Source organism: Thunnus maccoyii, chromosome 2, assembly GCF_910596095.1.
Source record: "Thunnus maccoyii chromosome 2, fThuMac1.1, whole genome shotgun sequence".
Classification (NCBI taxonomy): Eukaryota; Metazoa; Chordata; class Actinopteri; order Scombriformes; family Scombridae; genus Thunnus; species Thunnus maccoyii.
The window spans coordinates 31,975,632-32,095,282 of NC_056534.1; the positions used below are offsets into that span (position 1 = coordinate 31,975,632).

The following is a 119,651-nucleotide window of genomic DNA, read 5'->3' on the forward strand; positions in this document are numbered from 1 at the left end:
ACAAGAGTGTTTTTTTGTGATTGATTCATGATATCCTTTGTATATTCAATTGAATATTATATATTTAAACAGCTGTGTGTCATGCCTCTTTTATATGTCACAGGCGCCAAAAAGACTTCCGCAAAGGATACACCTGTGCATCCTCACTCATAGCTCCTCCGGCAAGCCTCCTCTCTCCTCCAGATGCATTTTAGGAATAGAGACATCCTTAAACATGATGTGCTGGGATTGATTTCTAGGTCACGGGCAGGAGGACAGAGGAGAGAGGAGACGAGGAGGCACAAAATAGAGAAATGAGAAGAGCCCATTGGGTGCTTTTCATTACGCTAACGTGTCTCCTCGTTTCCCTCACTCGCATCTCTTCCTCACGCCTCAGCTCCCCCCAGTGAGGATGAGAAGACCCCACTTCTAAGAGGGAGACACAGAAAAGCCAGATTGGACTTTGCCAAACTGCATGTTCACAAGCCACAGTCCCTCTGGGAGAATGTGCTTTGGACAGATGAAAATAATTTAGAACTTTTTGGTAAATCCATAGACTGTATAAAAATATATATACAAATAATACAAATACTGGGCTCTCTGCATATCCCTACTATCAAGGCATTTTGGAGCGAAACATACAGCCCAGTGTCGGAAAGCTGTGTCTTAATTGCAGGACATGGGTCTTCCAGCAGGATAATGACCCCAAACATCATCAAAAAGCACCCAAGAGTGGATAAAAAGAAAATGTTGGACCGTTCTGAAGTGGCCTGCTATGAGTCCTGATCTGAATCCCATTGAACATCTGTGTAAAGAGCTAAACTTGTTGTTGGGAGGTGCAGGAAATTTGTTTTAAATCACAATTTTTTTCTGAGGGAAGACCCCCACATCCCCCCACCAATAATGTATTTTTCCAAGCTTGCCCCCCATTTTAAAAAATAACTAGGCACCCATAGTGAGGAGTATAGATCTTTCTTACACTATGTTTTGAAGAAAATATGTGTAATATCTGGAGTGTATATCAAAAATGCTGTCCAATAAATACAAGCAGCACCACAGTTCCTAAAAGCACAGAGCTTCTAGCATGGCTGCAGACTTGTCATGAAATATATTGTAAATTTTCCTTTAGGAGGGCAATCACAAATTCATGAATCTTTGCTGAAGCCAAATTTGGACTCAAACCTTCAGTGTGGAACTTTTACATATAAATGAACGTCCGTTTCATTCAAGCCCTTGCCAAAATGACTTCACCCAATGCTGATTCAGCCTATCACCACCAGATAAATCTCTCTGTATTTCACAGTGCACATCATTTTTAAATCTCATGTCGGTCACAACATTCCCACGTTGGCCGTTTGGCTGTCTAATGTGCAATGTTATTGGACCGAATGGATCCCATAAAATCTTTTATATTGTGGATATTTAGGATACTAGAAATAGGCCTACGTTCTTTATCAAACAATGCTGGATATATTTCAAAGAAATGGACGCTTACCTTTGTGACATGGGAGGCATAAACTGGCTAGGCTATAGTGAACTATGTTTTTTTTCTAAAACATTACTGGACTTGAATGAAAACAAGAGTTTTTGAACTGCCCCCTATATGGTTCTAGACTTTACATTAAGATTTTGACCTGTTGTTCAGCAGACAAAAGAATACAAAGAAGAAGAAAGGGATACCTCAGGGGAGCGTAAGGAGTCCTATACTTTTCTCTATCATGCTAAATGATTTTTGAAAATGTATCACCAGATATGGGTACATTGTTATTTGCAGATGACAGTGCTTTGTAGAAGAGAAAGAAACAGTAAGAAGGAATAAATCAAGTTCAAATGTGGGTGAAGAAATGAGGATTCATGTTTTCAGTTGAAAAACAAAAGTAATCATCTGAAACTGTATGAAAATAATTTAGAGACAGTTGAGACATTTTGGTCCTTTGGGGTATATTCTGACTCTAGGTTATCCTTGAGAGAACACATGAAAGAAGAACATCCTTTATATACATATATATATATATATATATATATATATATATATATAATTAGATCAATGTTAAATCATGGGATTGTAGTTTATAGATACATATCAAAAACTGTACTTGGAGGGTTAGATGTGATCTGGGATCAGTAAGAACATCACCTGTGTTTGCCCTACAAGTTGAGACAGGAGAAATGCCACTTTGGTTACACAGAAAACAACTTCTATTGGATGAGTTTAAGAGGTCATGGAGATCGTCACCCAACCAAAAAAGTGACACAGACCTGCTGGAAAAGGGAGAGAACAACAAAGCCAAAGTTTGGCTGGACAGCAGATGCAGCAGAAAGGGACTTTGGAGTGTATGAAAAGGAGTTTTGTCCAACTGGGATATGGCCTATAATCTCTGTGTGGTTACTTGCAACTCTGTTGGTAGATTTGGAATTCCTACAAGAAATAAAAGTGCAGATTTAGTGTGAGTTAGTTCTGCAGTTACAGTATAAGAAATGTAAATATACACACCATGTGCAGCTTTTTACTGATGGATCGAAGGCTCCAACAGAAAATCATAGCAAAAGGGCAGAAAATACATCAAGATTGGCAACAACACACGGATAGAAGTTAAGCAGAAGACATTGATGAGTATGGTGGAAATGGACAAGGCAAAAGATGTTTGGTCAGCCTCCAAAAATGGGGACTGGTGGGAAAAATCTGACAAACTGAATGTAATACAAAAATTCGAACAGACATCTGAAGAACATGGAATTAGTACAGTGCAATACAATATTAGTATATATAATAAAAGAATACAATAGTAGTAAATTGTTTTAAAAAATAAATTCCCTTCTAAATGTGTCTTTTAAGTATGAGAGAGGGATTACATAAAATAGCCTACAATAGGGAGTCAAGTCGTATTAGTGATTTTTTACTATTAATATTAGAATCATCATCATCAGCCAAGTGTGTTTACACATATAAGGAAGCTCTCAACAACACAGCAATCCTCAGAAATATACAATATGAATGACTATATACAGGTGAAACTATTTCTATGGACTGTAAAGAGGATACAAATAGAGCAAAGTAGTGAATAATGCAAGGAGTGCTGAGATAAATATTAAATGGTAAAAAAAGACATGTCACTTTACACATAGTAGGTGGTTATGTTCAGTATATATAGCCTGTTCAAATATACAGCAATGAGTGATGTGTAATATAATAATGTAATATGTAATAATAAATGCAATATATCTCATATCTTTGCGGATAATTTGTTTTTAAATGCTTCAAAAACCAGAGATTATAAAAATCTACATATCTGTGAATAATATTTTGTCTGCAGAGTCATATTGTTAACGTGATTTTCAACCTGTTCGTCCTGCATAAAGTAACTGTAGGAGTTAACTAACTCCAGGAGATGGCAGTAATGCAACAACAAGGCTGCACCAGCTGCTTAAAACTTAAAGAAGAAGAAGAAAAGTGACGTACTTCCTCCTTCAGTCGCGCCGCCGCCAGGTCGTGTTGGTGCTATTGGATAATAAATTAGTCAAACTTTAACTTACATTAGTGAAGACCGCGACGGCGAGGTGCTGATAGAGTCGTTACACTTGGTGAGAGATAAGTTCGTTTTCCAGTGTGAGGTGCCTCCGAAGATACCGCTATGGCCAAGGTACAAGTGTTGAATGTCGCTGTGCTGGACAACCCAAGCCCATTTGGAAACCCTTTTCAGTTTGAAATAACGTTTGAATGCATGGAGGACTTGCCAGAAGGTGGGTATTGTTTCCAGCTTTGTGATAGCTATTGAATAACTGTTACCACCTCTCTATTGTGGCATTGGTAAGTTAACTCACGCACTGCGAGTGGACAGGGTGCATCGTAACTCGTCGATAGTGACGTTGTTTTTTCAATTACATGCCAGTATTTGCGGGTTAACGACATTTCATTTCGACAAGTTGTTAAAAATTGGCGCTGGCGCGTTTATGCTCAGAGCCCCGCCTCCTGTGCGCTCTGATTGGGTCAGGGACGTTCTGCGGAGTTTTCCTCCAAAGAGTCGATTGGTTGCTGACGCTTTGTTACTGTAGCGACAAGCTCAAAGATTTGCCGCGAACCGCCAGAAGAGACAACAGTCAGTTTAGCTTTAGTGACATTAACTGTGTGCCTGTATGCGTTGTACATGTTAAGTGCCATCAGCTTGGTGCAACTAAATAGATTGTAGGTGATTCTGAGGGGGAAACGACACATTTTTGTTTGTTTTGGTGGTTCAAGGCAATAAAATAAAACCAAAGTGTCTAGAGATGCTTTGATGACATAATATTAGTATTAACTCGTAAGCTTTAAGAAGAAAATATGACAGACCCAAATTGCCAACAAAATAATTATCAATTAGTGTCAACCCGTAAAATGTGCATATTTGTGTAGTAATCGGCCAAAATATAAGTGGGGAAATCCAGAGTAACAGAACACCAATTAGCTTTTTCCATTTTGTAAGCACTCCAAATTAAATTCTAGTCACCTCATTTGTTTTATTGGTGATAGCAGAGGCCTCAACAACAGATACTTCAATATCTAGGCAAAAAAAACCCTGAAACAATCTGCATGGCTGGATAACATTTAGAGATGCACCGATGCAACTTTTGTCTTGATACCAATTCCAATACCTGAACACAGAGTATCTGCTAATACAGATTCCCAATCCAATGCTAGTTATCTTTTTAATTAATTCATTCATTGCAAATTTTAAATCTGGAAACTTGACTGTGTGGAATTCACATGTAAGGTAACATGAGGCCAGATATTGTTGGGGCACTAAAACCAAGATTGGCAGCCCACTGTGACTTCATCAAATTAAAGTTTTAACAGAAACACAAAATTTTATAGAGACATTTACAAAGAAACTGTATTTAATGTTAATCCATCATGTTTTCCCAACACCCAGTCGGCTTAATAAGGCCAGTACATCCTTAGTACATTAGAGGTACGTGGTAAAAGCAACAAATGTGTTAAACTGTTGCAGTAAAGCATGATTGGGGTTGAAGATGTCGCAGTGTGCAAATCAGACACAAATGAAGAGTAGCAAAAAAAACAATTAAACCACAGAACTCAAAAGGTTTTAACTGTCCACAGCAAGTACAACATCTTCAGTAATTTTACAATGATTAAACAGTGGACTGATCAAATGATGGAATGATTCTCTCCTTACATCTCGGTGCATTAGAGTAACTTTGATTTTGGATGATTCTGTTATGCACAGAGGTCTGAGAGAAGAATCAAGCATTGGAAATAAAAGTTAATCTGTGTATAAAAAGCTGCAGGATATCTCCAAGCACAGCATCTCGAGATGGAGCTGATGCCCATGCGTTAATATTATTACCTTTGTGTAACTCATTCATCACAATACTGAACTACACCTTTCAAGTATTTCACCAAGTCTCACTATTGCCTTGTATGTGCTCAGATCTGGAGTGGAAGATCATCTATGTGGGTTCAGCTGAGAGCGAGGAATACGACCAGGTTCTGGACTCGGTTCTAGTTGGCCCGGTACCGGCTGGCAGACACATGTTTGTGTTTCAAGTGAGTTCACTGTGGTCACGTTACAAAATACACATGGACATGAGAACTAGGGATGCATGATATATCAGAGGCTGATACATTATTGGCTGAGAAGTAAGAAAATGAAATTTTGTTATTGTTCCAATAATGACATTTCAGCTGATAATTTCTTCCTATAATACACAGCCTTGGCTGTGACTAGAGAGGCCACTTGAGACCTGCTTCTGAAATGGGGTTTTTGGCTCTTGAATGCTAATTGTATGTAACAGTTGAGCTTAATTACCAGCAGACTTACCCTTGGGAGTCTAAGGGCTTTAGTTAACAATTATTCACTGCATTTATTTTAAGGGTTGACAATTACCCCCTTTCCACCAACTGGAACTTAGTACTGGTGCTAGTTCACAGTTGGTTCAACTTGTGAACCCTCTAAGAACCGGCTTGCTTTTCCACAGGCGAGTGCCAAATTGTCACGTAACTCTACACGCCTCTGGTTTCCTAGCAATGTGAAAGCCAACTTCAAGCACTCCGACATAGTAGGTGGCGGTAATGCAACATAATGCTGGTTGCCACCCGCCATTTTAAGAAAAAAAAAGAAAAGAAAAGACCTTGCCATTACCAGCAGACTGATCACACTGAAGTATACTCAAGCAAGACATGACTGTATCATATGACTGACAGCTGTCTCACCCTGTATTTGTTGAGCCATCTGATTCTGTGACCTGCAGTGTTGGAAGAAGTACTCAGACCCTTTACTTAAGTAAAAGTAGCCTATCAATACCACAATGTAAAAATACTTAATTATAAGTAAAAATCCCGCATTTAAAATCATAGAAGTGTTACTAGCTCAATTTACTTAAAGTACTAAAGTAAAAGTCCAAATTTTGCAGAAAATTAGGCTGTGACTGATATATATTGTGTGTGTGTGTGTGTGTGTGTATATACATATATCCCAGTGGCAGCTGGTGACCCAAAAAATTGGGGAGGACAGGAGGAAAACCAACATGGAATCTTACAACAAACTGCATCAAACTATATCATTGTCCCACCTGATGAAATCCGAGGGTTGGGGGGCAATTTTATATGCCAATAAAACAATTTGCTTGAGTGGTGAAAAGGCTGCTTCTTTAAAGACATTTAGCATATACATAATGTCTCTAAACAAAGAAGTGCTCATTTTAGCCACGGAGTGGTTCAAATGTGTCATTTTAACAACAAAGTGAAATTCAAATTTATAGTATTGTTCTATTGTGACAACAAATTCATGTTCTCATCAAAAACAGACAACATATCACATGATTTACACGTGTTTCCTATGTATTTTCTTAGCATACAGAAATATATAAAGTAGCACAAAGCTTATAATGTGATACAGGTTCAGATTAGTGCTGAATACTAGAAAGGTTGAACACTAAACACATTCACAGATCTAAAAGTGTAGGTTCACATCAGAAAGTATTAAGTCATGTATCAAATACATGACTTACACACTCTTATCTATATGCACCACCTACAAAATATAGTCTACAAAGCTGACATGTTAACACTAGGGGTGTTAACATGAACACAAAACTCACGGTTTGGATCGTATCATGGATTTGAGTCACGGATCAGATCATTATTAGGATCAGCGAAAAAAAAGGGAGGAGACAAATAAAACTTTGTTTTCCATTTATTCTGTAACACACTTACAGCCAGAAACAGCAAGGGACTTTTGCCCATGGTCTTTAATGAAAACAACATTTAAGATGTCCAATGTTTAAATAAAATATATAAAATATTCAATGCTCAGTTATTGCAATATGAGGCATGAAACCTTCCTCTTTTAAACAGTGAATGAAACAGCCTCTGTCCACATCATCAAAACTTGATGATAACAAACATTCACCGCTAACGTCAGTTAGCAGCTAGATGCTAATTAGCTGCTCAGCTGCAGCACATTAAACAGCAGGTAAACATAACTCAAATGTCACATCGGACCTGTTAGATGCTGGTTTGATCATTGATCTTCAAAATCCCTGTTAGCGACACGCTGTCTGCCCATGACTTGTACTTAAAGCAGTTTGTTTACTTTGTCTTAAATGAGACATTAAATTTTGCAATTAATCCGCAGTTCATATGCCTGCTGAACCGTGGGACCACGGATATGGTGCCGAATCCGTACGGATCACGGATTAACTACGATCTGTTACACCACTAGTTAACACTTGTTATTCTAGTTACTTTTTGCTTATTACTCAATATACGGCTCAGCTTAAAAACGAACTAAAGAAACTGTCAGAAGCAAGCAGCCAGACCTCCTGCACTCTCATTCACTAATCACACATCAACATCAACAGGTGACTGAACAACCACTCAATTAAAAACGAATGAATGAGTGAGTCCAGACAGCTCACTGTGACTTCAACAAGCAAACTAACGTTACCCACAACACATTATATGATCTCTGCTGCATTCTTGTTAAGGAGATAAAAAAACACAAAAAAGTCACACAGAGACATTTTACCATCAGAGATGAAATTAGAGACAGAGAGAGAGAAGCTGTATCTGACTCACATTATCTGACGTCTTCTTCTTCGTCTTCTGGAGGACAGCAGGCACCCGTCCTCCTCTGCCCCCCACTCCACCTCTACCAATTGCACCTCCGCCCCAACCACTTCACACATTTCCCTCTCTCCTCCCGCCCTGCAGGTGTCGCTGTTGAAGCATTTAAAACAGAATTTCAGTAATGGATTCTTTCCAAAGAAGTGAGAAAAAATACTTTATAAATAATACTGAGATTTGTAATGGTTTATTTCAACCAAATATTCTTTTTTATATTTTGATCTCCCTTTTGCCTCTCAAAAAAATAGAGGAGGATCAACCTCCTCTGCCTCTATGGACCAGCCTCCACTGATATATACACACATTAACAGCTTTTAGCCTGGCTCAAAATCTCTGCCACAATGGCAGACATTTTGAGTTTTGGTTTCAGTTGGTCATGATAATCCCACCCCCAGCCCCTGACGTAAGCAGTTCTTTCTTCTAGACCAGTAAAGTGTTGGTGCCACTCTGGAACCATTTTCCCTGGCCGAGAGCCAGCTCTTTGGTTGTCAATATGCTAAGAACTGGTTCAAGATTAGGCACCAGCTCCAAACCAGCCTTGGTTGAAAAGGGTTAAATGAGGGCATAAGGTCTGATGTTAATTAGTCTACATATTAACAAGATTAACTACACTACTAATCTTACACACAAGTTTACAATAAATAAATAAATACATTCTTTATTGTAGGGGTAGTGAAGGCTCTCAACACTGGTATAGTATCAGAAAAATAAACTTGTAAATCTCTCCCCTTAGGCTGATGCTCCTAACACAGGGCTGATTCCAGAGAGTGATGCTGTAGGAGTGACTGTGGTCCTCATAACCTGCACCTACCGTGGACAGGAATTCATCCGCATCGGTTACTATGTCAACAATGAATACACGGACCCTGAACTACGGGAAAACCCGCCTCTCAAACCAGACTACACTCAGGTAACACCGATACACACACTCAGAGATAAGAGTCACTGATTTTTGTCACGCTGGAAGCTCAGGGGAACTTCTCCAAGCAATCTGCACTTACTGGACTGACATGTTAAACAGATCTCATAGCCTGTTTTTGATGTTTTAAAAAAAAAAAAAAAAAAAATACAGCAGATAGCATAAACATACAGTATGTTGCAATACATGGACCATGCCAGTAAAGTCTATTGAAATATACTTTTGTACTGCCCTCTGGTGCTCTGAAATTGAAGTTACATGCAACTCTGATATTGTCTTCATTTGAAGAAAATATAATGTCAACACTTCAGAGTTCATATATTGTTTAGTGTCTTTATTTAATTTTTTGCCCTTGCAATACAAAGGCTTGTAGTTGTGTGTTTGCTCTTTGGTTTAAAGGAAGTATCAGTTCAGGCACCATTCAGGCACAACTAATATTGTTTTAAAAGTAGAATTTTAGCACTGGTATTATCCAAATCAAAACAATATATTAATCCATATAAGGATGCTTCCTAGTAACATTATTGTTAAAGTTAATATTTTCTGTATTATCACATTTACAGTTTTAATCTTTCTATCAATCCTATTCAAAACTGACTGATACAAATGTTGTATCATTTGTTGAGAAACAGTTGTCTGACTCAAGGTGTAAAGATTCATACTGAAGCTTAAACAATAATAAAATGTTTACATTATTGTATAGGACAATTAAAAGCTTAGTCAGCATAGTCAATTAATTGATCGATTGACAGTGTTAATCTATGTAATCTATTAGGGCTGGGCGATATGACCAAACTATCATATCCCGATAACGATACCTATCCCGATATAGCACATTTTAAGTCGATGAATAAATAGTTGGTCCGTCCCCTCCATCTCCCCCCGCCGTGTGTGTGCTTTTACATAGCATGCAGGTGTTCCAGATTCAGAGGCGTGAGGTAGATCAGACTGATCAGAGCTGTAAACTCCGCCATGTTTGAGTACAAAGACGTTACTAGGACAAGGGGAGGACATTTCTCTTCGTTTGATAACATTAAAAGTTAAGTTAGACTTTTCTGTTGGCTTCCGCAAGACGAGAGAGAGAGAGAGCAGCTGTGGTCAAGTGAGCTAGAGAGTGAATGAAGAGAGGGAGCACTAGTAGTGAGAAAGCCGATGAATAAAATCAGAAAATGTTATTTTCTGATTGTTTCACAGCGGTTACGTCGTAAATCACAAACACACCTCCGCCCAACACTGCGGATGTACACTGCACCACCTGGTTTGGTCTGAATACGGGCCAACGGGCTATAGAGAGCAGAGGTGACTAGCGCAACCATAAATGACAACAAAACGCAGTAGAGAGACTCACACAGAGCTGAAATTAAAAGTGTGCACATAAATTTGGTAAATAACATAAATAAAGACAGTCTCTACTGTGTTTTGCTGTCATTTATAGTCGCCGTCTCGCTGCTTCTCTGCTCTTTCTCAGCGTGGGCGGGGCTGAGACCTCCACATGTGTGCAGCGCAGCAGAGACAGACAGCGGTGGAGAGTTAACGACAACTAAACTCATTATGTTACTGTAAGAGCAATAAAAGCTTTGCAAGTAAAAAGCCAAGAATGTTGATGTAATTGTAATAATTATTAATGGAATCCGCCCAAGAGATGGACAGACTCTAAATGACCACAAATATTGCCGTAAAGAGGGAGTTTTGAGTCACAACGATATAAACGATAGAGCAAAATATGAAACGATAGACATTTTTCTCTCGTCACACGATATATATATCGTCATATCGCACAGCCCTATAATCTATTTAGTTATTTATCAAGGAAAAAATACCAGACATTCACTAGTTCTAGTCTCTGAGATGAGAGGATTTTCTGCTTGTCTCTCTTTGTGTCTTTGTACTGTTGGTCAGACTAAATGAGCAGTTTGAAGAAGGCACCTTGTGATGGGCACTTTGTACTACTTTCTGTCATTTTAAAATACCTCTTTCAAAGGTTTTTATTATTATTATTAATATTATTACTTGTTAATATACCCACACAAACATATATTCACCCACAAACCAAGAAAGTTGCATGTGAAAATAATTTTACAAATAACTGAGGCATTGACGGTACACAATAATGGAATGAAGTGCCTCCACTTCAACTGATTGATCTAAAGTTAGAGACCCCATTCATCCCATTTTTTCATCCTGTTAGCTCCAGAGGAATATTTTGGCTTCCAACCCCCGCGTCACCCGCTTCCATATCAACTGGGAGGGCTCGGCAGACAAGATGGAGGACAGTGAAAACGTTGACCCGTCCCCCAACATCAGCGGCATGCTCCCTCCATCCTGTATACCAGGAAAGATGCCACCTCTTGGACTGATGCCAGACAACTCCATGGATTGCATGTAAGAATCATCAGATTAACATAATGGACAAGGAGCCCTTCTTATCTGTACACTTGCCCACACCACAAACACACAATTTGACAAGGAGGCCATGGATGTATCTACCTAACACGTGGACATTAACAGGAAGCACGGACGCTTATTTTTATACAGCATACGCAAAAGGGATGGATCTGGATTGTAACTTTTTTTCTCTCTTTGAACACACACGCAGATCTCTACAACCAACATTGCCTTATTTTACCGTATGTCTGTCTTGGATGATGTTAAAGCCGAGCCAGAGAAAGTCATCAGGGCGGGGCGATCTTTAGACAAGACCGCCATATCCTCACAGTCCTGAGACTTACAAGTCACACACATGCACTGATGTTAACCTGTTTGGGCACCCATACTGTGCTGTTCACCTTGTCCTCCTGAGCACAAATCAAAGCTCTGGACAGAATACACTGACCAGCAGAGTGCTCAGTGTTTCAGAGTAGGTGTAGCACTAGCTGCATATCGAAAAGCATTTCATTGTTCAGGAGGTTTGTCTCATGTGATGTAATTTGTCGCATTGGAAATACCTGTGGAAACAAATCTTCAGGGGCCTGTTCCTGTTATCTGGACAGCTTATTTAGTTTAAAACCTGATACTCCCACAAATCTGGAAGATTTGAATGACAGAAATCCGTTGGCAAATTTTTCCCATGGTTTATCAGTATAACTCGGTGAACATGCTTCTACGAACATGTACCAGTTCAGATAATGTTCTAAAAGATGTCTTCTGTAATTATGCACACAACATGTACGCAAAGGAGACGATGGAGAAATCAATGCCATGTCGCAGTCAAGTTGTTTTGATGATTGAGGCTCACTGTAAATAATGTTTTCCCAGCGCTTATTTTGCCTTTGAGATGACAAGGCATGTTTTCTTTTTGTACTTATTCTCTGCCTAAGTATTTGTTACAACAGTAATGGGTTTAATAAAGTTTGTTTTGTGAACATCGTGCTGCTTTCTGATAATCACCACATCTTATTTATGCAGCTGCTTTCCACCTTGACTAGTGAGGAAGGCAGAAAAGGAAGCACAGCAACAGCAGCGAGATTCAGCGTGCATGTGTGTCTGTCTTCCCCCTCCTCTCTGAGTCTTTTTTTTTTTTTTTTTTCCAATTTCATTCATAAAATGCAGCAGCATCACTCCACCATTTTCACTCTAGCCTCATGTTGCTAGGCAACTGCAGCACAAAAGGGAGGGGAACTGTCTGCTCTCACCCATTATATCTCTTAGTTGAAGGGACTAACTCCTCCATCCATCCATCTGTTACCTCTGTCTGCATTTCACATGTCTACACTGTTCAGAAAGACTGAATGAGTGTAACTAGAGTCTGCAGTCTGCAGCATGCATATTCATATATGGCATCACCTGCTCTCTAATAGCTGCCTGTCTATTGATTGATCATATGAGCACTACTCATATGATCAGTCAATCAAACTGCCAAACAGAACAAGCAATTGGGTGGCTTCCTGTTGGGTGGACAGAATAAATAATTTGCAGATGTAACCTTCTGCTCTGGGAAATTGTGATGGGCATTTTAATCTGTCACATTTTAAAGATTGTCAGTTATTTTAATAAGCAATGTTCAATGAAAACTAGTTAGTTGCAGCCCTAGACTGTTTTGAAAACCAGATGTGCCAGAGAAATTACAAGATTAGCATGTCAGGCAGCAACAATTGTTCAGTGTCTGTAATTTTCACAATGGACTGCAATGTAACATAAACATAAGACTTAATATCTAATAATGTGTAGCTCATACAGCTTTAGTAGTTTGTGAACCTTTACATAATACAGATGGTGGCTGAAGTGCCCTAATATGATAGGGTCAAACCCTGCAGTAGCTGTAGGCATACCCTATTTATAGCCTCAGTGTTTGTTCATGGACCTGGGATCATTTTTGAATCCAGATTTTTTATTTTTTTAATTTTTTTTTACCAACACAAACTCAAATTATTATTGAAATTAGGAAGATATTCAGATGCAAATCTGTGTGAAACTGTGACTTTTGAGGATCCTGCTGATAATAAGGGTCCCTTGGGCATCTGCCACATTCGCCCTGTAGGTAATACAGGTGTGGGAAGAGGGTGACAGGGGTCTGCTGGTGGCGGATTCTGGCTGCAGATGTCGCGGGTACTCAGGCAGTATGTGGCCCTGCGTGTTTTCATCCAACAACGATTGTAAAAATGTTATTTAAAATCAACTCTTCCCTTCTTTCACGACCGTCTGCTCAGATCTGTTCAGAAGTCCTGCCAGTCAGACCGCGCCGCGCGTGCGCTAAATTCTGACCAACATTTCTAAAAATAGCACGCGGTTGACGTCACTTTGCCAAACGTGTATCAGTCGCTTGGCGGCGGTTAGGAGGGGGGTCGTGGAGGGAGGGGGACGTTCCTGTCAACCGCTGTTGACAGCCAATGGACATCCTCGCATCCACCGAGGTTCTCACGGTTCAGCCACGCCGAGCCAATGGAGGAGAGAAGCCGGAGAAAGGAGGCGCGTACGTCGTCGGGAGAAAAATAATCGGTGACGTTCCCCTCGCCTGCTTTTTTGAGGGCGGCAGGACCCTGCCGTTGTTGATGGATTGCGAAGAGCCAATCAGAGCGCTCAGTGGGGCAGCACCGTAGATAAAGTGGCCAATCGGTAACCTGGCTCTGCCTGTCAATCAAGCCCGGTTCTTGACGAGCGGGGCGGGACACTCGCTCGGCTGTAGTTCCGTCATCTCGCTCCGTCTCCGAGGCTACGGGGGGCCAATGTTGATTTGGGCGAATTCCCGTCGTTGTCGGACCCCGCCGAGGTTTCATTTTTAAAAGCTGGGCTCGGTAACGCAAAGTGGCAGGCTTCCCGATTGGGAATATTGCATCCCCGCCCTCGGTATCGCTGTTTTTTTGGGGGGGGCTGGGGGAAAGGTGGGGAGCCGGGGGGGCCTCGCTCGGCGGGGGCTGCAAGGAGGGACAGGAGAAGACTGGATCCTCCGTGTTCAGGCCAACGGCGCCGAGCTCGGCCTGACAGTCCAGCGAAACCCCACAGCGACCGGGACAGCACAGCGACAGCACCCCGCGGATTTAAGCTCGATATCGGCCGCCGGTTGGTTGTTGAGGACCGTGCGGTGACTGTGACTCTCCCGTCTCGCCGCATCAGCAGCTGTCAGCCTATTAAACAGCAAGACCTCGGAGTTAACGTTGGGTACATCTGGATTTAGGAAATACGGTTCGGACCTAATCGAGCTTAGACCGGCTTGAGAGGGCTGCAGGGCGGCCGCAGAGCCACGGATCGCCCGCTGACAAGTTGTCATCATGGGCAACGCGCCCACGGCCAGGAAGGGCAGCGAGATGGAAAGCGGTGGGTACCGTCTCCAGCACACATCACTCCCGCAGCAGCACCTGCTCTGTTACAGCCTCTTGAAACCACCACAGACGTGTGATACAGTAGTTAATGTGCGCCTCACATCACATGCCATATACTGATCATTAGAGGCCTATTGGTGGGTCCAGCTTCCCAGTTCATTAAGATCCAGTCATGCGACCATGACTGGTCCTTGCTGTAACGAATGAGCTTGTGCCACACGGGCTCCCAAAAAATGAATGTCATCAATTCAAATTCAGAGGCACATTCACAAATAGATGTAAAAAGGGAATCTCTCTTTCAAAAGAGGCGCTGGAGTACCGCTCAGTTTTAGACATTGTATCACGGTATAAGCTGCAAGATTGCAAAGCAGCATTTGTAAGGCTGCTAGCATCTTGACATCTTGCAGTGAAATACTGGCGAGATCATAACAATATGTGTCAGATATTTCCCAAACACAAAAGGCCTGTTGCTCCACGGAAACTGTGTGTGGGTAGAGCCGAGTCTCATGTATGAGGGAACTATTTTGTTTGGTGGACCCATAAAAGGTCTGCAGGTCTGGCTGAGCTGTGCTGTCAAGTCCAATGCAAGGTTACTGTTATTCAGAAGGATGTAAAGTACAGAATATATATTATCTCTTGCTGCAGTGAGGCATAAAAAATGGGTGTGTGTGTTAGTATCTTATACTCAAGTCAGCCTGGACAGTACACACGTAGTATGAGAATGTGTGTGTGCAACAGAGCGATGCTGTTTCGTCAACAACCAAACTAAAAACAAGAGGAAAAGAGTGTTATGAGATATGGATAAAAAAAACTCTTCAACCAGGGAGCTGCTCAGTACAATAACAATAATGCGCTGTTTACTGTTCTCTAAGCAACTTTGATTGTGTACAGGTGTTTAAGTTGTCAGGTACCATGCCTGATTTCAGGCATAGAGCAGTTTTAAATTCATATAATACTTAATTCAATACATTGTACACATTTCCTCCTGGACAACTTTTAGGCTCACAGATCTTTGCCTGCTTTAATCCCTGCGTGTAGGTGAGTGTTTTGTGCCTTGCTTAAGGGCAGATAGTTGACAGTAGTTCTCCTTCCTCAATCAGCTTTTTCCCAGCCAGTCCTGGGATTAAAACCTTCAACCTGTTGGGAGAAATTAGGAAATATTTTAAGCCAAGCCATGTGCTTTATGCCTGTACTCCAAATGAACCAAGTTTAAAGGATTCTTTGTTTGGTTGATTTTAAGTTTTCTTCAGTTATTTTGGTTGAAAGGGGTACTTCAGGGATTAAGTATTGTACTTACATAAGATTTAGGGACTTGGAACAGACAGATTAAAAAAAGAAGGGTTAAAATCAAAAGCAGCAGAGGCAGAAATATCCTGACTTTTAATCCATGATATGAGTAAACATTCAAAAATGCTTGATCCTACAATGACCATAATGCAACTCAGTAGTGTCCTTTATTTATCATATGTTTCCTGAAGGTTAAATGCCCCCATCTTTCAAACACCTGTAGTTTGTCTTAAAGTCTTAAACCCAACATTTTCTAGACTTTAGAGAGCTCTCTCCAGAACTCCAGAACTATAGAAGACGTTATATAGCTGTTTTTAACAGCCTAGTAGTTCAGTCCATGATGATTAAACAGTCCTTTATCGATGAAGTGCCGCTTTAAGATCATTCTTGTCTTACTGTTTTTAATGCAGCATGTAAAGAAATTAGCTCTGTTGGTAATATTAGGGCTCATTTTCCGGCTTACAGAAGTCGCCCTTAGGCTTGAAAAATGACAAACTGCACATCATCCCGCACTGACACATGATCCATGTCTGCTTATTTGGGGCATCTGTGTTAGTTGTGAGTAGTTCATTTTAAGGTGTATTGGACACAGCAAAGTTTAATTTCAAACAATTTGCTATAAAATGATTTGTCCAGGTGGGCTAAGGTGGATATGATGTAACTACCCATGTTTGAAACCAGCTGCGTATCTGATAGAGTCCAGAAATGATCAAAAAAGGGCAAATAATACATTTAATCAATATTCTTAAAAATAGAAGATACATGTAGATAGGATTAACTAGTCTATAATTCTTCTAAAAGCAGATTTGAGAAATTATAAGAGATTTTTTTCCACTTATTTCCTGGTTTCTTTCATTCTTTACACATACACACAACATACGGTTTTCTTTTGTAAACAGTTGTGTTTTGTCTTCCACAGTCAAGGAGTTCCTTGCTAAAGCCAAAGAGGACTTCCTCAAGAAGTGGGAGAGCCCCGCACAGGTTAGTGTGTGTTCGTCTAACACCGAAGAACTGTGATAAGACAGGTTTGTTGTATTTTGATCGGTTTTATTGTGTGTTAGCTTGCATTCAAATTTCACTCCTGTGTGAGCAAAGATGTGAAGTGATGTTTTCTCAAATTCAGTTTAAAATGATTTTCCTTCTGAGGAAGGATTGTAACAATTTAAAAATACCAGTCATCACAAGGTGAATCTCATTTCTTTAGATAATTTCGATACATTTGGATGGTTTAATAAATCAAGAGGGAAAAAAAAGTGTAAGGCTGGGCGATAATTCAGCATCATTGTTTGTAAATAGAGTTTTGTTTGTGCTGTTCATTGCACTAAATATTCATTTGTTTATTTTCCATGTAAACTTTTTTATACATTTGCAGATCATGTTGATAATATGCTGTATAACAATAACAGGAGAAAAAAAAAATCATCATCTGTCATCCAGCCTTAAAAATATGATGAAAAAGTTGGATGTTGTATGAGCTGCCATTAAAACAAAGCCATAAGAGCTCTTTTAGACACAACCTTTATCAATATTCTGTACATTATACATAATCTAATATCCTCCATTTATGAATATGTCCAAAAATAATACTTGATACTGATTGGCCAGAGGATGTACAATATTTTCAGATAAATGGATCGGCTCTGATATCACTGTTGTAAATGATTATTCAAGAGGCTGTTAGTAAGATGCAGCTTCTCTTACATGTTGTTTATGTGAAGTAAGGGTTATTTCAAGGTTGACACAAAGTTTCCATCTAAACAGTGTACATCACCAAAGTAATATTTTTTGGGTAAACTTTTTTGTAGATTGTCTAAGCCAAAATAGATTTTACAGGCTTGCAATATAGTATCAAATATGAATGGGATCGCTATCAATATTCTGTACAGTACATTTATATTATACTTAGTATGCACATATATGTATTGCAGACTATATACAGATATTATAAACCATGTATCATACGTCTCATGTACAGTATATGTACTCTGTGGTTACTGTACATCGTATGCACATAAACCGTAAACACGTGCTCACACATTTGCTGGCACGCAAAGACACAATAAATAATAATATAAAACGAATAGTAAACATAAACACAGGAAACATTAGAAAATAAAAAAGTTCACCTCCCACACCACAACCCTCACTGTCCCATTTTCACAGAACTCTTTTTGTTTTTGTCGATTCAGAACACTGCTTGCCTGGAGCAGTTTGAGAGGTTGAAAACCCTGGGCACGGGCTCGTTTGGCCGCGTTATGCTGGTGAGACACAGAGAAACGGGACAGCATTATGCCATGAAGATCCTCAACAAGCAGAAGGTCAGTCCGGGCCAGGGGTCAGGAGGGTCGCGGTGTTTCAATGTGTCTGTCATGTACCGACACTCTGTACCATTACGCTAAGTTAACGGTACAGTTATTGGTTCTACAGGATGGTCATAGAAAACACTGTAATATCACTGATTGAAAATTATACTTACAAGTATTGAGACATTTATGGACATTGGGGAAAAAAAGAACGCAGACACGAAAATACAGGTGCAAGCCTTTTTCTTTTCTTTTTTTTTTACCACTTTGAACCTGCTGATGCTGAAGCGGACATCGCTGAGAGTGGTAGAGCTGAAGTTGTCTTTGTTCAGATCACATCAAGGAGTCATTTTGGTACCCTATTTAGAATAAAACTGTGCCCACATGTCTTCCCTGCACATATCCCCTCTTATGACATAAAACTGACTGTCTGTGTATGTGTGCTGATGACTTCATTTGCTTTTTAAAGTATATTTATAATGCTGTATAGCCACATTGGGAGTTCTTTGTATTTATAATCACATTGTGACTTTGCTCCTCCTGAATGAAGACTGGGACAGGGCTTCATATCTGCTGTGTGAGAGCAGCTGATGTGATTGGTCATTTTTGATGCCACCTGTACGCTGTATCTCCTCTTGGCAATAGATTCATCCCGTTCCAGCACCTTTTCCAGTTTGTGCCCCTCTGTGCCATAATCACTGTACGCTTGTTTGTCTGAAAAACAAGTCGGTAAAACCAACATTAACTTATTGCTCGAATACGTTGTCTTGCAGAAGACCTACAGCTGGTATATCAAGTAACCATTAAAGCAGTAGTGTGCTAAATAAGTAGTGCTGGTTGAACATAACAAAAATAACCAAAAAAGATATAGATTCACTTCCACCTTACACTAAATACAATGTAATAAAATAAAAATGTAGAGCCTTTTCAATGACGTCAGAGGTATATGTTGGTATAAAAGAATAACTCTTTGATTAGGTTTCTTTGCTAACATTCACTGTGTCGATCTTGTAGAAGAAACAGAAAACACAGTTTTATGTCTTTATCTAGAAAAGTGAGGTCAGGGGCCGATGACTCGCAGATTTACCAGCTTCAACTTGTTTTAAAAAAAGCTGAGATTATGCTGCCCTAAAAAGCAAATGCTTCTTTTTGTTAAGACACTGATTTCACCACTTTTTTTTTTTTGACACATTATTTCGCTGTCTCCTTCTGTGCCTTTCAGGTGGTGAAGCTCAAGCAGATAGAGCACACTCTGAATGAGAAGAGGATTCTTCAGGCTGTCAGCTTTCCTTTTCTGGTGCGGTTAGAGTACTCGTTCAAGGTATGGAGAATTTTAGATTTTGTGTGTGTATTCAAACCTGTATGTGGCTGTATATTGATGATAAGTGACTGTATAGATTTCCCCGTCTGCTTATCAACTTCCCCTCTAGCCCTCATAGTAGCTTCTAAGTTGCTCTTTGTCTCTTCTTTACATGTTTTTAAAGCTGGTCTGTTGAAGAGGAAAAAAAAAAAAATCCCCAGCACACCCTGTTGTCTTATAGCTAGTTGAGAAGTTAGGCGCCTGCCTTTCATGAGTGTGTAGAAAAAGTGTACAGTTTGGCTAATTTGAGCTACATCATGAAAGATGAATTCAGGGTAGCTTTGTCCTGTAAAAAAAGTCAAATAAAATGCTTTAATAAGTAACACTTAAGGCACCAGTATCCTCTAAAACAGCTTCTGAAATTTCTGCTTCCACACCTTTCCAACTTCAGGATTGGGGGGGGAGAAAGGCATTAAATCATATTTGAGAAGCTAAAACCAGCAAATTGGCCGTATTGATAAAAATAAACGATTATTTGATGATCAAAACCGTTGCCAATCAGCTAATCGATTAATCAACTAACTGTTGCTAAATAAACCGTGAATCAACTCAACACGCCGTTTGTTTTTATAAAAGTCAACTGCCATCTCTTTAATCTTGTTAACAATAATCTGTCAATTTACTGATCTCATCCTTATTATCACTTCCACTATTATTGGCAAATAATCCCCTTAAGGGTAGTTCATCAGCAAATTCAGAGTGAAGCTAGCTTGTTCTGCCACGTGCCCGATGATCAACATTTTACACTCACGTCCCGGCTTTGTCAGAGGCTGTTAGTACCTGCACAGAGTAACCCAGCTGATGGCTACGCTCCAAATAAGGCCTTATTCGGGTTAAGCTGTTTACCGGTAGATGCACCTTGGATTCCCTGGGACGGAATATCCTTGATTCCTCAAATAAACCTATTAACAGAATATTCCTGTACACGTGCGTCGTCCGGCACACAGATCATAGCATCTAAAGAACATACGAATGTAGACCAGGTTTTGTATCAATAAATGTATAAGACACAGTTACAAGCACTTTTTGAGTTGGTCTTTTTTATGGTGATATATATGGATTCATTCATATTGACCCACAAAATGCTATTTCCATTTAATCCAGTTGTATGTGCGTGCCTGCAGGGTGTCAGTACATGAGTGTGTGTGTGAGTGTCACTAACAGGTCCTCTGTCTTCCTCAGGACAACACTAACCTCTACATGGTGATGGAATATGTACCAGGTGGAGAGATGTTCTCCCATCTACGGAGAATTGGCAGATTTAGGTTAGTGTCTGTATGCAGTGGAGTGAACGTGAAGTTTACAGCACAGATGCATTTTGTAGGGACGTATACATGTAAACTGTGGAGCTCTGAACTCTCTTTTCAACTCTGTTTTATTATAGCCTTTTTTCTGTTCTCTTCACTCTTTCATTTTCAGTCCTAATCTGTTCTCTTCTGTTTTAATCAGCTCTATCCTCCTTACTCTGTCACTGTCATGTTTTTGTTTTTTTCAGCTCTGTTGTGCTCTGTTCTTTTCTTTTAGGGTTTATTGTAGCTCTACTCTATTCTATTCAGCTCTATTCGTCTCAGTTCTGTACTGTGCACTCCACTGAACTGCTCTCTTTCTATCTCCCTGTGTGTGTGCGTGTGTGTACACAGTGAGCCTCACGCTCGGTTCTACGCTGCTCAGATTGTGCTGACCTTTGAGTACCTGCACGCTTTGGACCTGATCTACAGAGACCTGAAACCTGAAAACCTGCTCATAGATCAACAGGGCTACATACAGGTAAATAACCCCTGATGCAAGAATATTTAAAAAAAAAAAAAAAAAAAAAGCTGATCATAAATTACGTACCTTTATATATAAATTCTTGTATGTATTTTTTGTAAAGGTTTAAATTATACATCCGTTTACATCAGTGGGACTTCACAAGTGATGCTAAACAATGGCAGCCACTCTCGTGTTAGCTTAAATGAACATTGACACAGGTTTTCCTCACTGTAATCATTCCTCCTGTTTATACTGCCCATTAGAAGATCCCTCCACATGCACTTTCAATGTAAGTGATGAGGCACAAAATCCACAATCCTCGGTTTGACTAAAACTATTTAAAAGTTTATCTGAGGATAATATGAGGCTTCAGCTGTCTGAGTTAGTCAAATAAAGTGGATCTCTTCCACATATATTGTCTAGTTTTAGTAAAAAAAAATTTCCTCTTTGTGTTCCAACCGTGTTTTCCTATTCAGCTGCAGTGGAAGGATTGTAACAAAACGATGGAATTTGGCACTAAAAAGACTCAATTTTTTTACAGTATACTTGATTTGACTCATTTGGTCGACTGAAGCTTCATATTAGCTTCAAATAAATTTTTAAATACATTTTTGCACAGAAGGAGGGCTGTGGATTTGGCCCCTCATCACTTAGATTGAAAGTGCATTATGATCTCTGAATGGTCAGAGATCACAGGAGGAATGATTACAGTGAGGAAAACATGTGTCAGTGTTCATTTGGGAACTTGACTGTTGTTGTAGGACAGACTTGAAAAATTGTGAACCTATCCTGTTAGATTTCCAACTTTCCAAACAGGCCACATGTCCCAGACATTTCAGCCCTTAGTTTGGTTTTAGTTTAATATGTCAGTGAACACTGGTGCATTATTTGAAAGGTGGAGGGAGCTAACAAAATCACATTATGATCTAGCTATCCAAATAAGCTAGATAGCGTTTTAGTAGCCGATGCTACGTAGAAAATGTTAGCTGGCCATAGCATAACATTCATCAACATTTCACAAACATTTACTGGTCTTGTCTTGCAAGTTGTTTATCAGTTCATACAGGAGTGAAATGCATCAATAAACTTTGAATGTGAGGTGTGCTAACTTTACTGTTAGCTTGTTGCTGAGTGGCACCACCACACTCGAGCCAGTCCGTACTTGTAGGATACCGGTCAAGTGTAACATATATCAACTCTAGGTAGATATGAGATGTGTGATATTGGCACCATTGTTTTGATATGCTGCCACAGGTGTTCTCACTGCAGAACTGTCACGTTACATAACCCTGCAAGATGTTTGAAAGTTCTGAGTGAAATCACGATATATGATATGAATAGAATCTGGGATGTTGTGGTCAAAGAGGCACTTTTGTCTATGTTGTAGGAAGTTCCTACAGCTGCCCCTATGTGTTACTTTTAATTGGTTATTTTAATCTTTTCCCCTTCAGCTTCATTATAGAGACATGAATGCGATTTGGGTCCATGGAGCATCGATCTCAACACATCTGAACCAGTCAGGGTTTAAAAAGCAGCTTCAACTCTAATCATACAACCGGTTCTGTGTAAACGCAGTTTTGCACTGTAGTGGACAACAGTTTATAATGGACAGTTATGATGCTCCATAGACTCCTTTACAAAGCTACGTGTCGCCACATTCCTATCTCTCTGAATTGAAGCTGATGAGTAGTGTGAACATAACCGACCAAAATCATTCAAATAAGAGCCAGGTTACTTAAAAAATATTAAGACTGTATGAGTGAACATTCAGTGCTACATCATAGAAAGATACCGTAGGTGTGCCAGAAATACAAAGACTCTGTGATGTCACACAGACATGAAGGTGTCTAGAAATGAACCGTATATCCACCATCAACTGTCCAGTGGGCACACGCTGTCATGCTGATGCTGTCCTGTAGAATAGATTCTACTGCCCTCTAGGGATGAAAAGTGATACAACAACAGATGAAAAATTCCACTGCTGCCCCATGATGCTTTGCTCTTCTCTCTCTCTCTATCTCTCCTCCCTTTCATGTGGTAAATCTTTGCCAGGTATAAAACTCTCTGAGAATGTATGTCTGTTTTTCTCTTTTTGTTTTGTTCATTCTCTTACTCTCTTTCTCCTTATCTGTCCTCGGTCTTTTCTGTTCCTCTCGCAGGTGACAGATTTTGGCTTTGCCAAACGTGTAAAGGGCAGGACCTGGACACTGTGTGGCACCCCAGAATATCTGGCCCCAGAGATTATTCTCAGCAAGGTAAACCACCGCTCTCCCCCTTTTTACATCTTTGCGACTTGTTCAGACAATTGTGTTTCTTTCCAAAACGATTTGAGCAAAAAGTGACATCAGGTTTGCCAAATTATTGGTTGTTAAAGTTAAAACACATTCCAACACCTGCATTAATAGATTTTTTTGGCCACTTGGGGGAAGCAGAAACAAGTTGTGATATGTTGAACACGTTAGCAAACAGTCATTAGCACATCCAGCAGTCACGGAGCAACGTTATTATTCATTTGGAGTCGAGTTTCTGTGCACTTGATGAATATAAGTCCAATATTCACTCTCTTTTAGATCTGTTTTATCTCTACCATCTCCTGAGGGAAATACCTGGTCCTTTAGCTGCTAAATGCTCCACTATGCTCACCAGCTAATCGCTAATAGTGTCTGTTTGGTGCTGAGCAGGTAGTGTACAGTGGGTTTTTAGAGTTTTTTCTCTGAAAACAGCTGCCTGCTGCAGTGGAAAGCGATACTATAAGAGAGTGTGAGTGGACCAAAACAGTAAAGTTGCAGCTGGACAGATAAACAGTGAGCTGAAACTCGCCACAAAGCTCCGTAAAGCCGAGAGATGCTTTACAGTCGGGTTATAATTCTCTGTAGGTTCATCACTATGAGCGACGCCTCTGACATTACACACTGTCATTTGATACTTTGTTATTATGAAAAATACTGATTATAGCAGCTTTAAGTACTAGCAGTCGACAGTTTATTCGAACCTTTCAATAGGATTCACAGATTGAGATGGAAAATAAAATGCAAGGGATAGTCTGTTAGACAAATCAAACCGTCCATAATATACCCGACCTCTGTAGCTCGGCTAAAGGATGTCTCCAAAACATACACGCTTTCAAATCTCATCTTGATTCACCTGTCTATAACTCTGTCTTTCCTTTTTCTGTGTTCTTTTCTTTTCTTCGGTCAACCAGGGGTACAACAAGGCAGTAGACTGGTGGGCACTGGGTGTACTGGTCTATGAGATGGCAGCAGGGTACCCACCTTTCTTTGCTGACCAGCCCATTCAGATCTATGAAAAGATCGTATCAGGGAAGGTGAGTTTGACTCTCTGGTTACTACTTTTTGACTAAATATCTGTCTGATCACTGGTGGTCCTGCTACATCATTTAATTTTAGTATTTATTTATGGCTCTTTTTGGGAATAAATTAAAAAATGTGACAATAAGTACACCAGTATTTCACAGAAAACGATTCACATTACCAAATTAGAAAATAATGTTATTCTTCTTGTACAATGCTGACTGCTCTGACTTCTTTTCATGGAAGGCTAATAAAGACGGCAAAAAAATGCAATAATATTTCAGTCTAGCTTTACTTTTAAAAAGGTTAGGCTGTTGCTCTCTTAATTTTTTTATTAACATCAGTTCAATTCTGGATTACAAAGACTCCATAAATGAGCTGGAGGCACATAACCGTGCTACTGCAACCTGTTTCTCAGCAGTCTGTCCATTAATTAACACAAAACAAATTCAAAGCAACCGGTCTTTACAAAAGGAGACAGTAAATATGAACGTGTGCGTCTATTTCAAATCTCTTTCACACTTTTATTTAGAGCTGCGTGTTAAGTTTACATGTTTATCTCCACGCACACGCACAGCAACAAACACAAACATACGACCAGTCTTGATTCTTTGGGTTTTAGGCAATCGGCCTTTGTCGAGATGGACCACCGCTGTGTTGGGAAAATGTGTTTCCTTTATGCCTGTTAAGTCATTGCTATGCACTCTTATAATGCAAATTTATCATTTTCATCTTAATTTTTCCATGACAGTGACATTTGTCTGTGGTAGAATATTTAGAATAAATCACCATTAATCATATACAGAATAGTTTTAAACAGACATTTTTAATACACTTTCTGTTGATCATCATTTTACAATCATTGTCAGTTCTTGTGCCGTCATGTCCATTTCCTTGTAATGATTTTTTTATGTTCGAGTCTGTGTGATTGTTCATCTTTTTATTTGTTTGTTCAGCAAGGTCGACTATCTCTAGCCGTGCTAATTGTCACATCTTATTGGATTTATTCCAACCAAACATTTGCTGCTGCTGCTGAGTGCCACAGAATTTTTACCTGGGAAAACACGCACTGCATCCACGTTTTTCCCAACTTAGCTTTTTATCACTTGATTGCTTTTGTTCCACACAATTACACCTGGGAGCTGACTAGGACACTGGCTGAGGGAGATGACAGCATTATTCACTGACTCTACCAAGATTGATTCAGAATGACAAAACATCTGGTCACCTGGCCGCATCTCAAATCTTCATCCGTCTTCTTTGTCGTCTGCTTCAGGTGCGTTTCCCATCTCACTTCAGTTCAGACCTGAAGGACCTCCTGAGGAACCTGCTACAGGTGAAAACAAATATCTCATATCTTCAATGATGACCTTACATTTGTTTCGCTCCATGTTCTGGATGAATTATAACGTTAAAGTGAGGAAGACGTATCGGTATCATCCACAGGTGGATCTCACAAAACGTTATGGGAACCTTAAGAATGGGGTCAACGACATCAAGGGACACAAATGGTTTTCGACCACTGACTGGATCGCCATCTACCAGAAAAAGGTACGTGTGTATACCGTATGTGTGTGTGTGATGTGTGACTTCCCATGTGTGAAGTTTGCTTCTCACCTGGTGTTTTTATCCGTCCGCAGGTGGAAGCTCCCTTCGTCCCAAAGTTCAAAGGACCAGGAGACACCAGCAACTTTGATGATTACGAGGAGGAGGAGATCCGCATTTCCTTCAATGAGAAATGTGCCAAGGAGTTTGCTGAGTTCTAGAGTTAGAGAGCGAGAGAGGAAGAAAGAAGGAAGTAGGGAGAGTCAAAGGTAGGCTGGTCAAGTGGGAGACGCAAGGAGAGAGCACTGTCTCCTGTCCAATCACAAGCACCAGCTACAAAAAGAGGAGAAATGGGATAGAGAAAGGGAAAAAAGAGCATGGAGACTGATAACCAGCAGTGTTGCCTTTTCTGTTGCGTTTCTATTGTATTTTATTTATTATTCTGTCTTATTTATGGATCCCTTTATAATGAAGGTGTGCTTCAGATTCATGGATGTTGGGAACCCCTCTCATTTAGAGTTGCCTCTACACATTTTCACCCAAGATCTTCCCTGCTCTTTTATTGTTTCATTCATTGTTTACTCACTTTTGCGCCACAAGATAAAAAAAACAAAAAAACAAAAAACAGTCAGTCTGTTCTAAACTACTGCTCAGTCTGTTAGTGATTACATGAAGCCCATTGAGTCTTGTACAAGTTGAGGTCTCAGTCTGCACAAAAGTTTCTTAAATTTAAACTGATAACTTGGCTTAACTCGCTCGTTCCCCCGGTGAACAGCAGTTTAAATGAATCACACACATATGCACTTTCAGCTTGAACGACTTTACGTTTTGCGGTTACGTCTTATTTTTTTTCCGTAAATACTTAAACCTCTTCCTGTTCACGTTGTAGACAGCATACACCGAGTCACAGGAACGATCGGCCAAAAGAAAAACAAATCATGTGATGCGTTGTGTGCTCAAACAGTCCGAGACAGATGACACTTTAGGGAGAAAAAGAAAAAAAATCAGTCAGGTTTTTACTGTATAACTCCATCAATACTTCTTGTCATTGTTAGCATAGCCAGGCTTTGTGCATATCTACAGCACTCAGTTTTAAATGTTATTAGAGACTAGTCGCTCCAGTGATATCATGCCACGCTAACAAACAAGGGAATGTGGATAAGGGAATGGAAATATCTCAGTTTTTGATGGTGTGGTGAAGGAACACCGTCACATAATGGTATCTCAGGTTTGAACATATCACTTAATAGAGACATCCTATCAACATAATGCGTTGGGATCGGCAGGTAATGAAGGTATGAAAGACACTCGCTTAGGATTTACAATAGATACGGATATTTAAAGTTCTGGTTAGAGTCAAGAGGAACATAAGGGAATATTAAGACTTTAGGTTAGCGTCTTCCACAGTTTTCCCCTTCCAGAAGATGATTTGGTTTTTCTAACTTAACAACTCTGTTTGGTCTTTGAGCTCAGAGCTCACTTAGCAGTAAAGTTGATTCTGCATGTTGAATGAGTCATTTGGCATTTTCCAACTGAAAGAGACCACCTGAGGCAGACTACCTCAAACTGCTTCTGGCACTTTGACCTGTCACTGATGGCGGTGCGGATAGTGTGCTCTGGCCTGATGGCCTTTTATAGAAAACCTGTGTTTTTGTTCATCCCCGCCCCACCAGCACCCGGCCCCTTCCTCTTATCACTATCAACGTTGGACCACACTCCATGTGACTTACAGTCTTACATGTTACAACAACTCTATTCGCGTTTCTGTTTTTGAAACACGCACAGTTTTTGTTTCATTTTTGTTTCTCAGTGTGTTTGACCATGATGTAAAGATGACCGGCGCTCCAGTGAACTGGTTAAGAAAAAGTTGAGCATCTGGAGCCGAGTAGAGCTTGTTCTAAGAAAAGACAAAATGTCCTTAGTGCACAGTATACAACCTGTCTATTTAAAGTACATGACACACTTCAGGTGTTCAATGCCTCTTTAGCTCCCGAGCTATTATGGCAAAGTGCTTAAACAGTGCCCAAAATGGTGGTCAATGTGGGATTTGTTCATTCAGACTTTATCAAATAAAACCAAGTGACATTCGTGTCTGTTTCAAAACATTAAAATGCCTTCTTTATAGCTGTATTTTAATGTGCCACCATTATCAAGATACTCTAATTTGGTTAATACAGATGCTTCAGTTTTTCTCCCATCATTTTAAACTACAGATATTTTTGATTCATGTGAGTCCTTCCTGTCCAGAATAGTTCAGATAAGGTGAAATATAACTCACCTTTTCTCACAATTACACATTTGTAATGTGTAATTGTGTGTGTGTGTGTCATTTGTAATATGGAATGATATTTAAAATGACCTAAAATCAAGCAGGAGTACTAAATGATCTATTTCAGATGAGGTTTAGTCCAATGTGGCTCAATGTCCACAGCTGGATGACGCTGTTGGGGGGCCCCGGGCCCCTATAAACCCACCGCTCCTTCCACTCTCTGTACATTGTGTACAATACTACTATGCTGGAATATTATATGGCCCGAGTGGTATTCTGTTAAACACAAAAATTGGGAATATGCACCATGTGAGCACAGAATCAGCTGCATTAATGAAGGTCTTAAAGGGGCACTCCACGGATTAAACAACAGGGCCTCAGATATCAGATATCCTGAGTTTGTAGTCTCCACGCCGAGGCAACAGAAACAGAACTGTAAATGAACCAGAGTTTGTCTAGAAGGCTAATTTTCATCTGTTGTCCCTGATCAGATGTTAAAAAGGCAACCAAAAAATAGAATAAAAGACACATCTGATGAATTTCATACACACAAAGAAGAAGAAATATGTACTAAATAGTACGGTCCACTAATAATAATCGGTGCAATATCTGTTGACATTGTGCTGCATATTCCCAAACAAAGTTACAGTTGGTCAAATGACCACAAACCAACTGCTGCAGTGAACCTGCAGCTTTTGGGTGCACCCGGGGGTCTGGGGGCAGCTGCCTGCAATGTGTCTGGTAAATAAGCTTTTTGATTGATTGGTTTTTTATCCAAGAAAGACTCACATACATGACAACCAATTTGTGACCAGAGGGTCCATCCCTTCCCCCTGTGTTACACTCCTTTTCACTACTTTTTATATGTAGTGCTCAACTACTGAGAAGTGTTTCCACTTCTTTCTCACCTGGAAAGAGGTGAAACAGCTGAAAGACTCCAATTTTTATTGATTGATCAGTCTGAAGTGAAAGTGGGCAGATAGATGGTGGCAGAAGCTGCAGAGTGGCTGCACACAGCCTACTTGTAGTCATCAGCTGTCCTATTGGTTATTATGGACTAATTTACAAACCTTTTATTATTGTTATTATTATTATGACATTGTTGTAAATCACTTGTTGAGATTTCACATCCGCTGTATTTCCTCCATGTCAAGTTTAATGTTGACTATATCATCATGGACAAAATGTTTGAAGTTATAATACAATATTATTCTGTGTCTCCTCGATGTTTTTGCAGTGATACAACTTCCTCTCGATGCAGGCACAATGCCGGTGCATACTGTCGCACTTTTTAGGGAAATGAGACCCCAATGTAAACCATGTTAACCCCCGCCACACATAGGCCTACAAACATACACACACATACACACACAGTCATACACACACTGCAAAGGGAAGCGTCTAAAGTCACGGGAACAAGTGACATAAAAACACGAAGTGTAATATTTTGCAACATGAGTATCATTCCAATAAAGTTTTACTTGTAAAATTCTACTGAACTTGTGTGTCCTTCCTGAATGTGTTGTTTCGGTTTAGCAGTGAGTAAACGATGAGATATTTTTGCATTTTATTGGTGGTGGAGTGCTGTAGCCTCGAGGTCGGACATCCATCATTGCCGCCTGATGCGGAATGGAGCCGTCATCCACCCATCTGTTGACCGCCCGACTCCATCTGATTCACCGTAACACCTTAAAACACGACACGCAACAACTCCACCACCTCCTCTGCTGGCTGCCTGTGACGCTCGCTGCTCTTTCTTTGTGTAAACATCAGATATAAACTGCGGGTTGATCTGATCGAGACTGCGAACAAAGAACATATCTCTGATGCGCCAGAGCGAGCCAATTCCACCTTAAATGCCATTCGCGTCTGTGGCGGGGACCTAGGCGCCATCTTCGGTCCACCTTAAGCGCACAATGTGGCCAACAAACGCAAGCGTACCAGCCAGGCTTCCGTCCTCATTCTCCAGCCGGGGATCGCACTCTGGCTTCCCAGCTTTTGACACAGCGTCACTTGTGAAACAACAGAGGGGAATAAAGACGCACTCGGGCCAAACCCCATCCGCACCAGCAGGAGAAGATGTCCGAGCCCAATAAGTACCGAGAGTGGATCCTGGAAACAATCGACTCTCTCCGCTCGAGGAAAGCTCGTCCGGATCTCGAGAGGATTTGTCGAATGGTCCGGAGACGACACGGGTCAGACCCGGACCGAACCAGGACAGAACTGGAAAAACTGATTCAAGAGCAGACTGTGCTCAAAGTTAGCTACAAAGGGTCCATATCGTACCGAAACGCGGCGAAGGTGCAGAGGAAAAGCAGAAAGAAGATTGAGTTTACGGCCGCTGGCAGCAGCAGCAGCAGCAGCAGCTCCAGCGCGGAGGCAGCGAGGGAGCGGACCAAACACGACCATCTGAACAACAACGGCGACAGTGCGCACAGCTTCACCGACCAGGAGGAGGACTCTGAGCCCAGCCCAGATCCTCACACTCAAACATCAACCAACACCACCACCACCGACAAGAAGCTCAAGTCTGCCTCCAGCCCGAGTAGCGGAAACGTGAGTCTCAGTTGTGGCGCAACAACGGGCTGCGCTGTCGGGAGCGGCTGTAAAGAGGAGAAAGCAAGTGCATCGAGAGACAAGGGATTAGGACACCAGGGAGTGGGGGACTGCCCGTCGCCCGGTCACGGCCACAGAGCAAGCGCGCACGACGGCGGTGATGCCAGCGGGACAACACCGAGCAGAGGCGATGCAGTTCAGGGAGGAAAGCAGCCAGGTTTGTCCGGAGCTGACACCCAGAACAAAACTTGCCCAGGAAGCGTCAGCAGCCTCCCTCAGCAGAGGCAGAAGCAGACTGTGTCCCTCCAGCCCAAACTTCGAGTCGGAGGAGGAGGCACCAAAACAACGGGGAACCACGCCAACAACTCCGACCTGGGCGACAGATTGGTGGCTTCTGTTCGCAGCCTGTCCGAGAGGAGCCTCCGAGGGGGCTCCGCCGCCGCGGCCAGAGGCCACATGAAGCCGCTCGGGCTGAAGGAGATTTTGGGCTATCTGAGCAGTCAGGAGCGGCTCTCAGAGGAGAAGCTGACCCGAGGCAAAGTCAAAGTGGTCATGGAGAAGGAGGTGGCGAGAGGCCGGCTGCGCAGGACCCGCTGCGGGAACATTACTCTTCCTCTGAGGGGGATGGTGGTGGAGGAGCCGATGCCGAAGAATGCGTCCGCTGGCAGACCTGTAAAGAGCGCACTGCAGGACAAGCACTCCGCGAAAAAGGTGAGCAATGCTAACTTAATATTTCCAACACGTCCCGGCTGTATAGGGCGCGCTGAACAGAAATGGCTTGCTGATAAATTAATGATCACTGAACCGCACACACATAGGACGCGCTCGACTTCCTTCGCCAAAAATCTTTTTGTTTCTCGTTAAACCACGTTATTAAATGTCAAAAGTGTCTGAGGGTATTTCCAACATTTAGGAAGGTTACATGTTTTTCTGTCTGTCTCTTAATTGTCTGCGTTTGTCCTCTAGCAAAATGTGTGTGTGTGTGTGTGTGTGTGTGTGTGTGTGTGTGTGTGTGTGTGTGTGTGTGTGTGTGTGTGTGTGTGTGTGTGTGTCTCGGCTTCCTGCACAAAAGGTGCGGGTTACACACAGGAGCAGCTCCGGAGCGGCTTTCCCGGATCCTAAAAATGCGCACACAGGATGAGCGCGCGCATCGTAAAGAGCGTCTCTGCATAGCGCGAGCACGAGCAGGTTGTGGTTTCGTTGTCACATCAGTGTTTGGGGTCAATATTGTTTTGCTCCCAGGAACTTGGCTGTGCGGAGCGGAGTGTCTGGGCCTGCCGTGCAGTAGGCGGTGTCTGTCTGTCTAAACTTGAGACGTGCCGCTGCCGCTCTCCTGTGCGCGCTGCTCTGTCAGCCCAAACATCATGTTTGTTCACATTATTTACATTTCGTGCGTTTCACGGTGCGCATAAACCGTGTTGGTCACTTCTGCTTGTTCAACCACCCCCCCCCCCCTACCCCCTCGTTATCCCCGCATCTCCCCCTTTGCGTGCCTCATTAAATCCTTTGTATCATTTCTGACAGCTCCCTCTCGCCTTCTCCTGTGGGCGCAGACTTGGGTAGGCTACAGTAGGCGGATATTGTTATTTCTGATATCTGTGTGTTTCTCCAAGTGGGAGGCGTTTTAAATCTGCACTGTCCGCCCCGAAGAAGCGCAACAGATCTAATATGCGGTGTAAAGCTCAAATCAGTTAGCTAAGCCTGAATACGAACTTGACTATATCGAACTCAGGACGAAGCTCCACTTTACTCCCTTTAAAAAAAAAAAAAAATGGGGACGTTTTTCATAGCCTACAACTTTGTATGTCACCCCCCTCTCTCTAGGAGAATGAGCCCATGGAAACAGCCAGTGAAGAAGAAGAACGGGGAGAGAATGAGGAAGAGGAGGAGGAGGATCACAGGAGTTCTGATGAGGAGGGAGGACTATCCCCGGTAGTCATGACAACCGAACCAGGCCTCATTGGGAAAACCACAGAAGATGCTGAGAACCAGACAGCATCGAAGCCGGAAAGCCCCCATCAGGAGCAGGAGTGTGGCAAAGGTGTGTGTGTGTGTGAGAGAGAGAGAGAGAGAGAGAGAGTGCACCTGCACGGCTGACTACCAACAAGTATGAAGGTGGTTAGTTTTATTTGTTTTTCCTTTTTAAATTAAATGTTTACATTATATCTTAAATTTTAACTTAGGCTGCTATTATAAATACTATAAATATAGGCAACAATACTAATGATTCTTGCATCAGTAGACTTTGTATTATAATTAATTTATTATTTATAATTTATATATAGTCGTATTTTACTAAAAATAATAACCATGAGCAGTAGTAGTGGTAGTAAGTCGTAGTTTCTTTACAGAGTGGTGAATGGTTATTAGTCTTCTCTCTCTTTGCTCATGAATGCAACTAATTTCCCCCTCTTGTCCATGTTTGATGGACTCTCAGGGATGGATTCCCCCACCAGGATATTGTGTCCGCCTGTTCACGGAGCTTCTCTGTCACCATGTATCAGTGCACATCCAGAGGAGAGACCCATCACCACTGAGCAGTTACATTTGGAGGCACAGGTAAATGTTGTTTTGTTTTTTTTAATTCCAAGAGTCAAAATGACTCGACACGTGCCCCACACCTCAATTCTAATAGTAATCAATCAATCAATCAATCAAACCTTATTTGTGTAGCACCTTTTGTACAGGTTACAAGTGCTTTACAGATGACCACAAACTGATAAGACGGAACAAGTGTGAACAGACAAAACAATTTGAGACTAATGCACGCAAAAGAGATACAAATATAATAAAACCAATAAAATAGATTAAAATGAAATAATAATTAGATAAAACAGATAAAAGACAATGACAAATAAAATAGATAAGAGGGAATACAACATTTTAAAACATGAATACAATAAAATAAATGATTAAATAATAATGTCCATAAAATAATCTAATGAAACACCAGGCTAAAGAGGTTTCAAGTTTATATTTCGAGATATCAACACTTGCAGCTGCTCTCAGTTCCTCAGGCAAACTGTTCCAAACTGTTCCATTGTCGCAGAGAATAAAAGCTAAAAGCTGCCTCACCAAAAGATGTCCTTGCACTTTGGAACAACTAATAGACTCGTGCCAGAGGATCTGAGGGGTCGTCCTGGTTCATACATCGCAAGCACATCTGACAAATAGGCTGGTGCAAAACCATGAAGTGCTTTAAAAAGACTTTTAAAATCAATACAGGGAACCAACTTAGGTAGGCAGCACATATAGATTAAAAGTAGAGGCCCTAAAATCGATCCTTGTGGAACCCCACAAGTCATTTTAGAGGTTTTGGAGAAATTATTAGTACTAGTTGCTAAAAACTCTGCCAGAAAGGTACCAGTTTAAAAACAGCACGGGACTGACCAATGTGATCCCTGAGTCTATTTAAAAAAAAATTGTGATAAACTGTGTCAAACAGAGGTATTGAGATCCCATAGTTAACTAAAACTCACAACACCAGAAAGTAAAATATTTTTTTACAAGTAAAAGTTCACATATCAGCAAAATGTAGTAACCCTAAGCAAATGTGCCCATCATGCAGAATTACGCAAGCGCATTGCATTCACCAAAGAAAAAAACAATGGACGCCTTATCTCATAATCATAACTTAAGTATCTCATAATAACGAGAAAAGATCTCATAATTGTGACTTAGTATCTCATAATTATGAAATATTTTCTCGTAATTATGAGATACTAAGTCATAATTATGAGATAAGGCCTCCAATTTTTTTTTATTGGCAAATGCAATGTGTTTCCGCACAGAATGACCCCTTTCAGAGTGTTACATTATTATAATTATTTACTGTGCATTAATATCCATATTATGGGTAATTTTTCTACTGATGCATTAATACGTAAGCAGCATTGAGGCAGTACTAATTTTAAGTCCTTCATACACAGTTTGGTCTTAATCTATAACAATACAATTTAGTGTTTTTTGTTTATTTTTACAAATGAAATTAGAAATCTGCAAAGCAACCACTATTTCTCTGTCAAATAATTGCAGTAGTGTAAAAAGAACAATGTTCTCACTGAAATGTAGTGAACTGAAAGTCTAAAGTTTCATAAAACCTAGAAATCTACAAGGGAAGTGGAAGTACTTCAACTTTTCTGCTAATATTACAATAGCACAAGATCCCAGCTGTTGATCATAGCAGCTTATTTTATAAATATCTACAGTGAAATCTACTTTAGAGTTAGATGGATTGCTCTGTTACATGTATTGCATTACTCTTACTTTCTACCTTCTTATCTGTGATAAGATTAACCAAACTCCGTAACGTATTATGAGTATTTTCAATTATTTTCAAATGAACATGTTTGATGTTCAGTGGTACACAAGAAGAAGTGAAAGTGAAAAAGTCAATAAAATCTGTTTAAGGTTTCGGTATACAATTTTTTTTTCTTTGCCATTTTAGAAAGAAGTAACCCACAGTGTACACAACCCTCAGAATCCTTTTTTGTATTTTTGTCACATTTCCTTAACAAGTGTAGCAATTTAGAGGAATTATCAAACACTTAAAAAAAATGTGACTGTGCACATTAGAAGTCCAAAGCAAGCTGTTCCTGATTTGATTTACATAATTACACTAAATCATCAAGTACTTGGTTAGATTGCTTGTTTGGTAATGGATGATCAGATTTTTATATATATTAATTTATATTCCTGGTTTCTTATTTTCTCTATTGCAGTCTTCTGCTTTACAATTTTCATATGCATCTAGTGTACAAGCTTGAAATAACTTGTATCTTTGTTACTTTGTGTTGTCTATGATGGATATACAGTATATTTTTGGAAGGGATGATAGTGTGTGTGTGTGTGTGTTGCAATGTCGAAGAACGACACTTTTAACCAGTGACAGTTTCATTCTCAAATGTCAGTTTTGCTGCCATATTGCCAAATGTTAACACATGGCAGTAATTCAGCCTGTTTACGCTGGTGGTTTGTCTGGTGCACAGTGATGCATTTTACATCTCCGGCAGCAGCAACAACAGTTGCCTTTTGGGATAAATTGAAGAAGTCAGTAGTTAGCACAAGTATTGGCATGTAGCTACAACAACCCACTAGACAAAGACATATGCTGTGTCCAAAATTCAAACTTCATCCAAAGAGAAAAGGGAAAAGGAGATGGACATAAAGAGAACAGAATTAGTTGATTTGTTGTCAGAGTTTGTGTAAATTTGTCATGATTGAAAATATAAACTATATGTAAGTGGATGTGCTGAAGTACACAGGCTTATGTTGGATTATTGGATATTATTCCAAGTTATCTGTGAGGCATGGTGCATCCTGCATTTTGTGCCAGTGTTACAGTATGTGAACAAAATGCATCTTTGGATGCTACACAATATATATTTACCATGACATGAAGAAAACAAATGTGGGATGCAATAGTTATAATATGAATAACATGACATGATATTAAGTTTAAACATTTGGGATTCGGGATTTTCATGTCGTTTTATGTACAAATGCTTTAAAAAAATACATTTGCCTTTGTTTGACATATGAATGTACATAGAGACAGGAAATATAGGTAGAGAGGTCTATGACATGCAGCAAAAGTCAACACTTGGACAGTTTCAGGGTCCTGGTTTTGTAAATGTTGGCTTACTGTCACACTGTCATGGCTTTTTGAGACACTTGAATAGAAGAGAGACATCGTTCATGTTATTGGTAACACCTGAGTTTTTCCTTAAAGTTAAAAACAATTACAAATCAATTGCATTTCACCAGGCAACACAAGAGGTGGCGCTCACCTGACAGCAGTCATATAAACATATGAAAGTGTGTTAATGGCTGTGTTTGGTTCGGTGTTTGTGGCTGATCTATTAGCCAAACTGACCACAGCACACTTAACACACCTGCAGTTTAACAAAGGTGAAGATTTATGAAATTATGTTATTTAGAATTTCACTGTTGGTTTTTGACTTATATATTTGGAAAATACTAGATAGTTTTAAAGTATCCAGTGAAGTTTAACAAAATATTAAAAGCTCTAAACACCCACTCAGGTGTTTTCACTTATGTTGCCTGATTGGACCTCTTCTGATGGTGCAGTCGTAGGATTGTAAACATAATCTGCGGGAGTTAGCATGGCTAGCGTGCTAACAACCAAAGTTCACAAAGTTGTGAATTATACAGCGTTTTATCAAACATTTTAATTTAATTTTCCTCTCTCACTCTCCTTTCACCCTCCTAATAGTTTTCTTGTTACTGTTTGGATGAAGTTACACCTTTTATGATTTTTCTTGGCTGGTCCCCAATTTCTAGCAACCTGAGCAGAGGTTTCATCTGCCTCATCAGAATTAGTGAAAACAACTGTCTGGGTTTACAGGGCCTTTAAAACTAGTGGAGAAAATGAAGAGTTCATTTGCAAAAAGGTATCTCCATTTTTATTATTTTTTATAAATCATGTTTTTTTATTGTGCATTCCAGGTAATATCAGTCAAACTGCAGTTGGGTTGTTTTCATTAAGTAAAAAACTCAACAAAATACAGGTAACTTACAAAATTAAACTTTATTAAAAAATGTGTTTGGTTTTTTAGAGATAACTCCAAAATAAAAAGACAAAGCCATGTAATGGATATAAGTTTCTTTTAAGTGCAATATTTAACATTCTTTAACATAAAACTGCAACAAAAACAATTTACAGGATCATACCTTGGAAAATCTCGGCCAGACTTAAAAAACCCCTGAGCATGAACGTGGCAATGTTTTAACCTGCAGAGTGTCATTAAAGACCACAGCTGTCCTTTTTTTAAGAGCTACCACAGTGGTGACCAGACAAGCTCATTGCAGAACTGACTCATTGAGCCTCAAGTCTGAGACCGTTTTTTGTTTACAATCAATTCTTTGGGAGCTACACTAACCTGGAGTAAAGTATTTTACAGTATTCCACAGTGTAACTCCATTTTCCATGTCACTTATTGTCATCAGTGACTCAATATTTCATATTTCAGTATTTCACCATCTGTCACAATCCGATTTTTACCCAAATAATACTGCAAAGCAGAGGCCACCATGTTGCTGTCTTTCTTGTTCTGATTTTCTAACCATGTAAAAAGGTGAATGTCCTCTTTTCTCTGATTCTGACAACAGTGGCGAACAACACCAAAGCATACCGGTACAGCTGTCTTCAATAGTATGTCTGTGAAATGGATGACTTTGGCAGCACCAGATTCTGCATTATGTCAAATGCAGTTGTGAAAGTTTCCTCCACAGTATTTAGCAGATCATAGAATTTACGTCCTCTTCGCCTGTGTAAGAGGTACAGGGCAGATTCTCTGCGTTTTTTATCACCTGTGAGTTCTGGGTCCTTCGGTCTCAATGGAAGTTTAACACACATCTTTTGACGGCTGTCCGAATGCCAGGTTAAATTTATACATGAATACGCTATGATACAAAGCGCATGAGATCTGCTCATCATTTTGATGTCGGGAAGAGTTCATGCATCCTTCTCACATTCAAGTTAGCTGGAAGATACTCTCTGCCAGGTGAACCACGGCGAGCGTAACAGCTGGCTCTGCAGGTAAATGTTTTAATGTGGTCACTCACAAATTGTCTCTTGGCTGCCTTTTCATTTGAGCTGCGAGCACCACCGTGGTTTTCAGGCATTGTCACCTCATTCTGCATCCAGTACTTGGCAATGTTGCAGAGACGATCTTTTTGGATGCCTGGAAAAAAAACAATAATTCTTTATTAACACACTGCCCCCTGCTGTAAAGCTCTTGGTTAGAGCAGTGAGCAGTTAGTAGATTGAAGAAAAAATAATTGAAATCTTTTTTGATAGCTGATTAATTGTCTAAAATGATTTAAAGTTTAAGATCTAAATGCTAAACATTTGCTTTTTTCAGATTCTCAAACAGTAACATTTGGATGTTTCTCAGTTTTATATCAATTAAAAATGTATTTTTGGGTCTATAAACTCCAAAGAAAATAAGAAATTTGAAAAAAAAAAACCAATGACGACAAAACTGGAAAATTATTATCAAGGTGTTGTGTTCTGAACAGACTGAAAGCTCAGAGCAGTGTATAGAAATAAAAAGCAAACAATCTGAAATGAAATTGAAAAAACAGAATTATCCACTGTACAAAACATTAAGTACTTGACTGTCAGATTTTGTTTTGTGTTTGTTGGATTATCCACTCTAAGTCTTCGCTGTTTAACTGGCATAATATCCATGTAAGACAACGGCGTGGCATCCTGTTTTACATTATCCAATGTGGAATAAAACACCCAGTTAGTTTGGTTAACTGCTTGGTAGACAGTGCAGATGCCTGACAAACTTCACATCTTTAGTTGTGTTGTGTTTACAAGCAATGGAGGGAACTTTTCTCTGACTGCTGTAACGTGCTTTTTTTACTATGTTACGTGAATAGGTTTCAGCTTTCTGAAGGAGATAACATCACTGGCTTTTCAGTTTCATCCAAATTATCCATCTTTAAGATGACTTTGAGCCAAAGTTACACCAAAATTCGTTTTCAGATCAAGCCCCCATGAACAATGCTGGGCTTTGAAGCCAATTTGACATAGTTGCCAAACTGTGGAATTACAACTTCGGTGTCCAACAGGGGCTCAAAAAGCATTTTTCCTGCACACAATCATTGGAAAAGGAGTGGCTGTAGAACGGTGGATACTGTAGTGTCAAATCTATGGATGGCAGTTGAAGAAAACACCAGATCAAAAACTGCTTTTTGATGATAAAAAAATCAGGAGTCAGAAGTCCAAGCAGTAAAGTGTTCTTTAATGCCGGCAATAAAGGAGAGCAAATTAGCGCACACAAGGTGAACCAGGTCGCTCTGAAGGTTTTTTCCTTCAGGGCGTAGTTTTTATACCCTTGGGTCGGCATAGGTCACACCTATTGTCCATCCCCCTTATTTTTTGGCCAATTACACCATTATTTTTATCTTCGTCACTCTTTATTGGTCAAAACTCTTCAAGATAGGTTTTGAGCTGTCGTGGATATGTACTGGCATATTCAATTCTATCTGGTTATGTCCAATTTTTTTATATAAGTATTGGGGATCATTTTATACCATTATTGCCAAGTTGTCTTGTCATTATTGCCAAGTTGTCCAAGTTATTCTAGTCACTTTACACCCTTATTTCTTGATCTTCTCCAGAGTGTATTTTTAAAAAAGGTGAAGACTTTAATGCAGACCCAAGCAAAGTGACATGTAATACAACCACACTCAAATTTCTCCAGTGTATGATTATGATTCTTTTACTGTGCTTCTATACGTATATCGTGATTAAATGTGATTCATGAGATTACAAATACATCATCAATAAGATTCTAACACACTAGCACTTATTGCTTATAAAATTTATAAAATCAATCTGTATAGCTTAATATTGTCTTTAAGCACACCAATGACACTTAATGAAAATACACCACAATACATTTTTTTGAGTCTCACAACCCCCACAAAATGACTTGTTTCACTTGAGAATTTGATCCATTCAGTCTGATCACATTTGGAAAGTCCAGAAGAGCTGCACAATTGAATTGTTTTATACCCATTCAAGTTAGCCGGAGGGCTAAAGCAGAAGTTAGCTGTCTCATCTGGCGGAAGTCTAGTGAGCATGCGCTATGGATGCATTGGGCCCATAGAGCGTGCGCAGTATGTTTTCATCTGGTCAATTTCTTTACAGCAGGAAGTGGCTTTTTTGGCTTCATGCACCTCTGAGCAACTTTCATAGGAATGGATCTAGCCCCTCCTCCAATGCTGTATCCAGTTCTCTTTATACGTCCATGTTTCAGACAGCACATCTCTGGCTGAACAGAGTCACAGCCATATTGTGTCACCTGACCTGAATACTGCACACTGATTAGCTGAATGCATCAAGAACAGCACTCAAAAATGTGAACTTGCAATGCATTGACAATGGACAATAATGGTTTTTGTGATAAAACATCTAGGATTCAGAATGTGTTATGTGTTAAGAATAACTATGACAGTCAGTTTACGTTTTTAAAGGATGGCTTTTATCAGTTTTTGCAAATAAGCTCCTCAAATATTGCGCTGAACTTCCACCAATGATTAACCAATAAATGCTCATACTCACAGACAACATCTACATCACATCACAGTGTAAACACACATGACATCATTGCTTACATTCACAATCACTCAAAACCATTGTGTGTATCCTGCAATGCTTTTACCGCCTCATAAAATATTTGCAAAGCCAATTTTTTCAATATTTTAAATCCTGCGCTGTTAACTTTAATGTCTGCAGTCTTCTTCTTTGCTGCCTTTGTTGGTGTACTGCGACATTTCTTACATCTGTCAATCAGTGGCAGGAATGTGTCCTCGTGTGCGTGCATGAATACAAACCAAACAGAGACTCATTGGTAAAAACGTTGCTAGGTAGCACTACTAGAGGTCAAAAACTCCACAGGGTACCTTTAAATGGAAATTAAATAGCAGCATTGTTTTGTGAAATCTGTGATAGCTGACTTTTCAAATTTCATGAAAGCTTTGGCTTTGCATAAGTTGGTTTTGCATAAACCCTGATGTCTCCTGGTAACGGTCCTGGCTATCAGATGTCATAGCTAATGTATTTAGGACGTTTTGATGTTGTGTATGTATAATTCTTCTAATATGAGAGTAGAGTGAAGCACTGAGTGTTTATCATGTCCAAAATGATTAGTCAACAAGGAAGTGATTTCAAACACAGCTATATATTTTTTTCAACATCGGATGGATGACAGGTTGTTTAAATATTACCAACCAGCAGCATAGTGCACAAATAGCTTTTATTGGGTTTATAGACATCATAACCTCACTCACTCACCTGCTTCATGTTTGTGTTCAGTCTTAAAATCCTGTTATCACATCTCATGTTATCTGTCTTTTTTTCTTGACTCTAGTTTGTTTGCTTTAACGCTACTTTAACATTTTTAGATATTTTTTTAAATATATTTTTGTACTGTACATAATCTCTATTGTACAACCTTGGATCATGGCAATAATACATTTCACTTCACATTGCACATGTGTAATGATAGGTATGACAAATAAAGATTGATTGGGAAGAAAACATCAGGAACATGTTTTCGATTTCCAGTAAGACAAACAAACCCCTCTTTGAGAAAACCCATTTAGTTACAGACGCTTGTGAAACAGAGGCTGATCAGGACAAATAGAGGACTCATCAGCTTTGTCTCCCCCACCAGTCCACCTCCTACCTTACACATCATCACTTACATTACCACATGTTCATTTGCAGTTTTGTCATGATGCATCTTAATGCAGCCAGCTCCTTTTCTCCTTCAGTTTAGGTGGAGGTGGTATCACTCTCTCAGCATGATTTTACCTCACACTGTCTCTACAGCTCTGACTCATTCCAGGTGACAAATATCATCTATATGTCATGTTCATTAATTCACATCTTTGTTTGAACCCCTCTTCTTTCCACACACAGAATCAGATGCAGTCAGGCAGAATCAACCACACCTCCTCGGGCTTTAACAGTGAGTTCTGCTCTACAGATATTCTCAAAATGTGTGTTTGTGCATGTTTGTGTTTGCTGGTTAGCAATGACAGCAGGGGATCAGAATGTGCTTAATTTTCCCCTCGTAGGCTTGGATTGTAAGACAGAGGTCGGCGTGTCGTCCTGCCTGCTCACACCCACGGCCTCCCCGAGAGACTCTGGCCTGTCTGAGGAACGAGGGATGAACGGAGGAGTTAATAGTGGAGGGTGAGTACAGCAAAGACAGTGAGACCCTGAAAACACCAAACAGATTCATGGGGCTGGTGGAGCATCTGATCCTCCTGACTTCATATGTTGAATCTGTAACAATCTTCCTTATAAATGTAGATTAATCCAACTTTTAAAGCACAACCAGATAGAAAACTGATGAAAGCGAGGATGGTTTTTAATGTCAAGCAACTGCATGCATGTAAAAAGAGGTTAGCGTGGAATGCTAACTGGATGCTAGATAACGAATTTATAGCACTTTATTTTGTTTGCAGTATCACAGCTAGATGTTATTGAAGGCAGAATCAACATGTTGAATATTTCTATTGTTAAAGTTGCATATAAGTTGGAATTTATTTTATGAAATTGCACATTTTTAATGGTTTATTCCTGCGCTCTTGTAATCAGAACCAATGAAAGCTTGAGCTTAAGTCAATTAATTGAATAGTCAATCGACCGAAAATCAATCAGTCAATTAGTTTCTCTGGTTCAAGCTTTTTAAATGTGATTATTTTCTGGTTTCTTTAGTCTTCTATGACAGTAAACTGAATATCTTCTGATTGTGAACTGTTGGTCAGACAAAATAAGACACTTCAAGTTGCATCTTGGGCTTTAGGAAATGGTGAACAACATTTCACCGTTTTCTGATATTTCATTGACCAAATGACTAAAAGGTTAATCAAGAAAATCATCGACAGATTAATCGATAATGAAAATAATCGTTAGCTGCAGCCTTAATGAAAACACTTAATTCTTTGATTTATTGCGGCTTGTGGCTACAGCCTAATCACCGCAGCACGGCGAGGTTTATAAGGCTTATTCCTGAGACAAATGTGTCAAATAAAATATTTGCTTTGCTGGGTCTGCACTGGAGCCGTTTTCACTTGTTTCAGGGGCTTCTTGACTTCAGTCTAGTATTCATCAAATGAAATACATGCTCAGGTCGACTGACCGTTGTCTTGTCTGTATGTTCAGGGTGTCATTGTTGCAGTGTCCTAAATTGTGAGGATGGGGATATGATCCGAAACTCTGTGTATGCAATGTGGATATAAACACCCTCAAATTAAAGCTGAAAGTTGGTACTTTCACCTCATAGTCATTGTTTAATTTGAACTAAGCCAAATAAAGTTAAACAAAGTCTAGTCATTCAGTAATATTCAGTAAGGCCTGCAGAGTTACTAGACTCATTACTCCCGTACATATATATTTGCACACCGCATAAATCGTGTATATGGCTTTAATATTATGATTTATATGGTTGGTTCAAGGTTTTTATTTGTCACATACACATCGAATACATTGTGTAAATGAAATGATTTCTGTTGTAGCTCAGTCCACTATATATGGTAATAATATCAAAAAGACTAAACTAATGGACAAAAATAAATAATAAAAGCAAAAAAGACACAGACAGAAACAAGAAAAAGAAACTTCAAGTATCAACTCAAGGTAGTAAGGCTTTGAGGTGAAGTTTTTTAAAGTGGACACAGTTCAAGGTGCATCAATTTGTGCAAATTTTGTCATTATAAAGCACAGAGGTCTAATTATCCTCATGCATATAGCTTTTGAGTGTAATTTCTTACGTTTCTTATTTTAGTTAACTAGTTAGTTATAATCTTCATCTGTTCCCTACCTCTTTAGATTGTGTCTTTCTCTGCTTTATAAGTCTTATCTGCAGTTTTTCTAACTTATTTTTTGCATTCAGGCTGTTATATTTTTGATGATATAGAGGAGGAAACCGCCCTCTTCCTTATCTTTCTAGGTTCATCAAGTCTGAGGGTGCCAGTGGAAGCCCAGTGGACTGGACAGTGTCTGATGTGGTCAGTTATTTCACAGCAGCAGGTTTCCCCGAGCAGGCTGCTGCCTTCAGGACCCAGGTGAGTCTGCACTTCCTTTAAGCACCACTAGAGAGCGCCACAGACAGGACTAATGACTATACTTGAACAGTTGTGACTTACACCTATCTACCTGCATTGCTTTGCTCTCTTCATCAGGAAATCGATGGAAAGTCCCTTCTCCTCATGCAGCGTAATGATGTTTTGACTGGCCTGTCAATCAGGCTCGGCCCTGCCCTCAAGATCTATGAGCGTCACGTAAAGGTTTTGCAGAAAACACACTTTGAGGATGACGACTGCTAACGATACACGGAATACAGAGACTGTTATGTTTATATCTACATATAGTGCAATTAATCATATAAAAATGCATGCATGATATAAAATACACTTTTTTATCTCATGTCCAACAACACACACACACACACACACTTCTTCCTGGCCCTCTGCAGCTGCTCTGGTTGATGAACAACTAAAAACAGACATTTTAATATGCAGAGGTCCAAAAACAGTCATGCAATTTCTCTCTTTTTTAAAAAAAAAAAATTTACAACAATCAAGCACTTTGCAATTTCTCGATTAAACTGTGCGAGTGGTTTTGTTTTGATGTACTGTTATTTCGTGCTGAACTTTTATGCACGTTTTGAAAGAGGTCGTGGTGATTCTGTATGGAGGTAAATTCCGTTTTTTTTGTCTTTCGAGGCTGTGTTACGAGGGTTTTTTTCTCGCTGCGGGTGCGTGTCTGTCCGTACACACATACTGCATGTGTGTGAACAGCAACAAATTACAAGATGACCAGATTAAAGAGGTACTGCACACTTCAACGTGTTTTTTGAGCTGTAAACTAAATTTTGTGACTCCACTATGATGAAACACATCAATGCTGGTGTTAATATTGACATTGACACCAAATTTATAAAAATCGGCATTTCATGGGTTGAAAATGGCTCAACCTGTCATCTGCTGTTCAAAATCAGCCCTGAAAAGGCGGGGCCACTGCTGACGTAGAGTCAACCGTTTGAGAGTTCTCTGTGTCATAAAATTTATATAAATGGTAGAACATTAAAGCCCACCTCCCTCAGCCCCCACCCTTGAGTGTGAGTCTGTGAAACCGCCTGCGCTCATTTTCAAATATATACTGATTGAGACGGTTTTAGCTTCAGCAGCTAACAGCAGCACTGTCCTGCTGGAGGAAATCTCTCAGTCTGTGGCTGTCTGCGGGAGGAAGAGCTGCTGGCAGCCCAAAAAACAACAGAAACCCTTTTTGCATTTCGTCCTGTAGCTCTTTAACTCGCCGTCTGTCTGTTCTTGTGGTTATCAGCTAGATATCAGGTATCAGCAGCAGACCGCAGCTCTGCTCCACAGCGGACAGGTTCAGTAACAGTGGAGCTCCATGATTTAACATTTTAAAACAAGATTTTACCAGTTGATAACTGCAGGAACAGACAGCTGGAGAGTTAAAGAGCTAGAGGATGAAATGCAAAGATGATTTCTGTTGTTTTTGTGGCTGCCAGCAGCATTTCCTCCTGCAGACCGTCACAGATGGAGAGATTTCCTCCAGCAGGTCAGTGCTGCTGTTAGCTCCTGAAGCTAAAACTGTCTTAATTTGAAAATAAACCAAGTTAAACACAGACAAGTTTATTTAAAAATGACTACTGGCTCATTTAAATGTCGTTGAATTTTTTGTTCCTCCTCTCATTATTATTATTATTATTATTCTTACAGTGGAAACTCCTTATAGTGATCACGGTTACAGTGATCAGCTGCACATATGGGTCAAAAAGCTTGAGACAGAATCATTCCTATACAAATGCTGTTTAAATAAGTCACTCTTAGTAAACAAGTCCACTTACAGTGTTTATCTTGGGTTCATTCATGCATGACAACATATGGAAAAAAATTTTGAAACTACGGTAATTCAATTTTTATTTTTATTTTTTACTCCCTTGATACATGTATCATATGTACTTAGCGGCTGCGGCACCATTATTGCCTCGCAGTAACCCATCTGCTGCCAGCTGGTTACCTGAGGCTGCTGCTGTGTGCACATTGACATCATGGCGTGAAAAAGAAAGTCACTTTCTCTCAATGAAAAACGTAGTCTCCTTGCAGCTTATGACAAGATGCCAAAAACGAGCCAATGAGATGCAGCAGCGAAACAACCAGCGTTTAAACAGCTGTTCTGTATTTTGAAACAGTCAGTAAGATTCAGTAAATAGTGAAGCTGCCCGTTTCATTACTTTATATTCATGTAGTAAATATACAAATGTCAATTAGATGGTAATCTGCATGAGGAGTAAATAAAAAAATAATAATAATAATAATAATCATCCACTAATAGTGATCAGTTTGACCCGGACAGATGTGATCACTGTAAGCGGTTTCCACTGTATTATCATTCGTCTCTGGCCAGAGGATGTCAGAGGAACTCCTGCCCTCCTGCCTCACACATCCACGCCCCCCCCCCCCCCCCCCCCCGTCCCCCGTCAGCCCCTTGCTCACTTTTATAAAATAATGCAGTGGGTGGAGTTAGGCTCAGACCTGGGGGTGGAGTTACACTTTAAATACATTCCCAGAAGCTGAAGTGGATGGTTGAGATTCTGTTAAATTGCTGCTAAATCACAACCTTTTTAAAAACAGTCTTCGGTCAAAGCAATAAGCTGACAATTCCTCCAAGATGTTTCTGGAGGTTGTTGGATTGGCAGGTGGTTGATTTTGTGTAGTTTAACGTCTGACATAAACTTGTTGATAATGTTTTGAACAGATCTCCTTCAGCCTGCATGAATCCCCACATTACAGCAGGCTCCATAAATGTTGATCACCAGCTAACTGAACTGAAATCAGCAGAACAATCAACGAGATGTAACAGAATAAACATGTAAATATATTCAAGCAAAAAAAAAAAAAAACACATTTAATACATCTGCCTACATTTGTAAATTACAGAGAAATAATTATTTGAATGAAAGATGTTAACGCAGGGTAAAGCTGAGTCAATCAATCAACTAATCTCATGCCACCAGCATTTTTTTACCGTTTTTGCGGCTCAAACCTTGGAAACCAAAATGCTGTCAGATTGTCACACACATCGTTTCCACCTGCACTGTAGCGACACACATTCCAAGTTCTACATCGTCTTTGTGCAAACATCATAAAAAAATTATGTTATTTCTGTGTTCATATATTTCTGTTTTCAGCTTATTGGTGTTCATTTTGTGAATGTTTTCAGTAAAGTCCAACATTTCTTTGTGCATTCAAACCTCTACCTCTCTCCCCTCCTTCCCCTCCCCTTCACTCTCTCACTCTTTTTTCCAACTTCCAAGAACACATTTTCGAGGTTATTACTGTTGGCTGAAGGTGTGTTTCGGTGCATGTTGCACTCCTTAACATTCAGATCATTTCATTCTTATTTGTTCAATCTGTAGGAGAAGGACAGCTGTGTCTGATTCTCCTAACGGGGAATGTACAATACAACTATGCCCTTGTCTCCTGTCATTTGTTAAAGAACAACTTTAGTAATAAAAGTTTCAATTAAAACATCACAATGTGTCCATTCTGAGTGTGTGTACGATGTTTTGTGTTCATGTGAGGGCTGTGGGTGTGTGTGTGTAGCATGCATAAATGTGCATATATAATGTGTGAGGGAGGGCACGTATGGAATCCACTGTTTGTTTTGAGCAGCTGTGTCACGACAGCAGCGCCTGTCAGTCACAACAGCGAGCAATCCGACGAGGAAAGACCATGCCGCGTTTTAGGAAAGAAAGGACTTGTCCAGGAGACGAGACAGATTATAAGTCTGTTCTTTTGGAAAATAGGTTCTGTACATCATTTATTTTGGCTGATAAATACTTCACAGTTAATCAGGAAGTGTTTTTCATGATCAGATAAGTTCTTGTGCTTGCATTTGCTGGTTAGAAGCAGGGGGAGGAGGAAATATCACACTATATCTGTCCTGGGACTCTCTCCAAGGTAAGTGCTCAGGATCTGTGTGTGTGTGTGTTTGTGTGTGTGTGAGAAAGTGTGTGTGTGCACACAATGGTGTTACAAATAAGACTTGGAAGCAGATGGGCATATTTGTACCTCCACTGTTAAACAGACAGGCTGCAGCACCCACAAACATGGTGGTTCAATGCAACAGAGGAAAGAGGGGAAACTGAGACTCTCAGCTGGGAACTTCTGGGCTGCAAGAAGACCAAAACCACACCGGGGCAGATCAGATCAGTCAGAACCTGAAACCTTTGGCACCGATCAGGGCAGAAAGCAGACCGGACAAGATCAGCCCTCTGAATATAACACAGTAAACAACTGCAGACGACAGAGAGGGGCAGAGTGTGAAAATTATCAGGAAAAAATCTTCCGAGACAAAGGAGACAAACAGTCATGCCAGGCTCAGGAGGAGTAGAGTGAGTGAAACAGCTGCATCTGTACAGTATGTGTGTGTGTGTTTGACAATTTTGTGTCAAGAAATTGTTAAAATTTTAAAAAAATGATAGAATGTTTTGTTACATTTAACTCATACTAATTGAACAGGTTAGGATATCTCCACATGTTTACAGACATGCTGTGATATAGTTGCTACGTGCAGATCCAGAGAGAGTCTAAATACAGCTCAGCGTCACATGAGGAAATTAGAGCTAGCAGTGCAGAGCCTGTGTGTGAGTGTGTCATAATGTGCCTCTTGTTTGGAAGCCCAAAGGGAGAAGATTTCTCAACTGCCATCCTAAAGCAGAAACACAGACCTAACAGACTCATTGTGGATGAAGCTCTCAATGAAGACAGCAGCATTGTCAGCCTATCACAGGTGTGTGTGTGTGTGTGTCAGGTGTGAATACGCCACAGTCCTTTATGTATTTGTTCTCAGACTCATGTTTCCCACCAGAATAAGACGGAGGAGCTGCAGCTCTTCCGGGGGGACACAGTGGTGTTGAGGGGGCGGAAACGCCGTCAGACAGTGTGTATCGTCCTGACGGATGACACCTGTGGAGATGAACGGATCCGTATGAACCGTGTGACCCGCAACAACCTGCGTGTCCGGCTTGGTGATGTCATCAGGTAGATCTCACAAATGTGTCTTTGTGTAAAGGTTTACAAGTGAAGTTTGAGGATATCTTAAGAAATATCAGGAATAATCTATTGATGTTTTGTTTTTTTTACAGTATCCATGCTTGCCCTGATATCAAGTATGGAAAGAAGATCCATATCCTCCCTATAGATGACACCATTGAGGGCCTGACAGGGAACCTCTTTGAGGTTTTCCTCAAACCATACTTTCTGGAGGCATACCGCCCCGTACATAAAGGTACCACAACACCTCTGACACAGATCGTACTGCAGGAACACATTTGTGGTCAGCTTGTTTGTTATTTAACAGCATGTACCACTGAATCATATCATCACCATAACAGCACCCTAAACACATCCGGATGCTCCTGCGTATGTAAGTATAAGTATAGTATAAGTATCTGTATTGACAGGTGACATCTTCCTGGTGAGGGGGAGCATGCGGGCAGTGGAATTCAAGGTGGTGGAGACAGACCCCAGCCCTCACTGCATTGTTGCCCCCGACACTGTCATCTACTGTGAGGGAGAGCCAATCAAAAGAGAGGTCTGTGAGAGATTTATGAGCCTCTGGGTTGTGTGTGTGCACATTCAGTGGCAACTTCTGAAAAACTTATGGTTTGAAAAAATGCTTCTCCGTCTACTACAGTTTTTTTTTCTCCCACCTTTTCCAGCTGTCTGTCACTCATTCCTTTCCACAACACATTGTATTGTGGGACATTTGTGTACAAAATCTAGTTATTTCAGTATGGTATACTAACTCTTTGTCAAGTACTTTTCACATAAAACATTAGATTATAATATATAGTATTGAAATACACAGAATCAGCAATTGTGACAGAGACTTGATGGCATCATGCAATTTATGATGCAAACATCCTCATCCCATTGAGATTGAACTCAGTTGGGTTGAGATAGGGATTATGCAGGCCACTCGAGTAAATTAAAGTCATCAGGAACTGGGCCACTGAGTATGTACCATGTTCATGACTGAGAATCAACTCAACCAGATCTGACTGTTGCGTATTGCCCTATGACAGGACGAGGAGGAGAGTCTTAATGACATCGGCTACGACGACATCGGAGGCTGTCGAAAGCAGCTTGCACAGATTAAAGAGATGGTGGAGCTTCCTCTCAGACACCCCGGTCTTTTCAAGACTATAGGAGTGAAGGTGTCATACACACAGACACACACAAACTGTGAACACATCCATCCACCAATCTGCATCCTTCCATCCTAACATTAAGACATTTCTCTTTTCGTGACTCAGTGTATTCATCCCTCCTCTCCCTCAGCCCCCCAGAGGTATCCTCCTGTATGGCCCTGCAGGTACAGGGAAGACCCTGGTTGCGCGGGCTGTAGCCAACGAAACCGGTGCCTTCTTCTTCCTCATCAATGGTGAGGCTTTCTTCTGCTCACACGGTGTCACAGTGAGACCACCATCAGCTGCTCATGCAAAGTGGAAAAGCTGACAAGAAAGTGTGACCAATAGATATTTTTTTCTGCGTGAGAGAAAATGTGTTTAAAATGTGTTCTTTTGTGACAAGGTCCTGAGATCATGAGTAAGCTGGCGGGAGAGTCAGAGAGCAACCTGAGAAAGGCCTTTGAGGAAGCAGAGAAAAACGCTCCAGCCATCATCTTCATTGATGAGCTGGACGCCATCGCCCCCAAGAGAGAGAAGGTTAACAATATGAAAGTTAAAAAGTTTGTTTCTGCTGTCGTCACATCATAACATGGGACTGTGTGTGTGTGTGTGTTTGTATAGACGCATGGAGAAGTGGAGAGACGTATAGTGTCCCAGCTCCTGACCCTGATGGATGGCCTGAAGCAAAGAGCTCATGTGGTTGTCATGGCAGCAACAAACCGACCTAACAGTATTGACGCTGCACTGAGACGCTTTGGTTAGGACACACACACACACACACACACACACACACACACACACACACACACATACATACATACATACAATGACAAATCTGGTGATGTCTCTATCCAGGCAGGTTTGACCGTGAGATCGACATTGGAATCCCAGATTCGACTGGCAGACTGGAGATCCTGCAGATCCACACCAAAAACATGAAACTGGCTGACGACGTCGACTTGGAGAGGGTGAGAAAGTGTAGTAGCCCAGTCCAAACAAACATAAAAATGTACACGTTTAGCTTTTAGGGAAATTCCTTAAAACTGAAAGGATTAATTGATCGACAGACAGTCAATCTGCAGCTATTTTGAGAATTGACAAATTCAAAATTTTTCAAGCAAACCAGATACGACGTACTTCCAGCTGTGCATGTCTTACGATGTGCTTTCAGACCATCGGTTGGACAAACATGAAATTGAATAGACCAGGAAGTAATTTGCGGATGAATCGATGATTAAAATAGTTGTTCTGATCTTTTAAAGTTGCAACAATTAGCTGACATTCAATTAGTCAATCACCAACTATTTTGATAATCAATGAATTGTTTTGAGTTATTTTTTAAGAAGACATGCTAAACTTCCTTGTTTCCAGTTTCTTAAATGTGAATATTTTGTGTTTTTTTTGTTCAACTCTCTATGATAATGAACTGAATATCTTTGGGTTGTGAACTGTTGGTCAGAACAAAACAAGACATTTTAAGTTGCATCTTGGACTTTGGGAAATAGTGATTGACATTTTTCACCATTTTCTGACATTTTATAGACCAAACGACTAATCAAGAAAATATATCGGCAAATTAATTGACAATGAAAATAATCCTTAGTCGCAGCCCTACAATCTTTTTATGCATGTGTGCCGCATATTAATTCAGTCTAATGTCACTGAGTCATTTAACATGTTCAATATATGTTTAACAGATCGCCACAGAGACCCACGGCCATGTGGGCGCTGACCTGGCTGCTCTGTGCTCAGAATCTGCTCTGCAAGCCATCCGCAAGAAGATGACCCTCATAGACCTGGAGGACGATACCATCGATGCTGACCTGCTCAACTCACTGGCTGTCACCATGGACGACTTCCAGGTACACAAACACACACACACACACACACACACATACAGACTGCAGCTCCTCCAGAATTGTCATTTGTAAGCACACAACTAAAAGCTTGACATGAATATTTCTTCTCTCTCAGTGGGCGCTGAGTCAGAGCAACCCGTCAGCTTTGAGAGAAACTGTTGCAGAGGTACCTCAGGTCAACTGGGAGGACATCGGAGGACTGGACGAGGTCAAGAGAGAACTGCAAGAACTGGTTCAGGTGGGAGAAACACGCACACCAGACACCGCACATATCTACAAACACAAGCCTCATCAACAATCCATCAATCTCCATCTTTCTCCTCTCAGTACCCCGTCGAGTATCCGGACAAGTTCCTAAAGTTTGGGATGACCCCATCTCGGGGAGTGTTGTTCTATGGTCCCCCAGGCTGTGGGAAAACCCTTCTGGCTAAGGCCATTGCCAACGAGTGCCAGGCGAACTTTGTCTCCATCAAAGGACCCGAGATGCTCACTATGTGGTTTGGAGAATCAGAGGCCAATGTCAGAGATGTCTTTGATAAGGTGGGAAGAAAAACATGAGTTTCTGCATACTTAACTGGATTTGTAGTCTCTGTTCTAAGCAGATCAGATATATTCAGTCAAACCTGTGTTGACCTAATGACCTTTTCCCACTGCCAAGGCCAGGCAAGCAGCTCCCTGCATCTTGTTTTTCGACGAGTTGGACTCCATTGCCAAATCCAGAGGGGGCGGTGCTGGGGATGCAGGTGGTGCAGCCGACAGAGTCATCAACCAGATACTCACAGAGATGGACGGCATGTCCGACAAAAAGAATGTTTTCATCATTGGCGCCACAAACAGGTGCAGATGTGGGATTGATGATTTCTGAGTCATGTACTATGTGTCATGATTATAGCTTGACAAGTTGGCAAATTTTAAATTTATTTCTCATTCTTTTCATCCCACTTTCACACCAGACCAGACATCATAGATGCAGCCATCCTGCGGCCGGGCCGTTTAGATCAGCTCATTTACATCCCGCTCCCAGACAAACGCTCTCGGACCGCCATCCTACGCGCCAACCTCCGCAAGTCCCCTGTCGCACGTGTTAGTGATACACACACATACACAAAGACACATTTTCCTGTTAATCTCTCTTCTTCATTTACATATTTAAACGTATGAACAGAAAATCACAAGTATTAATTTTGAAGAATGTTCTTAATTCAAATATTAAATTTATTGTTGAATTAATCTGCTAAAATAATTCTTACATTATAGGTGATTGAACTACGTGTATTGTTAAAGGCATACTATGCAGGGTTTTCCTAAAAAACAATGTGTAGACTCATACAAGAGTAATCCCTCTCAATCATCATTTATGACCCACTAGAAGTGTGTGGCGGTGTATTTATCTTCAGCGACTCTGCCCTCTGCTTGTATTTTTGTTATTTTCTTATTATTTTGCATGTGGCACCTTCTCGCAGGGTTGTCATTTGTGCTTCAGAGCATAACTGCCATGTAACAATCAGAAAATAATGTTTTACTGATCTAATTCACGGCTTTATTCTTGCCAGCACTGCTCGCTCTCTTCATTCATTCTCTAGCTTGCTCAACCGCTGCTCTCTCTCTCTTTCTCTCTCTCTCAGACACCAACCAACAAATCCTGCATAGTATACCTTTAAACTCTGACAGTCATTTTTATGAGCTTCCTATATGTTTTGATAAAAACCTTATGCTGCAAAAACTGTCATACCTACATTCAGCAGATAAATGTAGTTGAGTAAAAACATGAAATCTCACTTTAAAAAGTGCCATTACCTTGAAACTGTAGAACGTTTGGTTATCAGGATAACTTAGGTTCTCTGAGAATGATACTTTACTGTACTTGAGTTAATAGTTTCTCACTTCTGGTAGCACTGTTTTTTTTAACTATGAACTCACACGTACACAAAGAACATCACCAAATCATGTAAATCGAAGGATTCAATATTTTCACAACACCATTGTTTTTCCAGCTCTTTCTCTTTCCTTTCTCTCCTTCTCGTAGGATGTGGATCTTGAATACCTGTCTGGCATCACAGAGGGTTTCTCCGGAGCTGACCTGACAGAGATCTGCCAGCGGGCTTGTAAGCTGGCCATCCGTGAGGCCATCGAGGCCGAGATCAAGGCTGAGCGTCAGAGGCAGAGCAGACCAGGCATCCCCATGGTCAGACTTTCTGTTGCTGCACTGCATCCTTGATTATATATGACATACTGTAATATTTTAAAGAGGGGAAAGCACTCTCACACACACAGACACACACACTCCACACCTCAAAGCAGTACCGGGCTGTTTGTGCTCGGTACACAATGAGAATGTGGAAGATAAAAAGTTCCCTAAAGGGCGGCTGTGTGTTCATGTAACTTTCAGCCTTTGGACTGGGATCACACACACATACATGTATACAGTGTACAATGCATATTGTTTCCACATGTGGTCATAATGTATTTTCATGGTCTGCAGGATGAGGACTTTGATCCAGTCCCAGAGATCAGGAAGGACCATTTTGAAGAGGCAATGCGATTTGCTCGGCGCTCTGTTAGTGACAATGACATCCGCAAATATGAGATGTTTGCTCAAACTCTGCAGCAGAGTCGAGGTTTCGGGAACTTCAGGTACACACACAGATACAAGTACAATACATACATACAAATGATTCACTACAGAAAACCTCGTCATGAGTTGTCTTGGTTTTTTTATCTATTAATTTGACCCTGTTTTTTCCTCCACTTAGGTTCCCCTCAGCTACTGGTTCCCAGTCTGGAGGTCAAGGGTCTGGCTCTGGGTCAGGGAGGCCAGGCCTGTTCAGAGAAGAAGGTGACGATGATCTTTATCAGTGACAGAAACATCATCGTATAACGGAACAGCTGCACAATATTTTCCTCTTCCACGACTGTGCTTTTGCTTCCTTGGAAGAATGGAAACAGGAGAATAATGGGAGTGGAAACGGGAAACAGAGGGACATGATCGTAAAAATAATTGTAAGGAATCTTTTTTAAAAGAAAAGAAGAAGATTTCAAACAAGAAATCAGATGAAAAATGTTGTTATATTATGTTATTATATAGAGTTTCATGGTAAAAACCAATAGACATGTTAGACATTTGCACTGAAATAAAAAAAAGCACTGGGTTTGTACACACTGTATTCTGCCTGCACTATGAAAACAATGTAAGTTGTGTGTCTGTGTGAGTCGAAAATGTAAGAAATAAATATATTTGTATGGCTTTATGATCAGTCTTCAGTCTTCTATCTTGGAATACTGAATGTGTTGATTTTTTCTTACATGTATCATTTAAGAATACAGTTTAGAGTATAATTAGTTTCAGTTCAGTAACTAAAAGGCTCAGTTCACACAAACTGTATAAAAAGGTATCTAATAATGCACATAGTCTCAGTTTTATTAGCCAAAGCTGTGAGGTACCAATACACCACAGTTAAAATTAAATGTAAATGGAACTTTCAGATTTTATTTGAGAATTTTAAAAGCATGCGTCTTTCCAGCAATGTTTAGGGTTCTTTTGGTTATCTAACTCTGGACACTTTTTTAAATTCTTTTTTAACCTTAAATATGTGACACACAGTGAATCTGAGGTCTTCAGGGCCCCGGGGGGTCTGGAGCTCTTTACAACATTTATGAGATGTATGATGTGTAGTAATGTTGAATTATTTGGTACTATACAGCAGCAGCATTGTGTGTCTGAAGCAAAATTCCCTCTGGGACAATAAAGTCTTATCTTATCTTGTATACAGTGTGGTTTGGGGCCACGGTGCAGTAGACCACTAACTCATGCCACACTAGAAAATAATGAATATTGAGCTGAACTGTAATGTTTGTGTCGTTTACACCATTAACCTTAATCCTGCTGACTGGGGTCCCTGCAGAACCCAGAGGCTTACTTTTTGCCATATCTCTTTTTTTGCCATATAACTTTATTCTATCATTCCAATTTTTCATGATTTTGTCAATCAATGTGTTCCTAATAACTTCATATCATTGTTTTCTGTTTGATTTAATTAGTGCTTTTTAAAAATACCAGTCAAAAGCACCCAATTCTGCCTCTGCAGTTTTAATAGATGGAACTATTTATTGAGTTCATGTTTGCCATGGGTCCCAATTTAAAGTATCACACACTATGGTGGCTCTGTGGAAAGATTGTACTCGAGATAAAAAGTGCAGTTGGTATTAAAGAAAAGTATATATTTTCATCTTACACAATATGTAACTTTCCTTAAATAATAATAATCTGTTTTTTTCTGATGATATTAATCACATAACTACTAATGATTTGAGTAGAAATAAGTTAATATTTTGCTATGATGGTTGTTTCTCACAGTAGTTTATTCTTGGGAACCAGTCGGTAGTCCTTGTATGTTAAATATGTTGGTAAGATGAGGGTTAAATATATAACTGAATCAGTAATTTTGTCATTATATTGATAATGACATTTTTAAGTTGTCAGCGGAACCTTTGTTACTTGGCTACGGGGACGGTGTTTCTGATACACCGCTAGGCTGTTATTTCCCGGGGAGAGGCGGAAGTGGAGACAGCGGGCTTGTGGAGGTGACCGAATGGCAGATAGCTGAATAATTTTGGAAACACTAGCTTATAGCGGAGTTTAAAGCGAACAGAAAACATTATTATTGTTTAGCTAACAGTGCTTAAACCATGGGAGCTCACCTGGTCAGACGGTACGTCACCGAGACGGACACCGAGCCGGACCCGGCGAGGAAATACGAGTTCGACCCTCAGTTCGGCTTCCCAGAGAGAAAAGAAAGAGGTTAGTGTGTATGCTCACAAACTGCAGCATGCTGCAGACTGGAAGTAGTCAGCATGGTATAACATTAACCTTTAGCTGCATATGTTAACTAGAAGCTCCCATTTATTTCTACGAAGACTACAGATGTGCCGTAAAGCTGCGTTAACTGACGCTGAATGTCATCTGTGTTGTTACTAGGGCTGTAGTCTCCTGGTCGATTAGTTGGTCGATATGCTCTCGTCCGATCAAATTCTCAGTGGTCGAATAATCGCCGTGTTACTTTCATAAGGAGAAAAGTGCTACATCAATAGCTTTCCAGGATTAATCCATTTCCTGCGGCGGCAGGGACAGACTAACAAATTACCTGTGAAAACAGGGGTGTATTCAAAAAACCCCCGTTGTTTTCACAACTGAGAACTCGCTCAACCTGATGGAGACTGCTGGGTCAACCTGTACTCAACGTTTAATGAACGTTTACGCTCTGAACGTTTAGTGAATCAGTGTTTCTCCTATGATTACAACAACGAGAACCCCCACCAGGCTTATATATATACATATATAAACAAACAAATGTATATATTTTTTGGTTTGTTTTTAACCTTTATTTTACCAGGCAAGACATTAAGAACAGTTTATGTATAATGACGGCCTGGCAAGTGCCAGAAGGCACGTGAAAGGGGGAAGGAGGGCAGGGGACAACAACAAAAAGAAGAGCAACTAATCAAACAGAAGTAAACAGTAAGTAAAGTAAAACATACACAAGTATTAACCAAATAGAAGTAAAACATTTACAAGTATCATTGAAAATATCCATAAGTAGGCCCTTAAAAGCAGAGACTGAGATAAGCTTATCCAGTTTTAGTGTTTTTGTAACAAATTCCAGTCATTAGCGGCAGCAGACTGGAATGACAACAGGCCAAAGGATGTGTTGGATTTAGAGGCATTTACTCGACGTAAGAGGAAGACCGCGTGTTGTTCTTGGTCACAAATATTGGCTGCAATAAATGACTTAAATTGGGGGGTGAGTGTCCGAGAAGAGTTTTATAAATAAGCGTAAACCAGTGTATTTCAGGATGAGTATGCAGAGAGGGCCATTTAACCAGAGATTACAGAAGACAGTGGTGTGTTTTAAATGGAGCGTTCAAAAAATATTTTTTTAATGCCAAAAATAAAGCCAAATATCCATTCATTCAGAAAACAATAGCATTTGGGAACCTCTGTGCAACGCTGTTCTGAAACATGAGTCAACCTCTGTGTCATTACCTGGGAAAAGTGAAGGGGGTTAGCTCCAAGGTTAGCAACCATGGGTTAGCCTAACCTGAAGACACTAAACAGAGAAATAGAGAACGGAGAAATGTGTGGCTGCTGAGTTCACTCTGTCCCGTAACATCCAACAATCACCCCCCCGTGACTAATCGATTAGTTGAAGACTGTGTACGATTCCAGTTGACCAAGATTTTCTTCGGTTTATTAGAGCCCTAGATGTTACTGAAAACTGAAAGAACTGAAAAGTCGGATCGGTGCATCCCTATTTCAGATGTTTTAATACAGAAAGTGTATGAAACCCATGACCAAAATAGTCATACTTCTTGTCATTGTGTTACTTATGGATTGAATTATAGTGGAAATAAATTATTCCCCTTTTTGCTGGGGACCCCTAGAACTCCTCCAAGGACCCCTTGGGGTTCCCGGACCCCACTTTGAGAACCACTGACTTACGACATGTGTGACGTTAAGACAGTAACAGAAAACAAGTAGGCATCATAATAAAATGAAGATAACATAAAGGACATGACTTCACTTTCAATTTGTTGATACAGTCAACAGGTTAACAGGACAAAGAGTAAAAATAATAATAATAATAAATAAATACATAAATATAACTGAAAAGTTAGGCAATACAATTAGATTTCTATTAAAAGTTCTTGGAGCACACTAACTGTATGTGCACATTTTTTATTGTTTATAAGTTGGATAGACTCAAAATGTGTTGTTACTGTAACCTCCTAAGTCAACAGATAAAGACAAGATATTTATATATTTGACAAGTCACAAGCTAATCATTATATATTTAATGTAAACTACTTTTTTAGCTGACATTCTCAATTATTTCAGAAGACATTTGAACCACCAGACACAGGAACAGTTTCTTCCCCCTCGCTGTCACACTTATGAACAGTTAACTCACTGTAGCACTGTGCAATAACACTAAACACTATAATACCCTCTGCACCTACAAATTATATATATATTCATTTAGTTTAAATTACGAAATGTGCATTCCATTTCACTCATTACTGTATATTTGAACAGGATGTATATATATTGTACATAACTACCTTCTTCTAATTAAATACATTTTTCACCATTTAATATTTATCTCAGCACTCTTCACTTCTTTGTACTATTTCTATCCTGTTCACAGTTAACAGAAACTCTTTCACCTGTATACATATTATCATTCCTTGTGTATTTTTCTGAAGATTGTTTTGTTGTTATTCTGTACATTGAGAGCCACTAAACCGGAGTCAGACTCCTCGTATGTGTAAACATAATCGGCCAATAAAGATGATTCTGAAATCTAGATTTCAGTTTGAAATCAAATGTCAGCTGACTTGTTGTGTTGGTTTTCACAACAACTTTTTGTAGCATATTTGACACACTAAACAAAACTCCTACGATATGTTTGTGTTTAATAAATAACAAATGCTGTATGTAGATATGAAGTGTGTTGCTACCAAAGGTGCCTGGTTGGTCCTGATTATCATATTGAATCTGAGGCCTTCAGGGCCTGTGGGGATCTGGAGCTCTTTATGTACAGTGTGATTTGGGGCCACAGCGCAGTTGCCCACTAACTCACGCCTTGCTAGAAATTAGTGAATATTGAGCTAAACTTATATTTAGCAGGTATTTTGGTAGTTTTTTTTAATGTGTAGGTACAGATTCATGCAAAGGTAAAATACACATAAATACATATGACATGTTATTTCTTTGATGTTGGAGAACAATTTAATCAAGACTTATTAGTTAGTGTCAAAGACTGATTGTGATGTTTTATTGAGACAAATCCTGGAGCTGCACCAAACATAGAAAGGTCATTCTGTGTCAAATCAGATAAAGTTGTTGTAGCACCGTCTCAGATTTCAAACCTTGTCTGTATCATGAATGGGTCCCAAAACCAAGGCCTGTAAAACATTTCTGTTCAAATTTTTATAGCTTCAAAAACACCTTTTATGTACGTGGAGTAGCCAGCAGGAACATATTTAGATGGAAATAGCTTGATGTGTGGTTATTAAGGTTACAAAGTGCCAGCGTCCTTCTGTTTTTCCTTCATACAAAAATAGATTTGAGAGATATTTTACTTTTATCAGAAAAACATCCATTTTAGGATTGTTTTACCTCAGTATCTCCATGATTATTGAATTCCTGTGCCATAGGAATAGTAAGAAATAAAAGATAAACATGTTTTCAGTATGTTCATTGGAATAAAGGGCATCTGCGATGGGAACTGTGTCTCCAGTAAGGTCCTGGATATTGAAAATAAGTGAAATATTTTGATAAAACCTCTGGTATAAGGAGGAATAAGTGGTATCATAAATGACCCTTTCAGGCTCCAGTGGGAGTATCTAAATATGTTTCCACATAAAAGGTTGGATGTGTTTATACATGTAAATTTACAGAGTGAACGTTAGAAAGCTATATGCCCTGATAGTAAAGAATATAGCTTGTTTAATGACCTGTAGTAAAATGAGCCTACAGAAACCACAACAGTATTTCTTTACTCCAATCAGTATCTCAGAGGCTGGGACACAGAAGTATAGATGATAAAGGAAGACCCTGTTTATTCATTATGGATGGAGTTAAACAAAGCCTTTAACTATGTGTATTTATCTATGAAGGGAACATGGAAGGATATTGGCACTTTTTACACTAAATATACATACATTAAGCTATTTCGACATTTCCATGTTTCTACTTTCTACCCCACATACCATTTTGGTCCTGTGAAAATGCTCAAATACTGGCACAAAATTAACAAAAGATTGTATTTGAAGAAAAAAAAAGATTGATATCATATGGGTGCAAAAAATGGGTTTATAAATACCTTCAATGTTACTCTTGTTTAGGCATTTTGCACTTTTTTCCATATCTAGGGCCTTATAGAAAATCAATAGGCATGCAGTACAAACTTAATGGTTCAGTCATACTGAGAACATGTTTGTCTTCCATCCTACAAAGTTTGATGAGGCTATGAATAATACTTTTCAAGATAATAATGCCCAAACATGGCTTCCCAGATAAGATGTTTTTGGGAGTAAAAATTTAACAATATCAAGGGTCCAAGAAATATAAAAATGTTGGAACTGAACTAAAATATTTTACAAGCCTTAGTCTTTGGACCCAAACATTATAAAGACAAACGTTGAACACAATCTGAGACGGTGCTGCAACCAGTAAATGAAAATAAACCAGATTTAGACATATTATCTTAAGCATAAATAACCACAGTCATAAAGTCATTGTCAATGGACCCCACTTTAAAAATGTCACCTTGTCAAATTAATGAATGGTGCACTTTTAGCTTGATGCATGGAAGGGGCTTTGGGTTGGTTAGGAAACCCCATGTTTGTATAAAAGAGTTACAACATCGAGAATATTAAATGCTATGAAAACTATGTAGAGTCTATCCTGGACCGGACTTGTATAACACAGTTTCGACCACTCCTTGAAACTCTCTCAAGTATCATTTAACACCAAATCCAAGTCACAGTGTAGCCGCTGACTCATGTATATTATCAGAATATGTATTCACATCAGATCCTTGTACATTGAAAGATGACTGAACATGTTTTATCCCTTCGGCAGAGATGGTAGCCAGCCAGGACCAGATGAATTTGGCCCAGCTGCCTTTGGAGCAGAGGGACTACTGTGCTCATCACCTCCTGAAACTCATGAAGTGCAAGCGAGACAACTGGCCCAACTTCCTGGCCTGCAAGCATGAGAGACATGACTGGGACTACTGCGAGCACCAGGAGTAAGTGTGTTACAGTAGAGAAAGAGTTGAAATATGAAGGTTGGGGGTTTTTTTTTATATAAGACTGACTTTTCTAGACGATAAAACTTTCAGCAGACCCTTTTTAATGGGTTAACTATATGTAAGGCCATTTGTTATGTATAGAGAGAAAACTGAGGTTAATACAGTCGAAATGAAATCAAATGGACACAACAAAAGCCCAAGAAATCCGTCTAATTTAACTGGCTAGTATCTTCTAAGTAGTACGACTCAAGTACATGTTTTCAGGATTGAAACTAAACTAAGAAATTTCCATTTTCTAAAATCAAAATCCACAAATAAATCCCACAAAAACTCAGAAATCTGGATATATTCTTCTCCTTATTTGAATGCCTAGTCTGTAGCTGGGCTTTAAACATTGTACTATTTCTAAATGCAATAAAGAAAAATATTTTTTTGAAGTCGGAGCATTCTTCAGTGTGAGTTAAACTTTTAACGGCACTTGTGAGTGAATTCAAGAACCTCAATTTCCCGTCCTTGTTAAAATGTGATATATATATACATCCAGCTTGTTAACTGTGTACTCGGTGTGTTTCTGTCTCCAGCTATGTGATGCGTATGAAGGAGTACGAGAGGGAGAGGAGGCTCCAGCTGAGGAAGAAGAGGATTGAGGCCCAGGCTGAAGCTGCATGAGCAGTACTGATTTCTTCTCTGTATATACCCGCTGCTGTTCACATTAAACAATCTTGTTTAAGCTCTACACACCCGGAGTCTTGATTAATGTCTAAACACCCCGTTCTTCTCTGGCAGCTGTTTTTTAATTTGATTTCTACAGAGGAGTCCATGGTCCAGGGACGAAATGATTGGTCTTTGTCAGTCAGCACCACCATGTGGCCATTGGTGGAAATACTCCTCAACTGTGAGACACTTGTACCCTTGTTCAGGACACTTCTGCCTAGTTAGACTACAACTAAAATAGATTACCCACCGTAATGAATATTTTCCCATATCTATCTTCACCAATTATTACACACACAATACTTGAGTCTGAATAAGTTATTCATGTTTTGTTTTCACTCTAAATTTTCCTGTATTCGGTTACCAAACTATTGCAGGTATGGCCTGTTTGACATAAACTGTCATATATCTTAAAAACATTATGTCACTGCAGCCAAACTTAGATGTTAGATAATACATTTCAACCCTGACCGACTCTGCAAATTGACCATTTTGCCTGTTGATGATGCTACATTAATATGTTAAATGAACATAACTCTGCGGTCCTGAGTTCTAGCTTCCCTGAAAGAATTTAGCTATTATTCACAAATCATGGCTTGGACAAAAGCTTTGTCATTTAACTTAATACTTGGTTTTCCCATTACAGTATGTAGAATAAATATCACATGTTTACACACAGTAGATTAAAGTCATTAATGATACACCTGTAATACTGCACATGACTGAGCAAAGCAACATTTTGTTTACCTTTTTTTTAATAAATTACTTCATCAGACATCAACAAAATTAAATGCTGTCATGGTTTTAAATTTAGATTAATGGATATCAAAATGGAACAATTCAAGATTTGCTGTATATCACCAGATGCAGATTCAGCCCCAAAACAACAGTATCAGATGTCATGAGAGTGGTGGGACATCTCTCCGACTTACACTATTTATATACAGTACAGACCGCTCTGGAAGCTCAAATGCACACACATCAATTAACCAATCAGAAAGGGTTTGTTTGTGGGTAATAAAAAAACCTTAGCAAGTGTAAGTGTTTTACATTTTCACTCAACATGACAGGGATCAAGAACTGGAAGGGAAAGAAACTTTGGGCTGGGGGGCGGGGTTAGATTCTTTCAGTCGGTCTGGTAAGTGTGGATCCAGTGTAGATTTAGGAGGAAATTAAAAAAAGGAGGGCACCCTTTCACTTTTGGGGTGGAGAGCTGGAGCTGAATGGGTGAGGGAGTGACTATGTGGTCCTCTACAGGATGAAGGGCACGATGGGTGAGCGGAGAGGAGGGTAGTCGCGGAACTCCTTCAGGTAGCTGCGGTGCTTTCCCTTGGCCCACACGGTCATCTGGATGAACCCCACCAAGGTGAAGAAGGCCACCGGAAGACACTGAGTCATCAGAGTGAAGCCAAGCCAGGAGCCCAGCTGCAGGAGGAAGAGGAGGAGGAGGAGGGAGGGGTGTTACATACAGACTGACACCACCAGAGGGCAGGAGCTGCAGGTCTAACACTAACAAAACCTTCAGTGTTCTGTCAACCAAAGGGAAAAACAAATGGTGCAATAAAAACAGGGAGACTACGTGGTTTAAACCTCCAGCTGTGCAACTAATGTTAAGTACTCTCTTAAGCTAAATTTGACAATTCACCACTCTGTGTTCCAGTAAGACTCTTCAGCTATCACATGCTAAATAAAGCATGTTACCTCATAGGTGTAGTTGGGGCAGGAGACCAGCAGGAAAATCCAGGTGAAGGGGTTCTTGGTTGGATAGGGAATCTTCCTGGTCTTGGAACCTGGATGAAGAGAGCAAAAGAAATGAAAGAAAGAAAGAGAATGTCAAAGAAAGTTATCAATTTTTAAAAATCTATCTACTCGTTCTTATGTTTACATTTTGGGTCTGTTGTCATAAGCAACCAGTTGACCAATGATGACATTCTAAACTGACATTAATTGAGAAGCACACAAATATATTTCAATAAGAAGTGATTTACAGAACTGTTACCAAAACCTATTTTTAATTTTATTTCTTCAATATTATTAGGAGCTGAAAAAAAGAAAATATAACTGTGGCCAAAACAAGGCTGCTATTAATGATTATTTTCATTATTGATTTCAAATAATTGATTGATTGATTGAAATATAAAATGTGAAAATCTCAATTTCATAAAGTCCAGTATTATGAAAATGGTATACGAAATGATATCAGATTTCTGTTTGTCCAACCAACACATCAAAATCGAAGGACATATCAAGGAAAAGCTACAAATCTTTACAATTAGAAGATGGAACTAAGGGAATGTTTGGCTTTGTTGCTTGAAAAATGATCTAAATAGTTGCCGATTACTTTTTCCGTTGATCCATTAATCGACTACTTGTTTCAGCTGTAGTTGTAACTATACAGTTGCGTGTTTGAGCGACAGATGTATAAGTGTAACTGGTGTGTGTACCTGGCGGACGGAGGTTCCTGAGAGCAATGTGGATGGAAAAGTTCCCGACCTGACAGAACTAAGAAAAAAAGAGCATATATCATTGATAAAAATAAAGTCAGGGCCTGTATCTAAATAAACTCATCTTAAAAAAATACAGTTGAAGTAAATGTCACCCTTGTTTATACTCATCAGTCAAATCAAATGATGCTTTATAAATTAAAGAACAAAGTGATGAATATTTACCAAGAAAATGATGAGGGCCAGTCTTATCTGTTGCTCCCCGTAGACTGCAACAAAACACAATTAACGTAAGTACAGATGAAAAGGAGTTACAGTGACAAACAGGTTCGTGTAGGTGTATACTCACTGGGTGGTGTATACAGCGGGTGGTTGATGTAATAGGCCATCCATGCTGCAAAGCCCCAGTAGTAGGTACAGTTCTGAAACAGAGAATGTGACGGGAACGTTGTCATCGAGACTTCCTTGTGGCGGTAGATACACTTCTGTTAATTATTCAGCTTTTACTCCGTGTAACCCACATGACATCTTTGCAGATATTAATGTAAGGAAAGATGTGACGGTGTGTGAGTGGCAGAATGTATCTCACCTTAAAGATGTTGCGTAACGGCATGGTTCCATGAGAGAAGCGATGGACAAACAGCGTCTCCAGCAGCCTCTTCACGTAGTGAAAAGAGTGACACATACAGGCGAGACTGGAAAAAGCAGAGACACAATGTATAAAAAAAAAAATAAGGTTGCAGGTACATGGCATCCTCTCAGTGAGAACAAATCATTCATTGACTGTTTTATCATCGTCCAAGAGCTCTGTCTAGATAGGATTTTAAGGCTCATTTCCACGTTGATATGAAAAAGCATGGTTTAAAAGAATAGTTTGGTATTTTGGGGATACTTATTGGCTTTCCTGCCTAGAGAAAGATGAGGGTCAGCTTAGCTTAGCATAACAGAGCCTGACTAGCCGTTTCCAGAGGCAAACAGCTTCACCAGGCTCTGTCCAATGTTAACAAAACTGCCTACCAGCACCTCTAAAGCTCTCTAATTACCACGTTATATATCTGTCTTTGTATCTCTGTCTCTCGTGGAGTCTTGTTGTCACCGTGAGGTTGACAGACAACCAGCAAAGACTACAGGAAATCACTGCGCCTGGCCAAGAAACTGACCCACACATAACCCATCGTAACTGATTTTAAACTAATTAAACAAACAAGATACAACCTGTAAATTAGTGAGCTTGGCACGCAGACCTTTGTGCTAAGCTAAGCTAACCTGCTGCTGGCTGATGCTAAATATTTAAGGGACAGACATCAGATTGGTATTGATCTTCTCATCTAATTATCTGCAAGAAAGTTAATACGTGAAGGAAGTAAACTGTGCATTTTCCCAAAATATTTGTGAAGGCCTGTGTTGGAGACACTCACTGTACGACCCAGTGTTTACTGGTAGTAAAGTCATATTTGGGTGCATAGATGAAGGGAACTCTGAAGTAGAACATCAGATAGATGACCAGAGGACCGGTATACTCGGTCAGGAAGACCTGAGGAAAAGACAGAAAGCAGGACAGCATGAGTCACAGCTGTTACACATTATCTAGTGCTAATGAAGTTTGTTATATTTTCTTCTCCCTCAGCCTGGAGACTCAGTTTAACTCAGATAAACAAACACTGAGCACATACTTTGTTGTTGTCATGCTGGTGATTTATTGACTTGCTGATGTCTTAGAAAGATAAATATCCACCTTCTGCTTCCCTTCCCTTCTATCTCAGTCACTTCATGCCTCTCCTCCAATTCCCAGCGACTGTAACTTCAGCAAATTAACCTCAGAGTCAAGAGGAAAACTTCTGCCCCACACATACACACAGTCCTTTTTTACCCAGCGGGAAATCTCGATATAGCCCTGCTTGATCCCACTCGAGCTCTGATAAAATGTGGGCTTGTCAGGACTCTGGACTGGGTCTGACTGTCCCTGTGTTTGGACTGTACTCACTGTGACCCAGCTGATCTGAGCTCCCAGGTCTCTGAAGTAGAACGTTGCCGTGGTTCCCACAGGAAGATTCTGCAGAACATCCTCGTCCTTCAGAGACTTCCCCTCTGAAACACACACATGTCAACTTAAAAACACACATTGAGATTTACATTAAATTACAGTTATCAATCATCACGTACTTTAATTATACTGATTACCCATCACACTTTTGCTGACTTACTGGGGTCGAGGCGAATGGACTGTCTTGCTGGGTACCACTGAGGATCTGAAACAGTCATATAAATACTTAACAGACATCTTAAGATGGGACATAAAGTAAGTATTTCTATGTGCAGCTTGAAGATTTACTTGATCTTGAATCTGATTTATGAGGCTTTAGTCGCCTGCAGAGAGATGACACTCACGGGTCTTGTGGAACATAGACTTGATCTCCCCGATAGTGGCATTTGGCTCAACCTACAAATAACACCGCAATAAATAAGCAGAGGGACATGTACAGACATAAACACACAAAGGAACAGATAATAACCCTGTTTTCCATTCATGATGGTGATTAGTGATAAATTTAGCTCTGGCTGTGCTCACACACCCCATGGACGCGGGCTATTTAACAGCTGGTATTAGGGTTTTAAAGAGCCTAGACACACACACACACACGCATATAACCACAGCCAAAGTACACGACCTTGTGCCAGGCTGCCAGCAAATGGCCAAACTACCGCAAATATCAACACAATGGCAACAACACAGAAACAAGAGGACACAAATGCAAATCTGCTAGCAGCTGTGTGAGGCTGAGCAACATGCTAACACCGGCATGACAACATGCTCACATTTGACAACGCTAATGTGCTGATGATGCAGGTGATGATGCTAACCATGTTCACCATCTTAGTTTAGCGTGTTAGCATGCTAACACTTGCTAATTAGCACTGACCACAACATACAGTTGAAGTTGATGTGAATATCCTTAATTCAGCAGGTATTGGGTCATAAATCAAAAGTATTGGACAAATTCAAATTTGTGACTTGATGACGGAGCGAGATGAAAAGTCAGGGATCATCAAAGTCTTTACATCCTGCAGGGGGACGTGAATGTCTGTTTTATGGCAATCCAATCACAGTAGTTGTTGAGATACTACTGTCTGGACCAAAGCGGTGGAGCCGTCATGAAATCAAAGAATATGAAATATAAATTTCTCCCCTCTGATTTCTCAAAGGACACACAGGACCAGGGATTTACAGAGCAGATATATGTGCTGTAGCTTTAAAGTGTGGTGAACCCTGTAGCCTCAAGGGTTTTATGTTGACTGTCACATATTTTGTTTGGAATATTTTTTGACCGTCTGAACACTTATAATCTCTACAATCAAAATGAGTCCAGAATTTAATTATTAGGTGTTTTTCTAAAAAAAAACTTTGAGGATCTTTGAGGATCCAGCTAAGACTTTAGTTCCTGTTACTCTGTGGCCCTGTTCACACCTGGCATTAACATGCATCTTGGGTGATCCGATCTAAGTACAGGTGTGAACACACCCGAGATGCGTTGAGGACGCATTGAGATCTGATCACTCAGACCACATTTGGAGGTGGTCTGGGCCGCATGTGGCCACATTCATTTAGCAGTGTGAATGTGAATGTGTCCTGGGCCACACTGAAGGACCACCTACTCAACTGATGTCCTCTATTTTTTTGACAGACTTGGCATGGGAAGGGCACTGCGGCCTCCGTCCAAAGCTGTGTTCCACTTGTTTGATAACAGAATAAAGAAATGTATTATTTTGTTTTTCATGTGAATTAAAGAAAAATGAAATCCACTTCCCATTTTTTCCTGTTTTTCTCGTTCCCCTAACCTGTTATCCTTTCCTTATCTTAAAAATCAACAATCAGAATAGAAATTAAACCAAAACCAGAAAATCAATTGTTTTTCTCTTGTCTGTCTAAAAAATATTTCAGAAGCTAAAACGTTTAATTCTGTTTCCCCAGGATAGTTTCTTCTGTCCTGTCAAGTTGATACAGTTTTTAGTTTTGCTGCTTCACTGTATGAACCTGGACTGTGTGTGTGTGTGTGTGTGTGTGTGTGTGTGTGTGTTTAACAGCTGAGCTTTTGGATGTGTAGAAGAACACAGAACATTTCCACTTGTGATCTGATCACAACAGATGCATGTTAATGCCTGGTGTTAACAGAGTATAATTTACCTGGGTTGTCAAACCTTTCATCATGACCTTATGACTGACCTCACAAAGGGGAATTTTTATGTTTAAGCCAATTTACTATAAATGGTAGGTGTACACTTAATATTCCTGCTGCCCAGTGCTGCCAGTCTTTATGGTTTTTCTTTTAAAAATGATTTTAGTATTCTGCTGTTATACATATCATGTTTAGATTTACCTGTGAAGCACTTTTGACTTTTCCTGACCTGTTTCAAATGTTTAGATTTTAACTGCCTTTAACCAACTGTTTCTATTCATTTTAGTAGGTTATGAAAAGAAACTTGAGACCTGAAACGTGCTTGAGATGAATGAACATAATCTCTACCTCCGTCCTTTGTGCATGATACATTTTCTACCTTATGCAAGTTTTAAGTCTCTGAAACTTCAAATTATAAAGTCCAAACGTGAAAATCATTTTATTCTTTAGCTGTACAGCAGGAGCGCAGTGACTGAGTTTAATACCAAGACCTAATCTATTAGTCTTTCCTTATATGAGCGTGAAAACACACAATCTGCATGACATCATTATAACAGCTCAGACATCTGCATCAAAAATCTCTCAAGCCTCTGACATTTATGACCTCAGTGACAAGTTTCTCAAAGCATTTTAGTGTTGATCCTGTGTTTGCCTGCTAGCCTGGACAAGGAGAACTAAGATGTTTTTTTGTGAAATGTATACCTGTATAATGCAATCACAGTGTCCAAGCAAGGTTGTGACACGAGAGGAGACAAAAGCAGCAAAACTGAAAAAAAAATATAAATACGTTTCTCTGTGGCTTTCTAGAGAAGCTCATGAATCTACATATAGGTGTGTGAGAGGCCAAACTACACCAAACAAAGTACAGACAGATAGAGAGCACAAATGTTTGCACCTTGTACATCGTCGTTCCTCAGACATTAAATGATAAGTTACTTTTGAACCAGCGTATCATTACAAAGCAATTTGAGCATTGAGTTTGGCTGATAAAACAGAGTAGATGTGTAATCAGATGCTTAGTAACTGGCAGTCCTGTGTTAAACAACTTTATGGCCTTGTTCAGTATAAACAGTACAGTAATACTATAAATAATCTCAGCACTATGGTTAGAACAAAATGGCCAAAAGAGTTATTTTTCAGGGGATTTTAACGAAATGTAAATAAACTAGAGATAATTTCCTCAATTTCAATGCTTTCAGCATGAAATTAGAAATATGATTTATATTTTGTAATTGTTTTTCTATTGAACTCACCAAGTGACTTCCCTCACAGACTGTGTGACCCCGCTGTAGTAGCCTGCAGCTGTAATTGACTTAGCTTCTGTTCGATTCGTCCTGAGGACCACGTGCCATTTTCAGCAGGATGACATCATTAAGAAACCACCTCTCTGTGACCCCTGTAGGCCCCCCTTCTTTCTACAGGCTTCATTCAGTACTGTGATTATGAGTTTGTCCTATAAAACCTGACCCAGACATGATACGAAGACTTCACTTTTATTTCTAACTCTGTTAACCCACTTTAGGAAACCAGTCACCCCAAAGGGCCCTCTGTCCAGATCCAGATCTATATCAGTCATAACTGTGAAACTGCCTCTCCAAAAAGGTGTTAAGATTGTGGATGCCATCACCATGGAAACTCTGCTAATCCGACAACACGGTATAATCCAACAAGGATAGCACCTTACACTTGTCAGTCGTGAGGAGCAGCCTTTGATAAGCCGAGTCTGTCCTGGCTGACAGGGTAACACCACTGTAAACTTGGCTAATGCACCGCCACACACCAACAGGCCTCACACCAACGATATACTGAACCCTCCTAAAGCTACAGCACTGGCCTACAGGCCTAACAAATTAATGCTGTCTAACACAATAATAACAAAGTACAGGCCAAGTTATAATTACTGTAAATATACCTGATAAAACACGCTTAGACGTTCTATCAAAATAAATTTGACTGATGCCTTTTAGTCTGGACTTTAATCCACCAGTAATTACACTGGTCAAACCAGACTGTAGTGCAAAGATTGTTGTTCTGTGCAATCTGGCACAGTACCGCTGCCAGTGATGTTAAACGTCCTGCAAACCATCAAGAAAAGGTGTTGACATGAACTGCAGAGATGTCTGGTTTTGACTCTGCTACCACTGTGACAATCAGAGAACTAGATACCTCATTTAATTAAAAAAAACAATTGCACACCAACACCTGTACATGATTACTGTATTTATAATTTTTTATTCAGCATCTTTTTACTCTGTGTGTTTTATTTGTACTATCCGGTGTGATGAAAGAGCACAACTTTTGTTCATGTACGTTTTTAAAACCTTTCCTTGTGAATGAAAGTGCCCTGAGATCACTTCTCTTATGATTTGGTGCTATATAAATAAAATAAATTGAAATTGAAATTGTTGATTCGTTGTGCTGCTACAAGCGAGTCCAAAACAAATTCCTAATCCATCAAAACCAATAATGCCATCCAACAACAAATGTTCTAATTTAAACGGTTTTCAAATGTATAAACAAAGACATAAATTATATTCTGACATTCATGTATGTATGTTATTTAGTTCATAGACGGTATCATAAGATCGACAAAAAACATTAAATTCTTTAATCTCTTTGCCAGATTTCAAAAGTAGAAACCTTTTAAGAGTTTTAGGATTGTAACAATGTGGGATACACCTCGTTCAAACACCTGAGACAGAGCAGCTAGCGGGACTAGAGTGAAACAACTGCTGAGGACCTGGAACATGAAGTGATGAACATTTCACACAGAGAGGTGAAGTGTCTGGACACATTTTATTTATTGTTAGGAGAAAAGTGCAACCCTATATGTACTACCTCCAGTTGTATAAATATTAGGCTTGCAGACATGAATATTATGAATATCATTACTGATATTATGAATTCTATAATATTATACAGGAATACATTGACACAGAATTCCCACAGGAGCCTCACAGGATGTGGACACTGCTTGTTAATGAATGCAGTCCATAGACTGCGGTGGTGGTTTATTATTGTAAAGTAAACTGTACCTCGTATCACATGTCCCATACGATAACTGGTGCCTCAAAATTGACTACAGACTTGAATGAGCAGCTCTCTGACACACTCCGAAAGCTAAACTAAACTATTAAAGCTTAACGGGGGTAGAATTTATTCCAGGGTTGTCACACTCGTTTGCAGTAGTTATTCATGACATTTTGTCGACCCCCTTCGTGTGCGTGTGCCAAAGACACGTACCATACCCAGGTAACTGAACCCAGCAGTGTTGTGTCTCATGTTGTGTCGATGGTCACACTCACAAAGCTGACTGACAGTAACGAATACAACTATAGCAGCTCCAATGTGTTCTAGAGACACACACTCACACTTTTTACAGTAATGTAGGACTGCCAAATCACACGTCGCCTTTAATGAACGTACAGACACACTCTCACACGCTCAGACACAAGGCCAATCAAATGTGCACCTACAGTCATTAAGACACTCATGGCAGAGCTGGGGTTAGTGAAGTATAATTACACTTAAATAAATTGAGATGGAAACTATTTAAATACAAAAAGAAGAAGAAGAAGAAGTTCTCACCTTGTCCAGGAAGCAGAGCTTGTCCTTGGTCTTGGCATCCAGTATCTCCACCTCAAAAAAAACAACAGCCTTTTTAGGTTTTTTAGCAGGTTTGCGTTTAACCGGGGGTGGGGCCAGCATAGGGGCAGCCGCCGCTGCCCCATTGAGTGCCTTTTTACCGCTGGTGGCCTCTAATGCTAGGGCATCCATGTCCACAGTCCTCCTCCTGGACTCAGTTTATTCCCTTCTCCCCCTCACTCTTCCCCTCAGTTCTCTCGTCAATCTCCACCTCTTGACTTGTCTATCCCAGATCCTCGCCAAGCTGGAAAGGAGAGGAGAGGGGCAGCACTCAGCTGTGGAAATAAATCTGTCTCCCCCCCTGCTGCCCCTCCCTCTTTCTCCTCTCTGTCATTCTCTCACCCTCCCTCCCTCTTTGCCCTCTCTCATTCCTTCACTTCTGGCGCACTGCTTTATTTAACTGCCAGCCGACCCCCGGAGCGCAGACATATGCCACATGTGTGTGCACAGTTGCATACATAGGAATGCCCAGCGCTCCCCTGGCAGACTGTCCACAGTAGATCATCTGCATATACAGTAACTCATGATGGAAACTTCTAGAGCAGAGGCTTCATTTCAGAGCTGCTGTTTTGGTTTGGAAATATAACCCCTCCTTAAAAAAGGACACCTAATGACCCCTGACACCTCTCAACCTCTGGCTAAGTGGGAAGAAGGAGGAGAGGCATTATGACCAACAGCAGCCCCCCCCCCCTCTCATAGTTTGACCACCTCTCTTCCTCTCACCAGCTAAATATAAACATCTATTGCTAACTCTGCATAACCAGACCCCCCACCCATCTATGCCTACGTATGATGTCACGGGCTCACTATTGATTACGCTTTGCAGGACTGTCATTCGGTCCTCAATGACTTCTATCTACAGCTTCAGCTAGTCATCCATGTCCATACTACAGCGTGTTGTACCTTGAAACCAAGCTTGACTGCCAGATCGCTCAGTCACACGCAGAGGGAGTCGCCCTTTCCTGCCACCAAGGGGTGATAATACTCCAGACTCTCATGGCTTAGTTGGGGCATTCCCCTTGGTGAAGCCCACCACCCCCCCCTCCCCTCCGCACCCTCCCATTCTCTAATGACCAACAGTTGGAGATACAGTTTCCATAATGAATGAAAGACATAAAGTCACAAGTGGCAACATGTAGGTTTACACCAGACATGTTTTCTTTCTATATTTATATAGACATTTATGAAAGATTGTCTGTTATGTAAAAAAAACAAAACCCCACTTTAAATCAATTTCACCCAAACATCCTTATGTTGCCCCAAATTTGGATTTTTGTTTTTGGTATGCACACTTATCACAGCGTCACATGTAGAGAAGCAAGCATCATTACAAAAAAAAAAAACCCTTAAAAAAGCAAAACAAAAAAATTTTAGTCCTAGAGGCCTAAACTTGCTAATCATTAGGTTTTTGTGGCCTGAGGCAAACACTCATGTACACTTAAAAAAGGCAAGACACATGATACTGCAGTCGAGACTTATGGGAATTAACCACATCTGAGTCTTCTCTGTGCCAGGCATACCCACTGCCACCACATCTCCCCCATCTCGTCTATATAAAGCCTCTGTCTGGCAGTGACAGTCTGTCCTGGTAATGCGCTCTGGGCTGAGGGTGAAGCAGAGAGAAATGAGCTTTAATTGCGACACTGACCGGTGAGTGGAAGCATAGTTTTGCTGGCTTTTCCTGTACTTTCTGTCCATGATGTCACAAGGTAAGAGACTACTTGTGAAATCTATCAAAGATTGCATGTTTAGACAGACAAACAGACAATCTGGAAATGTTTGCACTGCCAGACAGAGATCACTGAAGGTGATGCAGCTCTCTGGTGCTATCTGGTGTAAATATAATGAAACTATGATTAAACTGGTCTAATGACCCAAATGGCAAACAAATTAAGATCAATTTACATGTAAGATACTGGGAACAGTGTCCCTGGAAAGAAATTGAACAAATAATTTTTAGTTTGATACTGTATTGCTCTTCATTTAGCCCTGGCTTCATATCAAAGTGCAAGATGTAAACTTCACGTGTTCTTCAAATTTCACACTGACGTGAACATTTCTCATTGAAGGTTTGCACTAGTTAATGTGTTGATTATGTGTATCATTTTCTGAAATCAATTAGCATACCCAGTCTAACAATGCATATACAGTATATTGGCTAATTCAGTTTCAGTGACCACATGTGCAAAAACCTTTGCACTCACTAAAAGTTGCTTACTAGTATTGCACCATATACTGTGACCTGTGATATTCTGTGACCTGATAAAAAGGTCACAAGCTGTATTTTTATTAACTGTGACTTCAGAGTATTTCATAACAATCACAGATTTTGATAGCTGTAATCAGAAAAGATAGTGTCTGTCTGACCTGTCGATCAACCTGTCAGTTTTTCTTCCATAATTGACCTTCACAGAATATGAGGAGTCACATATTTCAGTCAGTGCAGCGCTGCATCCACTAGTTACTACATGGGCACTATCAGTGGCTTCATAATACTTCAAAAATGTGCAGGCTAGTGGTATTCAACTGCAGGCAAGGGCATGGCCAAGGGTGATCTAGCTCTAGAGGTCATAACTGAAGATAGCCATTAAAAGGTGAGTCAAGCAGATTGATCAGGGGTCGCCTATGATTGACATATTGACCTGTGCACACCGGTGCAAACACTGAGAGGTAAAGGACTCACACAGTTATGAAATAAAAACTTCTTCAATAAAAGAAAATGTATCAATCCATGTATTTTTCATGAACTCAGCTTTTATCATTCTACTTTTGTTCTTCCTCACCCAGGTTGTAAAACCCACACCTATCTACAGAGAGGAGGGGAGCTGGAGGTGCCACTGGTTGGGTCAGTTTCAGTCAAGCTGCTTCAAATCCTGTCTGATGGGTTTTGGTGCTCATGAAACTATTTGTTAACATGTAGAGGAGCTTTCAGTGCTTGTGGTTGTGCAATAGTACCACAGGAAACATTAATTAATTACATTAGTGATGTAAAAAGAGTAAAACAAGGCGTTCTGCACAGTCAAGACTGGCTGCCACAGTATTTTATTTCTGAGTAGTGACTGACTTTGAGATGTTTAAAACATAAATAAATAAATAAATCGCACCCAAGCCATGAGGTTTAATGAAACAGGGCTGAGATTGCGCGCTTGACTGTTCACCTGCATTGTGTTGTAATAACAAGATAAGAAGCGCCTGAGTCACTCCAGCCAGAGACGGCGCATTATCCTACACAGAAACGTACAGTTCATATCGAAAACTTCACAAATTCAAAACACACTTCCTCATACTGTGGGTGGAAGTTGACTTTCAAACACGATAACTGCCGATACAGCCGTTAATTTCCGTACATGAAAGGCCACAAAGCTTCGGTCATAGCAACCAGCCCATGACAGGCGGTGTTGCTGCAGCATGCTGTAGTCCCTGCTCATTTTTAAAACTCTATAGTTGACTGTTCTGGTGGCTTTCACACTAGAAGAATACACCGGAAAATTCCACATTGGTAAAATTAATAATATTTTGGCCCCATAAGGCGCCCCATTGATGGTTTAGAGTTTCACGGACACTACTTACCTCGTAGTGCTTCATCTTGGCAGTTTGCACCCCCTTCCTTAATATCCCAGATGAGCGACAGAGCAGCTACCAATCAGCGGACTAATATGCGATTGGGCGGCCACGACATCCGCCACGCAGCCAATCAGAACCGCCGGCAGTCAGGCGAGTACGCCCACAGTATCAGCGACGTAGCCAATGAGATTTGAGCAAATTGAGAGGTCGCGGGTATGCCAACATAATTGGATTTATTCATAGTTAGGCTTTATTGCTCTTTGAATAGCAGCTCTGTCCGTTTCTGCACAACCTTACTTAGACAACAGACTCTAATGCTGTATAGAAAACTGTTTGTATGTCTGCTGGTGACTTTCCCCTTCTTAATTCCTTGGAAAGTCCATTATTTTTCCATTTTCTTTTTCTTTCTTCCTTTTTTGCAGTCTTTTGGCCTTAAATCTTGATGAATTTTATGGTACTACATTTTAAACTTTCCATTGTTTTTCACATTAGTGCTTTACTAAGTCATATCTTTAAATATTTGCTTTCTCTTGTTATGTTTTCCTTGTATATGAATAGTGCTGTATAAATAAAGATAGCCTTTTCTTGTCCGTTATATTGTTATATCTTATTATCTCAAATTAAAGCCATTATTGATTCTACAGGAAGGTTGTTATGCTTTGTATTAGTTTGGCACAGTTACTCAATAATAATTCCTTCTACAGCAGCAAAACAAGACAACCCAGAGTCATAATGAGCACAAATTAATGGGGGCTATACATTTTAAGGGATAAACATTTTGGTACCTCCCAATTCAAATATACAGAACATTGATGTTTCATACCTACTGTACATATGCCTGGTATGTGGACCTTATTCAAAGGAGCCATTATTTTCAATCTTGATGTCCCAATAAACCTAAATACACAGACCTGCATAACCCTAATGATACAAAAGTGAGGGGCATAACTTGCAATTGTTTCCTCTTTAAAAGAATATCTGAGCTCCAGCTTTTTAGAAAATAATCCTCCTCTTATTTGGGTGGGTCTGTAGGACTGTTACCACCTGCAGTGATAGTAAAAATGTCCCATGCCGCTCCCTGAAAAACAAGTTTTGCTTCACTTGAGACAAGTATCAGACAAATGCCATAATCACTATTTTACAAGCTAATATCAACTTTGTACTGCAATTTACTCATTCATTTTAAAACACCTTAAAATCTTTAAAAACACCATAATTGAATGAAACAGAGGACAGCTGCAGTGAACTGAGAAGGATTCTTTTATCATAACAATGCTTAACAACGCTTGTCTGTGTGTAATACAAGACTTTTTGAGACAGTATATAATGCTACATCCAGTGGCTTGTCTAATCTATTTTCCGTGAATACATTTTCTGACATGCTTACCCAAAAGATCTGTGCACAGAGTGTATTTGGGCACTATTTCCACTGCAAACATAGTACTGCATGTCCCAACATATCTCTAGTTGACATTTGTTTGAAAGACAGATGACATGGATCCAGTACAGTGCAGCTTTCAAGTTTTACACATACATGTTTTCCTGTTGTTGTACTTTAAAACACAAGCAGCACCACAAATCAACAAATGAATCAAATAAAATGGGCATAATGACCGATGTGTAATTATTTTAGACATTTTCTGACAAACCATTTAACCTGACCATCTCTCCTAAAGACTTTGGAGCCATTTTGATGCAACTGAAAACACATTTGGATAAGCCAGATAGAAAAACTTTATTAAATGTACTTAAATGTACTTTTTATTGGTTTATTTTACTCAAGTGGTCTATGACAGGTGATTTTTTTGGAAATATTTGTTTTGGAGGGCCTTGCCCTCCTGAAGGTGAAGTTATGGATGTTATGCCTTACACCTCCCTGTTGTGCACCACACTAGCAGCCAGTATACGACGGTGATAGTCTGAAAAGACAGGTTCAGTCTTTCAAGTACGTCTTAAAACAACAGTCATGTTGCAAAATGAACACTGAAAAAGGTTTAACTTGCTGTGATCATTTATATTGACCATTAACAGATCCCTTTATAATGCACTTACAGTGTAAGTGATGGAGGCCAAAATCCTCAGGCCCTGTTTTGAGTAAAAATGTATTTAAAAGTTTATTTGAGGATAATATGAGGTTTAGTCGAATGAAATCTTGCACAGTAACTGTCTTTTTAGTACAAAAAAATTCCCTCTTTGTCTCGACAAACAGTGTTTTCCTGTTCAGTTGAACAAAAAAACAAAAAGAGGGAATCTGGCACTAAACCGTTTTTAAGATATTGACTTGATTGAACCAATTTTGACGAAAGAAGTCCCATGTTAGCTTCAAATAAACTTTTAAATATATTTTTTCACAGGAAGAGGACTGTACATTTAGTCCACAAAGTGAACTTTTCACAACAGTGAAAGCACATTATGGAGAGATCTCTTGATAGCCGTTATGAACAGGAGGAATGTGCAAGAAAAACATGTGTTCATGTTCATTTGGGAACCTTTCTATTGTTTTAGGACAGAATTGATAAATTGTGAACCTTTCCTTTAAATCTGGGCCACACCCAAGCATAACAAAAGTTCCAGCCAGCAGTTCTTCCACAGTTAAGCAGTCTTTTTTTTCCCAGTTTTGCTCAACGCTTGCAGAAGTCTTTAAAGATTATTATTAATATTGTTTGTAGTGGTTAATTCGTTGTTTGTGGTCTTATTGTGATTACTTGTGATCTGGTGTAATTGGATCTGCCATGCCCTAAAGTATAATCAGCAATAAAGTCAAACGTGTGGCATGATTTTGCCTATACCTACATGTTCTTGTTGTGGTGAAGGCGCATTATGACGGGATCTCTGAACCGTTTCCTACAGCCATACTGGGTTTTATGAGACTGATATGGTATGGTATGTTACTGGATAAGTCGCCTATATCTCTGACAGCACTTGAAGGCAGCATGCGGTGACGTCTCGCTGGGCGTGTGTTTGGCCAACTGTCACAGTTGAGATTGTTCGGGCTCGTTATGGAAAACTCTGGAAGTTTCCACGCCGCTTATAAAGAAACTATCTGGGGCGCAGGGGCCTGAGTCCAGACGAAGGACGGACCGAGGACGCGCTTCTGAAGTTCATTACCAGTCGTTTTAACTTTAACTGCAGCTGTGACTGTAACTAAACAGGCCGCTGGATGGTCAAGATGGGTAAAGACTACTACGACATTTTGGGAATTAAGAAAGGAGCATCAGAGGACGATATAAAAAAAGCTTATCGCAAGCAGGCTCTTCGCTTTCACCCCGACAAAAACAAGTCACCTGGAGCCGAGGAGAAATTCAAAGAAATCGCCGAAGCTTACGATGTTTTGAGCGACCCAAAGAAAAAAGACATATACGACCGTTTCGGAGAAGAAGGTAAGGTTTAACGTGACTGTAAATAATTAAACAACAGATAGATGAATTTGAAGCTGAAGCTAGAATAATAGGGGATACTTAAAACAGTGTTAATCTCTGGATGCCACTAAGAGGCTTGGGTTGAAGGTGACAGCATCAAACATGCAGGCAGGACACCACATAGACGTTATCCTCCTCTGTTTATAATGGCGCTCCCGTCTGCTCTGCAATTTCTGAGCCAGGAAAGGAGAGGCTCTGCAATCATGTTTCTACAAGAATTCAGGAAAGGAGAGGTTCCCTATTCATGTTTTTACACGAACTCGTAGACAAGCTGAAACGGAGAAGGTCTAAACTTGAGTTTAACATGGAGAGCTCTGCTTGACTCCAGGAGGGGGCGGGGACTAACGTACAGCGTGTACTGGAATGTTATCTTTATTATTATCTGTTTGGTATCCATGGTAACTTAAATGCCTCATGAAATTAGCGTCTTTAGCTTCTGTACGGTGACGTATCTCCCAGTCAAACCATAGACTGTATAAAATAGAGTGAAACAGAATATTTGAGTGGTGTACAGTTATAAGAGGGATTTAAATCAAATCCTTCGCATCCGATTGGACCGCTGAAAATGGTCGGAGCTTAGAGTTTAGCGCAATACGGAGCTATAGAGGACTGTTGGCTCCAAAAACACTTAAACCTGTTGTTAGATCAGGAGGACGAAGGAGAGTTGAATGAATTAGACCTCAGTCACATTGCTTTGGAAGTGAAACAGTTTTTGCCCACTGATATCCAAACCATAGACTGTCTAAAAATATTGGACATAGCCACCGTCACCCATTTGTTTGTGGACACACGTTTTGAACATGGATGTATTATAATAGGTGGATACTGGACTGAAAATGGCGCGTTGTGCGACCCACTGAATATGTGCAGTAGTGTTTCCCCCGCTGGCTCCGCCCGCGAGTTCCCGCTCGGCCTATAGACTTTACATTGTGGTGACGTCACGGATTTTAAAATCGCTTTTCTCGGCTCGAGGAAAGTTTTATAAATCTAAAACCTCCATGGATCAAAACTTCATAATAGAAAGAGTCATAATTGACCTTGTTTGAAGTTCGAGGTGTCCTGTCATTAGTTTTACAGATGTCTCTTTTGCAATGGTGGTCTATGGGGAAAATGCTTTTTGGGCCGCAGGGGGATTTTTCGCTGCAATACCGCGAGTGGCCACTGGGAAAAATTGGTTGCAAGGCTGAGCGATGGCGCCCTATCCAGCTCTTATTATACATCCATGGTTTTGAAGCCTCAAGTTTGACATTTTGACCATCGCCAACTTGGATTTTTGGAGCCAGAAGTGATGAAGTGACCATATTTGGACGAGAATGTTGAGCTGCCCTTAACGCTAACTGCAGGCTTGGCTAGCACAGTGCATTTATAGTCTATGGTTAACTGTGATGATGCTAATGATAATGCTAATTTTCGTTCACGAAAAACCGCTTAAACCATTAAAACAAAATGTACTTACTAGAGAAACTGAACAGCTGACTCCTTAGAGTCTTTTAGTACAACCAAATGCTGAACACGAATTTTAAGGTGACCAAAATGTTACAATTAACTTTCATGAACTGAAAACACACTGAAATAACTACAGCTATGGCTACACCTATGCTCTGTGATTCTGGGGTTACGCCATGTTTACATTACCTAACCAATGTTGCCATCATGGTAGAGACTTGTCAATTACAACATAGCCACTAAACAACATAGCCCTAAAGCATACCCTGCTTTATTGTCAAATTTAAATCAAATGGGACCTTAATTTTACAAAATGAACATCATGCTGTAATCAAGAAGACTTGAAACTAGAGATTGTGACCATAAACTCATTAGGAAAATGTTTACTGAGGTAATAAATAAAGTGAGAAGTTTCTCATAGACTTCCATATAATCTGACTTCTTTTTGGAGCCAGTTGATTCGCCCCCTGATGGCCATTAGAGAGAATGCAGGTTTAAGGAACTTGAGCATTGGCTTCACTTTTCAGACCCGAAAGTACGTGCTTGAGCCAAACACATTTGATTCTATTTATTTGGATGAACTTTTGTTAACACCCCTGAGTGCAGGATGAGTCATCAAATATTTGAAACCGTTTTACAGGTAGTAAAAAGACATGCAGATTTTTTTTGACATATTTGGTATATAATGATAAATTAACTGTTAACATGGGGACACAGGATTAAAACTGGGAAAATGTATTTTTCATTTCATGGGGCCATTAAGGTACTGGATGTGAAGTTGAAGACACGTAAGAGTATCAAAGGCATCCTGGAGTATGATATAGTTTTTAAAAAATGCATCCTAAATTACACTTGTGATCTCATGTTATGGCTGGAGGGGAGTAGTCCGCCTAAACATGGCCCCAGGTGTTGCTCCTATGTAACAACAATATTCATTTACATCATAAGTAAAACATTTGGAAATCTAAATTGATTGAAGAGTAAAGAGATAGCGTTAATGTGGAATATGGTTGACGTATCTGACCTGGCACTTTAAATTTCACAGAAAAAAACACTATAAACCTCAAATTGCAAAACTTTATGCCAATAACCAGAGTAACTGCTAATAACTAAGCTAGTTAAACTAAATGACCAAATAATGACGGTTAGCTTTGCATAATCAGATATTTCCCTCTCACTGTAAACTGCATGAATACTACTAAGTATTCTAAAACACATATTTCTCCAGATATGCACATATAAATAAAACAAAGTCACACCTACATTCTTAGAGGATTGGCAGTTAAATTTATTTTATCTTTCTTTCTCAAACAGAGAACGGGTGTGGTTAATAGGCGGATGTCATCCATTATCATGGCAACCAGATTGCCATTCTAGTGCACTGGCGTTGTGTAGGAATGGTAGTGATATTATAGCCTAACCTGTCCACTTGCTACAGCATAAGCTAAAGACTAGGTTACATGTCAGTAACAGAGATATTTGAAGTCCACAGTTGAAATCAGACGATGGCTTCTTTATTGATGGATCATCTATCCTAAGCAATAACTCCTTGCTTTATTTTATAGTAATCTTTCCTCCTCAGTGGCCGGCCCTGGTTCTGCAAGGGTACAAAAGTATGCATTGCACCCTCAGTTTAATATTTTGCACCCTCAGTTGAAATTTGAATAATAAATGCCAAGTGCAGCGTGATAGGTCTTAGGCGCAAGGACTATGTGGACGTCTCCATGCGCACTTGCTATTTTGGTTCACGTCTGTGCAGCAGCGCAATGTGTTAAAGGGCTGAGTGAAGGTGAATGTAGATCAGCGGGTGTGGTGATTATTAAATACTCTCTCAGCCAGTGACATCAGTGCTCTCATAGCTCTTAGACAGCTGTGCCAAATTAATCACAGTTAAATGTGATAACAACAGCTCAACAAACAAAAAGCTTTTCTTCAGAAAATGTCTGGACAGTTCAGAGCGGCACAACATGAACTCAAATCACCACAAATCTGCAGCCAAAGACAGATGGAGTATAACTTTCATCGGTTAGCCTAGTTACTATAATAAGTCAAGAAACTGATTTGGTGTTTCCGTTTATATGATTATATCGGGCTGACGCTATTTCAGCAATAATTAAAATGTATCTCAAATCGTACATGGTCGCATAGTTAAGTAATTAATGTTATACAACAGCATTTGCACTGCAGTGTGTTTCAAGGATAAAACATGAGATGCTACTTTTGCTAAAAAGGAAGTTGGAAAAGAGGCTGTGCTGACGCCTGCTAACCTGACATCTCCTTCATAAAAAAGCAGAATATTGAGTTATAACCGGCCAGTCTGATGTGTGTGTGGCTATACTGTAGCAGCCTGGTGACATCAGGCGATTTTAATGAAGGTAAACACAGTAAATGTGCATAATGGCACTGTGCTCTGGTGCAGCACTGCTCAGAGGCTGCAGATTTATCAACAAATCAGTACTGCTGCCTTCAGGGATTAATTTGGTGAACAGTGTAGATAATCAACATTGTCAGGAAATGGTTCAAGTATGAAATATCTTAAAAATGCCAAAATACACTGGAGGGGGGCTTTAATGACGGATTTACAAACAGCTGGTACAAGCCAGTCCTGGTTCCATGTAGGTAGGCAGGCTGATAAGTGAGAGGCACCGCAAAAGTTGGTAGAATTTAGTAGGTTTGTGCCACATTTTTACTGGTGGTGTCTGTACACAGTCAAGTAGGAGGTTTCAGGGCCTTCATACCTTCAGAAAGAGTTGTTACAGTTCATGTTGCCCTTTGCATCAAAAACAACTTCTACTGATTTAAAAGCCAGCAATGATAGATGAAAAGCAAACATCAAGCCTTAGTAGGCCTTTTCCAGGGAAGATGTTTTGACCTGTTATGGTCGGAAAAGTGCATGTGTAAATAATAAAATGAACGATGACATTTAGCTGCTTCAGTTTCACAGTCCTGATATAGTGTATCTCTGTCACACTGTCATTAAGTAATGGGACACTTGGACTGAAAAAAGACATTGTTTATACTATTTGTAATGCCTGTGCTTTCCCAACTATGACAAGTCAAAAGGTTTCATGGTTTCCTATCAATGTGTGTACATCCACGTGTTCTTTTTAGGGCAGCAATGAGTATGTTCGCATGCACTAAAATAAGTTAATAACTTACTAACTGCTGATAATTCACATTTTTCTTTCTGGTGTAATATGTATCACCCAATAGGGAGTAGCCTAGTTGTATAATGGGGAAAAACTAAGACTTAGTTGGTGTTTGTTTTTACTTTGATTATTTTACACAGAGCTCCTTACAGTAAGCAATTTTTTTCTTTCCCAGGAGGGTGAAGTCATGATGCACCCTATTCTGCCTGTGATTGGCTTACCATGATATTCTTACCAATCTCACTCCTCATGCCTAAATCTAACCAACCTTACTAACAAAGGTAATGAGTAATGGCCAGTCAGAGGCAGAGTATGGCGGGTCATTTCTTCGCCATCCTGGGAAAGAAAATTTGGCACACAGTAAACTCTGCTGCCTGTGTTGTTTGTTTTAACATGAACAATGTTATGCTGTTGCTCTTGGTTCTTGGCCACTCTTTTCTTCACTCCTTTACCTTGTCACACTTGTGCAGAACCAAAACACAAAATAAACCAGTTGAATTATAGCATTTGAGTGTGTATGATACTTTAAAGTCTGTATTTATAAAAACAGAACAAAAGTAAAAGGATGTTACCTTTTTAATAGCACCTGTTTTCTCCATTATGACCTTTACCTATCTTGACATGACAATAAAACAACACACCAAAGGCACGTACCACACAAAGATTTAGTCCGTTTTAGTGTTTAAATATATTAATTGATTGTCTCTTTCTTCCAGGTCTTAAAGGCGGAGGCCCCTCAGGTGGTGGTGGTGGTGGTGGTGGTGGTCCTGAAACCTTCAGCTACACCTTCCAAGGTGACCCTCATGCCATCTTTTCAGAGTTCTTCGGTGGACGTAACCCTTTTGAACAGTTTTTTGGTGCACGCAATGGGGGCACAGACGAGGACATGGACACTGACGACCCTTTTGCCCGCTTTGGGATGGGTGGCGGTGGAATGGGCGGGTTTCCTCGCTCTTTCAGCTCTGGTATGGGAGGAATGGGCAGTCACAGTAGCGTTGTAAAGAAACACCAGGACCCGCCTATAGTTCACGACCTCCGGGTGAGCTTGGAGGAAGTGCTGTCGGGTTGCACAAAGAAAATGAAGATCTCTCGCAAAAGGCTGAATCCTGACAGGCGGACACTAAGAACAGAAGATAAAATCCTGGAGGTGCAGATAAAGAAGGGGTGGAAAGAAGGCACCAAAATCACATTTCCTAAAGAGGGAGACGAGACTCCCACAAACATTCCGGCTGATGTGGTATTTGTGCTGAAGGACAAGCCACATCCGGTGTTCAAACGTGAAGGCTCTGACATCGTTTACACAGCCAAGATATCACTCAGAGATGTAAGTTAAGATTACATGCTAAATATATACTCACCTGATATTATGAAATACACCTTTTTAAATATGCTAGAGTAGTAAATCAAAGGACTTGTGGTTGTTATTAGTGGTAATCATGTATAGACTGAAGTTCCTGTTGGTGCCCGTTCATGATCTCGTTAACTCACTTTCATCTGCTTTTGTTATCCCTTCTGTCCCATCAGGCCTTGTGTGGCAGCGCAGTCAACACACCCACATTGGACGGCAGAAGTTTTACAGTGTCAACAACAGATATCGTGCAGCCGGGGATGAAGCGGCGCATTAGCGGTGAGGGACTGCCTTATCCCAAACGCCCAGATCGTCGCGGTGACCTAATAGTGGAGTATGCTGTCAGGTTCCCAGAAAGGCTCAATCAGAATGCCCGGGACACCATCGCTCAGGTCCTCCCACGGTCGTAAACAAGACAAACAGACCTCCAGGACTTATCACACTAAGCTGCCAACTATTGTTTTTATGTCTGTCATCACATGGACGTTCATGTGGAGTTTATAAATCACAGCAGACATAAAGGAGAGACACATTGGACAAAGTGTCCTTAATGTAAATACCACCTTGGCAAAATGCTTACAGTGAATGACTGCAGCATTTCGGAGGCTTCAATGTAAATATGACCATTATGGTTTGGTGTTCTGTTTACTTAATAAGATTATATTTTGATGAAAGTAAGTGTATTGTACTATATAAAATATATGTGCAATGTTCTATGGGTAATAAAAGCTCTTTCTGAGGAAGAAGTTTCATGTCTTTGCTGTGTGAAATTGAAGATTTTCATTAAATTGAATGGGGTGCATACAAAGTGGGGGAGAAACCTACACTTCTAGGCTGTGCAGAAAGTTTTTTATATTTGTTTTAATGACTATCAACACAGCTCAAGCAGGGAGGAAAGAAAAAATGTTTGGTAGGTGATGACAAAAGGCAGTGCTCATTGTTGGGCTGGATTTTTAGCCATTTTTATGGAAAAGACAATAAAGAAATGGAAATTGGTGCCGTAAACATTAGCCAGAGGGGCCTCAGTTCTTTAGTAACATTGTGTGTTTCCTGCAGCCACTGCTGACAGCAGAGAGCCAGTGAGGCACTGAAAGCTGCATTTGTAGAATGACTTCTCTTTCCTGCAGAGGGGCTGATGGAAAGCCACTGGAAAGCAGATGGTTATAACTCATAATTTCCACAGTAGCTTCAAGGGGCTGCTGCAACATGATTTGACCTCAAATTCAAATGAGGGGCTTTACAAAGTGACTTTGTTTAAGCCTGGAAATAATACCTCTAGTGCAGTTAGAGGCACATAGTGTATGTTGGTTGGAAAACAGTGAAGATACTTTGGACTGATAAAGATAAGCTTTGTCCTTCAAATGTGGCTTAAATAATCTTGACTTTGTTTATCATGGAGAAAGTAACACTGGTTAATTCCAAACTTAGGCTCTAAATAAAAAAGATCTCATTATTGATATTTAAGTTTCTAACTCAGACTGCTGAAGCAGCAGCTGAACTTAAAGATCCCCTCCAGACATGTTTTAAGATGTATATAAAATACTCTACTTTGAATCATAATTTGTGTCTGATATGGTTATTTTCACAAATTAAGTTCAATTATCTTGAGAAAATCCTTAAAATGTCATCTTCTCCCTCACTAAAAAATTCGGAATACATAAATATGCAAATATTTTTAATAGAAGTTTAACAGCTAGACTCAAGATCAAGACCTCCTTCGCTGTAAAGTCCATCCTCAGTGTTTGCGCACTGGAGACTTCAAGTTTCCACATTGCACGTGTAAGTTGAATAACAAATCAGGAAATGGAAGCATCAACTAAATGCCTTTGAGAATAGGCAGGTTTTGTGATGAGATTTAAAACTAATCCCCAGAGGGGTTCCATAATCCAGGAGCCAGGACAGAAAAAGCTCAAATGGATTAACAAAGACTCTGGCTTGTGTCCCCTGTCTCTTACATTGGAGACACTTTAGGAAGGGATTAATAACTACGGCAACCAAAAACTGTTTCAATGTACATATGGGCATGTCAGAAATTTATTATATCACGATAAACCCCTTGAGATGTATCATCTCATTTTCAAGGGGGTCCCAAACAAACACTCACACAAAAACACACACACACTCACACAAAACAAATGGAGACCAGACACAATAATACATAACACAACAATGACAAAACAAACAAACAACAACCAAACAACAAAGTAAATAACCGAAAAAAGAGAGTTACAACCTTAGACTAGACACAATAAAAAGAAAATGATCAATCTATAAATAAAGGAACAGTGATAGCATTGGTAAAAACAGGCAATTTGTTTTAAGATTAGAAAACAAAACATTTAAGGTAACTTATTCCAATCAGAAGGAGTTCGAAGCTTTTTTTGTTGAGAGGATCTGATCAGAGCATCTTAGTGAATAATTTGACTTATAAAGAACAAAAAAAAAAAATACAGACAGACAATAATGATAGTTAAAGTTGGTGCATTTAAAAATAAATTGGTACCAGCGAAATTGACATCTTATATCAAGAGGGAGCTGTCACGAACCGGGCCGCACGGTCATGACAAAGAATGGAGACGCACACAACAAAGCCAATTAATAACCAATTTATTTAAAAAAAAAGTAACCTAAGAGAAAATAACCCAACCTAACAATGGCATGTCTAGTCAGTGAGATCAGTAGTGTAGGTGAGTGCATGAGTGGAACAGTGTGTGAATGTATTGTTGTATGGTGCAAAAAAACAAACAAACAAATATCAACCCAAAAGCCAAAAGGTGTCTCAGGGAGGAGAGCACACCAGCAATGCACTACAAAGGGTTTTTGAAGAGGCACTGGCACCCAGAGACCCAGGTGTTGCCAGTGTTCCTGATGATGCTGCCACACCTACCTCCAGTACCTGCAGAAGCCACAGGCAGACTGGGCAGAGAGGGTCGTAACTTAATATAAGTTGTGAAACACGTCTCTTTCTAACATTAAGTGCAAAACAATGTCTGGAACGATACAGAGCACCAAACACCAACACCAAATTTTACTTTTTTCATGGCATGATCAATGTGTGGTTTAAAGGTAAGTTCAGAGTCAGTCCACACATCAGACATTTAATTTTTTCTACTTTCTGAAAAGATCTACCATCATTACAAGTTATAACCAAAGAGTTGGATTTGGAGTTGAGGTTCTGTCTCACACCAAGAAGCACTGAATAGCAGTAATGTGTTAGCTAACAACCAAGTTTGTAGAATATTAAAATCAGATTGCAGGGCCTTTTGAATTTGTGATATAGAAGCTTTTGATGTTTATATAATAGTATCATCTGCATACAGTTGTGCACAACCATCAGAAAAGAAGAGTGGGAGAACATTAATAAAAACAGAGAAAAGAAGTGGTCCTAAAGTAGAACCTTGAGGCACACCTCTCTGCTGAGTGAGCAAATCTGACTTATACCATCTCAAAACAGCACATTGCTTTCTGTTGTGAAGATACAAATTAAACCCCAACAATGCATATTGGGAAAGACCAATAGCATGAAGCTTGTCGAAAAGAAGATAGTGATCCACCTGATCAAAAGCTTTGGTGAGATCGATAAATATTACTTCTGTGACCATGATCAGATGCAGAGAAAACATTGTTAATGAATTTTAAGAGAACAGTAGTTGTGGAAAAGTTAGATCTGAAACCAAATTGATATTGAGAAAGGATATTATTATCATTCTTCTTCTTCATCCCCTTCCTATTATTATTATTATTATTAAGGTACTGTGATAATTAAGGCGTAATACTTGCAGATATCCAATTAGCTGGTACTTCACATGTACATAGTGAAAGATTAAACAGATCAGCCAATAGATAGATGAGAATGTGAGATACTAATTTAATGAATTTAGTTTCAATCCCATCAAGTCCGGGACCATTGCTCGCTTTCATATCACGAATGGCATTGCAGAAATCAGGAGTTATTGAATGAAAGAAAAAAGAACTTTGATAAGCTGAAATGAAATTAGAAGTCATGTGTATATTGTTAGGAATTAAATTATGACAGACAAAGGAACAATGCTGTAGGAATGTGCATGCAATAAGTGAGGGATCATTCAGTATTGTATCAGCAACTCTCAATTAACTAGCAGAACTTTTATCTGATGTATGAAATATGTTTATCATTTTGCTCCAGAACTGTTTAGGATTTTTGGAATTATCACTCAGACATTTTTTATAGTAATTAGATTTAGCATTTTGGACTTGAGTCTGAATTGTCTGTACGTTTCCCAGTCAATGTGTTTCCTTGTCTGATGAAATTTTGCCTATAACTAAAAAGGGATACGAGTTTTGAATTGATCCAGGATAAAAGTCTGCACTTAACTTTTGACAGTTTCCAGGCAGCATGTTTATCAACCACCTGAGTGAATTCAGCGTAAAAGTCCTAAGCGTTTTGAACATCAGCTATTAACTTGACTCTTTCCCAATTAATGGCAATTAAGTCATGATTAAACATGGTCCATGTTTAATTTTAACCAATTTTGGAGGGGTTTTAGGAACTTTTATCTTCCACACTCATTAAAGTACTGAATGGTCACTGAAGCAATCTGCCAAAACACCAGCTTTAAAGATTCTATTTCACCCCCTCGCAGAGGCAACTTGGTAAATCCCTGAACCCTATGTCCCTCCATGCCAGTATGGGACGCAGAACTTGCGTGGTTTGTCTTGGCTCGGGTGCAGCCAGAGCTGTGCAAACCAGTGCTGGAGATTTATCATGTGCAGCAGCCCCAGGCGTACCACCGGATGGGCTGCCGACATCATCCTGAGGAGTGACATAACGCTTCTTTCTGGTACCTAGGCTGTGGACCTCACGCATTGGGTCAGCTGTAATATCACCTCCACATGTTCCTCTGACAGTCGTGCCGTAATTGTGTGGGAATCCAATAGTAGCCCGAGGTAGAGCATCTGCTGGCTTGGCTGCAGGGAGCTCTTGTTGAGGCTGATAGTGAAGAACAACTTCGTGATGTGCTGAATGACCAGCGCTGTGTGGGCTTCCAATTCCTGCCTGGATGTGGCAAGAATCAGCCAGTCTATGTGGATGAGGATTCTTACACCTTTCTCCCTGTGCGCTGGCACCTCCACACATTTGGAGAACATGCGCAAGGCCAGAGAATATCCAAACAGGAGGTGGCAGTATTGATAGCTCTGTCCTCCCATCGCAAAGTGTGGGTTCTTCCTGTGGCGGGGCAGGATGGGGATGTGGAAGTACGCATTGGTCAGGTCTATGGACGTCATCCAGTCACCTGGCTGGATGCACTCCAGAAGCTGTCTGACCATCAGCATGCAAAAAGGCCATTCAAGATGCACAAGTCCAGTATGGGCGGCAGTAAGGGCTTGATCCCTCATTGAGCTGGTCATGGGGGAGGAGGCAGGGAAAATTTCCTTTTGGGGCTAGGCAAGGTTCCCGCCTCTGGCTTAGGTCCACTGTGCACACTCAGAGAAGAAAAAACACTCACCTGCGGGGTGTTGTGTCTGGAAAACTGCTCCACTGTTGTGGTTTTTTGGTCACCATCTTTCTTTGATTTGAATTATGAAGTTTCTGCAAGAATACTTGGTCATTAATTGAATTCAGGATCAGATGAAAGTTTGTGTAGCTACTAAATCTAGTTGACAGACTTGAGCTTCTGGAGCGTTAAATCACGGCGCAGGCATCTTGTTGTATGTGAGTAATGACAAACTTGAAAAAAATGTGAATGTATTTTTTAAAGTCTTGGTCAGCTAACTGAATGAGCCTAAACTGTTGCAGGCTCGTGTGTAAGGTCTATCTAGATATACTTTAAGCAAGCAATCCAGGTGTGTGTCATAAACAAAACAAACAACAACCACAACAAAAAAACACAATAACACAATAAAATCAAGTTAAATCAATTATGCTTGTACAAAGAACAGGGTCCAGGGCTCCACATTAGGCAATAACAACTTGGCTCATTACTGCAGTAATGAGGAACTTGATAGAAAAAGCTGTGTTTCAGTCTTGCTTGTGTAGTAGGCTGTAACACTGTTAAGGCCCGATGAGGTAAAACTAAGTCTGAAAACTAGCCTGTCTGGAAGAATATGTTTTCATGGTAACTTAGAAAAAACTTGAATCAACTGTATGAAACAAAGTTTTTGAAAATAATTCCTGATTTACCCCCTGGCTGCCCACTGACACCCGTGACACAGTCAGCAGACTGCCGGAGTTTCATGCCCTCCAGCCTCATGTACTGTAGATGCACTGAGGCACACAGAGCCAGATGCAAGAGCCTGGACAATAAACATAAACACTCAAGAGTTTCTTCTGTATCGCAGTCATAAACTAGCTCTTCAGAGTGGAGTGAGAGAGTGAAGGGGGCTGGAGAACTACTGTATATTCTTTGTCTTAATAATGTAGCTAAATAGGCATGGTAAAACTGAATCATGCTCATTTACTAATCACACCAGTGGAAGACTGCTGCAAACATTTGCTGCACAATCGCATCTTTGTACCTTTTCTGGATATTAAAAGCACTCATGTTTTATGGCATTAAAGCAGATAATTTGAAGCTGACTGCTGCATTTTGTCTGGTACTGCTGGAACACATTTTTCTTTTAATTACTTTGTTTTTAACTCGGATAAAGGATGGCGATTCTTCATATTGTCATGTTTTGTTGCTTCTCAGGTGAGTTCTGATGTCTTTGTAGTTTTATTTATAAAAATTACATTCTAAAATTCATATGTGAATGGGAAGAAATCTTCAACCTTACAATGGTATATGAGTTATTGCAAAAATGAATATTATTGTAAACTGCACTGATGATATTCAGCGTGGTGTTTTCTCAGTAAGAGGTGAAAATTTGTGTCACTAATTCATTACAAAATATTTAAAGGTATAGTGGTCACCTAATGCAATTCCTGAACCCTCTGATATAGTTTAGTCTTATGGAATCGAACTGCTATTTTTATGACGGCTTTATTGACAGAAAAACAACCAAAAAGCCCATTCTACTGAATTAAACAAGTAAGGCATTGTTATTTAAAATCGTATTGCCTCAAACTGCTTTTTTGTAATATAATATAGTAGCGATGGTGGCTTTTTTGCACCGTGTAATACACTTGATTGCACACAGAGTTGTAACAAAAATATCAAAACAAGTGGCGTCCTGTCTGTATCTTTAATACTGTAACTCTGTCAAATAAAGGAAAAATGAAAAACAATATATATACATATACCATGAAACTATTTCAAAAACAAACAGGGGCATAATTATGGGAGTGATCAAATAAAGTTAAATGAACTGCTCATTGCACTTAAATCATATAGTATAAAACAAAATTTGATGACCTGCATAAATCAAAATGTCACAAATAATGGCTTTTTAACTGAACCCAATGGTGTAAGGACACATTTCAAACTGAATCAAGATCAAACTTGCTTTTTTACCTTTTTTTCCATGTAAGTTTAAACCATAAACTATACTTTTAACCAAAAATGTCTGAATATGTAGAGAAAAAGGACAACACAACTTCTGTGGTTGTGTAGAATTGATCAAATTAATTAAAGCTGACAGTGGAATGAATACTATAAAAGTTCAAGTTTTGCATGACGTTTTCTACTTTCTAAGTTCTAAGATCCAAACCAGAGTGTCATAAGGATGTTTTAATAATTAAAAAGAAATCACTGTCTGCATCACTTCTCAAACTGTACTATTGTGTTCATTTGATACACAGTTTATCCACATTTCAACATTTGATCTCAGTGTACATAATGATTGTAGTCAAAAGTAACAGGGCCCTTTGTGTTATACTTCAGCTGTATGTGCAGAGGCTACACCAATGCTGGAGGTAAGTGGCCATGTTGGAGGAGAGGTCATTATCCACTGCTCTGGTAGCTGGTCCACAAACAACTGCACCAGCAACATGTACTTCTGTAAAGGAGTGTGCTCCAGAGAAAACATTCTCATTCAGACTGAGAGGAAGACATCTGCTGTCACTCAACGAGGGAGATACAGCATAGAGATCAGCAGAGGGGATGGAGTCTTCAACGTGACTATAAAGAGGCTGAAGAAGGCGGATGCAGGGGGATATCACTGTGGGGTGGAGGAAAACTTTAAAGCCTTGTACCAGAAGGTCAATCTCAAAGTCCTAGATGGTAAGTTTTTGGTTAGAATCCTTTTAGATTTGTTCATAAAATTTACCGCAGATATTAGGAAGTTTTGGATATTAATAAACAGTTCAGGATGGGTAATTTTGAATCAAACAAACCTAACAATGTCAACTGAATGTCATTAAAGCACCTTAACATCACAGCACTGACCCCACCAGTATTTTCGTGTAGCTGACAATGTGAGAATGTTTGTTTTGCTCAGAAACCCTGAATTATTATATGCACTGTACATCTTGTGATGCCTTCTCTTCTCCACTAAGGCACAATATCACATGAGCAAACACACACACACACACACACACACACACACACACACACACACACACACACACACACACACACACACGCTATTGCTCACCAGTCATCCCCCGTCCTGTTCTCTCAAAGCGTCTACTGTTCCTCCTGGATCTCCCTCCTCCACTACCACCCTGCAGACCGAGACAGAAACTCTGCCCCAAGGCAGCTTCCCATCCAGCGCTGAACCGTCACCAGCAGCAGCAGTAACGCTGTCTGCTACAGACGAGAAAACAAACCAGAAGACAAACCAGAAGGCAGCAAGGACCCTCACAGGTACTTGTTACAAGCATGCTATATTTTCCTATAGCTTGGTTCGGTTAGTGTACCAAAGTATAAAATCTTTTAAAACTCTTATCTTTCAATTTAAGGGCAGTACTCATGAAAAAGGCTCCACTTTATCAAATGATATCACTGGATTGCTTTCTTACCACATATTTAAATACATTTATTTGTTTATTCTTAATCTTTGCCACATTGATTGATCTAAAATCAATCCACGAAAATTTGCAAAAGGCCTAAAAGACATCTGATGTGTAATGGTGACAAAGATATCATTTTACTGACAGGTCGCTAACTATTATTAAGATTTGTCTGGTAGTTAGATGTGCATAATATATAGAATTAAAATTGATTAAAAGGAAATGTATTATTATTATTATACAATAACAATATGTGTTTACATAGAGCCTTTCTTTATAATACATGGTGCTATAGAAGTGAAAGCAATAACACTGAAAAACAGTAAGAAAAACACAATAAAAGCTCCAATAAAATCACACATAACTACATAAAACTAAAGCACATAAAAAGATCACCTAATAAAATATTTATTTAAAAAAAAATCAAAAGTAGGTTTTCAAAAGAGATTTGCTTTTGCTGACTATTTTGGCTGAGATTAGAATATAATGTATTGCAGTAATCCAGAGACAAAAATCAGGGGTTTAACTACTTTTGCTAGGTTAGCTTCAGAAAGGAATGATACTGCTCACCTGAGGAAAGGAGGATTTACAGTGGCTTTCGCTTGTCCACTTGAAATCAAGTCTGAGTTTAATAGTGCACTTAAATACTGAGCTGAGGACTTAACATAAGCTGATAGGCTTCCAAGTTTATCCTGGAGTAGTAGTTTGTCTTTGGAAGGAAAACCAAATAAAAAACCTCCATCGCGTACTGATTAAGTCAAAATATCTGCTGTGAAAAGGGTCTATTACAACATATCATTATACAATAACTCCCAGAATGCAGATTACATGTTTCAGACTGAAATTAAATGTAAGAATGAGAAGCTCACTCATGTTACTGTCTTTTTTTTTTCTAATTCTGACACAACAATTGAGCCTCAAGATGGATATGATTGTTTGCAGATACCACAGTGGTCATCATAGTTTCGGTGAGCCTGGCTCTGCTGGTTTGTGCAATTATCCCTCTTATATTCTATGGACACTGGCGCAGTAATGCGGGTGAGTTGACACACATGCATCCATACATGTGCACACACACTACTTTCACCCCACAATGTGAACACAGAGCAAGCTCATGTTTGTGTGCACTCAAACATTGAATGAATCTTGTTAATTGTTAGTTTCAGAAGGTCAGAATGGAAATGAAGCAGACAAGGGTGAAGTAAGTGTTATTATTAACCTATTTTCATTTTGATTAAGTACTCATCTCTAATGAGAGTTCACTGCTTGGATGAAAGTAGTCTTAATGATGATTCTGATTTATTCGCAGGGGGATTACTCTGAGGAAACTGCAGTGGTGAGGCTGCAGTCTTTAGAACCCGATGTTGACCCAGAGTCCAGTGCTCAGGATGCTTCCCAGTACGCTGCCATCTACCAGGCACTTGATCCCAAAACTCTGGACTGAGCAGGCTTTCTCTGCTGAGAGATCATCTCTGTCTTTTCTCTGTATTTGAAATCAAATAAAGGACACGTGTTTGAGTATATTTCTGTTTGAGTGCATGTTCTTCACATTTGATATGTGAGATGACAAATCTGATGTGTGATGCAGACAAGATGCTGAGACATCGTTAAAGAAAGGAAAAGGAAATCTGCTCCTGTAATGACATAACGATATGTTATGTGCACAGAAAATGTCCCATAAAAAACACTGCGTAGAGACCTGCAGAGACCTGCGTAGACCTGCAGAGGGTGCTATACACAGTTATAATTCAACATGTCCACTGTTGAGTCAGGCAACCATCTCTCAAAGCTCCATGACCAAAATGTCTTTCTCTTGTTGCAATGTCAATGCGGTCAACAGGATCTGAAGACAGAGTGACCTCTTCATATTGTTGTTTGCACACAAATGTACACACAGACACACACACTGTACATTTCACACACACACACACACACACACACACACACACACACACACACACACACACACACACACACACACACACACACACACACCAAACTAACACTAACTTCTTACACCAGAATACAGCACAATGTCATACTGTACATGACATTGTTGCTGCATGATTAAGATTATGTTTTTTTTTGATGATCAATCAATCAATTTTATTTATATAGCACAGTCAAATGCAATTCAAAGTGCTTCACAGGTGACTGACAAATACACAGGGTGGTAAATATGGATAATGCACACCAAAATACAAGTAAAATGCCAAAATTAGAATAAGAAAAAGATTTAATAAAACCTACTTTAAATTAAATTAATTTAATAAGACAACAATAAAAGATAACTAAATGGTAAAGAACAGTAAAAATAATACAAGAAAATACAAGCAATAAAAGATACAGGTCAAAATAAAATTATAAAATTATAAAACAATACATAATATAAATTGATGTCAATATAACAGTAAAATGTCTATAAAAACATAATAATAATATAATAAGTAAAACTATAAAATAATATGACATTACATAAAAGCCAGACTAAACAGATGGATTTAAGTTTACATTTAAAAATATGAATATTTTCAGTTCCTCTCAGATCCTCTGAAGGCTGTTTCAGTGGCTTGGAGCGTAACGGCTGAAAGCAGCATCAACAAATGTTTTTGTTCTGCTTTGTGTAAAAGTTAAAAGAGAAGAACCAGAGGATCTGAGGGACTTTCCTGGTTCATATACCAAAGTATCTGAGAGGCAGTCTGATGCAAGACCATGTAATGCCTTATAAACTGATAAAATAATTTTAAAATCTATGTGAAAAACATGCAACCAGTGCAAAGACTTTAAAACAGATGCCCTCCTTCTGGTGTTAGTCAGCAGTATTCTGGATTAATTGTAGCTGATTCATTGTAATGATAAGCTTCAGAAAGCTCATTTTGGGAAAGGAAGTGATTATAACAAGATTGGTTTTCATGTGAAATTAATGTAAGGAGTTTCATAAGTTCAGTGGCCACATTGTTAATCACACCTCTATTTTTGGGATGCTCAAGTTCCCTGAAGTGTTGTTGCTTGATCTTGGTGCAAGTCTTACAACCACAACTCTGTAACTCAACCACAATGACTCACATCTGTACTGTTGCCTTCGTGAGCCTCCACGTCTGCCACTTGTGCTTTAAATGACAACGTAGACATTTTCTGCTGTTCACACGTATATATAGTGCAAGTTAAGAATAGATTAGATTCAACTTAACTGTCATTGAACAAGTACAAGTACATAAGAACAAGATGAGTTGGCATCTAACCAGAAATGCAAATTAGGCATTAAGTGGAGTATTATGGTGAAGGAGAAGTACGCATTGATTGACGTAGTAGTTGTAGGCCTGCACAATAATATATATATATATATATATATATATATATATATATATATATATATATGTGTGTGCAGGTTATGAAATAAACAGTGTTGAATGCTGGTGTATGAAATATATAAACAGGTTGTAAATGAACAGTGAGTGCTAATGCTTGGAATATAAGGCTCAAACTGTAAGTTATTGGCCACATAAATTTGAACCCACATTTAAAAACATTAATAACTTACTTTTAGATGTCCTATATCTAAATGTTGTGTTATCAAGACTTGTGAGTTTAAATCACTTAAAACTTTAAAAACATGTCAAACTGTTTGTAACAGCAACACTTCATGGTAAGGGAAACGAAAAAGCATGAATTCAATCATGACATTCATAATAATAAGTTAATGAATGCAACAACTAAGGTATTTTAATCATCATGATTTCTGAGTTTATTACGTTCACATCTTCTTCATAGTTAAAGTCTGAGAGTCATGAGATACTGTTAATTCTTGTACATCCCTGATAATTCATGAGATATTACATGAATTTCTTTTTCATGCATGAATTCATGATAATTCAATCTAGAGTAGCTGCTGATAGAAACCTTTTCTGTGTTCTTTATGCCATTTAGTGCCTGTATTTGTGCACTTATTGAGCATTTACATTACATGTGTTAATACGTTTTAACACCTGCTTAAAACAGCCATGACAAAGCAACTGCAACATTTCAGTATCAACGTGAACTGTATCAAGTTGTATCGACACACATCTAACTCTAATTGCTGACTGAAGTATCAGTAGTAATGGTGAAGACTGAGTGGTTGTAGTTGTAGTAGTAGTAATAATAATAATAATAAAGTGTATGTAGGTGAATTTAATTTCCTGCTTTACTTTTAAGTTACAATTACCTGTATTGCAAGATACACATAAGGATTTGTACAATGTGCAGGGATACTGAAACTGGGTGTAGGCGTGCATCAGGGACAGCGCCCCTCTCACTTCACCTTTGTCTCTTCTCTTGGCTTCATGGCTGCCTCCTACAGCCCCAGACTTCTGTTTGTGAACAGTCAAAACCACAGGAAGAACATAGATGGTTAGAGTGCTTATTGATATTCTCTTTCATTTGCAAGAGGCTGTGCAGTGGTAGAGGTGGTGATTCAATGTGCAGAGCCTGCAGAGACTATACTCAGAAGAAGAACTAACTACAAGGCTATCAGAATGAAGACCTTTTATGTCTTCTACTGTCTTCTGTACGGTAAGTGTGCTTATAAACAGTTTCCATTCATTTATCTATACATTCAGTTAACTGAAAGATGCCTTAACTCCTGATTCATGATGTCATTTTGGCAGCTACATGGACAGAAGGGGTGGATATCCATGAGGAGGGATTTGAGTGGGGAGTGCTCTCTTTCCAGTGCTCGCACAACTTTGCATGGAAAAACAATAAGTACTTCTGCAAGGATCCATGCAAAACCAATGAGGACATACTGGTTACTGTAAAATCTGGTGGAAGAGCAGAGGCAGAAAGGATAAGATTGGTGGACTCGGGCAACGGAGTCTTTTACGTTACCTTCAATCCACTCCATCTGTCAGACGCGGGGAGATACTGGTGTGCAGTGGACAGGCCTGGTTTTGATACGTTCACTGCAGTATACCTTACTGTAAAAGAAGGTATGTGCATGATGTTATTGTTATTCTTATCTTGAATTGCCGTAGATTCATCCTTAAACTGATTGGTATTACATTGTGTTTGTGCATTCATGAATGCACATTCTCCATACAGCTGTTGCAAATGACACAACAACTGTCATACTTGACGTTTCCTCCACATGGACGTATCAGAATATTTCCAGCTCAACACCACTGATATCTCAAATGGACACCAGTACAAATGCTTCAATAGGTAGGAAGAAAAAGTCATAGAGTTTCACCTTTATGATAATAAATAATAGATGAGTAAACTTTTCATATTCTATCCCACCTTATAGCCTCAAACTTCACTGATGGAGGAAAAAACAGCATCAGTGCAAGTGAGTTGGTATAGTTGGTGCACAAATATCAGCTGGTGACGGATACTTATTGTGTTTTTTTTAAATTATTGAGCCATCTGTCCTTTTTTTTGGTCAGGCACTGTATTGTATGCTACTGCCGGGGCTGTTATCATGCTCACAATCTTGGTGGTGGCAATGAGCTTCAGGAAATGCAGAAAAAAACAGAAACAGCAACAAGTTTGCTCCAACAGTACGGATCACGTCAGTAACAGAGAGGTATGGATCAATATAGAAACTGGATCGATATGTCAGCATGGCTCTTCAGAGCACAACAGTCTTCCTAGAGAAACATGACGACTGTGCTGACAGCGAATTAAATAAATCTGACGACGATCAAGTTTCTTTTCCTGGTTTCAGAGGTCATGTATGTGTGGAGAGGAGTTTCTCAAAAGTCAATCACACCACATTTGTTTGTATTTCGAACCTGTGGTGAGTTTGAATGAAGATGCCTTAAAACCTCAAGGAGTGTGTTGCATTAAAGGAATAGTTTGACATTTTGGGAAATACACTTATTCGCTTTCTTGACGAGCATTAGATGAGAAGACTGACACCGCTCTTATATCTCTTTGTTAAATACGCAGCTGCAGCCAGGACATGGTTAGCTTAGCTTAGCATAAAACAAACAAAATGATTTTGTGCAGTTCAGTTTTGGGGAACACTATATGGGTCAATCATTTTCAAATGATTTCCAAGAAGCTTCCTGATAGAACTATGTATTTGGTACTAATTATAGGGAAATAGAGACTGTATTCAATTCGTGCCTTATGAAATTATTATGAAGGGATTGTGGACATATAAAACAAAGTGTTGCCCGTCTTTTCAATTTATATTTTCATTATTATTTTCTGATATTCCATTTTGCAGTGCATCATATTTACAGTGCAAATTTCACACTACATCAGTAAACTTTATGTGGCATCTATAAGTTTCACTGAGTATACAGACACAATTCAAGTAAGCGTAGTAAAAAAGCAGAGCACACAAGAACCTGCTGATTACTTTTCTTCACTGTCCAACAGGCCGACTGTGAGCGCGGTGAGACTGGGGAGGAAGTCCGATCCATTAAAAATCTATCTGAGAAGAAACAGGATCCACCAACATCTGCATCCACAGCAGCCGATTGTAGCGTACCCTTTCATATCTATGAAAACATCTGCTGTGACAAAGATACCGCCTATTCCAACTACTCAGCCAGAAACATCCAAGACAAGCATGACGCCAGCCCTAGGATCTACATCAAACCGTTGCCACCTATAATATCTCAAAGGCCCGGTGATGACTGTCTAAGAAAACACACAAATAAAGAGAGCTGTACCAGTAAAGTGTTGACTTGTCACTCTAGATCCTGCTGTGATTCGGCTGAATCAAGGCCCAGATCACTTTGGTTTGGTCTGGATTTATCAGGAACAATCTGAGTTACTCTCAAACTTGGTATGATGTTCATGGACGTGTTACCTCTTATACTCTCCAGATATATCTAAGTGACATTATCTGTCACTTTGAACTACATTTTTTCCCCTTTACACAGGCAGGCTGAGGGGTGTAGACAGATTCTGTCTTTGTTTAGATTTTGTTTCTGTCCGCTTGCCAAAAGAGAGACAATTTTACTTTTAACTTTAAAAATGGCATCTTTCCTAGCTGTTGTTTTGCAGAATTACTTTCCTTTCTTTTGAATATTTTTGCTTTAGTGATGACAGTCCAAGCTCAGATATATGGTTGTATACAATAACAGCAATATAATACCACAGCTCTGATTAAAATGTACCTTTATGAAACTTAAAATGTTCAATTGTTTGCTGAAACTGCTATCGTTGATAGACGTGTTGATTTAAGACTTAAATAACTTCTTTTAAGACTTTTAAGTGCTGTAACATCACAGTGTTCTTGCAGTGGACTGCACTTTTTGATAAGGAGTTTTTTGTAAAGCACTTTGAGCTGCAAAAGCTCTGTTGATGGCATTTTTTTTCTACCTGTATGCACAAAAAAACAATGGTCTCTCTGCATTCTCAAAGAAATGTAATATTTTCAGTTTCAAAAGTGTGATTTCACTGCTATTGTACATTGTAATGTACATGTGTTCCTGTAATGTCTATCCTCTGTATGTGGCTCAGTGTGTGTGAGGTCCAGGTATTCCTCACGTTGTGGGGACGTAAATCTGTCTACACAGTCATGTGGTGGGGACTCTCTGGGATTATGTGGTCGTGGATGAATCAACGCAATGTCCTCCTCTGACAAAAGCAAGTGTGTGCGTGTTTGTAAATGACTGACTGGACCTGATTATGTCATGATGCATACACACACTCTATGTATTCAGTTAGTGAGACCATGGGGAGAGAGAGAGAGCTTTAACCATTTTTGGGCTGATGCGTCTGTGTGTAAGATTTGAAAAGATTTGACTTTGGCGACACTCAGTGGTCATTTCAAAAAACAAAACGTGGCAGACAGCAACGTACACTGACATGTCCCACCGAATGAGTGTTTCCTGCACATCACTGCAAAACTGTGAAATATACTGCACTGTGTGTACTATCACGCTGATGTATAATTCAAAATAAGAAGATGTTTTAGGCCTAGTTGCTTGCATAATATATATCTAAAGACAGACTTACTGAATTTTAGAGTAATAAAATAATGGAGGAAAAATTTAAATTTGGGAATGCCGAAGAGGGAAAGGCTTCAGGAGTGCAATTTAGAATAGAGGGTCAAGTCTAGAGGTCAGTTACAATCCTGATTTAACTTTTGCTGAGCTCCATTTTTGACCTGAATGTTTGAATCTAAGACACAAGTTAGATCCTGATGTAGTATTGCCGCTTGTTGTTCTTACGCAGATCAGATATTAATAATGCATGTTAAGATACAGACACCACTTTTTGATGAAGAATATTTTATAAATTGTTTATTCATAGTAAGTGTGGGCGTTTTTCTTTTTCTGTCTTTTTTTTTTGGCTACTTGAAGGAAGTGAAACACACTGTAAACACAAATGAATCTGTAGTATAAAGTTGCTATGGTAAACAAATACAACTGCTTATTTACACATAAAGCAGACACAGAGAAATTTAAGTATTAATTTAGAGTTATGTTTCAGTCAATCTAATAAATTAATAAAAGACTCCAATATTCCTTTTAAATCTGTTTTGGTCTCCATCTACTATATCTGGCTCCTTAGCTGCTAAATGCTCCATTATGTTCACCAACTAACTGCTAATGTCTCCGTCTGCGGTTTAATCCTGCAGTTGATTTATTAAAGAAAACTTAGACAGCTATAGCAATAAAAACAGCAGTATTGATTGGTACAGATTTAATTGCTTTAATAAATCACTCATTGATGCTTGTAGATCAATAATAATAGCATTTGGGTTAGTACATCATGGAAAATCCCTGTGGCTGCTGTACCAGACAGCAAGTACTGATGTGAGGCACAAGTGCAGTCGGCCTATGTGATCACTAAGGTGGACTACACAGGAGGATGGGATTGTCTTAAAGGAGTCAGTTCAATTTGCACTATTTTCTTAACTAAAGAAAAAACAGTGATTTACTGATGTGCATGGTGTAAAAAAGAGTTTATAAAGACATAGATAGGTCACTTTTTGAGTAACACAAGCAGTGATTTCACTTTCATAGGTTGAGTGTTATGTGTGGGCAGCGTCATTCATGAAAGAGGAAGAGGTTTACACTCATCAGCCTGAAAGCACCTGATTGAACACACAGACACGATCTTCAGTCCAGATTGCTGCCTCATTGTGTATCTAGGGGAGAATCTAAGAGTGTGGACTGAAGGAAAAGTTGGAGTGATGGGAGCTGCCTGGATCTCATGGAGAACAACTCTAACTGCCATCATTACCATACTACAAATCCCAGGTGGGCTGTGTGCTTTTGCTTTGCTTGAGTTAAACTGCTTATTGAAACTTATTGAACAATTTTGCAACTAATACAGTTTATTCTGACTGACAGCCCTGATCGGTGTCAAAACCTCAGCTGTCATCGGTTTGGAGGGTCAAAGATTTGACTTCAGATGTGAATATCCACACGACAAGCAGAATAATGCAAAGTATTTCTGGCATGTTGTTGACAACATACCCTCTGATGACCTGATATGGACCAACGAACACGACCAGTTGGTGAGGAAAGGACGTTTGTCTCTGTACGACAACACCACCGGAGCCTTCTTCATGGTCAGCGTGGATAAACTCGTCCCAGTGGATAGTGGGACGTACTGGTGTGGGGTGTCAGATCATATCACTGTCATACAGCTGAATGTTTCCCGAGGTACAGTATATCATGTTACAGTATCACAGGATCATAATATTAACAGTTATAAAATATGTGGCTTTCAGTAATGCATATTATATTCAAATGAATATCACTAAATCTAATGTAATAATGATTACTTTCATAGGTCGCTTACAAGAGAAATACTATAGTTTCTCAGACTATTTGTGGTGCTAAATCAGGTAACAGGACCAATCAGAGTGCTCTGACAACTGGAAAATATCACATTTTGTCCTGATATGTCCACCTGGTGATTGTGATCTAAAAATGTCTCAAACAAACTCTGAATAAACTCATAAACTCAATAAATTCAATTCAATTGTATATATATACAACCGAGGTTATATCATGGGACTTTTTCTCATAGGGCAGGTCTACACTGTACTGTAAATGAGAACTAAGTAGAATTACTTTCACCACACATGTTCCTCTTCTGAACTTTCTTTTCTGTAAAAATGCTGCAGCAATTATACTATTAAACTAATTATTGTTTGGTTTCCTTCAACAACAGCAACCCCCACAGAAAATCTCATACATTACAGTAAGATCTATGTAACTAGACAGTACATCAGGCTGCTCTGTGTGTATTTATTTGTGTTTACCTAAATACTTTGTGCTCTTGTCTTTTCCAGTAACTGTAACACCAATCTCACAAGAGAACATCAGAGTAGATAGTAAGTGACGTGTGTGTGATGTGTGAAATCGGTATGTTTGTGGAAAATGGGTGTACAGCCAAGTTAGCGGCTCTGTTGGGCTGTAATGAGGCATTGACTGCAGTGTTTTGAACAAAACGATAACATGCTCACAATGACAGTGCTGACATGCTGATATTTAATGTTTATCATGTTCATTATCTTAGTTTACCATGTTAGCATGCTAACTTTTACTAATTGGCAATAAACACAACAGCTGAGGTGGATGGTAATGTCATGCTGATGTTTGGTCATAAACCCAAGTATTGGACAAAATTTTGACCTAAAAATAGTGCTATATGAAAAATGAAGGGATCACCAAACTTATTATGATTCATCACGAAGAGGACAGAAATGTCTATTCAAAATTTCATAGCAGTTTGTTCAGTAGTTGTTGAGACATTTCACTCAAAACCACAAATGTCAACCTCATGGTGGTGCCAGAGGAAAAGGCAGGGACCTCCATATCTTCCTCTGTGGACCAATAATGTTTTACAAAATTTCATTGCAAACCATTGAATGATTATTGAGATATTTCAGTCAATCAAACTGGTGGACTAACAAATTGGCATCCCTTTAGCCTGGCTAAAGTTTGTATGTGTGTGAGTTAATCCTCAGCCGGCTGATCATCAGTTGTCGTTCTCTCCTGCAGTGCATAACCTGCCGCTGTTTCTGACTGCAGTGATGTGTGTGGCAGCGCTGCTGTTTGTGTGTCTCTTTACACTTTGTCTTCTGCTGGCTGTTAAACACCGGAGATCAGGCCCACGCCAGAATAGAGAGGTTTGTTCAGAAACCTTTTTTTGTCTGATGGAAATAGCACATTGTCCAGTGAATCATTTTGCATAGAGAAAATAATATGATCTCTCATGTAAGTTCACCGTCATCAGGTTTCTGCTCATCCCACAGACATCATCTGACTACGAGGCAATGACACCTGATGTAAGAACTGAACTTGAACTTCGCTGCGGCTGTTCAGATCCAGACTGTGCTGATCTTTCAGCTTCATCACCGCCAAAACCTGACCTCTGCGCCCACTTCACAACAAAGCAGCGGGAGTCTACTGTCTCTTTCGGCCTTGATGAATACGCAGATGTGGATGTGTCAGGTAACATCTGCCAGTACCAACAGCTGGATCTCAGCCGGTTAGAGGAACACGTCTATGACAGCCTTCATGGAAACAACGTCCCCAAAGATGGACCTCTGGCAGTCAAAGAGAAGATTAACTGTTGATATGACTGTTTCAGGATAATTCCAGGCTTATTATAACTTTTTAGTCATCATTTCATAATTTTAATGTTAACCTATATTTTTCAACTTGCCATGTTCCCAGATCTCACCAATTAACTTGGCGAATAAAGTCTTGAAATAAAGAGTTAGAGGGATGCCAATTCAAGAGTTAATGACTCAGGATCTTTAATAAGTCAAGTAGTTATACTGTTATTTTTGCTGTTTTTTTCCTAGAGGAAAATGTATATATGTACTGTATATATGTATGTGTTTTCGATGGCACAAACAAAATAAAAAGACTCAAAAGAGAGATGCTACAGTCTGAGCAGGAATCTCTACTCAAGCCATCAGATTTAAGTCCACCAAGAAGACTGGATGATGTAACCACAATCTTACTCAGCTTTATTGTATATTTCATCAAAATAAACCAAGTGGTAATGTCTAAGGGTGTCCTCGCATTAATTATTTACCTGCCTGAGACCTCTTACACTTTCACTGTGAGACATGTGAGAGATAGTAGAGACTTTCTCATTGCTCTCACATGTTCTAAGTGGTTTTGGAGAGAGATGTAGACAGAGGAAACTGGCTAAACATAGGAAGTGTGACAACAAAGAGGAACCTCTGACAATGAGTTGACACTCATTTAGAGAGGATTACAAAGGTGTAAAAACTGGGTGTGAAAGAAAAGGCAAGTGACAAGTAAAGATGCACAAATCATAAGACCAGCATGGAGATCTGGCGGTGAGTAGGAGGTTGCACCCCATATTTAAGCAGACCTCCTGATGAATGGCAGCTGTTCGCCCGACTCCCGCAAACCTGTCTCCACTTCTGCAATTAGAACCCAGAAAGAGACACACACACACACTAGGAGGAGGCAGAAGTGGAGGGCATTGCCTCACAAGCGACTCGATCTCCCAGGTGATGGCGGCAATGACGCAGGTGGGTGGCAGGATGGGGTCTGGAGTGGGACTAGTCTCCTCGATGGTGAACTGGCGTGACAGGACATCGGGATTGATGTTACAGGAGCCTGGACGATAAGTGAGGGAGAAGTTAAATCTGCCAAAAAAATAGAGCCCACCTTGCTTGACGTGCTTTTAGCCGCTTAGCTGACTGGATGTAGGAGAGGTTCTTATGGTCGGTCCAAATGACGAAGGGTTGGTTGGAACCCTCCAACAAATGACGCCACTCCTCCAAGGCCAGCTTAACTGCAAGAAGCTCCCTATTGCCAATGTCATAATCCCTCTCAGCAGGAGAGAGTCTACGAGAGAAAAAGGCACAGGGATGGAGTTTATTATCGGCAGAGGAACGTTGTGATAGGATAGCACCCACCCCAGTGTCAGAGGCATCCACCTCTACCACGAACTGAAGGGCAGGGTCAGGTTGGACAAGGACTGGAGCGGAGAGGAAGCGGCGCTTGAGCTCCTTGAAGGCCGCTTCAGCCTCAGGCATCCACCGGAAGGGAGTGGAGATGGAGGTGAGAGCAGTGAGTGGGGCAGCGATGCGGCTATAATTCCGGATGAACCTCCGATAAAAATTAGCGAACCCCAGGAACTGTTGCAGTTGCTTGCGGTTGGTGGGTGCTGCCCACTCTGACACAGCGGAAACCTTGGCGGGGTCCATCTGCACCTCTCCTTGTGTGATCACGTAGCCTAGGAAAGACACTGTGGGGACATGGAACACACACTTCTCTGGTTTGACATAGAGTTTGTTTTCGAGTAAGCGTTGGAGTACCTGCCGTACATGATTCTCATGCTCCTCAGGGGACTGGGAGAAAATGAGGATGCCATCCAGATAGACGGAAACGAAGCAGTTGATCATGTCTCGGAAGACATCATTAACTAGAGCCTGGAAGACAGCAGGAGCGTTCGTTAATCCAAATGGCATGACAAGGTACTCAAAGTGCCCCAAAGGTGTGTTGAAACCTGTCTTTCATTCGTCCCCCTCCCGGATACGGACAAGGTGGTAGGCGTTCCGCAGGTCCAGTTTGGAGAAGATGGTGGCTCCATGGAGGGGGGCAAAAGCAGAACTGATAAGAGGCAGAGGGTATTTGTTTTTTACAGTGATGTTGTTTAAGCCACGAAAATCAATGCATGTTCTCAGGGTCCCATCCTTCTTACCTACAAAAAAGAAACCAGCACCCACCGGAGAAGATGAAGGTTGAATTATACCTGCGGCCAGAGAGTCCCATATATACTTCTCCATCGCCTCCCGCTCTGGCCGGGAGAGGTTGTACAGCCGACAGCAGGGAAGAGGGGCCCCGGGCAGGAGGTCAATAGCACAGTCATATGGGAAGTGTGGTGGCAGGGACAAGGCAAGATGTTTACTGAAAACTGGGCCCAGATCATGATAAATCTTTGGAACAGTGGAAAGATCAGGAGGCTCTGGCAGGGGCAATGACTCTGTGATGGCAGGGGCTGAGGCAGAATGCAAGCAGTTAGAATGACAGAAAGTACTCCAAGAGGTGATCTTACCCGTGGTCCAGTCTATATGTGGGTTGTGGGTCTTGAGCCAGGGATAGCCGAGCTGCAGAGGAGTGTGAGGACAGTCAATGATGTGAAAACTGATGACCTCTTGATGGTTTCCAGACAACCGGAGGGTTACAGGGACTGTTTTGTGGTCTACCAGGGCCAATAGCTGACCATTAAGGGCTTTGGCCTCCAGAGCCGAATCGAGGGACTCCATCTCGATCCCTAATTGCATGGCCATGTTGCGGTCAATGAAACTCTCATCAGCTCCTGAATCAATGAGAGTGGGGAGATGTAATGACTGGATGCGCCAGCAGATGGTGGCGTTGAGTAGTGGCCGAGAGGGAGATGATCTGGCTGCTCGGCTCATCAGTATTTCTCCCAATACTGATGAGCCGACTCTTTTACTGGGCGCGTTGGACAGGTGGAGATGAAGTGACCAGCTTGGCCGCAATACAGGCAGGACTGGGAGTTAATATGGCGAGCCCTCTCCTCTGCACTCAACCGGGCACGGCCCAGCTGCATGGGCTCCGGCTCGGCACAGACCGTGACGTCATGGCCGGACTCAGGAAGACACAGAAGTGGACGCCGAGAAGCAACCGACGGGGGTGGGGAAGGATGTTGAGTATGGGTGGACTTCTCCCTGCGGCTCTCCCGAAGGCGGTTATCCACCCGGATGGCAAGGGCTATGAGCTGGTCAAGGTCGGGAGGGTCGTCATGGGAGGCTAACTCATCCTTCACGCTGTCATTGAGGGAATCCTGGAATACGCCCCATAGTTCCTTGTCATTCCATCTGCTCTCCGCAGCAAGAGTCCGGAACTCGATGGCAAACTCGGCTACGCTGCGGGAGCCCTGGCGGAGGGAGAGGAGGCGCTTGGCTGCGTCTCCACTCCTGCAATTAGAACCCAGAGAGAGACACACACACACACCCACTAGGAGGAGGCAGAAGCCATTAGGTTTGGCAACCACTGTTTAAGTCTTAAAAATTTAAGTTGAGATGGGGCTTTGCGATATGACAATATATATTGTGTGACGATAGAAAAACGTTTTCATTTCATATTATGCTCTATTGTTTATCTTTTTGCAAATTACACTCTTTAAGGTAACATTTTTTGTCATTCGGAGCATGTCCATTTTTTGCGAGGATTACATTAATAAATTACTCTTCATGGCTTTTTATTTGCGAAACTGTTATTGCACTTAAAATAACATAAAAAGTTTAGTTGTCGTCAACTCTCCACCGCTGTCTGTCCTGCTGCGCTGCACATACATGCCCCGCCCGCACTGAGAAGAGAAGAGAAGAGAAGAGAAGAGAAGAGAAGAGAAGAGAAGAGAAGTCATTTATAGTCGCACTACTCTGCTCTCTATGGCTCACCACGGGCGGAGCTGAGCCCTCTGTGTGTGTGTGCTATATGCACCACCTACAAAATATAGTCTACAAAGCTGACATGTTTACACTAGAGGTGTTAACATGAACACAAAACTCATGGTTCGGATCGTATCATGGATTTGAGTCACGGATCAGATCATTATTAGGATCAGCGAAAAAAAGGGGGGAGACAAATAAAACTTTGTTTTCCATTTATTCTGTAACACACTTACAGCCAGAAACAGCAAGGAACTTTTGCCCATGGTCTTAAATGAAAACAACATTTAAGATGTCCAATGTTTAAATAAAATAAAATAAAATAAAATATATAAAATATTCAATGCTCAGTTATTGCAATGTGAGGCATGAAACCTTCCTCTTTTAAACAGTGAATGAAACAGTCTCTGTCCACATCATCAAAACTTGATGATAACAAACATTCACCGCTAACGTCAGTTAGCAGCTAGATGCTAATTAGCTGCTCAGCTGCAGCTCATTAAACAGCAGGTAAACATAACTCAAATGTCACATCAGACCGTTAGATGCTGGTTTGATCGTTGCTCTTCAAAATCCCTGTTAGCGACACGCTGTCTGTCCATGACTTGTACTTAAAGCAGTTTGTTTACTTTGTCTTAAATGAGACATTAAATTTTGCAATTAATCCGCAGTTCATATGCCTGCCGAACCGTGGGGGGCGATCCGTACGGATCACGGATTAACTACGATCTGTTACACCACTAGTTAACACTTGTTATTCTAGTTACTTTAAGCTTATTACTCAATATAGCTTAAAAACAAACTAAAGAAACTGTCAGAAGCAAGCAGCCAGACCTCCTACACACTAATCATACAACATTAACAGGTGACTGAACAACCACTCAATTAAAAAGTAATGAATGAGTGAGTCCAGACAGCTCACTGTAACTTCAACAAGCAATCTAATGTTACCCACAACACATTATATGATCTCTGCTGCATTCTTGTTAAGGAGATAAAAAACACAAAAAAGTCACACAGAGACATTTAACCATCAGAGATGAAATTAGCAACCAAAGAGACAGAGAGAGAGAAGCTGTATCTGACTCACGTTATCTGACGTCTTCTTCTTTCTTTCATGGAGATGAAGTATTCATGTCATAACGTCCATTTATAGCTGTTGGTCATCTTGTTTGTTAGTTAACAGACCTTTGTGGCTGCTGGTTAACCAATCTGATATCATTAGCAACAATGACAAACAAACTAACTCTCCTGGTTGTTTCTCCAGGTGGTTCTCTCTCCAGCCTCCCTGGCAGCGTCCTGCAGCTGCTGCACTGCACAGACCAGATAATTTCTTCCATTAGCTTAACAACAGTCCTTAACAGTCCTTCCATGGATGTATAAAGAGTCCTTCAGGCTGTTACAACAAGCCAGCTGTTACATTGGCAAATGCAAGGAGCTATCTACTGCTGCTACTCTGCCTTACAGTGGAGAGAATTGAAGATGAAATCTGAATGATTTTTCATCAGAGTCTCAGATCCAACCAGACAGTCTCTTCTACTCCACTGTCAGCTTCAACAAGGACACAGACTGCAGCACTGTCACACCTCACTCTGCAACAGTCACATACTCCACCATCAGACACCAATCAACAGTCTACTGCAATGTCTGAGCTCAGTGCTGATGGTCTTCAGTGTTTGGCACAGTATCTTCCTCTCCTTTAACTTTCTGTGTTATGCTCAACACATAATCACTTACATTTATAAAGACAGTAAATTCACAGGTTGTTGTGAATTAGTTATTGTATTAATCATTAATTTATCATTTAAGTTAATACGGGACAGATATTATGGAAAAGATACAGATGATGCAATTTCATCATGTCCAGTACGTAGATTTCACCCTAATAAAATAAGATTCAATTCAATGTACACATTTTCTTCTCAGTGTATTGTTTTGTGTTTTCTGTGCGACTGAAGTGTGCGTGTGGTTAACTATGGTGAAGAAGTGGAAGGACACTGAAAAAGCGATGTTCACACCTACCACAATACCCATCACACACACACACACACACACACACACATGCACACACACACACACACACACACTCACACATAAATGATAAACTGAAAAAACGATGTAAAGAAAAGGCATCACACAGCTCTAACTGTACTTCTCACGCTTCATTATTATCCCCATGACTTCCTGGTTCACTGTGCAGTTTCAGTAACATTTCTTGAAAAGGACGAATGCCTTTCATTGGATTTCAAGCTAGTTAAGTGGACTGAGAGTTTGTGAAGTGCAGAGAAACTATTAGACGCTGATTAATATAAAAAAGTGGGAATTTAACTAAAGATCATAATGAGGAAAATGCTTCTTCTCAGCATCTGGTTGCTCTCTGGTAAGTGCCGAACTCAACACACATTCAAGCCTCTAAAATCATCTCTGTACAGTGTTGATATTCTTTGGTACACAGCTAAGAACATTTGCCTTTTATTCGACACTTTAAATCAAATTTATTATTGAATGTCAACTCCTTTGAAGACATCCTGTTAAAGGATGACGTTCTCTTTATAAAACAGCCAAAGCTAAAGCTCCCTGCACATTTGACATTTTTGATTACAAAAATACTAAAATCTGTTTATTTTTCTTTTGAAGTAACCAGATGCTATCACCACAAGATTCTGGTATATTCAGGCCAGGAGGGAGGACTGGTTCACATCTACTGCCCGTATGACTCAGGATATGAAACATATCCTAAATATTTCCTTAAGGGCGACTATGCTCATAAGGAAACTGTCATTAAAACCACTGATAAAATGTGCAAACAGAGGACAGAAAAGAGGAAGTATGATCTCTGTGATGACACGGAGAAAAGAATCCTGCATGTGACCATCTATAACCTGGACCTGAAAGATACTGGGACCTATTGGTGTGAAATAGATGCATATACGTTTGATCCAAAAATAGAAGTTCGCCTCAAAGTCCACAAAGGTATGTTCAAATCAACTATTCTCTTTCTATCTTTCTATCTTTACTTTTTGCTGTATTCATTCTTCTTCCTTTCTCTGACAGCTCCTGCACCTACCAAACCTCAGCCGGTCCCCCTAAATCCTCCTATTCAGACTACAGTGGAAGCCATCACCATGACTCAGCAACAATCAGCAAGAACAACAGGTTATATAAACTATTTATTCTACCCATTATGTTCAGGAACATATTTACTTATTAAACAGAGACACATTCATATATATCAAATACATCTCCATAAGCACAGGCATTTATCTGGTGGATGTTTCTTCTTTTTCTCAGTGACAGTGGATGCCAGCGTGACAACAGTGGGGTTCACAACATCTGAAGATGTAAACACAGGTAACACATCACACACAGCAGTTTATTCAGATCATGGGGAGCTTGGCACTTCAAAAAGAGGTGTAATAATTTTCTGTGAAAAAGTCTTGCTAATGAAGCCATCTGGTGTTCAGTCTTTATAATAGACAAAACAAGTTTTACATAGCAGCTTTTAAACACAGAGGCAGTAAAAATACTTTACATGAAGGCAGAAAAATGCATTGAAACAACATTTAAAAACATAACAAAAAGGAAAGTGAAATCAATTAAAGAAGAATAAAATAGAATAAACTAATATTGAAATATACACAAAAAATAATTTCAGCTGAGGGAATAAATAAAAGGCAGAGAAAACCAGGAGAGTTTTTCATTTAGAGTCACAAGAGTCTAAAGTTTTGGTGTATTTCAAGTGGCTGTAATCAATATTTATACATCAACAATGGATCAGAATCTTGTATGTGAAAGTTGTCGCTTGTAACTTAATCACACAGAATCATCACTCGACTCTCTGTTCTGGATTAACGTCTTTCAGCTCATCGTTTTTGTTTTATGGTCCACAACTTTACTGTTTTGGTTCACTCTCACCGATCTCATTGCATTATTTTTGAAAACAGCAGGTAGATGCTGAATGTTCTGCTGAACATACAGTACAGTACTGGAGCATTTAGCAGCTGAAGAGCCAGATACGTTTGGTGTTGGTTGAAATGTCAATATTGTGTTTAGAGCCTATTTCCTCTGCCCCCCAACTGGCCAAAAATCAGTTAATGTAGGCTTTAAATCATCATTTGGTTCCATCTTTGTGCAGAGCCTAGATACACAGTCAGTTGTTTCCCTTTCAGGGGTTTTACAACAGGAAAATGAATGCTGAATTAGTCACGTAGTCTGTTATTTAGATATTTAATACTTAATTTCAATACTTAATGTGTTGTACAAGTTTATATACTGTAGTATATATGGAGGCATAAAAGAGCAGACTTGGATTTTTTTTTTTACTTTGAAATAAACATTTCTGTCAAGTAAAACTGATCAGCCTAGAGATATATGATTGTAAACTCCATTCTTAATTTTTTAATTTTTTAATCTGTAGTATATCTTTGAGTATTAGATGTATTTAATGTGATATTTCCTTCTGTTAGCACCACCGGCAGGAAAGTGGCTGTACTTGGTTATGTGTCATGTTCAACACATAATCACTTACTTTTATAAAGACAGTAAATTCACAGGTTGTTGTGAATTAGTTATTATATTAATTATTAATTATTAATTATTAATTATTAATTTATCATTTAACTTAATACAGGACAGATATTATGGAAAAGATACAAATGATGTATCTTCATCATGTCCAGTACGTAGATTTCACCCTAATAAAATAAAATAAAATTCAATGTACACATTTTCTTCTCAGTGTATTGTTTTGTGTTTTCTGTGAGACTGAAGTGTGCGTGTGGTTAACTATGGTGAAGAAGTGGGAGGACACTGAAAAAGCGATGTTCACACCTACCACAATACCCCTCACACACACACACACACACACACACACACACACACACACACACACACACACACACACACTCACACACACACACACACACACACACACTCACACACACACACACACACACACACACACACACACACACTCATACACAAATGATAAAGTGAAAAAGTGCTGTGAAGCAAAGGAAGAGGCCAGTGGAAAGGCCTCACACAGCTCTAACTGTACCTCCCACGCTTCATTATTATCCCCATGACTTCCTGGTTCACTGTGCAGTTTCAGTAACATTTCTTGAAAAGGACGAGTGCCTTTCATTGGATTTCAAGCTAGTTAAGTGGACTGAGAGTTTGTGAAGTGCAGAGAAACTATTAGACGCTTATTAATATAAAAAAGTGGGAATTTAACTAAAGGTCATAATGAGGAAAATGCTTCTTCTCAGCATCTGGTTGCTCTCTGGTAAGTACCGAACTCAACACACATTCAAGCCTCTAAAATCATCTCTGTACAGTGTTGATATTCTTTGGTACACAGCTAAGAACATTTGCCTTTTATTCAACACTTTAAATCAAATTTATTATTGAATGTCAACTCCTTTGAAGACATCCTGTTAAAGGATGACATTCTCTTTATAAAACAGCCAAAGCTAAAGCTCCCTGCACATTTGACATTTTTGATTACAAAAATACTAAAATCTGTTTATTTTTCTTTTGCAGTAACCAGATGCTATCACCGAGAGATTCGGGTATATTCAGGCCAGGAGGGAGGACTGGTTCACATCTACTGCCCGTATGACTCAGGATATGAAACTTATCCTAAATATTTCCGTAAGGGCCCCTATGGTCAAAGGGAAACTGTCATTAAAACCACTGATAAAATGTGCAAACAGACGACAGAAAAGAGGAAGTATGATCTCTGTGATGACACGGAGAAAAGAATCCTGCATGTGACCATCTATAACCTGGACCTGACAGATACTGGGACCTATTGGTGTGAAAGAGATACAAATTCGTTTGATCCAAAAATAGAAATTGACCTCAAAGTCCACAAAGGTATGTTCAAATCAACTATTCTCTTTCTATCTTTCTATCTTTACTTTTTGCTGTATTCATTCTTCTTCCTTTTTCTGACAGCTCCTGCACCTGTCAAACCTCAGCCGGTCCCCCTAAATCCTCCTATTCAGACTACAGCGGAAGCCATCACCATGACTCAGCAACAATCAGCAAGAACAACAGGTCATATAAACTATTTATTCTACCCATTATGTTCAGGAACATATTTACTTATTAAACAGAGACACATTCATATATATCAAATACATCTCCATAAGCACAGGCATTTATCTGGTGGATGTTTCTTCTTTTTCTCAGTGACAGTGGATGCCAGTGTGACAACAGTGGGGTTCACAACATCTGAAGATGTAAACACAGGTAACACATCACACACAGCAGTTTATTCAGATCATGGGGAGCTTGGCACTTCAAAAAGAGGTGTAACAATTCTCTGTGAAAAAGTCTTGCTAATGAGGCCATCTGGTGTTCAGTCTTTATAATAGACAAAACAAGTTTTACATAGCAGTTTTTAAACACAGAGGCAGTAAAAATACTTTACATGAAGGCAGAAAAATGCATTGAAACAACATTTAAAAACATAACAAAAAGGAAAGTGAAATCAATTAAAGAAGAATAAAATAGAATAAACTAATATTAAAATATACAGAAAAAATAATAGACAAGATTTCAGTGCAGTTGAGGGAATAAATAAAAGGCAGAGAAAACCAGGAGAGTTTTTCATTTAGATTCACAAGAGTCTAAAGTTTTGGTGTATTTCAAGTGGCTGTAATCAATATTTATATATCAACAATGGATCAGAATCTTGTATGTGAAAGTTGTCGCTTGTAACTTAATGACACAGAAACAGCAGGTAGATGCTGAATGTTCTGCTGAACATACAGTACAGTACTGGAGCATTTAGCAACTGAAGAGCCAGATAAGTTTGGTGTTGGTTGAAATGTCAATATTGTGTTTAGAGCCTATTTCCTCTGCCCCCCAACTGGCCAAAAATCAGTTAATGTAGGCTTTAAATCATCATTTGGTTCCATGTTTGTGCAGAGCCTAGATACACAGTCAGCTGTTTCCCTTTCAGGGGTTTTACAACAGGAAAATGAATTAGTCACGTAGTCTGTTATTTAGATATTTAATACTTAATTTCAATACTTAATGTGTTGTACAAGTTTATATACTGTAGTATATATGGAGGCATAAAAGAGCAGACTTGGATTTTTTTTTTTTTACTTTGAAATAAACATTTCTGTCAAGTAAAACTGAACAGCCTAGAGATATATGATTGTAAACTATTAAATGTATTTAACGTGATATTTCCTTCTGTTAGCACCACCGGCAGGAAAGTGGCTGTACTTGGTTATGGCTGCTGCTGCTCTGCTGCTGGTTCTGCTGCTGGTTTTATATTTAAGACTGAGAGGCCACAGACGTGATACAGTGAGAGGTAAGTGATCTCAATTTAATATTTATGTCTCTGCAACATTATTATTTAGCCAGTGAGTATCTGACTGCAAATCAGGGGAGTTGGAGTTCAATGATTCTGCTCAATCTTTCAGTTTGCATCATGTCATTAATTATGGTTCAGATTTGTGAGATCTAATGCTCATTGTGTATCAGTCCCAGTCACCACCGGTTCACCTGACACCATATACACAACAGTAACCTGTCACAGAAGACGAGATGCCCACGGATCGGTTGGTCAACCAGTCACAATCCAGACTCGGAGGACTAATCCAGTGTTCAGCAACTCAATTAGCTCCTCTCTGCAGGACAGTTTCTCTGCGCCGATAATCAATCAGCACAAGAACATCTGCAGCTCATCCGCTGACAGAGACCAACACACCAGTGAGGACGACTCTCAGCCCAGGAGACAGATAACATTAGATGCTGGAACCTCTGTGGTGTACGCCACCATCAAACACCCAAAGAATTAGTCCCAGTTGGTGTTATTGTTGTTTTATATACTCATTTCTTAATATTTATTAGTTTGTCAGTCAGTTCATTCAGTGGTGTGTTTGATTTCATCATTTCCTGTATTATCTTATCACTGTACATTCGCTTGTTTTAAAGTGTGGAATTAAAAATCAGATGGAAATCCAAATTTTTCTACTGTATCTTTGCCACACTCTCTCTCCAATACGCTGAACAACCTTCAGCAAGCTTTACAGCCTGTTTAAAAAGTCTTACAACTGGTCTAATTAATGAGTCAGAAAGACACTGAAAAGGTGATGTGGCCCCCTCCCAAAAACACACACACACACACACACATAAAAAAAACTTAAAAAGTGATATGAAGCAAAGGAAGAGGCTAGTGCACAAGTTTCACACTTACAGCTATAATTGAACTTACCCTCGCTTCATGATTAAACCCACAACTTCCTGGTTCACTGTGCAGTTTGACTAACATTTCTTGAAAAGGATGAATGATTTTGAAGTGCAGAGAAACTAGTAGACACTCATTAAAATAAAAAGTGGGAATTTAACAAAAAGGAGGAAAATGATTCCTCTCAGCATCTGGCTGTTCTCTGGTAAGTACAGTTTACAGTGATATTCTTATTTATACAGGTGGGAATATTTGCTTTTTTCAAGCCACTTTACATTAAATCAATAACTGCATATCAATCCCTTTGAAACAAAGCAAAACACATTCACTTTGATATTTTTGGCATAATTTTCTATTTCAAAAAAATACAGTTTCATGTCATGTATCTTCATGTATCCTCCTGTTTAAAGGGGATCTATTATGCTTCTAATTATTTGTCATATATATAATGTCACAATGTCAAATGTTCATATTAAATGTGGCCAAAGTTTCAAATAATGAGGTAAACATATGTAGATATAATCCCTGTGAGCAGAGGGCTCCGGCTTCAGACAGCTCTGAACACTCGGTTTCCAACAGTTTTTTTCTGCTTTCGAGACGAGCTGACATCAACTGGTGCCTGATTTCTTTATCTGCTCCAGGCACAGCTCGCACGGTGCAGGGAGATACTATGCAGTCGTTTGGTGACAGC

At 39.8% G+C, this 119,651-nt stretch overlaps 11 protein-coding genes across 17 annotated transcripts in view; 10 read left to right on the top strand and 1 right to left on the bottom strand.

Moving 5' to 3' along the window:
* LOC121888667 (complement C3-like) overlaps positions 1-469 on the top strand; it is a 59,300-nt gene extending 58,831 nt beyond the window's left edge. For both annotated transcript variants that reach the window (XM_042400258.1, XM_042400259.1), the window contains one exon: positions 1-469. This exon is cut by the window's left edge and continues 128 nt beyond it. The gene's annotated coding sequence lies outside the window, so the exon portion shown is untranslated.
* Positions 470-3,422: 2,953 nt separating this feature from the next.
* asf1bb (anti-silencing function 1Bb histone chaperone) lies at positions 3,423-12,382 on the top strand. Its single transcript, XM_042400262.1, has 4 exons — positions 3,423-3,720; positions 5,406-5,521; positions 8,835-9,011; positions 11,209-12,382. The coding sequence occupies exons 1-4, from the start codon at positions 3,612-3,614 to the stop codon at positions 11,404-11,406; spliced, it is 600 nt and encodes a 199-aa protein (XP_042256196.1). The 5' UTR covers positions 3,423-3,611; the 3' UTR covers positions 11,407-12,382.
* Positions 12,383-14,372: 1,990 nt separating this feature from the next.
* Positions 14,373-30,097, top strand: prkacab (protein kinase, cAMP-dependent, catalytic, alpha, genome duplicate b). Its single transcript, XM_042432259.1, has 11 exons — positions 14,373-14,771; positions 16,983-17,044; positions 18,253-18,381; positions 19,589-19,687; positions 20,909-20,991; positions 21,367-21,493; positions 23,638-23,733; positions 24,681-24,803; positions 26,066-26,125; positions 26,236-26,340; positions 26,430-30,097. The coding sequence occupies exons 1-11, from the start codon at positions 14,726-14,728 to the stop codon at positions 26,553-26,555; spliced, it is 1,056 nt and encodes a 351-aa protein (XP_042288193.1). The 5' UTR covers positions 14,373-14,725; the 3' UTR covers positions 26,556-30,097.
* Positions 30,098-30,392: 295 nt separating this feature from the next.
* samd1b (sterile alpha motif domain containing 1b) lies at positions 30,393-45,628 on the top strand. Its single transcript, XM_042432253.1, has 7 exons — positions 30,393-31,870; positions 32,984-33,200; positions 33,597-33,718; positions 42,624-42,672; positions 42,782-42,899; positions 44,662-44,776; positions 44,894-45,628. The coding sequence occupies exons 1-7, from the start codon at positions 30,683-30,685 to the stop codon at positions 45,035-45,037; spliced, it is 1,953 nt and encodes a 650-aa protein (XP_042288187.1). The 5' UTR covers positions 30,393-30,682; the 3' UTR covers positions 45,038-45,628.
* A 2,844-nt stretch (positions 45,629-48,472) lies between these two features.
* Positions 48,473-56,044, top strand: zgc:136908. The gene is made up of 19 exons (XM_042436371.1): positions 48,473-48,703; positions 48,831-49,137; positions 49,424-49,535; positions 49,614-49,786; positions 49,891-50,033; positions 50,209-50,339; positions 50,833-50,964; positions 51,089-51,191; positions 51,341-51,474; positions 51,559-51,694; positions 51,793-51,905; positions 52,635-52,799; positions 52,912-53,034; positions 53,124-53,336; positions 53,455-53,633; positions 53,750-53,879; positions 54,823-54,981; positions 55,279-55,430; positions 55,550-56,044. The coding sequence occupies exons 2-19, from the start codon at positions 49,115-49,117 to the stop codon at positions 55,653-55,655; spliced, it is 2,427 nt and encodes an 808-aa protein (XP_042292305.1). The 5' UTR covers positions 48,473-48,703; positions 48,831-49,114; the 3' UTR covers positions 55,656-56,044.
* A 1,245-nt stretch (positions 56,045-57,289) lies between these two features.
* On the top strand, positions 57,290-63,347 carry ndufb7 (NADH:ubiquinone oxidoreductase subunit B7). The gene is made up of 3 exons (XM_042436576.1): positions 57,290-57,594; positions 62,440-62,608; positions 63,193-63,347. Exons 1-3 carry the CDS (start codon positions 57,483-57,485, stop codon positions 63,278-63,280), a joined length of 369 nt encoding a protein of 122 aa, XP_042292510.1. The 5' UTR covers positions 57,290-57,482; the 3' UTR covers positions 63,281-63,347.
* Positions 63,348-64,060: 713 nt separating this feature from the next.
* On the bottom strand, positions 64,061-77,244 carry tecrb (trans-2,3-enoyl-CoA reductase b). Of its 5 annotated transcripts, none has more exons than XM_042436538.1 (12): positions 77,160-77,244; positions 73,533-73,583; positions 68,158-68,209; positions 67,974-68,018; positions 67,754-67,857; positions 67,188-67,303; positions 66,359-66,464; positions 66,119-66,191; positions 65,995-66,038; positions 65,770-65,827; positions 65,027-65,115; positions 64,061-64,750 (listed from the first exon to the last, which is right to left on the bottom strand). In XM_042436538.1, exons 1-12 carry the CDS (start codon positions 77,172-77,174, stop codon positions 64,577-64,579), a joined length of 927 nt encoding a protein of 308 aa, XP_042292472.1. In that variant the 5' UTR covers positions 77,175-77,244; the 3' UTR covers positions 64,061-64,576. The 5 variants fall into 5 exon arrangements, with proteins under 5 accessions (XP_042292472.1, XP_042292464.1, XP_042292481.1 ...); XM_042436530.1 differs by having other exon boundaries at positions 73,533-73,833; positions 77,160-77,178; XM_042436547.1 differs by lacking the exons at positions 73,533-73,583; positions 77,160-77,244 and adding an exon at positions 68,691-68,945.
* A 2,890-nt stretch (positions 77,245-80,134) lies between these two features.
* Positions 80,135-87,261, top strand: dnajb1b (DnaJ heat shock protein family (Hsp40) member B1b). The gene is made up of 3 exons (XM_042393301.1): positions 80,135-80,533; positions 85,884-86,491; positions 86,692-87,261. Exons 1-3 carry the CDS (start codon positions 80,314-80,316, stop codon positions 86,923-86,925), a joined length of 1,062 nt encoding a protein of 353 aa, XP_042249235.1. The 5' UTR covers positions 80,135-80,313; the 3' UTR covers positions 86,926-87,261.
* A 1,795-nt stretch (positions 87,262-89,056) lies between these two features.
* Positions 89,057-96,907, top strand: LOC121882784. The gene is made up of 6 exons (XM_042391234.1): positions 89,057-89,581; positions 94,315-94,653; positions 95,056-95,238; positions 96,327-96,422; positions 96,545-96,585; positions 96,694-96,907. Exons 1-6 carry the CDS (start codon positions 89,560-89,562, stop codon positions 96,826-96,828), a joined length of 816 nt encoding a protein of 271 aa, XP_042247168.1. The 5' UTR covers positions 89,057-89,559; the 3' UTR covers positions 96,829-96,907.
* A 2,953-nt stretch (positions 96,908-99,860) lies between these two features.
* On the top strand, positions 99,861-102,697 carry LOC121882777 (CMRF35-like molecule 1). Its single transcript, XM_042391224.1, has 6 exons — positions 99,861-99,935; positions 100,031-100,351; positions 100,464-100,583; positions 100,669-100,710; positions 100,808-100,947; positions 101,751-102,697. Exons 1-6 carry the CDS (start codon positions 99,899-99,901, stop codon positions 102,144-102,146), a joined length of 1,056 nt encoding a protein of 351 aa, XP_042247158.1. The 5' UTR covers positions 99,861-99,898; the 3' UTR covers positions 102,147-102,697.
* Positions 102,698-104,078: 1,381 nt separating this feature from the next.
* Positions 104,079-107,808, top strand: LOC121906367. 2 transcript variants are annotated; one of them, XM_042425205.1, is made up of 5 exons: positions 104,079-104,590; positions 104,684-104,998; positions 105,634-105,675; positions 106,346-106,473; positions 106,600-107,808. In XM_042425205.1, exons 1-5 carry the CDS (start codon positions 104,524-104,526, stop codon positions 106,921-106,923), a joined length of 876 nt encoding a protein of 291 aa, XP_042281139.1. In that variant the 5' UTR covers positions 104,079-104,523; the 3' UTR covers positions 106,924-107,808. The 2 variants fall into 2 exon arrangements, with proteins under 2 accessions (XP_042281139.1, XP_042281148.1); XM_042425214.1 differs by lacking the exon at positions 105,634-105,675.
* Positions 107,809-119,651: the final 11,843 nt, after the last annotated feature.

Bases quoted from the DNA above. Each gene is read 5' to 3' on its own strand.
- asf1bb (XM_042400262.1), top strand. From the start codon at position 3,612: ATGGCCAAGGTACAAGTGTTGAATGTCGCTGTGCTGGACAACCCAAGC. The intron at 3,721-5,405 runs GTGGGTATTGTT...GTATGTGCTCAG, and splicing joins CATGGAGGACTTGCCAGAAG to ATCTGGAGTGGAAGATCATC. The intron at 9,012-11,208 runs GTAACACCGATA...TCATCCTGTTAG, and splicing joins TCAAACCAGACTACACTCAG to CTCCAGAGGAATATTTTGGC.
- prkacab (XM_042432259.1), top strand. From the start codon at position 14,726: ATGGGCAACGCGCCCACGGCCAGGAAGGGCAGCGAGATGGAAAGCG. The intron at 18,382-19,588 runs GTCAGTCCGGGC...TGTGCCTTTCAG, and splicing joins AGATCCTCAACAAGCAGAAG to GTGGTGAAGCTCAAGCAGAT. The intron at 26,341-26,429 runs GTACGTGTGTAT...ATCCGTCCGCAG, and splicing joins TCGCCATCTACCAGAAAAAG to GTGGAAGCTCCCTTCGTCCC.
- samd1b (XM_042432253.1), top strand. From the start codon at position 30,683: ATGTCCGAGCCCAATAAGTACCGAGAGTGGATCCTGGAAACAATCGAC. The intron at 42,900-44,661 runs GTGAGTACAGCA...TTATCTTTCTAG, and splicing joins GGAGGAGTTAATAGTGGAGG to GTTCATCAAGTCTGAGGGTG. The intron at 44,777-44,893 runs GTGAGTCTGCAC...TCTCTTCATCAG, and splicing joins CTGCTGCCTTCAGGACCCAG to GAAATCGATGGAAAGTCCCT.
- zgc:136908 (XM_042436371.1), top strand. From the start codon at position 49,115: ATGCCAGGCTCAGGAGGAGTAGA. The intron at 51,695-51,792 runs GTTAGGACACAC...GTCTCTATCCAG, and splicing joins CGCTGCACTGAGACGCTTTG to GCAGGTTTGACCGTGAGATC. The intron at 53,337-53,454 runs GTGGGAAGAAAA...CCCACTGCCAAG, and splicing joins TCAGAGATGTCTTTGATAAG to GCCAGGCAAGCAGCTCCCTG.
- ndufb7 (XM_042436576.1), top strand. From the start codon at position 57,483: ATGGGAGCTCACCTGGTCAGACGGTACGTCACCGAGACGGACACCGAG. The intron at 57,595-62,439 runs GTTAGTGTGTAT...TCCCTTCGGCAG, and splicing joins CCCAGAGAGAAAAGAAAGAG to AGATGGTAGCCAGCCAGGAC. The intron at 62,609-63,192 runs GTAAGTGTGTTA...TTCTGTCTCCAG, and splicing joins GACTACTGCGAGCACCAGGA to CTATGTGATGCGTATGAAGG.
- tecrb (XM_042436530.1), bottom strand. From the start codon at position 73,721: ATGGATGCCCTAGCATTAGAGGCCACCAGCGGTAAAAAGGCACTCAAT. The intron at 68,019-68,157 runs GTGAGTGTCATC...TGACTGTTTCAG, and splicing joins GTCTATGTTCCACAAGACCC to ATCCTCAGTGGTACCCAGCA. The intron at 64,751-65,026 runs GTAACATGCTTT...TTCCTCCTGCAG, and splicing joins GCCCCAACTACACCTATGAG to CTGGGCTCCTGGCTTGGCTT.
- dnajb1b (XM_042393301.1), top strand. From the start codon at position 80,314: ATGGTCAAGATGGGTAAAGACTACTACGACATTTTGGGAATTAAGAAA. The intron at 80,534-85,883 runs GTAAGGTTTAAC...TCTTTCTTCCAG, and splicing joins CGACCGTTTCGGAGAAGAAG to GTCTTAAAGGCGGAGGCCCC. The intron at 86,492-86,691 runs GTAAGTTAAGAT...CTGTCCCATCAG, and splicing joins CCAAGATATCACTCAGAGAT to GCCTTGTGTGGCAGCGCAGT.
- LOC121882784 (XM_042391234.1), top strand. From the start codon at position 89,560: ATGATCAATGTGTGGTTTAAAG. The intron at 94,654-95,055 runs GTAAGTTTTTGG...GTTCTCTCAAAG, and splicing joins CAATCTCAAAGTCCTAGATG to CGTCTACTGTTCCTCCTGGA. The intron at 95,239-96,326 runs GTACTTGTTACA...GATTGTTTGCAG, and splicing joins GGCAGCAAGGACCCTCACAG to ATACCACAGTGGTCATCATA.
- LOC121882777 (XM_042391224.1), top strand. From the start codon at position 99,899: ATGAAGACCTTTTATGTCTTCTACTGTCTTCTGTACG. The intron at 99,936-100,030 runs GTAAGTGTGCTT...TCATTTTGGCAG, and splicing joins CTTCTACTGTCTTCTGTACG to CTACATGGACAGAAGGGGTG. The intron at 100,352-100,463 runs GTATGTGCATGA...TTCTCCATACAG, and splicing joins ATACCTTACTGTAAAAGAAG to CTGTTGCAAATGACACAACA.
- LOC121906367 (XM_042425205.1), top strand. From the start codon at position 104,524: ATGGGAGCTGCCTGGATCTCATGGAGAACAACTCTAACTGCCATCATT. The intron at 104,591-104,683 runs GTGGGCTGTGTG...TCTGACTGACAG, and splicing joins TACCATACTACAAATCCCAG to CCCTGATCGGTGTCAAAACC. The intron at 105,676-106,345 runs GTAAGTGACGTG...TCTCTCCTGCAG, and splicing joins AGAGAACATCAGAGTAGATA to TGCATAACCTGCCGCTGTTT.